At 45.2% G+C, this 120,869-nt stretch overlaps 4 long non-coding RNA genes across 8 annotated transcripts; 2 read left to right on the forward strand and 2 right to left on the reverse strand.

Moving 5' to 3' along the window:
• The first annotated feature begins 6,049 nt into the window (after window positions 1–6,049).
• On the forward strand, window positions 6,050–15,282 carry LOC106020435 (uncharacterized). Its single transcript, XR_001195938.5, has 3 exons — window positions 6,050–6,463; window positions 6,595–6,722; window positions 15,017–15,282. It is a non-coding gene; the product is annotated as an uncharacterized lncRNA (long non-coding RNA).
• Window positions 15,283–21,061: 5,779 nt separating this feature from the next.
• On the forward strand, window positions 21,062–46,110 carry LOC119717451 (uncharacterized). Of its 3 annotated transcripts, XR_005266996.2 has the most exons (6): window positions 21,062–22,447; window positions 22,825–22,897; window positions 25,979–26,134; window positions 42,373–42,506; window positions 44,951–45,046; window positions 45,973–46,110. It is a non-coding gene; the product is annotated as an uncharacterized lncRNA (long non-coding RNA). The 3 variants fall into 3 exon arrangements; XR_011810515.1 differs by lacking the exon at window positions 21,062–22,447 and having other exon boundaries at window positions 22,593–22,897; XR_011810516.1 differs by lacking the exons at window positions 21,062–22,447; window positions 42,373–42,506 and having other exon boundaries at window positions 22,593–22,897.
• LOC140002888 (uncharacterized) lies at window positions 39,382–82,021 on the reverse strand. Of its 3 annotated transcripts, XR_011810513.1 has the most exons (4): window positions 78,918–82,021; window positions 69,494–69,612; window positions 46,347–50,392; window positions 39,382–44,760 (listed from the first exon to the last, which is right to left on the reverse strand). It is a non-coding gene; the product is annotated as an uncharacterized lncRNA (long non-coding RNA). The 3 variants fall into 3 exon arrangements; XR_011810512.1 differs by lacking the exon at window positions 39,382–44,760 and having other exon boundaries at window positions 46,225–50,392; XR_011810514.1 differs by lacking the exon at window positions 39,382–44,760 and having other exon boundaries at window positions 46,225–50,392; window positions 78,827–82,021.
• Window positions 53,405–58,771, reverse strand: LOC140002889 (uncharacterized). Its single transcript, XR_011810517.1, has 2 exons — window positions 56,303–58,771; window positions 53,405–53,727 (listed from the first exon to the last, which is right to left on the reverse strand). It is a non-coding gene; the product is annotated as an uncharacterized lncRNA (long non-coding RNA).
• Window positions 82,022–120,869: the final 38,848 nt, after the last annotated feature.

Here is a 120,869-nt window from a genome sequence, read left to right on the forward strand (position 1 = left end):
CCAGAAAGGACTAAAATGCTAGAATCTCCCTCAGAGGATAAAACAACCACAGAGCCTAAATTGGATCTTCATCTGATCTTTAATGATTAAAGTTGTCCAGTGCTGTGTGGTATTGGGTCTAACATCCCTTCAAAAATCACAATAATCCATCCTGTAGCCCTGAATAAGTTTGTGTTCAATAGAAAAAGCAGAAACTTTGCTTTCCTTCATCTTTGCTGATTCTGGGGTGGAGATGCATCCCATGGCAGAGAGCTCTGCAGTTTGCCTATATGCTGTGTTTAACAAATAAATTTTAACGAAATTCGAAAAATAACGAATTTATTCCATCCCAGTTCTGAACATGAACTATTTCATGTCACCGAAAGGAGGAATCCACCACTGTTCCCAAGTTCTTAGCTCCTCCGCTCTGTAAAGTGCAGGCGGGGAGACAGGATCAGTCCCGTACCCCTCCATGCCAACGATTACCCTGATGGAAAGGACTCACCTCCCGGTCTCTGGCCTCCAGCTGCAGCCTCCAGCTCTCTTTTCCAGCCCTGCCTGCAGCACCTAGCTAATTGTGCACTGCTGGTGGGTGCGAGGAAGCAACCTGACTCACGCTGCCCGTCCGTGCCGCTAATGCCGGAGGCACAAGGCTTGGCGGTCCTTGTAACTAATTATCTTATCTGCTGGAGCTGATGGATGCTGTTCTTACAAGTGAAGCATCTAATCCTCTTTTATCTCTCCTAAGCACTGGGCCTCTATGTCAGCCCCAGGCAAGCCCAATCCCTGTATTAATTATAGGTTGCAGTTTTTAAAGCCCCTCTTTTTCTTTTCTTATTTTTTTTTTTCAGATTCTGTCACTCCTAAGTGAAATCCTGTCACTCACCCTTCCCTCATAACGGGCTCATATCTCTTTCTGTAGTCTGTCAGTGCTGATTAACAAATTGAACAAACCTTTGTGATGGCATCAGACCACAAGACAAGCTCTCCACCAGCAAACCTCAGCCCCACATCCCCAGACTCACTTCTCACCTGTTTATACTGCCTCACTCCACAACATTGTCTTTATATGTGTGTCCTGGGGCTTGGCTTAGAAAAAGGAACAAGAAGAAAGAAAAAAAAAAAAAAGAAAGAAAGAAAGAAAAAAAATATATATATATAGTAATGGCTTCAAAAAATAGGCATGGAGAACACCTCCCTGACTCCCCTTTGCTGTTCTGCTCCTGGCAGCTCCAAAAATGAGAGAGGGTGAGTGCTGTTCGAGTGGTCACAAGCCTGTTAAAAGAATGCCTTGTTGCTTTCTGTGTAGCATAGTGCAGGTGCAAGTAGGAAAACCCCAGGCTTGTGCAGCTCTTGATTTCCAAATGTAAATCAAATCTTTGCAATAAGCCCAGGCCTAAGCCTACAGCAGCTCCTACAGTCGCATGTCTTCTGCTGTGCTTGCCTCCCTCTGCGTGCACCGTCAGCACACGGGATCCCTCAGCTTTACACCTCCTCCTGAGTGCTTTCCATTGCTTTCCAGCCACCCTTGGCGTAACCTCAGAGAGGTCACATCACAGTGCTCGCTGCAGTAGGGACATTTGTTCCAGATTTGGGGTGGATTCTTGCCCAGTTTCCCCCCACCTGCAGAGCAGGCACCTGGGGGCTGCCTTGCCTGTTCTCAGCTGGAGCCAAATTTCCGAGAGTAACTTTCACATGAAGGCTTTGATCAAAGCAGCCATGTCACCCCCTTTCCTCTGCTTCCAAGCTGAAGACACTTTGAAAGTTTTGAGGTTCTCGAAAATGTCCCCAACTTCTAGATGAGCAACCCCAACTTTCCTCCCACTGTCTCCCATGTGTCCAACAGAGACCAGTGCAGAGAAAGCCCTCCTGGGCAGAGGTGGCAGGTCTGATCCCCCCATCATTTACCCCTGTGGACTCTCTGCTGCTTCTGCTGTTGAAACAGCCTCAAGTTCACCTCCCTCCGCTGGCCTGCTCTGACGCTGAGTCACGGCTCTGCGTGCATCCTGGCCCCTTACACATCTGCAGCAAGGTTATGCGAGGGAAAGGAGAGCAGGGCTTGCCCTGCTGCTTTGCCTGGGGGATGCTCTGGCAGCTCCCTGCTGCTGGGTGAGGAACTGGCTGCTCCGTGTTGCAACCTGCTCTGTTCTGACTCAGTCCCACACAAACCAGTTAGGACAATGTCAGGCTGTTTCCCACCCTCGTGGCACCGACTAGCAGCTGCCTCCCGGCTACCTTCTGTAGCCTTCCTCCAGCTGCAGTGGGAGGTATGTGTAGATAGAGACATATACACACGAACATAAAAGTGAAAATCACCTCTGGTTTCAGTCGGAAAGGTCTGCACGCCCAAGCATTTGTCCTAACTTTGATCGGTCCAAGGGCTAGCTTGGTGTTGTCTTTCCCATCCACAAATGCCCCACTGTTAAAATGATAATTAAAGAAGACAGGCATCTGCAGCCCTGCAACTGGACTTTGCATCTCTGCTTTCCCCCGTTCATTCCATGTGGCAGTGTTTCTTTGGGGTTTGCAGAATATTCAGTTTCTGGGATTTCCAGAATATCAAGGTACTCCGTCCTGCATCTTAGGTCACCCTGAGTAAGAAAAGGGTAAGCCCTACCTGTGTCCTGTATGTCAGGCTCACGAAGCAGTTGGTTTCAGCCTAGGACAGCAAGCCACATCTGTGCTGGGAACATTTTGCACCCATAAGGTGCATTGCTTGTGGTGGGAGATGGCCCTACATCTAAGGCAGGCTTTACATTAGAGACTAATGAGGACCCAGGCAGTTATAATTTAAGTAGTCTAAATTTAAATATAGTTTAAATATTGAGGTATGACTATGGCTTCAGGTTATGAAAAATGTTGTTTTTATACGTTTAGGTGTGCTACCTGAAGTGAAGTAGGCATAACTTTCATGTTATTCCTAATATTTTGATCATATATTTGCACTTTATTTTAGTGTATGGATGTATAAGTCTGTCTATCCACTGTCTCCAGAGAAATTCTTAGTGCCGTGATGGAGAGGACAAAGTGGTAGTGTCCAATTCTTTATGACTTTTTACAGAATAACATCAAGAACATGTTGTTAGTCCTTCCCCAAGACTGGCTGCAAGGGAGCAAGACCTTTACTATCCATCAGAAAATGAGGATTCAGAGATTTCATGAGAGTCCCAGACACAAATCAGTCCAACACAAGTGTGCAGTTCCTTAAACAAAAGAGTATTCAAAGAATCTCCTTTACCAAGACTACATGTCCTTGATTGTTAATCAATGTCCCTGAGTTGTTAATTCCACTGCTCAAAACCTATTTAATTTCCTTCAAAGCTTTGTTTCGTGATTCAGTTCCACCGGGATTGCACTAGTTCTTGAGATGTTAGACCTCAGTTTCAGCCATGTGTGCATGCGCCTCGGGTTTTGGAGAGCAGCGCTGACAGAAGTTCTCAGAATACCCTGGCATTGTACTGAAACAATGCCAATGAAAAGGAAAAAATATCCTCCTCCTTTTTTTTTTTTTTTTTTTTTTTCTTGAGATGTTGGGGCCCATGCTGTCTATTCTTAATCTGTAGCACCATCTTTTGAGGGGATGCTGTACTCCCAAGCAAATGCACTGAGCTCTTTCCCCAGATGATCCCCATGGGGCTTTGCTGGCCACAGTCAAAGCTGGCTGAAAATAATGTGACAGAAGCTGTTTTCCATTGGAAAGGGCCATTTCGAGGCGAAATGTTTCTTGGGAATGTGTGATGCTGAGTAAATTTGTGACTGAAGAACGTCAGGCTGCTATAACAGCAAGAATGACTTATTTCATTCCAAGTCTCTTAAATCGTTCAGTTCCAACTCCTTTTTGTCCAGCTCACACTTATATTTGATCAGAGAGTGCCATGTGTATTGATACTTTCTATACAATGCTTGCATTGCTGTATTTAATGTTTTAGTATAGTATTTTGGCATCGCTAAACTGTGTCATTTTGGTGTTTTAAAATGGAAGTTTTTATTCGGGGGGAGAGGGGGAAATAGAGAAATGCTGACCTTTTTGGACTGATTCAGGGTGGAACACAAATGTCTAAATGCCAGAGTTTTCTGCAGGGCAGATTTTTTTTTCATTCAAATCAACTTTTCCCCTCAAAGGCAGAATATATTCTTCACACATTCTCCCTCCCTGTTGTTAACAGTATCACAGTCTATGCAAAGACAACTTCACTGTCTTGAACCAGTTATGCTTAATAGCAAATAACTGATTTATGCCATGCTTAAGCTCTGAAGAACTTTGCAGAGAAGTGAGTGAATGTCTGTGTGCAGCATGCGCCTCCCTTCACTTCATCCTGGAATTCAACCAATGCTGGGGGAAGAGAGGACACAGCAATATTAATGATGGTGTGTTAGTAACCTGCCATGCCAAGACTGCTGTGCAATTACCAACTCTTCTATCCATGAAGCGCTCTGGGGTGGAATATTCACACCCAACAGAAAATGGAGAAACAAGCATAGAGACGGGAGATGAGACTTCTATGCTTGCACTCCATGTGAAGCAATGTAAAGAGCCAATATCTTCACCTTTTCCCTTCAAAACTTTGTGAAAAGCCATGGAATTAAAAAGGCCTGTTTCAGGAGAGTCATCCCTCATTCCCAGCTAGGTAGGCACTCACTACCAGCTCAGGGGTGCTGGTCTGCACCATCTTGCATCGGAGCAAAATGCTACACAGGCATGTGGAATAGGTGGTCATCTACTGAGCTGCAGGAGACGGGCAAGGTCAATGAAGACATAAATTAAAGTCTTAACTGGTACCCTGTAGCTGCACCCTGAAGAGCAGTTCACCTCAGCAAACTGGTGACTGGGAAATATCCCTCAGAAGAAAATATATCACATGACGTGGACTTTTACCATGTCCTAATGTACTTGGGGGACATACTGTTTCCTTCATGATCAAGAGACAGGAAACTGTCACCTGAGTGAGGAAAGCATGGCTTCTGCCAAACCTGCCCCCTTTCCAAAGTAAACTCAGTTTGGAATGGCCATATGGTATTTCACCCTGCAGAAGCCAGGCCACGGGCTGGCATGGTGGAAGCTCATGGATCCCATGGTGCAGATAGTATTGGAAGCATCTTCCAAATGCTAGCCCTGTCTAGAGAGTAATATAAGCTAGGGAAAGATTTCCACTTTCTCTTTATTTTGATTTCAAGCCCTTTTATCTGTCTTGTTTTATAGCTTTACATTGGAAGGAAGCCTATTTCCTGGTACGTACAGCAGCTTGACTGAGCATAGCTTGGCAACACTGCCTGTTGCTTTAGGGAAGAACAGAGCATATTCTCATTGTGCATGTTTTCCCTTGGAAACATTTAATCCTGTCTATATAATTCTATATATGGCTCCCAGCCATGCCACTACAAGCTGCAAAAACATCAGCTCTTATATACTAACGATGTCAGGCCTATTTAATGCCTGAATACAGGGCTGTCAAAAAAAGTACCTATGATTCTGTAGATTGTCTTCTTCAGGGAGATTTATTTTTTTGTTGTAGTTTTTGGTTTTTGGCACAGCATTGACAGGGGAGCTATTTTGTCTTTTTTTTTTTTTGGGGGGGGGGGGGGAAGACCCTCAAAATGCTCATCACATGCCTCCTCTCCTGCTTTTCACAGTGGGAAGAAAATTGGTGCCACAACTAAATTCCAGCACTGGTAATTCTTTCAGTTCTCCCTGTTCTGATGAGGCTCTTGCTTCCATCTCAAATGGATCGTGCAGAGTGCCCAAGGCTCTCTCCCACAAATAAACTACATGCTTCTCTTGGATTGAGCTGGGTTTGCCTGCATTGAAGGATAAGTCCTGAAGTCCTTCTTCAGACCTAATTCAGTCTCATTCTGCTAACAAACTTAATGTGAATAAAAGGGAAGGAGTCTTCTTCAGGAGCTGACCAAGAAAGCAGACTCCTTGGAGTCCTGTCTTGGTAAAATGAAAAAAATAAAAACCTTACATGTTCATTTCAGGCTTTGTTTCATGTCTGCCTTAACTTCATGTCAATTTTCCTGTTAATAGCCATGTCAATGTTAAAACAGGAAATAAAAAGTCTGCAGACTTTCTTAGTGCTGAAGTCATAGCAACACTCTCACCCATGTGAGCATGGATTTCATCTGTTGCAACAGCTGCCCGCCTCAGAAAAGCACCGCTTCTCTGAGTGCTCTCTGGCCCACATCCTCTGAAGTCTTTTACTGAGACGAGACCTTTTATTTGGGTTCATTCCTTCAGCTCCCAAGGACAGTAATGGGAACTCCACGCTGCACCAGAGGTGATCTCTGTAGGAGCTGTCAGCACAGGCAAGGACGGCCGTGAACGCAAGGGGGTTGTCGCTGCCAGAAAGGGGCAGCTTTGGCTCCACCTCTGCCCCCGACACCGCAATGCTCGCTTGACTCATGCCATCCTCAGGCACAGCCTCAAACATCTGAGACCTCCTCTCTCTGGCTTCTCTGCTGGGTGGGAGATTGTTTTGTTTCTGAGGTTGGTCAAATTTTTGGTTGCTTTTCGCCTCCTCGACTGATCTGTCTCCCCAGACAGCATGTGCAGCAGAAGCAGGAGGAAGGGCCCCCTCAAACTTTTCCATGATGTGCTCACTGCTGTCTCTTTGGCAGCTCTGCAGATGCCATGCTGTTCTCTAGGACGTGGTGTTTGGCTGGAGAACACCCTGGCGAGAAGGGATGTTGAAAAATAGCAGTAGCAGCAACAGTAGCAACAGATGGGGCTAGCAACCTTTCCCTGGGTGAGTATCAGATCTGTTACTCTTCTCAGCTGTTTGGCGGGTCATTGCTGGGTTACGTATCCAGTGATGTCTGCACTGTGCTCTGGCCGGCAATGTATATGCCAGATTCCTCTGGTTCTCCTCATCGCTTTGCTTTAGAGCAGCAGCAGCATGCTCAAATGCTCAGCAGAGGTTTTGCAGACTCTGGGCTAGAGCAGCCAAAAAATGTAAAGTCCTAACGTTTGAAACAACTTGTTCATTTCAGAGACATGCATGCATATATACTGCGTAATATCTCATCATTCAGCTTTGGCTCCTGCTGTCTGTAGCCATCAGAAGCCTCTACTTGAAATCCTGTTTTCTCCTGGGCATCATTGGTTGTTATCTCTGGGGTGACTCATTATCTGCCTGAATTGGTTACCAGAGGGCTTTTTTTTTCAGTGTGAAATCTTTCTATAGTGGAGTCATGGACTACAGAGCCAAGAAGGACCATTTTGAATCACCTAAAATAACCTCTGAGCTGTTCATGTATTGAGCTGTGAGTGTTGGCTGGTGACTGTAAGGGTTTTGCATACCTAAGTGGATGCTTGCATTTTCGATGCAAGTTTGCACTTGTCTGCCTTTCCTCAGTAAAACTTCCCATGTTTTTTGTAGGAAAATGGATCCTAACAATCCTTCAGTGGGCCAATAATTATGGAGTGGAAGTTCTTTTCCCAAATGATCATCAAAGACAGTGAACAATAAGCAATAAAACTGTCATAGACTTCAAAAGCAATTGGTTCTCCCAAAAGACAACTTCAATGAAACAAACGAAGGACAGGGATACCTCAACTAGGAACCTCAGATGTGACATCCACATGGCATAAGGCCCTGCAGAAATATTGGCTTTATCCAAACCTGCCTTACTAACACAGTCACTCCCAAAATACCAAGTCCTGTTTTTCAGTGTACGTCCATCCAAGATTCTGCACCTATTTCTGAATCTGGATTCTTTTATCTTTACCATGATGTGCCACTGCTCAGTGTAGAAATGTCATAGATAATATCCAAAAGCAGATGTCTATGGAAGGACATTAGAACAGAAGTATCATCTGTGCTTCCCTCTCTAGCATTGTAAGCTCCAGCCAGTGGAGATCCCAGTTGATCCCATGGAAGCTCTGGATCCCATGGACCAAATATGACAGCTTTGTATTTAAATACCTTCATGGAGTGTTTTTTTTTTTTCTACAAGAAGTTCAATTACCTCCGATGACCTTGTCCAGTATTCCCATGAATCTACAGGTGTAAACCTTAAGTGTAAACCTTAAGCCTCCTGTGGGAACTAAAAGGGTTAACTGGTCCATAAGGGAAAAACAGATCCAGAGAGGACAGCTTCCTCTTTAGATCATGCAGTGATCCCAACTCACCTGCAAGCAGAGAATTAAAACCAGCAGACCTAGCCCACAGGTGAAAGAAAGTGGTGGAATAAGGTGACAGGACAGGAAAAGTTTTCATCCAGTATTTCACTAGGGATCAATTAAAGCACAATACAAGACTGGAAAGAACAGAAAACAAAGCCCCATCCATGGGACAAACCCTTTTCAGTGTTCCCAAAGGGAGATTTTTGCTTTTGCCCCCCGCTGTTAAATTGTGTGGCCCCATTGGTGACTTAGACCTTCAAAAAGGTATAGTCTGTGTTAGAAAGAGGAGTGACAACTCTGGAGGATGTTTGCTGCCAACTGGGAATGATCTAACTGTTTCCTTAACAATTGCAATTTCTATTCTTCACACTAGGGAAATAAAATTACCTTATTCTAAAGTGTGCAGAGAATGAGATCTCCCTATATTTTTTATTTTTTTTTTTTACAAGAGGGAAAAAGATCAGTGGGTACAAAAGGACATGCCCAATTTCATCCAGGAACAGCTGAGATATGAAGCCATATTGCAGCTCTTGTTGTCCTTGACACGTATTCTGCTTCAAGGGTAAGGTGGTTTGTCTTTTCCCAGGATGACTGCCTCAATACCTGAGCTCACCATATCAAGCCTATTTCCATGAACACAGTCTTTCCATGTCTTACCACTCTTGCCAAGTCTCGTGATGAGCCCTTATAGAGCAGAAATGCCTGTTCAAGGACTCACTGTGCCCTGAACTAAAAGTGTAGTCAGTCCTCACACATCTGGATGCCACACTCCATGGCCAAAAATGCTTCTTTCGACCGTGATTCATCCTTCTTCATTTTTTCACTCTGTAAGCTTCTGTGAGTGACTCAAATCTGACACCCATGGAAGGCCTTTATTTCTTTATAATTCCTGTCAGACCACTAATTAATTTCTGGGTTTGTTCTTTAATACCTGACCAATTAGCATAAGCAAATAACATTGGGAGAACAAGATGGCATGCAGGGCTAATAAAACTGCTGCTCTGTTTTTAATTGCCAGCTTAACACTCTGTGAAGCCTTCAGCACAAAAAGAGGAGAACAAGAAAGAAACAGGCAGTGGCTAAGTGATGATTTACCTCTGTGGGCTACATTTCCAACTTGTGGACTACTTCTAAGTCTACAAATAAAATTTTTTTTAAAAAATGTAGAAGTACCTTCAACAGATATGAAATCAGGAGGAGAATTCATGAGTACAGAAAAGTTGAAGAGCAGTTTTTAAGCAAATCACCATAGTCCAGATCCTCAGTCCTAGGATCACCGTACTTCCAGGCAGATTTGCTGTGTCTGCTCTTCGTTTATTTTACTGGCTCCCTATATAAAATTACAGGGTGGAAAGAACAGGAATGTCAAGGGAAACCTTAGATGTCACTGTAACAGCCCTGTTACAGTTCTGAAAGCTGTATATATGCATTAACACAGTATTGCTTTCAAACTAAGCCATATCCTGCCTCCTAGCTTGGCTTCTTACCCTAAGCTCTAGTTCAGCAATGACCAGGAGGAAGGAAAGATGTTCTGATTTCTCTGTGTAGAAATGTTCTAAGTGATGGGAAAAAGTAATAACAACATGAGCTACTTGGAGACATTAGAAAAGAGACAGGGTGGGATTTTTGATGAGTTCAGCACGAGACAGAAAAATGGAGGGGCGTAGGTTTGGGTTAATCATCAAATAAAAGGCAGGCCAAACATGAGGATGATGTTCCTCACAGCAAGAGCTATGAAGCCACAGAGCAGGCTTGAGGGAAGCACCATCACTGACTCATTTCAAAATAGCCTGAACAAATTAATAGAGAGAGCAGAGAAACAGGCAAGCCTGGCAACAAGATTGGAGCTGACAATATTGCTTGATCCAAGAAACTGTTGGCCTTTCTCATCTTAAGTTTTCTTTGATTCTGCAGAAGCTTTTAATAATTTTATGGATTTTTGCATAAAACAGCTACAGTGTTGCATAAGGTCTCTATTAGCAGCTCTAGCTCTGAAGACGTGTCAGTCGTCCTAGCACTGCTGTGCTCAGAAGGACTGGGGCTTCAGAGGTTGCAAATGACCTGGAGATATCTCCCACCACCACCCTCCTCCGAGGATGGGCATAAAAATGAGATCTGCTCTACTTCTAATGGTGGTCGCCTCCTGAAGATGTCCTACCTCAACTTTTCTCTACAGACTATCAGAAAGCAGGCACAGATTTCAGGGATTCTGATTCTTTTATGTTTCTTTTCAGCTCAGAAATTACAGCTGCTACATTGCCTAGCTTACGTCTTGAGATAAAGTTCTCTTGGCCGCAATTTTAAAGACCTTGAGAGTAAAGCATTTCAAAGTCTTCAATGCTCTTCAACTTTGCAAGCTAAATCCACCATCTAGCATAGAATTTCCCAGGTATGAATTTGTGGTATTTTCCCTAAGCTGGAAATTACTGAAACTTGCCTTTAGGATGGGTCACTGTGCATTTTCCATGGTCTTACACTCTTCCCTCAGCATGTACTTGTTACTTGTCTGCATGGATATTTGGCTGAATATGCATGCCCATACTTAGGTTCCCAAAGAGACCCGGCAACTAAAGGAGCTGACTACTTAAGCAACGCACAGCAGGCTTTATGTGCTTGTGGGAAGCATCTTGCAGGCACACGGTCCCCATGCTTATGTGTACAGAGCTTATGTGAAAGTTTAACATCAGGTTTGACCCCTCAGTTATAGGACACAAGAAAGGCTGTTGGAAGCAGCAGGGCAGTTACAAGGAACATTTGGTATGAATTTTCCCCTGTTTTGCAGTTAATGAATCATTCCTGAGCCTGCCCTTCCACTGTTCTCATTATTCCAGTTCAGACTGTTGGGAAAAGTACTCTTTAAGAGACAGAGCAGAGTTTGGTTTTATGTGTTTAATTTGATTGGCCAGGGACAGAAGGAAGGCAGACTATGTGTCATTTATTAACTGACTGATGGAGATACCTTCTTGTCCAGCAGAAGTTTAAGCTTATTCTTATGGCAATCCAGAGTTTTACGTCGATATTCATAGGCTACTGTGAATGCAGAAATGTTGCAGGAGTCGCAGAAGGGCTTTACTGTGGCCTAGGTACCCCACCTTCACAGGCACCCTGCAAGGAGTTGCATCTGTGGCCATTTCAGACAAGGCACAGTGCACAACATGATTCCCTTTACCTTGTCCTGGGGACTGGTTGCTTTAGCACTGGCCCAGAAATGTATTCAAACCAGTTCAAATAAAACTACCTGGTAATATATATATATGTTCTCACTAGTGTGTTCAAATAAATAGAATAATTAAATTAACAATAAAAATAAATTTAAAAATAACAAATAATAAATAAATAAATAAAAGCAGGCTAAGGACATCGGTACATGACACTTTCTGTGTTGTTACCTCCATCTCGGGTTACTGTGATGGGGATCCAGAGAAAGACTCTGTGGTCACTGTAGCAACTTCAGTATTCTGCAGGTTTTATTCACAGAATCACACAGAATCATTTCTAGGTTGGAATTCATCCTGGTTTTAAACATCCCGAGTGCATAATATCAACAGGGCAAGTGAAAGAGACTTTCTATTAATTACTTTTTTATTTTTTCCACGAAGGAAAAATAAAAACATTGACATCTTGTTCAAAAACATCAGCAGAATTTAGCTGACACATGTATGCATACGTTTTAAAGCCAACTGAGGAACACAACCCCACAATCCAGGAAAGAGTTAAATCCAGTGAACTACCAAGCTAGACAGTACCATTTATTCTGGCCTTCTTCTAGGAAATTCTCTGCAAGAGAAAGCTGAAGGCAGAGGACAGTGTGTAGCCATAACCAAACCGTGTTTAGTTTGGCATCTTCTCTATCTATCCCATCTTTACCAATCTGACTTGCTTTGCTGTTATTCTTGGCTGCATCACTAGAATAGTTATTCTTTAGATATATGTAATGTTTTTATATAGGCAGAGTTAATGCAGTTGCTGCTTTGTCCGTCCTCTGTGAAACAAATTTCAGAGAATGATTTTGAGGGCACCGAATGTTTAAGCTTTGCTAAAATTTTGCTCAAGTCACCCAGATATGCACAGCGTGGGTTCTTTTAGATGCAGCCTGAGAGAGGAGGGAAGAGCATTTTCCTTCATTTGTCTCAGGTACCTGAACTTTCAGGCAATTGATTGGCACCCCAAAGCTATGAGAGATTTCAATAGAAGAAAATCTGAAAATAGTTTCCTACTTCATGCTGCATGATGGGGTGCATCATGGTGAAGTTATTATAAACAAAAATCCTACCTTATCTATGCATGCATCATCATCCCAGTAAGACTGAATTGCACATGGCCAAGGCAGTGAAGATCTTTAATGTGTGAAAAGATGGCCCATAGGCAGAAGTCTCACCCAAATGGGCATGACAGCGGTTTTCTCTTGTTAATGGGCAACCTTTATATTTCAATAGCTTTTTTTATTTTCCAGAAGTGACTGCCAAACCCTATAAATAAAAATAATATTCTATACACTAAGGAACCGGATTGACGTTCAATGGTATTTCATAGCATGTACAATTTAATTAAGACATGATGACCCGGATTCAGTGGGTTGACACAAGGGAGCATTAACTCTCCGTTCTAACAGTTCTGCTGCCAAGGACAAATTCTCTGTTGCATCGGTGTGACTCAGTTTAAACAACAAACAGTCTTGAAATTTAAAATCCCTGCAGACCCTGGTCAAGTTTCCCCAGTTCTTGGATAACTTCCTCTTTTCTCCTTGATGTTTTTCTTAAAGTGAGATATTCTGTTGCTTTGTACTGATTTTCCAAGTAACGGGTGGGTCTTTATACTCCTGACAATAAAGTTGCCTTCCAAATATTTATCACAACAAATAACATACTTTTCCATGTTATTAATCCTGGAGAATCTCCATCTTTCCATTTGGTGAATTATGTTGACTATTGTGGACAGATATTTCCAGAATTAACGCTTCTGGGATTTCACATTTGTAACATACATTGATGAGTGTATTAGGAAAATCAATAGAGTTAAATTCTGTTTTGTTTACTTTTTGTTGTTAACATTCATGTGGATCTGCTCAAGTCAATGGGTGTAACTCGGAGCAGAACTGGACCACAATTGCGTGAAACAGAGTGGTTTAAACTGGAGATGGATGAACCTGCCACAGACAGTCCCCTGACAGACAGAAGTGAACTTCTTATGAATTCTGGCTTGATGGAAGGACTATTCATTGAAATCCATCATGCAGGCTCCCATAAGCTCATGTTATCAGTGTGCTTCAGGTGTATTCGTCAAAGTATGGATTTCACTGAGAAGGAAGGAAGGAAGGAAGGAAGGAAGGAAGGAAGGAAGGAAGGAAGGAAGGAAGGAAGGAAGGAAGGAAGGAAGGAAGGAAGGAAGGAAGGAAGGAAGGAAGGAAGGAAGGAAGGAAGGAAGGAAAAGAGAAGGGAAGAGAAGAGAAGAGAAGAGAAGAGAAGAGAAGAGAAGAGAAGAGAAGAGAAGAGAAGAGAAGAGAAGAGAAGAGAAGAGAAGAGAAGAGAAGAGAAGAGAAGAGAAGAGAAGAGAAGAGAAGAGAAGAGAAGAGAAGAGAAGAGAAGAGAAGAGAAGAGAAGAGAAGAGAAGAGAAGAGAAGAGAAGAGAAGAGAAGAGAAGAGAAGAGAAGAGAAGAGAAGAGAAGAGAAGAGAAGAGAAGAGAAGAGAAGAGAAGAGAAGAGAAGAGAAGAGAAGAGAAGAGAAGAGAAGAGAAGAGAAGAGAAGAGAAGAGAAGAGAAGAGAAGAGAAGAGAAGAGAAGAGAAGAGAAGAGAAGAGAAGAGAAGAGAAGAGAAGAGAAGAGAAGAGAAGAGAAGAGAAGAGAAGAGAAGAGAACTCAGATATAGCTGTGCAAGTTTCTCTACTGCAACTCCATGCCACTGAGGTCTGAGCTCAACTCCTCAAACATCCCAGTTTATACTGAAATCTGCCTTCACCTTCTCCTTGCAGTCCTTTACTGAAAATAAATTACAAGTAAAGCAAGATAAAGTTCTGTGAAGGACTTGGAGAGCAGTGATGAACTTTTGCAGTTGTCCCAGGTCCTGATGTTAAAACAATCCAGGAAATCAATCTTTTCACCAGCTCTTCTGGCTTCATCATACAAGTCTCCCTTTGGTCAAAATAAATAAATAAACAAATGGAGAGAAAATAAAAACTGAATCAGGACAACAGGGGCCTTTTAATGTGTGCAGCTATAGGCAGCTATAGGCAGAATGTCCCAAAGAAATGTGAGCAGTTTGGTGACTTAGCTTACAATAGCATGCCTACCCACTTTGCTGAGAAGGAGAGCAGGCATTACATGACATGGTTTGCCACACAAGTTACCAGAGACAAGCCACCACCTGTACTGGAAGCCTGGCTTCAGAAACCCGAAGAGTTTTTAGGTTTTGATGCTTTTTAAAAGGCTTTGAATCTACCTATGTGTTACAGCCACTACTAATAGTATGGTAGTGGCAGCTTGAAAGTATCCACCCATTGAATCTGGATAGTGTTTCCTAACCACTGTGAGCAGCAGGGTTTTGATAGTCCTGTGTGCAAAGTGTTTGAAATCAGGCCCATTTGTAGCCTCTAGGGTGGGCCAAGAGGTGGTATCGTTGTTTTGCACCAGGATGAGTGAGGGCAGAATTCCTCCATGGCATTACCTCAGGTGAATTCCTTGCTGCCAGTCCTTCCTCATCTGCACAGATCAGAAGCTTTGCAGATACTTTTATTTTGTTCTTACATTTTAAAGACATGAACTTTGCAGAGCCCTTTTCTCTTGGCAGGTTTCTTAAAAAAGGCAGATGCCAGAAGCTCCTGTAACCCTTACCATACCTCTCCAGCCACAGAGACAGAGAACTCGTGTATGCACTCGGCTTCCTCTCTGCCTCAGATCTTTTTTTTATTTTTTTTTTAAGGCTCCAAATACCATGGGAGCTGGCTGCTTCTGAAGGCAAAGCCTGGCTTGCAGTCCTTCCCGACGGATACATCTTGTGTACAATCCTGCGAGGAGTACCGGTAGCACCGCACAACCAGTCTTGTGTTGTCCTGCCTCATCCAGGTCTGAGGGTTTGTGACAGCTGATATCAGGGAGTTCGCGGAGCTCTGGGAGATGTGGAGAGAATAAATTGCATGGAATGCACTTGTCTCGCTTCTTCATCCATAGCTTCAGACCACACACTGGTTGTCCGTGCAGGACAGCTGTAAACACTGCCTGTGATAGAGCTCTGGCAAAGAGGCCAGTGGTCCTCCAGTGAATCCAGATGGGTCTCAGAGGAGAACAGCTGTGTGTGAACAGGAAGGGAGAGCTTCCTCCTGCCTCTTCCAAAACCTACCACTCAACCGCTAAATAAATCAACATCAGCAATGACTCTTCACAAGGCAGAGTGAGCCAAGCCCAGGCTGGGAGTTTACCTCAGTACATAGTGAAGGGAGAGGAGCCATCTGCAGCAAACTGGGGCTTTCCCAGCACAAAGCTTTAGGGTATCACCGACGTTTTTTGCTGTGTTTTCATATAGCTTTCTTCCTACTAAAGTTACAGCAACAGCCTGGAGTGTATCAGCCAGTGGGGATGAGGCACCCAGAGTGTAGAGTGGGCACAGAAAAAGTTATCTTCAGCTTCACAGCAGTGAAAACATCAAGAAAAGAGGCTCAGGAAGATTTCATTTTGGTAACACAGGAGGTCTGACCACTCCTCCTGTCACCGTGGAGAGCTATGGAAGAAAACTTCCACCTTAGAACAGAACCTTAGGCATATTTATAGGTTGCAAACAGTTTGCATTTCAGCAAAACCACACTCAAAAATAAAAATAAAAATAATAAATAAATAAATAAAAAGAGAGAGAGAGAGACTCAAGAAACCAAAGCATTCCTATCTGTTATTTCCCCAGCAGACAAACAGAAATGTGTTCAGTTTGGCTTTAGACAACATTTTAAGGGATGAAATTGCAGTTCCTCTGGTATCTTCATGGAGCATGGCACTGATTATTCATAACTTTAAAACTGTGCTTGAGGTCCTTTTAACATGAATGTCTTGTAATCAGCCCCTCAAGCCTCATATCTGGTAATCTCAGCTTCTTTTTAGGGTGTATAATTACAGGTGCATAGTTCTTGTCATTGTGAACATAGTTAATTAGAGCACTGTCCTCAGCAGGACACAGGGAGTTGGATGGGTTTACTGCATTTTGTATGGTATGCTGTGGTTTGAATCACAAAGCTAGATTGGAAGGGACCTGGGAGACCTTCTGGTCTGACTCCTATAGCTTACGACACTCATGCAATGTGCCAAGGAAGAATTGGGCAATGTACAAAGCAAGGATTAATCTGAGTAAAACCATATTCGCTAAACTATCTGGAGGCGTACATATGAATGGCTGGATGGGATAACCTGGCCTTTTTAGTGCTGTATGGAATGGTCACTAATGTTTGTCTAAAAAAGAGATCAGGACAAATTTTTTCCAAGATATTTTCCTGTTGAAAAACTTTATTTAAAAGAACTACATTTTCCTAGAAATGTCTAGGTTTGGACAGATTCTTGTTTAGAAAGTGTGAAATTCAGAAATCTAAAGCCAACTATTCTCAAAATATATCATTTTAGTGTGCTTAGTTTTTATTTATTTTGAAATTGCTTTTTAGCCCTTGTAACTAAGATGATCATCAGACATGGCTGAGAGATGAAAATTGAACAACTAAAACAAACAAACAAAAATTTACTTTATGAATGTGATCTATTTTGTTTTGTCCAGAAGAAAACATTTGTACAGATGAAGTTTTTTGTTCTGCAGATGCTTTCAACTTCCTTCTGTTTGCCTCTGCTGAGAATGACTCTTGCTGCAGATTCACAAAGTGTCATCCTCACCAGGAAGATGAGCTGCAGCAACTGAAGAACCAACATTTCCTAGGTGGGCACCTCTCAGACTTTGTGTTGGGCTCATACAGGGAGACAGCAGCTTCCAGCCAGGAGAGCAGTTTATGCTGCCACTTCCTAATCCTACTTCCTAATCCTGATCCTGTCCTGAGTCGTGGTGGTCCATCAAGGCCACAGGGAAATGCTACAGCTGGTATGACACCTGGTTTTGGTTTCCCGTTCAGAAGGACAGGTTCCCACTCACAGTTGGGTGAGCTTGGGCAAGAAAGATCAAAGCAAGGCTTGAGCACAGGCCTCTGGCTTCAAAGGAGCATGTGCCATGCAGCTCTCTGGTACCCTTTCACCCCCGCAGAACATATTCTGGATTTCAGGTACCTACAAATTTACCTTCTAATACATTTCTGGGATGTTTTTGATGCTGAAAGCTCATCAAATTTCAACATCCCTGGCTCCCATAGGACAATTCCACAAATGAATATTTAGCCCTTTCTTATTTGTTTAGATAAAAGGGGGAGGATGGCGCAGGAAGAGGCTCAGACTTTTTTCTTTAAGAGAAAACACATTTTTCCAGCCAGGCTGAAAACTGTTCTTCCTCATGCACTGCAATAAAATTCACATTCAGGCATGGACTACGTTTGGAAAACTTCAGCTGAAAATGTAAATGCTCTAAAACAGAAAAAAAAAATAATTATGAGAATGAATAAAAGAGAGGTTTAGCATGGAAACTGCTCTGCAGCCCTCACTATAAAGCACTGCCAGATGCCTTCTCTAAAAGAGCTCATGCAAGCTATTGCTCACATGGTAGTTCCATTGGCCCCTTTGAGTTTATGAACATAAATTAGGGTTACTCGTTTGAGTAAAGCATTGTGGGATCAGACTCCTCTTTTACCCAACTGTAAGCATCTGTAAAAAAAACCTTTTGGGATAAAAGACACAGAAGAACTATAAGACCCTTATGGTTGTCAAATACAATTTCCTTTACTTGCATTTTTTTCTTCCTTTTGGGCCCTGACCTCCATCTGTTTATGGAAATATTTAGATCCCTCTGGTGTATTTTTAGCAGATCGTTTTGCTTTTGCTGCTGCAATATCATTGCATCATCATTCTCTTGTTGCTCAGCTCCGATTCGCTTTTTTTTTTTTTTTTTTTTTTGGTGTCTTAAGCTTCAAGCATTCCAGCAGACCAAGGGAAAAAAAAAAAAAAAAGAGGAAATGCTATGCTGTATTTACGCTCTGAATGCTTACATAAAAATGCCGTCAAAGTGCACACAAATATACACACACAGCGTTGTCATGAGGATAGTGGTGGGCTTTTTCCAGTGATTCTTCCCTTTGTGAATCAGCCTGCCTGAGACATGACGGGATGGTTTCCCTGGAAGATGAGATCTCAGAGTCTTAGAAGTATGTGTTGTGAACAGATGAAAATTGCTGGTAAGTTACTGTCCTTTGAAACATTTGATGTCACTGTCCGAAGCAAATATATCCAGTCCTGGCACACTCCCTTTGCCATTATTCAGACCTGCATGCATATGTATATATCAATCTGTGGGCAGAATACCTTGAATACCTTTTCTTACTTAGACATGGACCTTCCTTTGACAGTACACTGTACTCCTTCTCCACCATCTGTTTTTTTCTTTTTTTTTCATTTTTTTGTCTGTAGACATATCACTCCTTGAAACGTTTTCAAAATTAAGAGTCATTTGGGCCTAGTTATTTACAAAGGCAGTGAGAGCACCAACCTGCTGGCAGATATTAAGTTGAGCACCTGCATTCTGGAAACTCAGCTGAGACTCAGCATCTCATTAAATAATCCCTGTTGTCCCCCTCCATCAGATAACACTCACTGGATTTTACAGCGTCATTACTTACAGTCTGAGGTGACCAGGCACAACCCAAGCCCTGGAAGAGGTTTTTAGGTGGACCCCGGTGAAGGTCTAGGTGAGGTCCATGGGGATACAATTAGAGCTGATTGCTGCATGGATGTTTGGGAGACACTAAAAACTATGCCTTCTGGGTGAAAAGTTACAACTTTTTTGAGATAACCTCAGGGAAGCAAATATATGACTTGTCATATAGATTGGATTTCATAACCCTGTATCAGGTAACAACGTAGACACGAGAAATATTACGTCAGTGGGAGTGTGTGTCATTTTGGGCCTAGCTGTGTTAGTTTTAGGAGAGACTGATTTGCAAATTGTACATAGACAGACCTGTACTCAGGAGAATGCAGGTTATATTTGCACTCCTAAGCACAAACCCATGACAAAACAAGCCATGCTCAGCAGCTGCTCCTCCTAAATGTCTCAAAACCATGTTGCCATTTGCAAAATTTTAAACTACAGCAGTCTATTTATCCTCCTTAGGCCTGACAGAGAGTGTGTGATGCCTGCTCCGGACAAATCAAACCATTGAGCCTCTCAAAATGCTTTCATCATCATCATTATTTATTATTATTTATCATCCCTGCCATGTGTTATGTTTTCCACGCACAAAGAACAGGCAGATGTTTTCCATCTGCACGATGTCTTAATTTTAGATCTCAGGGAAAAGAAAAAAAAATGAATAAGAAAAGAAAAAAGAAACCATAAAGAATGCAGAAATGCACAATGTGTCTGGAAGTAGTGCTGACCCCTATGCACAGGTATGCATGTGCACAAGGTCTCTGGAAACAGAGCTGCTAACTTTGCCTTTCAGCTGCCTTGGGGAAAAGGCTCCTGGGACTGTAGTGGGTGACTTCACCAGAGACGGATCCCAGGGGAGTACACCATCGGGGTGAATGACCTGTTTAAGAAGTTACACCAACCCAAAGAGTTGGAATAAACTCATACAAACCCAGGGCAGCATGCAAGACAGCTTCACTCCATGCAAACCCTTTTTCATCCCTTTGGCCTCTTGCCTCCCTGCAATTTCTCCACCATCCGTAGGCCCTATTTTGTCTCCAGTTCCATAAACCACGCTCTCGCTTATTACCTGACTGCTCAGAAAATCAAAGCTCTTGACTTTCTTCTCCCCACTGAGGCCCAGGTCAAGAGGCACAGGACAATCTGCTGGCAGGAGGAGGTGGTGGAGCCCAGCAGCCTCTCTCAGCTTCAGCACAGCTGTAGTCAACATTGGCTTTGCTGGGAAATTGCAGTTTTGATTAAATGTACATTTTCTTGAAAAGTGTCTTCTTTCCACAGGAATTTTGACTTTTTGATGAAGACCAAAAAGGGTTTGGCCCAAACATTTGGGGGTTTTGAGTCTTTTTTTGGATGACAGGGAAGACAAGACATTCAAAAAGTTCCACATCCAAATTCCAGGGGGAATGGATTTATTTCATTTTCCTCTAGAGTTTTCCCAGAATCCTTCTCTGGTTTCCAATAAATTTCAGTGTTTGATGTGAATGCATAACCTCGCCATACAATCTACCAGCAAGGTGAGCAGGCAGGTTACTAAACTGGGCTGAGACTGCTGATAGAGAGGTGAAAAGATTTGTACAATGTGTCAGTCCCCAGAGCAATCAAGTTGCGTGAAAGGGAATAAATGCATAAATAATAGTAAAAAATGATGGGAACAGAAGCTATATTAATAATAATGCACTATAAATGCACATGGCATTTTACAACCATATTACTAACAGACCATATCAAAGACCATGCAAGAACAGCTCTGTGCCTCTAGGGCATTTGGAACACAGACCAAGATTTTGTCCATAGAAACTGATGTGATACGTGAGGTGACAGTTTAAATTCAGACATCTGGTGAGTTGTGGGGGACGGGGCACTGTGACTCTGGTATTAATAGCATGTTCCCTCCATTCACTAGTTCAAACAAGTTGCCGTGTTGTTATTAGCTTCAGAAAGCAACCAGGCTTGTGAAAAATTAAGCTGTTTTCTTTCTGCTTGACATATTGTCGAAGAACTGAACAGACGCAGTAACAAGTTCAGGCACTCTGAAGTGTTTTGGTTAGTGATTATTGCTATAAAGTCCTCTGTTTCTTCACCCCCACTACCCTCCTTGCCAAAATGAGAATTTGATGACAAGGTAACTTGACTCTGCCTCGCCCTCAAAAAGATAGAAAGATCAAAAATAGCTGTGTGCTTCAGGCTACACAGAAAGCTTGCAAAGAAAATTTACTTGAATGAGTAAAATGGAAATTTGATGCATGGAAGCTCCCACATATACATTTGACCTAAGAATCATGAGAACCATTTGATGGGGGCAAGGAGGGAGGGAGATGCTTCTTGCTGCTGGTTGTCTTTTTGGTGGATTCACTGCTTTGGGGATTTCTCTTTATTATTTTGCTCCCCAGCAAAAATTGAATTGGTTTAGTTCCAGCCTCAAGGAGTGAGGAAGGAAGAATATCAGAACAAGTTTTATCAGAACAAAACAATTTTATGAAAGTGGAGGAAAAAAAGGGAGTAGGGGGACCATCTCAGTCAAGATGCAAGTGATACCAGGAAAAAAACAAAACATATAAGGAAAAAAAAATACAAAAGTAGTTTTCAAGAATAATTTATTTAGTGGGAATTGACATGCACCATCAACTGCTACATAGTTTTGCAGACATCTTGGTGGATTTTTCTCTCAAGAAAGAAGAAAAAAAGAAGAGACCGCTCTGAGGTGTTAGCAAGCCTGACCAGAGGAGATGTCCCTGATGTTAGGTCTGTTTTGCCAGGTTTCTGAGACACGATGAACCCACAGTCCTCTGCTGTAATGTTGCCTAATCTCTTGCCCTGGCTCCTGGCCAGAGCCCGCTGCACCATCCTGCCCAGCGTGCCAGGCGCTCTGGCAGCGCTGCCCATGTGCAGAGCCCAAGTACAACACAAATGCAACACCTCATCCCCAGCACCTCTCCACTGAACCGAATTTGGGGCTCGATTCTGTTTTCTCTTTGCCCCGCCTGCCTCGACAAGCAGAAACACCTCTGCCAGGTGATCTGATGGATACGGAGGAAACCTGTTTGGCACTTGCTGCCTGAACACCACAAAGAGATAAGGGATTTCTGATGGGCACCCTGAAGACCTGGGCCTGTGGGCATGCCCACTCCCTCATCCAGATGCTGGAAGGCATGGATGCTAGGAAAGAGGGAGGAGAAGGTTTTATATACTGAACTTGTTTTGGATACTTTGATTTGATTAGTTTGCTTTGAGATGCAACAAGTCCATCATTTTACAGAAGACAATGGAAATGAAAGCAGCATTTAGAAATAAATATACAATTTACACTATCTCCTCCTCTGCCCTTCAGTGTGGAACAGGTTCCCCACTCACCCACTTCATCCTCCTCTCTTGCAGCTCCCTTTTAAGCTTTCCCCCGCACAGTGCTGAGCAGGACCTGCTTGGTAAAATGAGGCAGCTGGTAAGCAGTGCCCCCTGCAGAACCAGTGGGGCTGAAACCTTGCAAAATTAAATACACCTGCCTTGCCGTGTTGCAGACCTTCAAGCCTGACCTAAGCAGGTGCCTCAGACCAAGAGGTTCCCTAAAGGGTCCAAGCGGAGGTAGGCATGGAGGGTGGGAGGCCGATGGCAAAAGGAAAGAGCAAGACCCTTGTCATGAGTTCAACATGTTGAAGACCATGTCTCCACCTGTTGCACAGCATCACTTAGTGTACATCAGCAGGGAACTGACCCTGGAAAGCAGAAATTTAATATTTCAGCCAGTGTCACAGTGTCCCAGTAAAAAGAAACTCTGCATTCACTTTCTGTAAAGCTGTACTCAGAAAAGGATGGCAAATATTGTCTTTCTGCACTCATTTCTCTGAGTGCCTTAACTGACATTTAGAAAGCTTTTCTTCTTTTTCCCTCCCATCCCTGATCTTACCCTTTTTTTTTCTTTGTTTTTTTTCTTTTTTCTTTTTTTTTTATTTCCTTTGGAGTTACTTCTTTTGATTCCTTGAGAATGGACTGTGTGGAAGGAGCCAAGGGAACCTCTTTCCTGCCCCAGAAAAGGTAAAGAATCACTTTTTGATATATGTTGCCTATTTCTCTTTCCTCCCTTCAATCTGGGAGTATCAGTCCCCAGCCCAGCCTTTTGACATGACAGCTTAACGCTGTCCATGAGGTAGAAATTTGTTTATGAGACCTTTGGAATTTCCCACTTCAGTTTACCTTTGACAATGTGGGAGACTAGGAAGGTACAATTCCATCTATTAAGTCTTTCCAAGTGGTGCCATGATGCTGTTTAACCTTTCCTCACAGATGTATAATGCCAGAGCTGTCAACCTGGATAGAGCGAGTCTCTGCATGTACTTAATGTATAGACAGAGACCAGATCTTTACAAGAAAATGTCTGCATAAGCAACTTTGCATTCACCTACTGATGGTTCATTTAACTCTTACTCTCCTGAGATGCGTTTTCCCCTTCTTTCTACAGCAGTATATATATTCACGTGTGTGTATGTTTATATATATATTTATGTATATGTGTGTGTGTGTGTATGTATATAAATACATGTATATAATGTCCTGTTCCCATTACACATGTTGGGTCACCTAAGGATAACATGGATTGCAGGTCTTTCATTAACTCTAGTGATGAAGCCCAGGCTTTGATGTTAAAGGTCATAGGTTCATCCCTCTGATAAAATGCTGGTAATATGCAGTGGCATGTGAAAAACTTCACATCTCCTAATGTAGCAAGCACAATGAAGTGATCGAACTTAAATTACTTTTTTTTTTTCTTTTTTTGATTGAACAAAGCCCCATTTTTGAGCGCACAATTCTACTTACCAACTTATCAATTTGATAAATACAACTCACATGAGCAGGGCTGATTTTTGGAAGAGAGGATTTGTCCTCCCCTATATCCCATGACAACAAACCAAAATATCAGCTAATGGCACAGTTCTGGGTTGAGTTTCAGAAGTCCTGAAATGTAATCCTGATCTTGCTACTATTTCTGGTGTGAACATGAGTATGTCATTTCACTTCTCTGTGCATCTTCTTTTAATGCTGACCTCTGTTTCATCTAGTCTTAGCTTATCTCCTGTTTTGTACGGCAGCTATCACGAGGAGAGGCCTGATATCAGCACCACTCATCAGACTATGATATAGAGCTGCCCAGTAGATATTGGAGTCTCAGCTGGCATGAATGACAGTGGAGGCTGGAGATCAGTTTGAAGGAGTCAAACTGCTTTGTTTGTTTCATCCGTGCCTTTAAATGAAATTTCAGGGCCACGTGAAAGCTCTAAGTCTAGAACTGCTCACATACATACCCCTAAAGCAACTAGATGCTCCTGAATCGTCATCTGACCAGAAGTTTTTGTTAGAATGGCAGATTACTTGGGTATGAACTAAAACCAGCCACTACAAAGAAAAGTAAATCCATTCCTAGGGAAATCTCAGAATCTCTTTTCCATTGTAAAATGGAATAAAAAATAATAAAAAGTTGGCATTACTGAATTTCTCTAGAATGAGGATTTCTGAAGTCTCGGAAACATAGGAATTGGAGCCTTTGTTCTGAAAACATAAAATATTTAATATGGAATTTTTCCCAACCAAATTTGTTTCAAGAGGGAATTTCTGTGTGCAAAAAAAAAAAAATAAACGCCACTCAGTGCTGATGAAACTCCATGTATGCTATCCACTGCTATCTAGCTAAAGAAGAAGAATCCTTTTCTTCTGCTACATTACCTTCCTTTCCAGGGAATGAGAAAAAGAAAGAAGAAAAGCCATTTGAGAGTCAGCACAGCCACAGGACCCAGCTGGGGCTCAGCTGGCAGTGATATCACTGCCCTCCCTCCAAATAACAGCCCTGGGTGATGTCATCTCTTTTCCTTTAACACATCCTAACAAACAACACAGTGCAGGGGGAGATTGTCCCTTTTTCTTTGTATTATTATTATTATTTTAATTTCCAAATGAATTTTGTAATAACAGCAATTAAACCCTCCCACCAGCCAGCCCCTGGGGGGTGATTCTTGTTCTTGTGCAGTGAAACTTTTCTCCTAGAGAACATCATAGCAGGCATGCAATAATCATCCAGAAATGCACAGCCTGTCATGTCTTATTGCTTAATTATCCATCTCACCTTCTTTCAACCCTCTTCTTACTGTTCCTTGTGTGATGCCTATTTATTTTATTTCATTTTCCCCAACCTCTGTCCCTCCATGCCTAAAGATTGTGAGAGCTGAAAACATTTTTCCCTTTCGTTCTGCTGCTCTGAAGTTCCTCCATCATAGGTCACCACTGACCATTCCCATGAGGAATTATAAACTCAACACTCTCAGAGAGTTTTTCCCACTTTTAACTTACTGTGGACAAATTCTACTAGCTATAACATCACTACAATGTCATTTCACCCAGCGTGAAACTGGCCTTTCTGTTTTATACCCTCAGAATATAAATGGCTATGCCTCTCAGGAACCTTTTCTGAAATAAGGGAAAATTAATCCAAAGAAACCTAACATACAGGAGCCCAAAATACTGGATGGAACAGTCTTCAGGAGTTCCTCATCTGCATGTCAGGGGGTTGGCTTTGTAGGGCATGCACATGTGTGCAATTTTTAATGTTCGTTTGGGTGTGCTTTAAGCCCCCTCTCTCTAAAAGCAGCTCCAGTTTAAGATAGCTGTTAACCTTTGCCAGATGCTGAAACAACAGCCAAGCATCTGAATGGTATCAGAGTGGATCATCCCTGTTCCTTCCACCCTACTACACTGAGCCAAAAAATCCCTGCAGTTTGCATCATTTTGCTCTTCAGGTCTGGGGAAATGTTCTTCATGGAGGAAAATCTTGGCCTTCAGGAAATGTCTAAGTAAGGTTCTCAAGACAGTCTGTGAGTAATTTAGAAATGTAAGTCTGAAGATGAAAAGAGGAAAGAGCTGAATACCTCACTGGAAAGCAGTTTCTTCTACATTTCTCTTGAAAAATAGTAAATAGTCTATGACTAAATTAATAAATGAGTAAATTAGTCTATGACATGGCTGGGGTAAAACTAACACAAATGATTGGTCTGGATCCATGTCCCAAGGTCTCTTTGGTTCCCTGACACTCTTTTTTTTTCTTGTGCTTTGTCTTTTGCACTAAACTAGGATCCAGAATAGCTGCAGTTCAGCTGAGACACCCTTGTCCAGGCTACAGGAAGGGGATGGTCCCTGGCTGAGGAAGCAAATGTGCCAAATAGAGCTGAGGAAAGCCACATCACTCAGAGGTCCCATCTGAAGCTTCATAGAAAGGCTTCAGAACAGGTAGGAAGATGTGGATAGGATTTGATTTTCCCCTTTCTGATTTCTTGGATTTATTTTAGACTGATGAAACAAAACAAAGAGTGAAAACAAAAACTAAAAACAACCACAAATATCCTTTTCTGTTAAATATAATTTTTAAGAAGACTTTTACCAAGTAGGAATTAAAATAAACAGACTTTTTTTTATACTAACACTTTAAATTCAGTGTAAACCATCATTAAACACTAATAAAATACAAAAAGGTAAATTAATTTATTTTTAAATGAAGACCTATTTCCAAGGCAAATAATGGAAAATATGGTGCCCGCAGTGGCGTGGCAGAGCCCATGCGTGGCTAGCCACACAGCAGATGGGTGGTCAGCCCTGGGTGGGACGGGGAGTTCCCAACACTCACATCTGCACCCAAACAGTGCTTTATGAGCAGTGTGGACATGAGCCCGGCCAAGGAACATCACTGGTAATTCCTCCCTCAAACCTACCAAATTTATTTTTTTTCCCTAAGATATGCAAGGTACGTCAAGGCTCAGCTTAGGAAAGGCTTTTAAGAGATCTTTACTGTTCAAGGCAGGCTGCGGTTTCATTATTTTTATTATTTTGGTAGAATGAGTAACAGGAATAATAGTAGCTGAGGGTTGTTTCTCTTCATTGACTCTGTGTTAGGTTTGGAAGCCATTCGACCAGGACAGTCAAAACACAGACAGGAAATAATCTGTGATAATGTCCAACTGGGGTATCAATTACGGCTTTAGACTTTCACGTTAAAGGGATACTGTCAGATCAAATTCAAACCAAAAGTTGTGGGTTGCATTTTTCAAATACATACATATACATATATATATATGTATGAGAGAGAGGAAGGGAGACTACTAGAAACATTTCCTTTTTTTTTTCTTTTTAAGTTAAAAAATAAAATAAAATAAAATAAAATAAAATAAAATAAAATAAAATAAAATAAAATAAAATAAAATAAAATAAAATACTAAAATAAATAAAAAATAAATCTAAAGCAAACATTCTCTTCCCTGTCATGTTTGGAGACTAGACTGCTTGTTGTCCTCAGCCTAGCCTGACCTTACAATGTCATTGTCTCTGTTTTTAACATCCTCTCTTTAAAGGCTCTGGTGGGTGAAGTCACTCTTCCCCCAGAGGTAAGAGGGGAGATGCCTGGTGGCCCTGCAGCAATCACTGGAGCAGGAGAGGATGCGAGCCTGCACAGAGGCTTGTGGAGTGCATCCCCAACCAGGCATGGTGCACCCAAACACAGACACCAGTGGAGCCTTTCCCAGCTCACAGGGGCTGAAAGAAGTGTCCCATGATGAAAGCCATGCCAGGAGAACCAGGAGGGTGGCTTCTCAGCCCAGCTTGGCTCACATGGTCATGTAGTGTGAATATAGGAGGGAGGGGATGCTGTACCAACCATTCTTTTGGACAGGGTGGAAGAAAGAGGTGGGACTGATGTTGATTTTGGTCAAAAACAGCTTCTTTCTGGACATCTGCTCAAAGAGATAAGATGGTAACTGTCACTTGCAGTTACACCAAGAGTCACTGGGTGGTCCCCAGAAAAAGAAAAAAAAAAAAAAAAAAAGGATTCCTTCATACTAGGATCACATCATTAAAAGAAACAACACCATACGCTATCACTCTCCCTCTCCCTTTTCTCACCCAGAACTGGCAGAAATATGTAGAAGGAAAATCTATTTACCAAATGAGTTTGTGAAACCAAGCTCTGGCAAACATGTGAGAATAAAATTGTGTGTCCAGTCCTGGAGCTGGCACTTTAAAAAGAAAACTTGGAGAAAGCTCAAAGAAGAGCTTCCAGAATGATTTATAGTCTGGCAAACACACTTACCAGCGAGAGGAGAAAGGAGAGCAATTTGTGAGATGGCGCATGGGCTAACAGGTTAATAAGTGATTAGGGGACTTATGGAGTGAAAAACTCTGATATAAAATGAATCTTTGATCTAGCAGCCAGAGGCATGAGCAACTGCATGGGCTGCAGTTTGGAAATCAGCAAAGCCCACAGAGGAAATACGCAGCACGTTTCTGTGCAGAAGAGTAATGCAGTGCAGGGAGAGCTGCACCCCAAGGGACGGGGTGGATTTTCTGTCATTTGGAGCCACGGGATGACATCCCTGGTTCCAGCCCAAACGAACATGAAATATTACATCCCATGTTAACCACAAGGCCAGATAAACTGGTGAGAGTGATGTCTTCCAGACCGTCAGCCTGAAAGGCCTCTGGGAAGGAACCATGATCACCCTGGTGTCCTGGTGTCCTTGTGTCCTGGCTGTGTGACCTCTCCAAAGCTGGAGAGAAGGACTCGTTTTCAGTGGGTATGAGCAGGAAGGGATTTGTGTATACATGAACAGAGCCACGGGGCAATGCCCACCTCTCTCACAGGTCACAGCTGGAGCTAGCCTGCACACCAGCATGGCTGAGCGGGACTGAGGAAGCCTCACAAACATTTGGCAGGCATGGAGACCAAATGGGAGACTAGGAAGAGAGAAATTACGTGTACAGCCTTCCTGATAGCTGCTAAACATGGCTAAGCGTGAGCTCCTTGGCTCACAGAGAAGGGACCTGAGGCATTGTTCAAGTGAGGTCCTGTGCTGGCATGGCAAAAGTCTTTGGCCTCACGTAGTGATTTGCATGGGTTTGGGACCCTGCTAAAGGAAATGAGAGTCATCTTTCAGCTCCAGGGGTTTGATGTACAGGCTGTTAGGGAAAGAAGTTACCAGGCTGAAGGTGAACTGCTAGAACAAGTGAGGGTAAGCACATAGCCACATGTACAATCTTGTGATTTTCAAGTAGGAAAAAAGCATCAAAAATAGCTTTTTCTGCTCTTTCTCTTCTCTGAGGGATCTTTCACTAAGTGAACCAGGCAATGTTGAATGGACAAGGAATGACAAGGTAGCTCTCATTCTTTATAAAATTTGTGCTACAAAGAAGCTGTAGCTACCCCAGACTCATCTTTCAGACATGTCCATTAAGTGCTGGAGAGGGCCTTCCATCCTTAGGAATCCTTTCAGTCCAGCATGATTGCAAAGCTTGCTTAGCCTTTAAGAAGAATGTGTGAAATTCCAGGGTCATTCCAGAAAAGCTTAGGTTTTGACCCCAAGATTTGATTATGCTGGAGGATAAAGGAAAAAATTCTTCATACTGTAAAAATAGGTAGGAAAGTAAATTTCCAGACTCCAATGAATAAATTAAAAGTCTGGAGTTTGTTCTGAGATCTGTATGTTCTTCCTTATTCCCTCTTCTCACAGGTAACATTAAAATCTGTGTTGGTCTCTGCAGACAAATCACCCAGCAGCAAAAAAAGGGAGAGATTTATACAGATGATGAAACCCAGAACTGAGTTCCAGGATTTCAAGATAGGACCCAACCAGAGCATAAGGACAAATGTTGTCCATGCCATGTTCCTCTCAGTCTAGGGGAACAACCTCCCAAAACGATTCACTGATGAACGAATTTGAAACCGTGACCTCAAGGCAAAAGGTCACTGCCCCATTGTCTTGCAGTGGAGCTTTCCTGTCCTCAGTGAGGAAGCTTTTTGTCCAAGCTCCCCCTCCTTTCTCTCATTTTCCCTCTCTCTGAAGCTTTCTTAGACAGTTCATGTTCCATGTGACTAGAAACTGGAATGATTAAAAAGGGAGCCTCTGATTATAGTAAAACAAAAAAGCCAGAGGTTGTTTTGTTTTCCCTGAAAGAAGAGGCGGTTGTTGGCTGTTCTTTAGAGAGCTGCAGTTTGGAAAATTTTTGAGCCTGTTCAGGGCAGAGGAAAGCACAGGACAATGAATTCAGGGACCATGACCATAGCATAGGACAGTGAGAGGATGCACAGTTGACTGACCCAGACAGACAGTTCTGCCTTTCTCTGGAGCTGATAAACAGACCCCAATGATAATTAAGCAGCAAGTTTCAAAGCTAGATTTTAAACAATTTTACTATTTTTTTTTCCTTACTCTTGACTCAGGTAAAGCTTGATCCCAGATCCCTATGAATAGATATTTGTGGTGTTTCACACAATCTCAAAGGTCATCCCCAGCAGTCCACTTGCTGAACTGGGACACATCCCAGAAACAGCCAACAGAAGGGGCTGCATCTTTCCCTGGAGCCAGAGTGCATGTAGGACAGGTTTCATCATCTCCTCTAATTCAGCAACTAAAAATCAGACTTCTAGCATAGATCCAGCAGCTCTGGAAGCAACTCACCCTATCCAGAGTTGTCTAAGAAAAATGAGACACCATTTCCCTAAGACTTGCTAAAACAGGCACAATCAGACTTCAGATGGTTGAAGTGAGAATACTGTGGTGGGTAACTCTACCTCTACAGCAACTCTAGGTACCAGGAGCAAGGAACTAAAATTTTGTAAACGTTTCATGATAAACACATTAACATTATGTTTAGTTTATCCTCTGGAGAGTAAAGCTGTGGCCTCAATTTCCAGTATAAGGTACCTAAACAGGGGCCCTTGTTTCCATGCCTAGAAATCAGATTCAAAGATCCTGAGAACATCTGGGTCTCACTCAGGTCACAGAAAAAGAAAGTGAAGAGAATAGGATCGCTTAGGTAAATTAAAATAACACTTAAAGACAAAAAATAATAAAAAAGTAGGGACAAACCTACAGGAGACAATCTGTCTCCCTTTTTTATGATAGAAGGCTCAGCCAGGGGAACAGAAAAGTGACAAATTCCATCTTACTGAAAAGAAATGAATGTTTTGTTTTCATGGGACACTGGGACTCAATGCCACAGGAAGACTGAGATGCCGAGAGCTGAAGGTTTAAGCCATTGCCTAGTTTAGAACTGCTGGGAATTTTCCCAGTACAGAAGGAGAAAAGTGTCTATCATCACTGGAGACAACCTCATTGTTCAAATGAACCAGCAGTTCCCTATGTCCTCCTGATTTCAGCAGGAGGCATGTACAAATGACCTGACAGAGAAAAACAGAAGAAAGCTCTGAAAGAAAATTTCAGATACCCACCCGGTTTTGCCCGCCTAGTATTCACATTTTTTTTTTTTTTATTGTCTGGCACCAGGTCCTAAAGCTAGGATCATGGTCCCAGAGTGAAAAGGCAAGTTATAAAGGGGAGTGTCTCCTACAGGAAGGCATAAGGGTGGGAGACAAACCTGGCATCAATAGAAAACTTGGCTTGGATTTTCAAGGAGCTCCAGAAATAGCAGACATGCTGTCATTGAAATGTAAGAGGAGGAGGGCAGAGCAAAAATATATAGGTTTTATGGGGGATTTGGAAGATTAGAAGAACAAATAAGTAACACAATGGCTGGATATTGACTCAAAGAATACTTGAACTAGATTTGACTGGCAAACAGTCCCAGTCTCTATTTGCCAACTGCTTGGAATTGTTTGAGCAATGACCTTGAAAAACATACAGCAGATTCAGAGACTGGGAAGCCAGAAGGCTGCACTGCACTGGTCTAATCCGATCTTCTGCAATAAAGACGTCCCTCCAATGTCACCTAGCCTCAACTCTGCTAACTTTGTAGGCCAGCAGCAGTGGCTCAGCCATGTTAAGATATTAAACCGGTTTAAATAATTAAGTCCTCCTAAATCTTGAAAGCAGTTTAGCTGATCACATTGCTTTTAAGACACTAAATTCTTAAACCACCTTAACACTGATGGAAGAGCTGAGACCTTACAGCCAACTTAAGAGTTTAAACTCTTAAGACATTTTTCACATGATAAGCCAAATTCAGAATCAGTCATAGCACCCACACTTTTGCCTGGTATCAGTTCGCCTCACACCAGGTTGAGAGACTCAGGGCTGAATATCTGTTTTAAGTCATTACCTGCTTTGCCAAATCACTTGAACTGTCTTCCAAGAGCTTTTGTGAATATTAGTCAGCCTTAATCTATAAAGTTTATCTCCTGCTGCAGATGGTTTTGATGTGGTATATAAGTATATTGAGCAAGGTTTTTTAAGTTCAGCACAAGTCAAAAACTTCTTATGATAAACACAAATATAAAATCATACCCAGATTAGCTGTAAAACCCTGAGAAAGAGGACTGACCCCAAGACATTTTAAGACAAGCTATTGCTCTGCTTTTGCAACTGGAGCAGCACACATACTATTAGGTTTTAAGAATGAAATGAGATGCTGGGGTAGTTAGGAAATTAACTTAATTTTTAACAAACACCAGTCCAGTGAACTCATCTTTCAGCAGCAATTTTTATGACTGTTTGCAAATTATATTTCCCTGGGCATACAGCTTCAGAGCATCTTGTGTGCAGGGAGGGAGGGGGTTACAGGTGGAGCAAAAGAACATAGAATCCAGTTTTTCCCATAGAAATGTGCTCACCTGGGATAAGAAAACCTCTTGTGGTTTATGATGTGGGATATGATGGCTCCTAAAGCGGTAGCTAACTGTGGTAAAGAAAAAAAAAATGTTATTTGCCTAAAGGGTAATGTATAAGAAGACTGAGTGCATAAAAAGGCTTGTATTACATTTTGGAGGTCTCTATGTCACCTAGAGTGAATGATTTGAGGGAGAAAGAGAGGGACTCTCTGAAAGAGTGATTCAGAGCAGACATGCACTCAGGCTATATTTAAATTGGGGAATGCAAAAGCATGCCTGGACAAATCTGGACCATGTGGTTTGGAGAGAGATCTTTGTGTGCACTAGTCCTCTCTGCTGCCCCAGTACCATCATCTCCACAGGAAGAAAACCAGGAATGTGGGCCAGAAGGGAACCAGTGTATTCTCAGGATGGTCCATCAAGAAACAAGGATCCCAGTGTGTATTCCTCATGCAGAACGCCCCAGAGCATTTCCCACGCATACTGTTTATGGAGACAGGACCACCTTCTAGGAATGCTTCACTATTAAAGGGTCTTGGGGCCTAAGATCTAATGAAGATTGGTCTTCTCCAAGCTGGTTGTGAGCCCATCAGAAGATAAATACTGTGGTCATTCGCAGAGTGCCTCAGCACCAGGCTTTCCACTGCAGTTGGTGCTGTAAATGTGCAAAACAGGAAAAGAAAAAAAAAAAAAAAAAGGCCAATGGGTCAACCACCTTGCAGTGTAGGCTCAAGGTGAGAGACAGCAGATGGGAAGAGGCAGAATTGAAGCTCCTAGGAAGAGACATGTGGGAAGGTTTCAGAAACACGGGGGACAGCACTAGTTGTCCTGGAAGCAATCATTTCAACACACTGACAGCTTGTTCCTGCTACTCTGGGGTCAGTGGTATAGAGCTGAATATCTGGCTGTCCATTTCTTTGAATCATACTTTGCACATTTGTTGAAGAGGAGGGTTAAAGAAAGCCACAGTTAAAAGCAGTTTTGTTTTCTTGAGGTAACAGGTTTGCTCTGTACAAACAGTATCTCTTATCTAATAGCCCTAGAAAGGCATGTAGCGTCAAGCTGATACTGTCTTCATGCTTGGCTTATTTTTGCATTTCAGCCCTGAGATATGCAGGCAACTTGCCATCAGCTGTAAAACCACAAACCCCGATCTGTGATGGGGACTGATAAGAGAAAATATATGAAAACAGACTCCTTAGAGCTTGACTCCTTTCCAGAAGGCTCTGGACTGAGATTTGGCATTTGAAAGTGATTGTTCATGCATAAGGAGCAGCATTTTTTTTTCCTTTTTAAGGCTGCAGGAAAGCTAGAAGAAAAGTGAGTGAGCTGGGGGGCAGGGGTGTGGGGCAATCAGCATAATGTTATTAAGTTCCTATCATGACATTAGCAAGCGCAACATCCCGTAGAACAATTGCTTTGACCTGCACAGCTCCCTGTGCTTCCAGGAGCCTTCTCTCCACTTCAGAATGAGAGAAAACATCATGTCAGTGGTTGATGTGATTTACAGGTACAGAAAACAGAAGAGAAAGCTGTCATGTTCCACTCTGATGGGCCATTTATCAGATCATCTTTCCCATGCTTGCTTAGCCTGGACAGCCACTTACTGACCCCCTACTTTGGTGTCTTCAATATTTCTCAAACTTCCTGCTTCCAAATAATGCTTTGCTTGCTGAGTATAGGAATTAGGTAGCATCCCTTAAATGCAAGTGCCTGCTTGTGATGCTGCTGTCTGTGACATTTCAAGACCAACAGAGATCACCCAAAGTGCCTGGAATAACTGTGGTGGCCATGGTCGCTGTATGCACAGACTTGCTTCAGGGCACAACCATACCTGATGTTTGTCAAACTCTGCCCTTTCCTGCAGGGTTTCTGCCTAAAGCCAGAACAGAGGTAAAGGAAGAGGAACTCCTCTGGGTCTTTCTGAGTCTGAAAGTAGAAACAGCAGCTACTGCTGCCACTGACATGTGAAATATGCTGCCCAGAAGGAAGTCTTTGTAGCTGCTGTTCTGCCTGCCTCAATCTCAAAACACCATATTCATTCACAACCTGAGCTAGGAGGGTGTTTCACCACCTGCTTGCAGAGCAGGGCCTGAAAAACACTCTCAGGCTCTTTTGCTGCTACCTCTGAGCAGGCAGCACCACCCCCACTCTCTCTCCTCTCTAATAAACATTATTCGGTCTTTGACTGAGTGCATTTCTTTTTGAGAGCAAGCCCCAGCCATGTGTTGGGAGCAAACCCTATATCATGGTTAAACTCGTGGCATTGACCTGTCCCCATACTTTGCCTTTCCAAAATCCTTGGTAGAAGCACCCAGTTGCAAAGCAGTTTAAATGGACGGAGAGACAACAAGTACTCTAAATGGCTTATCTGATTCTCCAGGGAATCCATCTGGGGCCAAGAGCTTTTCCCCATCTGTGTAACAGCGATTACACTGCCTACTCACCTTCATCCTCCATAAAGCTCTTTTAAAACTCTAACTTAATCCCCTGCCCTTCTATCCAGACTAGGGCAGCAATTCTCTCTGGAGCAAAATCAGCTTGTCAAGAGAGAGCTTCAGCTTATTGGGAACACACCAGAACCTGTTAGTCAGTCAAAGGGCCACTACCCAAACAAAACCTCCAAGCAGAGCTCATGTCCTCTCTCACCAGGTTAAGAAACAAAACAGAGGAGTTTTTCTCTGAGGATGCCCACATTACACAAAGACTATTCCGCAGCTTATTACAATCCCATGACTGCTACGCCCACGTGGCACTGTTCTGGATCATCCTTTCTGCACAGCCTGAAAGCTTGACTTCACAAATACACGAAGCTACCTTGGGACTGGTGCAGAGAACTGACACCTTTTTCCCACCATATATTGCTTCTGGCCCAAAAGCATGTTCTCAACCTTCTCCGCACTGTGGAGAAGCAGGTGTTGGTATCCTGTCCCATATCAGCTCCATTTGGTGGTCCTACATTGAACCTCTCCACTTGCAACTCTGAAAAGGGGAAAATGTAAGCAAGGGGCCCCATGGTTGAGGTGAGGAAATACGGACTGAAGAGAGTACCAATATACAAAGCCTAAAAGGGCTTTCATTTTCCTTTTTATTTCTTGGGGGGGGGGGAGTACAGGGAGAGAGAACATTTGTGGGAATATCTGGAGCTGTCCAGTGCCAGCCATGGCCCTGTCTCCAGAAGACCGTGAGCAATAAAGTAGATCAATGAAGATGCACAAAAAAAAAAGAGCAAGTATGTACTAAATCTTTTCCATAACACTACCCCAAGTTATTGACATTTCTGGCTTGTGGACTTCCTTAGCAACTCCTTAATAGATTCAAAGAGAAGTTAAACAGATTAATGGAAGAAAAATCTTTAGCACAGAGCATCCTGCAGCTGGAAATTCCAGAGCTTAGTACTTCTTGTGAACAAATATCTTCTGGTTTTGTTAGTTTGTTTTATATTTGCCTTTTAATTTTTTATGATACCCTCCAATTATTCCACCTTTTGGCTATCTCTTCTTTTACTTGTGATGTTTGACCCAAATGAGATGCAAAAGCACTTTTTAATTAGTTTATATAGAATAATAAGCTCTATTTGAACATGGAAGCTGCAAATAAAGACAAGATCCGGACTGATTTCCCTCTGAAAAAAAAAAAAAATGTAGTTGCCTAAACATACCTAATCACTTGCCTTCATCTAGCCCATATTTTTCTTATTATAATGATTTTCTGTCTTTGACTGTATAAAACTTTATTTTTGTATCCTGGGGTAGCTAAATGAATTTGAAATGAATATGGATTTCCTGCTGATCTTATTTAGTTTTGGTCTTCACCCTAGAATTGAAAACATCAATGCCAGGGTGTGTTAGAGGTACACTTCTGGAAAGGCAATTATGCTATAAATGCTCAGCTGTAACTTATATAATAATTATTTCTTCAACTGAAGTGCCTTTTGAAGTACTGTCCAAAAACTTACAATGGCCCTAACCCATAAGCATTTTGGTGGGGCAGGGAGACCAAATTCTGCACTCCATCTGAAACCATTCTGCAGAGACTGCGTCTGAAGTGCGCTGGCATTGGGTATGGCTGGATCTCTCACTTTAGGTGTTTGGAAATCTGTCCGCAAAAGATGTATGCCCTGCAATGTTTGTTTTTCAAATATTACTTGGAAATGATATGACGGATGACTGATCTCTTTTTTTTTTTTTATCCCCTCTTGGCTGAGGGTTTCCCTAGAACTTGAGACATGTCTCTGCTGAAAAAATCACTCAACGCTTATGAAGAACAAAAGATGACAGAAGGTTATTCAGTGTGTCGTGTAGTTTCACCTGAACCCCAGTGGTTTCAGGGTATATGTGATCTACCAGGCTTCTTGTCCAAGTCAAAAGCAGACTGCTTGTAAAACCTAAACTAATTCTTGTGACGCCAGTTGTCTGCAGTAGCTGGTTAAAGAACTTCTTTCCAATACAGCTGTTAACTGAGGGTAGAAGGGTATGGGCTGCGAACAGGCAGATTGGGGGGCAGTAATCTTCGGGGATTCAAGTAATCTTGGGCACCTCCCTTTATTTCCCTGGAGCACTTCCTTTCTCTCCTTGTACGAAGCCACTTCAAGTCAGGGATTTGTTCTGCCCTGTTCTCACACAGCACACAGTATAACGAGGCCTCAACTGTCCTTGGGATCCGCTTTAGGCACTGACTCAATTTAGAAATGGTATTAGGCTACAACATTCGGATGAATGACACCGGTGAAGAGCAGCCATAAGGGGGAGGCAGGGCTGGAGCATGACGCTGAACAGCTGGGGTGAAGTAGAAAGCCCGGTGCTTTGAGAAAAGGCCTTTTAAAAGTCAGTATGTGCTTAGGATTCAGAAAATAGTCACAGAGGGGCAAATTCACCCTGGTGAAACCCTGGCCTGGGGTCACATTGGAGGTAAGCGTGCTTCCCTTTTATCAGAGGGATTTGCAAGCAGAAAGAATTTTAACAAGGACTCCAGACGTGACTAAAGACCCTGTTTGTTTGAGATCTAACTCCCTCCACCCCAGAGCCCTGAGTATATCTCTTGTCCATAAAACACCACAAGCTCATACATGTGTTTGTTTTTGGGGGTGACTCCTCCGCCCCGGTAAGCCCGGTTCACCTGTTAAAAGCTCACGAGAAAATGTACCCATGGCATTCCTGTCCCAAAACACGGCTGCCTGGTGAAAGCCAACAAGCTGGTTCTCCTCAGACTGTGGGAAAATGCTATCTTTCCAGCCTCCCTTCAGCTGAAGCACGCTGATTCTTTTCCAGGGCCAGCATGCTATATGGAGTTCACACATCTCAAGATACTGAAGAACACTTTCAAAGGCTCTTTAAGAAATAAAATAATAGCAAGGGCATTAACAACAACAATAATAATAGTAGCCTTTGGGTCTGCTGCTGTCTACCCCCCCCCCCCCCCAGCTCCTTTTGTTGGAGGGAATCTTATTTCACAGGCTCAAATGGAGGAGTCACTATCAATTCAATTACTCAAGAGTAATATCCTTCCTAAAGAAGAGCCCCTACTGCTGTTCCTTTGGAGGGTTCCCCTTTCTTGCTCCAAGCAGCTGTGTTGGTATTTAGACACAGGATACCAGCTCAGCCTCTACTTCCAGCACAACCTCTACTCATATCCTGCAGGCTTTGTAAGTCCCCAGATGGTCCATAATGCTTGTGCAGTAGTTAGCCAGCCAAACAGTGCTTGCTGCTTATCTGGTGTGTAACTCTCTGGAATGCGTGTGTGGGGAGAATGAGAAAAAATGCCAGATCATCTTCCCACAGAACATTTCCTTTCTTGTCCTCAGCCTCCCCTCTCTAAGCCCAGACAGAAACAAAACACCAGCAAGGGAATCGGCCACATTTGCGTCGCAATGGACTTGATCCTTGCGTCTTTTCAGAAGCAGCCTGGGTTATTGTGGCCATGAACCTTTGATGCCAGGGCATTTATGCTGATCTCTGAGTGCATGACAACCCATTTAGCTCTAGCTTAAATGACAGCACCAGGTGAAAGTTAATAACAAAGCATGTCCAAAGCTAACCATTTTCAAAATAATGGAAATTCAGAGAACTCTTGCTAGCAGTGGAAGGACAGAAACGTAAAAGCAGAGAAAGAAAATATGGAGAAGGCTTCACTGTGCTGAAATTCATGAATCTCAGAGAGGGGAATTTATTAGTTTACCCTTCTGTCTGAGTTCTAGCTTGGTTCTTCCTTCACCATGTGAAGAGCCACACTGGTAACTCCCAAAGACACCAACTCACGCCTTGACATTGGCCTGCAGACATGTCCACAGTGAGGGAAACATTTTGGGAGATTAATTTACCAGGGATACCTAGAATGAGTAAGAAAATAACTGAAGGAGTCTTCAGGGCCAGCTTACTCCTCTCTCCCAGCAGACTCTTGGGTTTGCTTGTTTGTTTGTATTGTTCTCAATCGGTATCAGCAAAGCTTGAATGATCCCCATCCAAACTCTGGGGCATTTGTTTCTCTTGCCAGGGCTGATCTGTTCTGATATTCAGCTACTCTGGAGCAGAGAGGGAGGCCAGGGCAACACATGGAGACACAGATGGATGTTTTCATTTCAAATTCACAGCTTCAGAGACTCTGCTTTAACACAGAAAGGGAATCTTCTGTTTAGTGTGAAAGACAAAAATTAGTAACTGTTGCTGTTGTTGCTCAGGCTTTTTCTTTCACAAAAATCTGCCGAATTCAGAAAGTGCTGGTCTTGAATGACACCCATGGCTGGGCAAGTGGTGTCAGCAACATGGACATCTCAGAGAAGGAAGAAATTTTCAGACCTCAGTTCTTTATATTTTGGTACAGCTTAACAAAGGCAGGCAGTGTTGACAGCTTTGCCCTGGGTTGCAGAAATACTGGTACATTCCCAGATAAGAACTCTGGATGCTGAAGAGCATGACACCAACTAAAAAATAAAAAATAAATAAATAAATAAAAGAAGAAACACACAAAGGCATTAAGTAGAGGACAACAGTGGCAGAAGAGAAGTTTCATACCCTTTTTGTGTGATGTTGACAATATATGTTGTGACTGATGGCAGTCAGCCATCCTCGGCCTCATTACCAAGTATTGAATAAACAAATGTAAATATACCCAGCCTATTTCTGAGTTGGGAGTGCTTGAAGTTCTTTATCGTCAGTGATTAAGACCTTACTTAAAGGGGACTGTGGACAAGGGTAAGGTGGAACAGAAGATGAGTCAGGGAAAGGTCATTCAAGTGTTTGGATTTTTTCCCAGTGTTTGGAAAGGACTTTATGAGAATACTGGCCTGATAGAGTACCTTGAAACCCATGACTGCAGCTCAGCAAAGATATTTAGTCATCAAGCTCCCATTTCAATCAGTGTCTAAGTCTGCCTGTGTTTTGCTACACAGAGAATGATCGTATGATGGCCGTCTACCTGTCACTTTTGCTCATTGCTCCCTGATGACTGAATGAGACCATAAAAAGAACTTGTTTCCATCTTTTATTGGGACTTTTTTCTTAATGTTTGCTGAGTGCTATGTACAGTCACATCTCTTCCACCCATACCTAAGACATCAGACAACTGAACTACAAAATGATGGCTCTCTGTTGGTTGCGATAAATTAAAAACTATAGAAAATATTTTTTTCAATGGGGGACCCACTTGAACTCAACCCTAAGAATGTAGGCATCTGGCTTGCAGTTTCTCCCAGCAACATCACCCTCACCTGAAAATATGAGGCTCTCACTACTGTGTGGCAATGTTTTTGCCATGTTGTACTGTCATGCTTTGGGGATGGCACATTGCTTCTCCATTTCCCCTGAAAATATTCTCCAGGCTGTAAGCCTCCACCAGGAAAACAGGGAGGCGGGGAGGCAAAAAGCATGACATTAAAATTCAGATGCCAAGTTCAGTAGCATGAATAAAAATTGTCTTAACCTCTGAGGTCAGGAAGTCACCAGCTGGAAGCGGAAAATCGCCACCAGTAAATTGCTGTGGGTTGGAGTGATGAATGCTAGTTAGTACCAGTGAATTTCAGAAGAATCTCAGCTGTAGGGAGACAGGGCATATTGGAACAAGGCTGAACAATTCCCGACTGTGTTTTCTTTCTTCTTTAGTCTGTCTTGTGCTTTTTCTGTTTCCACAGATTTCTCAGTTAAGGCAGAAAAAGATTAAACCCTTGTGGGAAAGTCTTCTGGCACGTAATAAGGGTGAAAGCAGTGGGATTCCATAGGGATTGAGTGGTATTGCAGGAAAATTGCTCTCAGATCCTATGGATGTCAAGAGGGAGGGAAAATGCCCCAGTACTTGATATTTCCAAAACTGACTGAAGCACTGAGATGCATCCATTGTCCTAGTTATTAAATATCACTGACACATGTCAAACTACAGCTCAGTCCAGCAGCCAACATCCAGTGCCATCTATTTGCTGCCTGTTCTGAGCCCAAGCTACAACCAGACCAAGCTGGGAAGGTGCTGAGTTGTTCTCCTTTATCTGCTGGCTGATCTTTCCCTTACAGTTTGAACACTGCCATGCTTTGTCTGGGTTCCTCACCGATTTACCATTGTACGTTCATTAATTGCTATGTACACCAATTTACAGCCTCAAGGGATGTAGTTATTGCTTAGCCTCTGTCTAAAAGAATGGGTTCTCACTCTGTTCACAAGATGTAAAGCAGTGAATTAATAATGATTTTTGAAGTAATAATAATTTTTAATAAAAGTATGTCTATATGAGTGAACAGAAGATGCGTCCAAATCACTTCAGCTAGTCTAAAATTCTGTGATGGGGAAAGTTTCATGTTGAAGAGATTGGACCACACCACAAAATGCTCCAGTGATGATACAATTTCTACAACACTTTATGGGACACTTGAATATAAGCCCCTACTATTAAATTCAGTTTGAGGTTTCCATAACGGAAAGGGGCCAGCTTGCATTTCAGATGTCATTTGTATAGAGGAAGCTGGACAAAAAGCAGAAAGTTGGCAGTGAAAAATACCAGGCTCCTTTCTCCTTCCAGCCACCCCTCTCCAACCTCTTTGGCTAACCCCCAAACCATGGCAGGAGCTGAACACTGACTGCTTTTCATTGAGTGACATACCTGGCTCTAGAAGAACACGCCCTTGTGGAATTGGCACCCGGGCAGCATTTCCATTCCCTCTGCACAACACTTTTCTTTAATGCCTTCCAAACTAAAACAAAACCCAGAGGATTTGCTACCATGTTCCACTCATTATATTGGTTTTATGAGGGTGTGGAGATTTGTTGCATGATGGCAGGATGGATTTGTCCCTGAAACTTAAAATACAACAAGGGAATATAATAGATGGGGAACTTTTTCTTTTTCTCCATTGGGCTTTTTATGGTTTTGGTTTGTTTCTCGATTATCTACCATTTCATCCAAAATCAATCCATAATGATTTATGTCCTTTTTCAGGGATGCATTCAGCCCTGAAACTAGATCACCATTGGGCTTATCAGACTCTCTAGACTATCTATGTAGAAAATACAAAGAATCATAGAAAACAAGACTGCTAGAGATCTCCAGAAGTCACCGGGAAGAATCACAGCATTCCACCCTGTAATGGTTATACCTGTGCCATTTATAACTTCCTCTTCCAGCTCTTAGGACTAGCCATTCCACAAGTCCTGATGTATCTCCCCATGTGATTGACATGTCTCCCACAAGTCACTAATGTTGTCCTTTGTCCTTCTGTACATAATACTAAGCAGGTTTCCTTTATTTCCAACCTATTCTCCTTTGCTTCAGTTTTAACCCATTGCCTCTCACTCTTTCTGCATTGATGGGCAAAACAAGTTGTTCATTTTCCTTTACAAATTTGTGTGTGCACGAAGACATTTATCATAGATTTCTTCAGCTTCTCTTCTCTAGACTAAACAACCCTACTTCTTTTAATTTTTCTTTCTAAGTCAGGTCTTCAATCACTCCGGTTGCTCTCCAGCTGTTCTACATCTTTCCTGAAAAGCAGTAACCAAAACTGTGCAGAGTATTCATCTTGAGTCCCTACAAATAGCAAGAAGAGTGGAAGAATTGCTTCATACTTACAGGTAGTTTTCCCACTTATCCATCATAATATGTCACTTGCCTCTTTCCCAAAAGCATGGTTGTGTTGGATTATGTCCAATATCCGACCTGTTCTAAGCAGCCCTACTCCATTCTCTGGCAACTCAACTGATCATTCTGCTTAAAGGCAACATCCCACATGTCTCTTTTTTTGAAATGCTTATGATTTTCCCTCTGCAAGGAAGCCTGACCCTATCCATTCTAAAGCCAACAGAAAGAATACAAACGAGGATATGATGCATCTTCTGTGTAAGCATTCTGCACAAAATACATGCTACTCATATAGTACCATGTACCAGTTGGCCATTAGAGGAAAATTGAGGGATGTAGGGAAGAAAGCCATCTTCTTGACCAAAATCCACCATTCTGCTATTGCGTGGCAATTAATTCTATTATCCTTTTCATGAACTTCTGAGGCCCGTTCAGTCCTAAGGAGATTAAGAGTCCATAGAGCTATAAAAATTGTTTTCAGGACTTGCGGACTGAGAGAAGGACTGCAATAGTCCACTGACCTAGCTGAGGGAATTTTTCTAGTAAATCCATGAAACACATGTCTCAAAGGATGTCTACTGAGACTGTGAACTTTGAAAATAAACTTATAGTTCCATGCAGGGATTCTGTTGACCTTGCCACTTCCCACACTGTGCGAAGGGCTTTGAGATCCTTGGGTAGGAAGTTGATGCAGGAAACCAAGAAGTTCTCTCATTTCTTCAGCTGGCTGAAGGCCTGGATTTCAGTTGAAAGGTTTCTATGCAGTACATCTACTGCATGGTACATTTGTTTTTCAGGGGTGGGGGAGGTTATTCCAAGCTCCCACATGAGTAGAAGCCAGAAGTAGAATCAAATTGAGGCAGATGGTTTATTTCCCTAAGCTGGCATTCCTAATAAACAGCTGTGTTTGCACAAAGCTTCAATAGACATATGCATGGGGAACAATGTCGCTGGAAAAGCATAACATCAATACTACCAGCATCCAGCTCCTCCATGGGTTAAGAGTCCAGCATGCTCCATTGCTCCTCCTCCTTCCCTCTCTTCCTAAAAATCTTGTAATGTGTTTCACAGAAAATGCCTTTTCTCTTCCTTTTGGTGTAATATTCATCTTGGGGGGAGAGAGAGGAGGAGTTGGGGGAGGGGGAAGGGATGTAGTGTTTTGAGGTTCAAATTCCCCTTGCACTTAATCTCTTTAACAAACCCCTTTAACAAATGAAAGGTCTGACAGGAGGCAGAGTCATTAAAATGAATTAAAATGCATCCAGGAGAGATTAGTAATGAAGCCACTCGCCAGACAATGCCCCTTTTCTTCTCCATGTGGACTGCTGGGGAATATCCCAGATTACAGAACAAAAGGGCTTGCAGTTTAAAATGCTGATCCTTGAAAGATTCACCATATTCTCTTCTCCTCACCTCAACTCCTTGCTTTATACAAGTACATTTGCAGGCAGGCAGGATCCAAGCTTAATCTACTCAGGGTCAGGGGCAGAGGGACTGGTTTTAATTACCATTGAGTCTGCAAACCTGTGCACATACAACCATGTGGGTACCATGCTGGTGTGGTGAGACCACCAAATACACCACTCCTAGGTGCCAGAGGAGTTTCAACCAGCTCCAAGGGATAAAGCTGGAGGAGAGACAATGTGGGGTCAGGGGTGAGCATTACATAGACGCAGCAGATGAGAATTTGGGGAGTGCAGGCAGGGAAAGATCAAAAGCAGTCACTGGTGCCCTGAACATGAGTGGATTGGACACTGGTAAGGAGAAATGTAGCTATTAGGAGAGGAGCTGACTGGGCTTTGAAAGTAGATTTTCCAAGCCCAGATGGTGTATTTTGTATAAGAAATTCATCTGGTAATTCAAAGGAGGCCACGTACATCCTCTTGGCATCAAGAAATCTGATTTTTAGTTGATTTAGCTGAAGCTATGCTGATTTCCAGTCCTTCGTGGAGAAAGTCCCAAAAGGCAAAGCTCCCATATGTGCCAATGCGAACAAAGACATGGGATTCCTGTGTCATGCATTTCTTCATTCCCGTTGAAAGAAAATCCATACGACAAGGCTTGTGGGTGAGGTGTCTTGCTCTCAAGTCAGGAGATTTCAACCTGTGATCAACACGGGTATCTTACCATGAAGAGCCAGAGACCAACCAAAATCCAGTGGCCTAAAGCTACTCTTCAGGGTTCACTTCTGCACTGAAAGTGTGGAGAGGTCAGCAAAGCAACAGGAAAAAGGGCTGTAAATAGCTCCTTTAAAGTGAAAGACAAGAGACCAGGTAAATACAAATGGGATGACTGGAGGGAAAGAAATCAGATTTTAAAATCTCTTAGCATTTTTAAAGTATTTTTTCACACTAGGGGTGGGGAGGGGGAGATGTTAGAGTCTCTCCACCAATTCTTTATCACCTTTCTTTCAAATTCCTTCTGCTTTTCTTTCCAGCTGGAAAAGAAGACAGAAGTTCCCCCAAATTGCCACCCACACCTGCACATTTGCAGTTTCTGCGCACCAAAGCAAAACAGCTCTCTTCTTTCTAAGGTGGGAAAATATAATTCTGAAAGGAAAATGTGTTTTGTTTTGAACTGTTGATTTCAACTGAAAAAGCCTCAGTTTCCCAACCAGCCTGCATTTCTGCCTGGAAAATGGCAGCTTCTGTATCTCAGTTCAAGGTTACTGGTGAACAAAGACTCTTATCTCCATCTGGTAACTCAGAAAAACTTCCAGGGAAATAAAAAGCCCCAGTAAGCTACTCCGCTGACATGAATGAAACTCTGAGCTACGTCGGCTGAGACTATATCCCAAAGTTTGCTGATGACAGAAAAACAATGAGGTAGTGAATTGGTGAGGGACCCATTTCACTTGTGGTCTGCAGAGTTATTATATCAAAACATGTCCGGCAGAGTTTAATAGTGTCAGCATTTAATGTTCAGCATAATGTCATTCCTACAGACCAAAACAGACACTTCCCATAGGTAATTAATCTTTTACAAGTAATTTAGCCATAGTAAGCAAAAGTGGATGAAATATATTAATGGGGGGAAAGGCTGGGGGCAAACTAGGCATGGAGAAACATTTCTCTGCATTAGTCCCACAAAATTACAAGTGAGTTACAGCTGATAGATTTAGGACAGTTCCTGTTGAGTAATTGTATTCCATGAGGGTTTTCAATACAATGTGATATTCATTTTCACTTTATACAGTAGAGACAATAATGGCTACAGGTGCACAGGCTGCCTTGCTGGGAGGAATAAAACTGTGATTGTTTAACATCTGACTTTTCTCACGCAGTTACAGCTTTTAGGTTTGAGCTATATTTTGCACATATTTCAGACACGGGTTGTTTCTTTTTTTTTACTCTAAGAGTCTAGCTCTAAAAAAATGCAGGCTCTAAAGACCCATTGTCAAATGAAACACACTTCCCTCGTTTGATTTGTTTTTTCCTCTCTTGCAATATCACCTTTCAGCTGCAGAAATGCAAAGAATCACTTGTTTGGATAGAGAAATGAAACTGTCAGCTGATGCAGGACGCATGGCTGCCAGACCAGGCTCCCAAAACCTAAATCCCCAAACAGGAGCTTTTGGGTGCACTCCTGGAAACCTGGACATCTCCTTTGTGCAGGACTTTGCACCGCTGCTTTCTGCTTTGGCATCAGCTCCACTGTGTCTTTCTGGGGCTCTACTGGTCTCTCAAGAAAGAATAACAACAAACCCAATGAACCAAGTAAAGAGAGCCTGGACTTTTTCCTGCAGAAGACCCTGTGGCTATTCTTGGAGTTTGCCTGCCAGCTGCCTTCTGTCTCAGAAATGAACTCCTTCCTTCTGCTCCCCAGAGACATACCAAGTTTGCTTGTGACATGACTGAAGCTAACTGCATCCACTTGACAGGGTAACTCTGCTTCCTCACGAAAGAGCTGAAGGTGGGCCAGGAGAGAAGTCTTGCAGCTCCTGGCGTCCAGCAAAAACACTGTACAGTTTTCTCTCCACAAGAAATGCTGTAGGTTCCATCTGATTAGGAAGTGATTTGGGGTTTTCCTATGTGAAAAACATGCATTCACTTATTTTGTTTATTTCATGCATTTTAGTTTAGGGAGCAACCTGATTGCTCCTCAAATTGTTGTGGTTTCCTGCCACTGAACACTGAATTATTCCTTCCTTCATACTTTAGAAAATTAAAATACAGATTTAAACACTAACATTTGCTATTTTGCTGGGAATAAAGTGTGGGAAAATCAGGTTAAGAAAATCTTCATTTTTTAAACAAAAGTTGCACTTTTTTGATGAAATAGATTTTTTTTCCTAAAGAAAAAAGCCTCCCTCCAGCTCTTTAAGGAAATACTGACTTTCAACAGATTTATCTTTTTTAAGTGGCTCTGGGTTAACTGCCTCTGGACTTTGCTCTTTTGCATCTCTCCAGGAAGAAAATAAATCCTGGCAGTTTTGCTTCTGGGTCTGTATGGACTAGCAATAAAACTTTCCAAACCATCTTGGTGGCCTGGGAACCTAAGCCCTCCATCCACTCCTGGGGCTCAGCACCCGGCATGCCCTTTCGACCATTTTTTCTTGTATTCTTGTAATTCCCAGTACGTGTTGTACACAGCAGCTCTGTCAAGGCTGGCACTAGTGATGCTGACTTCGGATAATATTGCTCTCTGCCACTGCCCCTTAAGGTGCAAGTTCCCATCACAGTTTTCCCCACAGATGGGACAAAATGTCTCTGTGGTGTCTAAGACAAGGCATCCTCATGCTCCTGCCTGCACGGCAGTGAAATCCCTGCTCTCACCAGCTGCCAAGTTTTCTCAAAGCTTTTAGGAAGGTAACATTGCTGAGAGCTCTGCTTCACTCATGGAAGGGATGGAAAGCAGGACTCTGAAAGTCCTGGGTATGGCACAGTTGGTTGGACACAGCCATGCAGGCACTGACACCAAGTGGGCTGGCACAGGTTTTGCTTCTTTAGGAAAGAAGACTCAAAAAACAATCAGAAAAACCCATGCACCCAGTATAAATCATACATCAGCTTCTACTCATGGTAGGATTTCTGAACCTGCTATTAGAGTGTTATGCTTGGGCCCAGCATCAACTGAAGGTCTTGCTGCTTGTCTGAAACCATTAAGCTGTTCCCCTTGTGAACTCCAATCCACATTTGAACTGTGTATCCTGAACATAATGTGTCACCTTCCCTGCTCTTGGGAAACGAAGTCCTCCAATGAGCGCTACAGGGATGAAATATGGGTTGCAGATGTTGAACCAGGGAAGGGTACAGAAACAAGTTCGTGGAGCTGAAATACAACTTCCAAAACCTGTTTCCCTTTGACATTTCAGTCAGCTGTTCCACAAGTCATTGGGGAAAAAAGAAACTGCTGTTTCTCTTTCCTCCCTCCAACCCTTTTGTTAATTTTGTATTTTTGGACTATTCTTTATTCGCTTTTATCTTTAATTATTTGTACTGCGCTTTAACATCTGCATGCATTTTGGAAGTCATCTCCAAAGCTTAGTTTTGTCCTCACTTGTTGAAATGTGGCAACCTTAAATAGATCTGCTGAGGTGTGGGCAGGGAAAGAGATGGGCTTTTCTAGACCCTCGGCATTTGTTTGTTTTAACTCATATTCATCTTTTATAAGGAATGATTCTAGCAGACACTGAGAGAAACAGCTGGGCAGGTGTGGCACGTTTCCAGGACAGGACAAGTCTCCCAAACCAGTCAGGTCTGCCCACTCACGCAATCGAAAAGCAGGAGTCAAATTGAAGCCATACGAGCAAAGAAGGCTCTGTAGTCCAAGCAAGTCATTAGCAGTCTTTCAACTGACTTTGAAGCAGGTCTTTGAGACCCAGTCATTTTTTTATATGGTGGAATGTGGAAAAACAACCACCGCAGCTTGTAAAACGAAGGGGAACAAAGCAGTGCTCCTGTGCGCCTGCCAGCACCAGCCCCTTTGGTGCATGCAAGGGGCTGCATTGGACCCCTTCCCCATTCAACCCCTGTAATTTTCTGAGCAATTTCAGCGCAAGCTGTAACTTTACCTTTTATGTCATTCATGACTTTGAATGGCTCCTGATTTTAGCTGCACCTTGTAAATCCAATGGAAACGGTATGATCAAAAAGCTTTGGACTGGCTGCCAGAGGAGCTCTTCCAGTTGTGAGCAGCAGAGTTGACATCAGAAATGGGTCCATTTGATGAAATCCTGCAGGCACACAACCCATACGCTGTATACATGAGGACATATTCACACATACACTCGTGAGCTAAAGTTACCCAGAAATATAGAAAGCATGAACCATGTTTGCACGTATGCAGCTTCCCTATAGTGCACACACGTTTTTCATCCTCTGTCCATTTTACAGCCAGTTCTCTCTGTACAACTTCTCCAAATAAAGGGCATTTATTATAGCTCTCCAGGTTGCAGTGCCCTGAATAAAAAAAAGACAAAGTCCAAGGTCTGATGAACATCAAAGGGATGGAGGGTGAAGGCACTGCCTTTCCGGCCATGCATCCTGCACACGCACAGCGCAGTGTCAGCAGTGGCTACAGGTAGCTGGAGACTACCGTTTACTTTGGCACCTGCCAAGGTGACTTTGTTGTTGGGATCAGGGCTTGGCCAGCTCACTGTGCTGGTAGGACGCTATCCAGACCAATGCAATAAGCTGTGTCTTGAGGGAAGCCAAAAGAAAAGACAAAAAAAAAGACCACACAGAACTCAGGGTTGGTGTCTGGATTTTACGGGAGGGTGTGTGGGGTTTTTCTTTCCTTTTTTTTTTTCTTCTTTTTCCTCCTTTCCTTATTTTTTTCCTTTTTGTGAAAACACTTAAGGACTTGGGAAAAGATTTGAGTCATTATGAAAATGTAATTCTATCTCATGATACAGCTGTAGCGAGACAGTGCAGCTAGGTCTGCGGGAGTTAGCAAATCAGGCTTTCTGATTAGGAAGCAGGGAGGCCTTTGGTCAAATTTAATAAAAATAGACTTGTTATATTTGGAACATTTTATCTGAGAACATGTTGTCTCTTTAATGCTGTCTGCTTGTCAGGCAGTGGGACATTTCCTGTGAGAGAGGCAGACTCTCAAGAAGACTCAGAGCTGTGGCTGGGAGGGAGCTGTGGCTGCTATGGACAGAAGGAGCCATTAAGATGATTTCTGTCTATCACAAAATTTGTCCAGGCTGAGGGGGAAGGTTAAGTTTTACATGGTATGAGTTGCATATGGAAATCTCTCTCCTTCCAAAGACAAGTAGAAAAAAAAACATATCCTTTTGCTTGTCTACTCTGGCAGCTAAAAGCAAAGCATAACACAACCCTGGATATTTACAGGTTAGGTTTTAGACAACTGGCTAGTCTCCCTCCTCCCTGGTGAATCACTGCTATTGATTTAATGAGCTTTAATGCAACATGCAACAGCAAAAATTGGTCTCGCCAAAACCGTCAAAACCGCTGGGAAATCCTAAGGTCTTTGCAGCCTGTAACCATGATGGACAGAGACTCTTTGGCAGCCCAGTTTGGGGGCAAATAAGAAGAGATTTGCACAGGACTTAGCAGCTCTTAGACAGTCTAAGTGACTGTCTATGAAAAGGAGCAATAGCCAAGGAGACAGTGAGACAGTAGACTTTAAATTATTAAAGAAAGTCATCGTTTCCTCTCACTCTTTACTCAAGAAGAGGTTCCATCTGAAGTCCTTTGGACACTTATGGGCCCGCGATATAAGGAATTTATAAAAACTGAAGACGAGTCAGCAGAGTCAGCCACTGCGGTGGCCAGGAAGTTGGGCTTCAGTCATCCACCAGCACCAGCACATAAGAAGAAAACCAGTTAAATATGTGCTTCATCAAGAGGAATCTGTCTTCTGGGCCCCCAAATTTCCTGTTGGATGGATCATTGTGGATTCTACTGGATACCTGTCAAAAAAAAAGATTCTGGGGATTTTGTCCTGTTTTCCTTGTCTGTCATAATAAATCCTCACTGAGTTTAAATCTCCTAGGTCTCAGCTTCATGTTTAGCCAGGAACCATCTCTCTAAACTTGCCATGCAGTCTGATCTCAATAACTACAGTAGGCCTCCTTTTAGAAGTATCTTCTTAGACACTTTCCTGTGAAGATTTTGACTGAGATAAAACTCAGGTCAGTAAATACTCCTCATTCCTAGGGGGAAAATAAAAATTAAAAGTAAAAAAATAAAAAAAAAAAATAAAAAAAAACACTTAAGTGAAGAAAACCAAACATATGATAGTATTCATCTGATTATGAATGCTATTCACTGTAAGGACATGCTTTTTTGTCACCTTATTTTATGGGAAAGGTGTTCCAAACTAGAAAGTGAGAAACATGAGAGAGCCTGGGATAAGGAAGACAGATTTTTGAATGGATTTTTGAATTCTTCTTTATCCATTTATGTCAAGTGCAGAAGTGTCTGACTAGGAAAATTTTCAGGCTGTGAATCTCCTAGGATTTTACTCCTCAGGGGCTTGATCACTTCCAGGTACAAATCACAGGACTTCTCTCAGAATTCTGCTGTTTCTCTAACCTGTAGTTCCAATTGCCTGCTGGCTTCTCAATACTGTATATAGCCAGACTGAGATACCGTCAACTTACCCGTCCTTTTTCCTGTCTAACTTGATCAAACTAGTCTAAAATGTTCAACATCTGAGGGTATAAAAAAGGTTGCTGATAAAGCTGACTGTACATATTTCCATCTGCTGTTTCTTGCATTCAGACATTCTGCCTGTTTGGGGTTAATTGCACTTTGGTTTTACTTCTCATGAAGTACCCAAAGGACCTTGACCTTTGCCTGCTATACAGCTTTTTTAATGTAGTCTTATGCACATGGATTATGCGGTATATATGGAGAGGAAGTAGTTGGCTGAACCTGGCTTTAGAAGTCATGAACTCCTGAGCGTGTTCTGAGATCTGAGGAGACCCTAAGAATTCAGCATTTCCATCTCGTGTTGCAACATGAATATCACCATTCTGACACAAAACACCTACAGACTTAATCCACCCTTGGGTGAAATGAATTCTCTCATAACTGTAGCATGGCCCAAATAATTGTATGCACTGTAGACACTTGACACGGTGGGGTAGATTTAATAAACTGGAGCTGCACAGACCATTCCTGTGGTTTAGCTTTAGAACCTCTCTATCCAAAACTTAGGAAATGAAGAGTTAAAAAGGAAATCCATATGTGTTTATAGCCAAGTGGACTGTAATGAACGTGTGAAATGAATTACCAAGGAGAGCTATCGGTAAATTATGGTTTAAGCATCAAGGCCAGTCAAAAAATAGATTGAATAAGAAAATGAAAGACATAAGGTACATAGGGCAAAAGCTACAGGCAGCTGACTGGCTTGTCAGAACCAGCATCATTCCTCCCAACAGTGACTCATGGTTTTCATCTCCATTACCGTGTGTATCCTCTCAGAGAGAGCAGACCACCTATGTGTTACTGAGCTTCCCCTCCACGTGCATAGATGTGCCCATGCACTTGCAAGCAGAAGGCTGTGTGGTCTAGGATTTCAAGGGGGAAATAAAAGTTGGATTCAAGATCCTGAGTTTTAATCTCAGTGGTTCCCTAAGGCTCATTGCATCAAACCTGAGAAAGTCACTTGCTTCTAGCTGCAATTAAGGAATATGAGACCTTGGGGGAACCATATTTTCTCTTCAGTAGATCTTTCTTGTTTCCTTGTTTTTTTCTAAGGAGGGTAGCAAATGTAAAAGGAGCCTATGTAAAAGGCCCATCTTCATGTTTCCATCTATTTGCTTGTTTGTTTACTTGCTTTGCCATGCAGTCCAGGTTGTAAATAGACCCTCTAATAATGTTCTTTTTCTGAGGGCCTGAAAATAACCTCAATAAATAAATCAATTAAATAATTTAAAATATATAAATAAGTCTAGAGATGCCTGGATTCATGCACAAAATCTTTCCCAAAAGACTTGGCTGCTGCTCCTTGTGAGCCAGCCCCAAATCTTGCAAATGCTACAAGCCTGTATCTTTGCCCTTCTTGTTCGACTCCCCTGGAGACAATCAGAGCTGCTCGCCCAATGTTCTGGGCTCTTTGTTGCTGATAGTTAAAACTTTGTGCAAGTTACAGCTGAAGCAGGGTAGAGACATTTATCAAACTTTTGCTAAGGCAAGCTTGTTTTCCTTCAGTGCTTTCTCCAGGCTAGTTTTGAAATAGCTGAACTGTAAGAAATTCTCATCCCCACAGATTGTAAGGCCACATACTGATGTGATCTTCTTGCCCTGACTTAGCAGTGTAGTTTGTTTATTCCAAACTGCCTTTACTCAAGTTTTACCATGTTTTCTTAAAACTGATGTCCTCCAGAAACACACAGGTATCTTTCCTGACCAACATACAGTGATGGCTCTTAGGTATGCTGAGGCTTATAATATGTGAGAGGCTGAGATGGTGCCAGCAATGTATCCCCTCTGGAAAGGACAATTGTTTCTTGGGGCATTTTTGTGTATCATGCAAAATTTAAATTTCTTCAAAACTTCCAGCCATGGATGAAAGAAAGTTTTTCCAACTGAAAACACGAAAACTTTCCATGAAATGCCAGATTGTGTGATACAGAGCACTGATGGCCCTCTGGCCACAGCTGCTTCTGTTTAGTCATAGTGTGAGCAAAGAGACACTCAAATAACACATTTGCACTGGAACAGCCCTTGCCGTAACTTGCGTTACTGCAGCTGGACTCACATCAAAACCCAATGCACCGTGTGGAAAGCAATTACCCACTGCAAAATGGTGGAATGAAAAGCACTCTTCAATATCCTCTTTCTTAATGGCGCTGAACCAGATCCGGCAACTCAACAAAATACTTGAGGCTCTTTCTTTCCCCCCCTGCTCCTTTCTTTCCCTTTTCCTCTGTTGTTCAAGCCGCATTGGAAAGATACAACCAGGGGCACTGAGCTGAGATTGATTTTGCCACCACTTTTATCAGTCTATACAAGCTCTTGGCTGGCCCGGCAAGACTTGTGTCGCTGCTTGTAAAGTTGTGGGGATCCTGGTAAGGGGCCGCATCGCGCAAATTTGCAGGATATAAACAGATATTCTGAGACCAACCATGCGATATGGGGAGGATTCAGCCAAGCTTCTTCCAAGGGCTTTGGGGCCCAGCTGGTGGCCAGACATAACCCGGCCACATAATTTTGAATCTGGGAAGGGATGATGAGTGGGGGAGCTGTGGGAGCACGGGCTGCAGAACCCACAGCAGATAAATTCACGATGTGGAGCCTGTTAAAAGAAATGAGTAAATTAAATGTTAGAGGTCCTGTTTCGCAAAACAGGTGCTTGTTTTTCTACAGCAAAACACTTGCATGAGAAAACAAATCACTGGGGACCCGAACAACTGCCTTGTGATGCAAAGCAGGGAGTCTGCTGAAACAGCCTTACAAGTGTGTCCAATGGGGTGCCTTATTTGGGAGACGCAGCCTGTCAAATTCAAATGAAATCAAGTCATTGATTTTCTGCTGCAGGAAGCAAACCGAGATTTCCCGGCAGCCTGGAGAGTGGTTTGTTGTTCTTGTTTTTAAGTGTCATTCAGATTTTTCCTAACTGTGAAAATGTATGTAGAAGGACAGTACCATTTATAATCCCAATCATTAATAAATGTGTTTTTGTTGTTGTTGTTGTTTTTGTTTTTGTTTTTCCTTAATTGTTCTATTTGTTTTGTTTTCCAGCAGTCTATGGCCAGGAAACCCACCTTTGGAATAAAAAATCCCTTTTCAGTAACTTGGGGTCTTAGGCTCTTCTTTTGCTACCTGTAATATTTCTCTCTCCTCCATCAGCAAGCGGAAATGCCCCACCAAAAACCTACACATCATATGCTAGATGATACATGGCCTCAAGTGAAAAGTTTTTTCTGATCCAACCTAAAGGGTCAACACCAGGGTCTTCTCCCCAGTGAGAAGAGGCAATGCCATGAGTTACTATGTGCCAGCAAAGATCTAACCATGGAAGATGCTCAAGGACACGAGGACTACATCTCTGCACCTGCAAGGTGGATACTCTGCAGTTTGTGGGGACCGAGCACTGAGCAAGGGAGCGGTGCCTTGAAAACCCCATCTGAGAGCTGCTGGTGTAGGGAATGCACGAGGAGCTGGGGGAGGCTGACAGGGGAGCGTGCCAGGAAAGCAGAAGGAGCTAGCAAGAGGAGCAATGAACAAGCGCGCTAATTGCAAGAGCAGCAAGGAAAATATGACAGGGAAAGGAGTTGAGGGGAAGCCGGAGGGGCCCCATCAGCCTGCTGCTGGGTCGAGTGCAAATGATTGCAGCAGAGGCAGCTTGCAGCTGGACGGAGCAGGTGCAAGGGCAGACGGACGCTGCCCTGAACCTGGGGAGAGGACTGCAGGCAGGAAGGAAACTGGTTTTCCCAAGCTCCAAACAACAGCACACGAAAGAGGGAGAAGGAGAGAGAGCGGCATTCAGATGGAGCAGGAGCAGCCCTGTCACTCTCCGCTTCAGGAGCGTGATGGGCAGATGAAAGATGAATTGACTTCAGCCAGTCCTGTCAGATGTTTCTGAGCTGTGGGACTTATCAGCTGTCAGACCAGAAAAGAATAAGCTAAACAAAAAGCTTTCACAACCCTCATTCCCAAATCTGTGCGTCATAGTGTGCCAGGAAAAATGATTTCTGGCCTTTTCTTATTTTTTTTCCCCTTTTCTCTGCTACTACTAACTGCTTTTCCCTTTCTCTCACTGGACAGCTGGAGGGGATCCAGATGGCTGCTGTTCTTGTGGCTGCACGCTGGATGCAATGGGAAAGGCTTGCAAATGGCTTTCCAGGTAGCCAGATACCATGGTGGTGAGGGGCAGTCCTTGTGCAGGGAGCCGGAGATGTTCTCTCAACTGAAATGGCAGGGGCAGTGGCACTGTGGGTATTCAGGGCTTCCTGTCTTTGCATTCTTCCCTTATCCACCCCAAAGCCTTCCCTGCTCCACCTCTTTCCAAGGGCCAGCCTGCTCAGATGGGCGCCGCCACACAAAGCCCCGGATGTCTCTGCACAGCAGTCTCCGTTCTAATGAATTCCTTTTGAGCTGGAGTCTGGAGGTAATTGCCAGTCCAGATACTCTCGACTGACTCTAATGAATACCCAGGACTGGGCTGGAGCAGGAGGATGTAACAGGAGCTCTGCTGTGCCAGACCAAGATGCCACTGGTGCTCCAGAGTCAACAAGCAGACCCACAGGACTGCCGAGGACTCTTCCAGTATGAATTATGCTACAATCCGGTGTGGTCTCTTTTCTGCAGCAGAAAAAAAGACAGGAGCAGGTTACTGGGGAGCGATTCATATGCAGTGGTCCTTCCTTTGCATGGTTCGTGTTTCAGCAGATAAAACTCACACCAGCACCTCTGAATGACAGGCTACTAAGCCTGACTGAATGGCATCGCTGCTGACTGAATGGCATTTTAGGGTGTTTCTATGTTATTTTCAAAGCTATCCCTCTTTCAGCATTCAGGGGAAGCACTGTGAAAACTGGAAACAGGTTAATGGCTTGAGCTAAAGGTGAGCCTGGCTTGAAGGGAGAAACCAAAACCCACATTTTTTGTCCAGCAGAGACAGAGGCGTCGTGCTTCTCTTTGGGTTATCATGGTGTCATGTACAACGCATAGTAGAGCTTAATATGTAAAAGAAGGGCCTAAGCTAAGTTGTACTCCTCTGCTTGCTTCAGGCCAGTTGGAAACATGCAGGTGGGTACATTACCTAATGGGTAAACCCAGCTAATGGGTACATTACCTCTGGTAACTTCCCGTGCTCTTTATCATTCGATTATGAGTTCCGTCCCTGCTATTATGACCATCACACTCACCCGGTGGACTTGGTTGACATTTTTCCCTCCCTTGTTTTCCCCTGCACTTTGGCTGTGTCTTCGCATCCTGTCCCTGGTTTGTTTCTGTCAATTCTTTAAACAGCTGCTGGGTTCTGCTCCAGAGGTGGCTGCATTCCAGCAGCGGGGAATGTGACTCCTGACATATGGGAGAGCTGGTGCCGTGCGTCAGGAGCTGTGAAGCTGAGAGATGCGACACATCCAGGGTCAGCTTGTCAGCGCTGCACGGCCCCAGGAGAGGTCCCAGTTTGGACATCCATTTTATTATTTTCACGTGCTTCAGCTTGGTTTCTAGCAACAGTTCCCTGTGCTCATTTCCTGGCCTGTAACCGAGTCACCCCCTCCAAAAGTCTCAGCAGTTGCCATACACTGAAAGGGCTCCATACATGAAATCCCATGCTGGAAATGGCCCTCAGTCATCAACTGCAAGCAGCACCAGGGAACGGAGCGGCTGAGCATGATCCTGGTGTCGAGTATCCAAGCAGCTGGGCTGCTCTTTGCTTTCCCCATGCTGTGTTAAAGAGTGTCATGCTGCATTTGCCACGCTGGGTTGGGTCTCCATTTCCAAAATACTTTCTGGGCTTCTCAGAAATCTCCCTCCAGCTCCCTAATTCGTTGGCAGGCTCTTCCCCAGAACCCCCTCCTTTCTCTCTTGTGGTTAGCTGGTGTCGATGCCCTCAGCAAAGACTGGCACCTTGACCCATTCACTGCTACCCCTCATGTTTGGCAGGCTCCAGTGAATTCCAGACCTCCTCTGTGTTTTCCCAGGAAAGAGGCCGGACCTTGGCTCTGCAAGAAGACAACTATGGGTTTGTTTCTCTGCTATCTCATGGGCCATCTTCTGAGTTCTCAGGGATCAGCAATAGTCTGCGAGCCAGCAGCTGGGAGGGTCGGCAGTAGAGAGTACAAGCTGTGACTCAGTTCTCCCCACACCAATGTCTCCCATGTAAGTACCAAGCAGTACTGCTACCACAAACTCCAGAGCTCCCCACCCTGCTCACAAGCTATGGATAGTGATGCTGTTAGCCTGGAGAAGCATCCCAGTACACTCAGGAGGCCATGTATAGCAGAGCAGAGGTGACGGTATTTGGCAGGAGCTTTTCTTCTCTGCACTGGCAGCAGAACATGACTCTGTGCAACTCCACCCTTCCCAGATGAGAAGCACCTGCCACAGCCTCTTGCCTTTAGCCTGTAGACTGTCTCTGCTTTCCCTTCCCTCCAGAAATGCTCCTTTTGCCTTCTGTCCTTCACCTGAGACAGGACAGAACGGGATTGCCTGTGTGTATTTTAGCCTGTAGCAATGGGGACATCCTTTCTTTGGGGATGGGCTTGAAATTCAAGCTAGGTTAGAAAGGAGATACTGTTGGGACAGCTCAAAGTACAGCTGTAAGCCAGAGGTACAAACATGTTCCCAGCCTCCAGGAGCAAGAAAGAGGGCAAAAAAAGCAGGCACAAAAACAGGATTCACACATGAGCAAACTGCTTGGCTATCCACCACCTACAAATACCATTAAAATCCAGTCCACCAAAAGTTTACAGGAAGCACAGGAAATTCGTGCCTAGCCATAACCATTCCTTGGGAAATTTCCTGGTTAGCCTCTTGCCCGACGAACCAGGGCAGCCTTCTTCTTCACATTATTCACTCGTTTAACACCTCCACAAATGCCAATCCTTGCTTTTTTCACTCCTCTCTGTCAGTTCCCCGCAAGATGGGTGGCAAAGCCCTAAGCTCCAGAGATAATGCTGTGCCAAGGCAGTTAGACACGGCTACGTCTGAACATGGAATATTTCTCTCTGGTTCTCAGTGCTATTGTGTGAATACCTCACTGCTTACATGGAGATATGACTGCTTAGCCCCTTTCTGAAATACAGCAGGGCTACTGCTCACCTAAGGAAGCAGAGGCACAATAAGACGTAGCCTGACTGCCTTCCGCAGCACCTAAAATAGGGTTAAAAGCCTACTGGGATGTCAGAGTTCAAGAGAGCAATTGAGACTTCCAGCTACCAAGGCCTTTGGGGCACTTGAATCATGTATGGGATTGCTGAAAGAGCTGAGGGTTGCATTCAACACCCTCATTCCCTGCCTGGCTGTCTCAAGCACACTAGAGCTGGATGGTCATTACTGTCTCCTGAACAGGGAGTTCAAGTGCACGAGGGGAAGTAGAACTTCAAGATGGCCACGAAACCAAAGAGAAGAACCTTCGGTAGAAACAGAAAAGAAATGTAAAGTCAGACTAAAAAATCTAGACTAAAAGACTTGATGCAGGATTTGCCATCTGTCATTCTTATATTGGAATAAAGTTGTCCTTATACTATTGGAGGATAGGTGGGTAAAGCACAACTCAGTATCAGCAACTAGCATCAGAAACATTGGTCGTACAAACCTGATAGTGTTATACCTGCAACGAGGACAAGGGGCTTAAACTGCTAAAGGAAAAGTGGACACTGAACCAATCAGCACAAAAAAACATTAATAATAATAAAGTGTTGATCTATTTCCCTTACAATGAAAACATCACTGCTGGGGTCACCCCCACATACACACAAACCCTTGCCAGAGTGGATGGACAACGTGGGTAGGGTGATGCAGCTGTAGTGATGTCAGCGTTAGGATTGTTTTCTTAGTGATGAAGAAACATGCCACTTTATGCCAAAGGATCAGCAGATAAATTGCATACAGTTGTTCCATACTCTATCAGAAAACAACAAACTATAGCACAATGCTATTCTTGTCAGGGAGCCAAATGGCAGCAACTTCTGTGCTTGCCAATGTGTTCAGTCCTACATCTACAGGACTGCTTTCTTGGGCCAGAAAGATCAAGCATGATATGAGACAACCAGAGGTGCTTTTTTGTTTTGTTTTGTTTTGTCTTTTTCCCTGCACTAAGCCAACACAAAAACATATTTCAGCTTACCCATTGTTTTTCCTGGCTTGACTTTACCTTGGCTTATCAGACTGTGAACACCACCTGCCAGGGTGGAGATATTTTCATGGACAGATCACCTAATTTATGTTACTGTTTCCTGGGTTCATGCATTTAAGGTCCGCTGCAATAAACTATCCCAGCCTCCTGCATAGCACAGACTGAAATCAAAAAGGATGTAAATTTCCGATATGGTCACAAGTAAGGAAAGAGCACGTCTCTACAAATGAAAGAGGTTATTGCAGAGATCTAAACAGAGAAGACAAATAGGGAATGGTTGTAGTTTGGCCCTCATAATGTACTGCTGAAAGGAGGCAGGTACAGAATTAAGAAAAAGAGGCACTTCTTCATGTAATGAGTCATTGAACAATGTAGCTCTGACATGGAAGAAAAAGCTTGCATGGACTTAAAACCTGGATGGACAGATAAATGGGAAAAAAAATCCATCAAAGAGTCCTAATCACAGATGTAGTACCTCTGAGCTACTGGGAAGCATCATATTTCCCCAGACATCTACTACTGACCTCTGTCTGTGAGCAGGTTTGGGGTAACTGGACTTTTGGTTTGATGTGGCTCAGACTTTCTTAAGTGGAAACCACGGACAAGCCACATTGAATTTTCAGGACTATCCCAAGCTGGAGAACACTCTTTTCATCTGTGCTTGTAGACAGCAAATCTGCCAGCACTGAACAAGGTTGTACTCACCAAATCTGGGGCCAAATGTGTTCCAGCAGGTCTGATCCCTGCTTCCCCAGGAAGCAGCTGAGCAGACACAAAGTGGGTCAATTTGGGAGCTCTTCATTCTCCCCGTCGTTCCCAAAAACACACTTCAGAGCAGTGTAGACACAGCCCAGGGGAAATGCTCCTCTGTTTGAAGTACAAACCCTTTACATCAGTTGTCTTCTAGCCTTGGAAAAATACTTAAGGTACTTAAGTGTGAAGCCAAGCGAGTCTCCCCCTTCGTCCCTGCCAGGAAGCGCTCCAGAGGGGTGGAATTTGTTTTTCCGATTAGACTCCACGCAGCACGACCTTTGCCATCTCCAAGCCAGGTCGGGCTGATTAATGGGCTGTCGTCCCGGCACAATGAGGTCCAGAGGGGTGTGGGGTTGCTAGGACATTCTCCTAACAGCTTCTGCAGGAGAATCACTTTTGGATCGCTCTGCACCATTAAGCAGAGAACCTGGGGGTCTTTAATTTATCAGGTGGGAAGTGAGGATAATTACTTTTCAAGCAGCCGATATACCCGAAGTGCACTCACAGCGGAAGCAAAGCGGGGAAGTTGGGGGATTCAGACACTGTTTACATTCCGGTGAAACTGGATCTTGGAGCTACACACCAAGCTTGGGAAGGGAGTGTCAGACCAGGATGGAGAGGAGGACAGGCTGTTATATAGAGTGACTGACAGATTAATCTAATAGTCTGGACTCTGAGGCTCCACAGGTGTTCAGACCAGTGGTCGGACCAGCCAAATTTGCAGACAATAAATCCAAAACCTGCATGGGGCCATCGTGACTAATTTTGCTGGGGGCAATGTCAGGTGTGTGATAGGATATGGGTTCCCCCCTGCAAGCACCGAAAGGATCAGGTGAATATTGAGACCATTTTGAAAGATGAATTTCTCTCCCCTTTCCTACCTCTCTATGGTTTCAATATTACACTTTACTGTCAGGATTTTCAGTCATTACATAAACACAAAGAGAATCAAAGCCCAAAGGATGGAAGACACTTTCCCTTCTCCTGAGCAGAGGGTTGGAATTGCTTCCTGTCACAACAGGACTGTAGTTACTGTTTATTTAACTTTCAGGGGAGAGGTTGAAAGCATCCGTATCAGATGGTGGTCTCATCCAGGAAGAGCTTGTTTTATGTGTTAGCCTGGGATGCAGGAATCTTCTGTGCTCTCTTCAGAAGGTGGTGCAGTGGTTTGACCAGTGAACTGTTCTCTGGGATGGGAGCTGGGATGGGAGAGCTGCACCCTGAATGAGAAATCATTTGGGATAAGCACGGACAGCTAGGGATGATGGATTTCTCCCACCTAACCAAGGTTATCTGAGAGGCAGAGATCTGTTCCCAGCTAGCCCTCGGATCATTTCCATAGGCAGTGGGAGGAGAGGAGTGGCTTCAAGAGGAGATTAATCCCCTCAGTCTTAAGCCTCTGTCTTAGGATGTGCTGCACTGCCCTAGTGCTGTTCACTGACTGCTGTGGGAGCATCAAGATACTTGGGTATAAGGATAAAGGTGGCCTCAAACACAGCCTTTTGCAAAATCCAACCTACGTGGGTGAGATCAGTGCTGATCTGTCAGATCGAGTTCAGTGCTGGCAGAAGGCAGGCTAGAAAGAGTTCCAGTGTTTTGCCTCTTGTTGGCTCTCAGGAAACCTTGTGCTTCTGAAATATCCTGGAACTTTTCAGAGACCTTGTTTCAATTGGATTGGTTTGACTGGAGAGCATTGCTGGCTGGATCCATCTGCTTTTGCTCCAGCTTAGACAAAGATGCTTAGACACACTATAAGAGGTGTCGCTTAGGATTCCAGATTGCATCTTCCTCCAGAAACAGTTAAGCTTACAAGAACAAGTGTCTTCCACAGGCTTGGAGCTCAGCTGGTTCACCACCACAGGTTAAGCTCAGCTTAATAACCGTGCAGGTGATGAGAACAGCACCTGGGGATCACACAGCAGAAGGCTGAAGCCTGGTAGGGTGCAGGGGGCACTCTAAGGACCAGCAGAACCAGTGAGGCTTGCTTTCATGCCAAGGAAGATAACATTTGGGAGTGAAGTAGCTGAAGAAGAGAAAATCTAGATATGCCTTTAAATCATTTAGGGAAAATAAAAAAAAAAAAAAAAAAAAGGAAAAAAAAAAAGCTTGGGAGCTAAAATCTTTAGCAAGTAGACAGATCTCTGTAGGAGGCACGAGAGGGATGAGGCAAACACAGAACCTTTATCAGACAGGAAAAGTGGCTGAAGTCTTGCTGTGAGTGATGCTGGTGCAGCTTTGCCTACCACCCTATGCAATCAGGAGCCAGAAGACTCAGTATTTTGAGACCTGGAGCATGTACATGTGCCATTCCTCCCTTGTGCCATTCCTCCCTTGAATGCGGAGCGGTACCACTAAGCAAAGGGCCCTTTCCCCTGCTCCATGCCATCCCCCAGGAGCCATGTAAACGTTATACCTCTTCCAGCCTTTAGGTGAAACCAACTCATCAATGATATCTCAATAACATTTTACAGATGCATGCTGCTCCCCTGGGCTCAATAAATACCTCCTGGGCTCATCTCTTATCCCTCTTAAAAACACTAGTTAAAAGAACAGAAAGGGAGAAAAAAAATAACCCCAGATGCAGAGCAATGCCCCATGGGATGAGGCTTGGGTCTCAGAGCCTTCCTCACGCTGAAAACTCCCTGCGAGTGAAATATCTCTCACTTGGGGCAAGAGGCAAAGGGATGGTGATCTATCAGCTGCTAAAAGGCGTCAGCACCAAGCAAGGAAGGGGAGAAGCGGGCCCTGGGGGGACAGGCAGGGATCCTTCAGCAGCACAGACAGCAGAGCTAGAGGCAAAGACATTTACGGAGGCCATCAATCCTCGTGTTCCTAGGCCTGGGCGGCCCATCAGCTGGGATCAGGCAAGAATTTCCTCCCCTGCATCATACAGTGCTGATGCCAAGGCCCAGCTGAATTATGATGCTGAGCAGCACAGGGGGAAAGTCTTTTGAAATAACCAGTGCTGGCTTGCAGTCAAAATTAGTGTAAAAACGCCCGGTCCTGAAGCAGCAGGATGAGAGCAGGTGGCTGCAGACAACTGTATCTAAACACAACTGATGGACTCATTGCATTTGTGGAAGGGCTGCATGTGACCCTTTCACCCATTGCCCTGCTTCCCCCTGTTTTCCGCAGCTACCCTGTGCCCCCAGATGTTGTGTTACATGTGAGATCTTTAGGATGGGGATCACGGTTTTGCTCTGAGCTTGTACAGCACCTAGCAGCTAAAGCCATTCCTCACACAGAGCTCAGAGGCAATATCTCAACTGCATTAGAAATAATAAAATACCATAAGAACAACACAGTTTCAGTTAAAAAAAAAAATAAAAACCTAACCACACATGTGCAGGGGGAATTCAGCTTTCTGGTGGAAATAAAAGGATAAAGCAAAGCTCTTAAGGCTAATGAAATTTTCCTGGCTGTCATCAGGACTACAAAAAATGGACCCTTCCTGTTGATTTTGCCATTTCCTCAAGCCAGCAATTATTTCTTTTAGTTGCTTTAAGCTCTCACACCTTATCCTAGTATTCTCTGAGGCTGCAAGGATCCTACTCTGTGTATTTATCTGACACACTTTGACAAGGTCTATTTAGACACAGGAAATTTTTAAGTACTGAATTTATAAGGGCAAAAAGTCATTTTCTGGTGCAATGGCACTGGACAGGCATCTTTAACTCCCTCAGACTTCTTATTTAACAGTTGACTGTCATGTTTTCAGATACAGAGAAATAGATAGGTATCCCCTTCCCACACAACCCACCCAGTTTGTTAACCTGTGAATTTAATTGAATCATAAAATTATCTCCTGCACACCTGATAAAATGGGATCCTGAACTAACACACAGATTTTCCAGGACCTTTTACACGTATCATAAATAGCCATCATGCTGCATGAAGCTTTGGAGATTCATATCGTTAAATCACCATTTATCTCAGTGTTACCTGAGCCATTTCCATATTTCCACTAGTCTGTGAAGAGCATGACTGGGTGAGGCTGGGTGTAGATAAAGAAGCTCTTGGCTATTTTTCTTCTGAATGGAGCAGCCACCTGGTCAAGACAGAAGACTGTGACCTCAGCAAGGGCATTGAGAATGGGCATTAATAGGGCAAAATGACACTTGGCAATCAGAACGACTCCGTGTTGAAAACCGTGCAAAATGTTTGCAGCCTACTCAAGAGCTCTGAGCAAGCAGATGGTTTCACTGCAACACTACCAAGTCAGTTGAAACGGTTTCCTTGCTGTGAACATCTCAGGGGAACCTTTTTGCAACACCCACCACGGTACATATGCTTCAATAACACCGCGTGACCTGACAAGTACACAAACAGAATCCCCTTTAGAGGACCGTCTTGTAGCACCTGTCAATGATCCTCCTGATCCTCTAACACAAGGTCTCGGTGAAAAGATGGGGAATCTAACACCACCCCCACGTACTGTCTAACCCCACAGAGAAAACATATGCAAAGTGAAATCCTTCCCAACCTGTCATCCTCCACCAACCTGCCAGAAAACAGCACATATCTGTAAATACCACGAGAAGAAAAATGCATTGTTACTACACACAAAAACATGCTTCCATAAGGAAAGAGGACAGAAATGTGATCGAGACTAGCCAGCAGCAATAGGGGCTCCAAAGTACGTGCTTCCTTTCCATCAATCCTTTCCACTTTAAATGTCTGGTGTAGCTTGAATCAATATTACCAGTGAAAAATCTGTTCCTCATCAATGGTGCAGTGTTTGAATGAGCCTGTGCTGTGCCTTGCCTTTCTGCTGCAATGGACGTCAATCGTCAGCTGCTACAATCATGACCTAATTGTTTGGAAGACAGCAATGAGGTTACTGAGGGCACTCCGTCTGTGTAGGAGTTTTTCTGCATTTGCCACTGGACAGACGTAGATTTTTGTAATGCATCATAATTTTCACAAGCTTTCTATTCCCTGGGTGAGTGCTATTCTAGTCAGAGGGGCAGAGTTAGACTCTGAACCTCTTATTCTCCAGCTCCACCTGTTTAACTAATAAATGCTGAGATGAAGAGTTCAGCCTCTTTCCCTGGTTATGTGCAGGGTCTAACATATAAGGCCTTACTGATCACATGAGCTTGTAAGTGTTATGCCAAGAGAAATCACTGCAGTACAGTATCACGTTGGAGTTTGCTTTGGGGAATTGTCTGCATATTTTCAGGCTGGGATGCTGCTCACAGATGTGGGCCCTATGTAGAGTGTCTATGTGCAAGGCATGGAACTAAGCTCCCAAATAATCAATGGAAACGTAATAAATCCTGTCAATGCGTGATTAGAGAGCTGGCCAGATGACCAAACTTAGCTGTCTACTCTACCTGTTCACAAAACATATGAATATGTAGCTTAAAGAGAAGAAGGATGTGATGTCTAGGATATCTCACAGATATATGAACAATTAAAAATTTAAAATTAAAAAAAAATAAAATAAAGGTTAGGTAGAGAATTGGCAGCAAAGTAATTCCTTCCCATAGAACAGCCCATCTATGTGAGACAGAAAATAAGGTACTGCCACTGTAAATAAGGGAAAGATGAGTTAACATGGGAGAAGAGAACTTGCCTACATATTTGCTTTTGGCACAATTCCCCTCTAAAATCAGTACTATTGATCAGAGAAAGCAGAACAGGCAGAGTTCGCTGGGGTGAAGGTTCTTTCATGGCAGAGGATGTTAAGCCACTGCTCCAGATTAACCAGTAATGGAAAGAGGACACCATTAGGACTGTTTGTAGGCATCACTGTGAAATCCCTGTGAAGAGATCAGTCGGTCCAGATCAGAGACACCAAAGCTACCAGCCTAGGCCTGCGAGCTCAGCCTAGAAAGGTGAGCTGCCCTTCCTTTCCAGAGGCTCCCCACTGTGATGGGGGAAAGCCATTTCCTCTTTGAGTTTCTTCGCCTGGTCTGTGAATTAAGATGCTTCTCTCCAGGGATACCCATCTGGAATGCATTTGACATATTTCTCCGGTGTTGCATTTGGCTCATGGGAGTTGCTGTCCTCCCGAATCAGATCAGGGGTCCATCTACCCCATCTGCCTGTCTCCGAGAATAGACAACACCAGATGCTGAAGGTGAAGCTGCAGGAAACCCCTGTGGTCAGGAGTTATAGGATATCCTACCTAGGGAGACATTTTCCTTCAAAAATCCTATTGCTGAATGTTAACGAATGGGCCGGAACGTGAGGTTTCTGCCTTCTCTAAGAATATGTGCCTGTGAGCAAACACCAGGAGTTGCTATTTATGGGTTACTCTCCCTCAGCTGAGCTGCTGTAAATAACCATATATGCCGATGGCCTTCTCCTGCTGAGAGAGCAAACGTGTTAGCTTAAAACTCAATGAACTCCTAGTTCAACCCTGGCTCTTCCTAAAGAAATAAACTGCAATAAAATAAGAGTTTGGCTCATGTTTGATCAGCTCCATCCATCTGAACACACCCCAGTGTTCTTGAACCAAGTATGCATTGAAGCAAGATCATACTGGAATTGCACAGCAAGTGAAACTGTGAGAGCTGGCTGTGTTAGGTACAGCGCTTTCACAACAGGGCATAAATCTTCTCCGAGAGCAGGCGGACAAAGGGAAGGTAAAGAGGAGAGGGAAAAACAAGGCGCAGCTCTTCTTTTCTATAAAGGACACAGGCAGAATTTGCAGGCTTGAAGTCTTGACATGATGTGCTTAGCTTCGTATTTTTGTTTTACAGAGAGAAAAAAAAAATAATAATAAAGGCCTCACATTCCACAGCAGCAAGTCAGGACAAAGATGAGACTGAAACCATGTCTGCAGGAGGAGAAACTGCAAAGATGCAAGACAGTTAGCAAGAGAGAAAAGAAGCCAGCACTGTGGGGGTGTGAGCTGTACCTTCAAGGCTGGCTCCTGGGAGACTGGAAGTAACCTTCCAGTAAAGGCCTGGTCCACGAAGCAGTGAGGTGTCTGAATCCATCAGTTCCCACCAACAGGTTCCTCTGTCTGCCAAGGATCTGAGTATCAAGGATCTAGTTATAATGTTAAGAAAACAGAAGGGATTTGTACCTTCTGTGGCCCCTTGACTTCAGCACTGAATGATGTGGAAATCAGCACAACATTTTGACTTTTGCATCAGCTGTAGGGCACAAAACGGTCAAAATTCTGTCAGCAGCAGTGAGAGCAGTGACCAGAGTTTCAGAGAGTGATGTTATGGATGAGAAAGTGTGAGGTCTGATGCAGCACTGTTGGACTAAATCACGATCATCTACCCCATGCCAGTTCCAATCAAGCAAAAACAAACAACAAAACTGTGGATTTTCAGATCCCAGCAAGTGTCCTGTGCTTGGCACCGCTGGCTGCAGCCAGGCTAGCTTAGCCAGCAGGTAATGAGTAGCTAAGCAGGTCATTTGGCAGACAGGATGACTGATGAATCCTGGCTTCCTATGGCTTTGTGCCTCATGAGTCATCACCCATTCTGATTAGCTGATGTTTGAGAAGGCTGAGCCCATGCCTTGGCTTTCCCTGGACATAGGCAGTGAAAGAGTTTACCTCCTGCAGCCAGCTGCTCGTTTCACATTGTGTACAATCCAGTACACGAGATGATGTTATGGGGAAGGAAGGCAAACTCACATAGTGCAGTCTTGATGCTATAGGAACCAGGCTGACCAAGATAACAGCCTCCCCAAAATGATTCCCTCAGAGAAGTCACCCGCTCCTGTTCTGCATCTGAAACAGCCAATTCTGCTTTGCCAGAGCCCTGCCCTTAGTCTTGACCCATTTCCAGCCTTTCATGGAAGCTTGCAGGTCTTCTGTGTTGTGCTGCTCACCTTGGGGAGAAAGCAGAAGATGGGACTGGACAAGGCCCTGAGCAACCTGCCCTAACTTTGAAAGCAGCCCTGCTTTGAGCAGCAGATCGTGTTCGAGACCCCCTGAAGTCCCTTTCAACCCAAACTATCCCATTATTAAAAGCACCATGGAGAGGCTGAAAATTGAAATGCAGTGGAAAGAGAAATAGTGTAGAAAGTCAGTCTTGGTTGCATTGAGAAGGAAAGAAAATTTCAGTGCTCTGACCCTCCAAGGGGATCTCCATCCCTGGATATGTGCCACGACGCTCTCGCTGTCTGGATGCAATCAGGCAGTGATATGCCGAGCCTCCGCAGCAACGCACGGGTTTGATTGCTGAAAGACAGCTGCCTCCAGCGAAGGTGGAAAAGTCAGCCTCCATTTGTTGGGTTTATTTAATCCTTCCCAAACTTGTGCCAATCAACACAAAAGGGCTTCTCTCCGAAACAAAAATAAAATGAAAAATAAAAAGAAGCCCTCATTCAGAAGAGCTAACCGTCCTGTCAGCCTAACTCCTGAAGCTCCTGAGAGCTACCTTGTATTTCACCTCTCCTCTTGCCTTTCAGGTCCTGCTTTCTCTTTCTTCCCTGCTCCCTTTGCAACAGCCCAGCCTTAGAGCCAGTCCTGGCATCTCTCTGCCTCTTGTGCAATGTTTGCCTACTGGATGATCCCCTCTCCAGCAAGAAGTTTCTCCTGCTGTAATGAAAGCTGACAGCAAACAGGGACCAAGGCTCTTTTTCTGCAGAAGTGCACACACCTCACAGATTCCTACATGCTTCTTGCTGTTGGCCATAATAAACTCTCCTGGCAGTTGTAGGCAGAATTAATGCATGTTTGAGTCCCCAGCTAGGGGGGCTGATGGCACAGCAGACAAAACAAAAATGACTATTGTATTTCCAAAACAGCACTGGGGGGAGATGTCTCTGTGACACCGCATCGGACGAAATCACAGGGATTTTTGCTAATATGAAGCTTCGGGGGATTACTGTCTGAAACAGAGGCAATGGCTTTCTGCAGCTCTTGTGTCTGAGTCATTTGCAATTGTCTGTGCCCCCACATGTATCAAAGGCTAAATATGGAGAAATCTGCACAGGATATGGGGCATTTAGGAAGGAGGTATTTCCAGGTGAAGATCTAATAAGTATCAACTTTGAGACCCAAACTTTGCGGGATACTACAGCATAGAGGCAAGACCAGCAGGCACTCTCTTCCCTTCTCCTTCCACACAGGAGGATGAACTGAGCTCCCACAACAGCCTCCTTCCCAAGTGATCCCACACCCCTTTTTTGATAGCAGCCCTCTCCTCTCTGTTGGAGAGCATCTATCTCACGGTGGTGAGACCTGTTGGCTATTCAACCACAGTTTCAACCTTATACGGGGGATTAACCCAAAGAATCAGAAGTACCTTCTCCAATCAGACAAGAAGTCTGTATTTGGGAAGAGCAATATGCCATTACCTGGGCAGGATTCAGGTAAAGGCAACAGAAGTTCTTCCTGCAACACTGCTCCATATTGCTTTTTAATGACCGTGTCCCTCTGCTATGTATCGGTACGTGCCTTTAAGACAAAGATCTATTTTTCTTCATTGTCCGCTGTATGAACAGCTGAGTGTGCAGTAGGAGGCTGTATAAACCTGCATGACAGAGTTCTCAGTGCTGCAGTGAGATGCTGAGCACTCACCTAGGTGCAGGCAAGCAACATGGGACACTCAGAATGCCTGGAAATACCTCTGCTTCAAAATGCCTGGAGATCTCTCTGCTTTCCTTGCAACCAGGAATCCACACTTCTGCTCCAGTATTCTATACAGAAACAAATTTGGAACAATTCAGGTTGACAGTACTTAAAGTTTGGGTGGCAGGGTGTAATTATATTACCATAATGAACAAAAAGTTAGCAAAAATCCAGAGACAAATGAGTTGTACACTGAGTAGACCCACTGAGAGAGGATTCTCACACCGAAGTCTTCATAACAGTAAAGAGAAGACTTTATGATCAAAAGAGGGTCGTTGAAAACTAACAAAATTTCAGCATCCAAAGCCCTGTCTCTTTAAATGCTGCAGTGTCCCCACAGGATGAAACTCAATCCCATGCGAATGGCTAGCACAAGGAGCTAAATGGCTTGTCAGACTTTTGCTCGTACTATCTTCATGGCTGACTTCCACTGCCTGAAAGCCGAGCTTACACAGGTCTGTGCTTCTGCACACAGTGTCAATACTTTGCCCTTCTCCTTTTGTACAAAACGGCTGGAAAAGTAGCATTGTTTCTTCGTCAGTTATTTGAAACCTTCGTGATTGTATTTTTAATTTCACAAGAGGATGGAGGGGGTGGAGATTAAACATTGCTTATAGCAAACTAGCAGTATTTCACTACGTCTGTGACGAGAGAGTTTCCAAAACCTTTGTAATCTGCTCATGAAAGAACACACTGACCGTGAACTTATTTCTTCCAACCTCATTTGCTAGTTTTGACCCTAGTTCTTCCTCCTGGTTTAGGATATTGGCTGAAATCTTACTGTTGGGATTAATCCCTCTCTCTCTCTAACTGACCTCTGGAAGGAAAAACAAGGTTTGCCTTACAGGGAATTATGAAGAGGTTTGCAAAGCACCCCAAAGATAATTAGTGAGTTTTTTCTCTGAGCACAGCAGTGTCACTGAAATCAAGACAAACCGTATGAGGACTTGGACCCAAAAAGAGTAGGAAACATGAAGCAATTTTCCTGTTGGAATCAGTTTTCCCATCTCTTCATTTTACTGGTTTGGCTGGGAGAAGAGAAAGGGAGCCACAAGCGATGTGTCTGTGGACATGGAGCAACTCAGCTCCGGATCTGAGGCTACGAATGCCTCTTCTCCTCTTAGCCTCTTTGTTACTCAGTCAAGACCACACAATGTCCTTAGGCTGCTGACAGTTCCTCGGCAGCTGAGTTCCAGTTTATTCCTATAGACTTTTATGGCTACATATATCATCCTGAGACAATTTAATCTCTAAGTATCATCAAGTTTATTCTCTTTGATCTGACAAATCCAGCCTCTTCTTTTCTTTTCTTTTCAACAATCTTTGTGGTTAATCTTTTGCCCGCTGCAATGTTGTTGCTCTGCAACTGTAGCAGGTCAGGGAACTCAGCTGCTGACTCTGCAAATATTGCTAATCAGGATTTGATGGCTTTTCATCTGTAACAACAGCCAAGCAACTATGATTAGGGATCGTGTTCCATCACGTGAGCTACCTGCGTTTGGGTAGTTGGGGAAAAAAAAAATACAATGCACAAAAACCCTACAAGGAGCACCCAGGTGGCCATAAGAGAAAGTCATCTGATGGCAGCATCCAACCAGGGAGCTTATGGCCACCTGATCAGCCGAGCTTCCTTCTTTTCAATGGCCCAATTCTCTGCTACCACTTATGAATCAGAGGCATCCTTCGGGATTTGGCAAGAGGAAGGGTGCAAGATTCTTGGTCCAATCCCATTTGATGGACCAACAGTCCGTTCTTCCCTCCGTAGGCCCCAATCCAGTAAAGCCCTTAAGCACGTGCAAAAACCCCCTTGACTTCAGTGGAATTTCTCACTGGCTTAACGCTAAGCATATGGTTGCGTTCATACCACCGCTTCAGCTTGCTTCTCCAATGGCTGTGTAACGTGCCCGTGACCTGGTAAGCAGCTGACACATTCCACCCGGCAGCAGTTCCCCTCTGTGCAAAGTGATTTCTGCACCGAGAGGGTGGGAGGTCCTCCAGCAAGAGAAATGTCTTATCGCTAAATACCCCTTTCTTTATTTCTTATCTTTGTGCTTAGTCCTCAGCAGTATATTAAGCTGTCACAGGGGCAGACAGAGAGGGAAAATCCCTGGTTAGTTTGCTTCTTATCGATCACACAGGCTGCTGAGAGGAGAAGGAGCATGAAGACCAGAATAAAACAGACCAGTGTAGGCCCACTACATGCAAGAATCATGAGGGCTATTGCATGAGGGAGCAGAAAGAGACTTAGAACCTGGAGGAAAAGATACTGGAAAAGATAGGCATCTGCCCTTTGGAGACATGCCTGACAAGTGAGAAAATGCACTCAGCAGATGACAAACCCATGGCCAACACTTCATGCCCCCTTGCTCCTTTCTGTTAGGAACAGCCATACTTTCTCCCACCCATTTTCTTCGTCACTTTTCCTTAAGTTCATCTTGGCCCAAAAAAGCTTGGTCAGGGATTTGCTCAAGTGCAGGGCTTGTCCTTCTCGCCTCTCCCATGGCTGCGGAGGATGTAGAAATGAGGTGTGTTAGAGGCCAGCTACAGAAATCCTTGAGGAAGCATTATATAAAAAATGAAGCTGGGACAGGACAGATGGAGCAGGATTCAGATCTTGCTCAAGAGAAAAAGGCTGGACAGTCTCTCTAGGAATGTTTTATTTTAAAAGTCGGTCCTCTTGTCAGTTAAAGCTGTGTCCATTCTGACAAATTTCCAGCTCTATCTCACCAACGCGAACACACTGAGAAGGATATTTAGCAGCCCAGACAAACAGGATTTGTTCAAAGGTTTCCCATGGGAGAGATCTGAACCTGGCTAATTTCTATTGATCTCTCACCTGTCCCTGTGCCAGAGGACTCAGTAAAAGACACTGACTTTGTGTTGCCTTTGTTTGCTGGCTTCACTGGATTTTACTCCTGCAATTCTGCTGCCCCAATCATGTGTGTGCTTTGGCAGAAGGTGAATAACTTCAGAAATGTTGACATCTGCCCTATGTTTCCTTAGGGGAGCTTGGAGTTCATGAGGGATCTTTGCTTTTGGAAAGCTGCAGGTAGAAATTTGTTGACTGAGACGCAAGTGACTCAGCAAACAAAAAGCTTGAGCTAGAAATGTGAGGTACACTGAATGCCTCCCCTTGCTAGAAGGGCTACAGTGACTTTGAAGAGATAAGGAAGCAGGTAAACTTGCACAGCCCATTCCCACCTTTCTTCTATTTGCTTTGCAATAATTGAGTTAAAGTGCTTTGTGTTGCAAGAGCAGTCACCAGGCTTCAGTGCTTCAAAGACTTTCTGGCTTTCCACAGCTCAGATTTTTTTGAAATTATTTTGCCTTGTGAAGAAGCATCTCCTGCTGACCAGAACTGGCAAAGGGGTGACATGAAAGTGGAAGGAAGACTCCTTTTTGGTATGATGCTTCTCCAGACTCAGAGAGCAAAGCTCTTGATGGAAAAGAAACAAAGTACGATGGGAAACATCCCTTCATCTTCTCCTTCCTATAGGTTTTCTCTCAGAAATCTGTGGGATGCCTTAATCATATGAAGCCTTCTTAAGACTGAGGTTAAGACTAAGAATTGGGGCTTATAGAATGCCCTGATCTTGCCAGGACCAGATCCTAAATATATTGCTCTAATCCTTCTTTCAATCCCTCTTTATCCAATCCCCAAATTAAAGAGGTCAAAGCCTGTGTTGTGTCTCCAGATGTGACTGTCCTACACCCAACATTTTTAACTGACTCCTTCTCTTCTAGACAAGTAGATGGATACAACAGATGTCTTTATGTCATGATACCCTCGAGCATTTAGCCCTAGTATATGGGGGTCTTATCCATCAATCCTTCAAAAACACCACATTCCTCTTTTCTCAGGTTCCTGCATAGGCAGTCAAAGATCCAAACACCTGCAGTTACAAAGGACAATGAGCAGGTTTGAGGAACTGCTTGGGTACCCAAGGTAAATTTTAATTTCAAATCCTATCTCAGCGTGTTAAATTAAGACTTTCCAGCTGAAGATTTTGGATTTTGGTATATAAAAACTGACATTACAAAGGAGGTGTTTGCCCTGTGTAGGTTACTGGCTACAGCATGATGGACTGAAAGTTGCTGAGAGAAGGTAGGTGTGACTGTTTCTGCCAAAAGTGTGTGTCTGACTTGGCAAGAAAGTAACTCCTTTCTGCAATATAAAAGGATATAGAAGAATATTGTGCCATAATCTCTGCACCGGGATGGAAGTAAGTAGAAATAAATCAAAAAATGGAAATTTCCAGCTGGTCGCAGCTGACAGGGAAAGTTTTGGAGTAGCAAAATGGTTCTGCTGGTTTTTCAATTCTTTATTTCTTCAAATAAAACCAAGAGAGAGCATGCAATGGACCAATGGAATACAACAAAGGCATAATGCTGTCCTTCATAAGAGTATTTTTACTGTGCCACTTTCAAAATGGATTAACCAGAAGTAGCATAGTATGCCTCCTGGTAAAAGATCTAAGACAAACATCCTTAGACTTAATGACTTGACCTTAGATTAGTCTCCCAAGAGGGAAAAAAACCCACTGGTCCCATTTTCTAAAACACTCCAAGCTAAACTAATCATATGGCTGCAATAATTAATGATTCATCCTTTCAGTGGACAGAAAGAACAGATGAGAAGATAAATGGCTTTATTACATCTCTACTTTGATATAAGCAATTCCATAAACATGGTACTCATGTTGAGTGTTCATCAAAGTAAATAATAATACATTTTGAAATCATGTAGAAAAATGGATAAATGTTCCATGACCACAGGTCTTCAGGGGACGGCAGAAAGCAGCTTGCTTTCAAGGTCTAGCTACATATAATAGAAGTTTAAATGATGCACAAGAGATTTAATTGGTGACTGCGGCTTTTTCTCTTACCAAATGGTCATGAGCAAGACTACAGTATTCTCAGAAGTGTTCAGAATGGGGATTTATTTGTGAAATTCTTAAGCAAGAAAATTCTGTTCCATGAATTATTAATATCTCCAACTGTTTTAGATTACTGATAGCTTTTGACTGGCTAAACAGAAATAAGTGTATGGGAAGCCTTATGAACCTTGGAAGTCTATATTGTAACACAAAAAAAAAATAGATGGGATGTGTCTCCATTTTGCTCCCGTTACCAGCTAATTTAAACATTCACTTTAGAAGGGAGAAACTCTGCCTCTGGAGGTACCAGTCCTTTACCTTTGAGTGTGTAATGAGCCTAGAGAGCTAGAAAATGTTGTATTTGTTTAAAGCTTAGGATAAAGTGTTGTGAAACAAATTCCACCTCGAATTTCACCCTGTGCTGCATTTCTCACTCCTGACCTTACATGGGTTTGCACTGAAAGAAAGTTTTATTTTCTGTGTGTCATCAAACATGGTTGTCCCTAACCTACTTGAGATCTTTGTAGAGCACCTTTTTTTTGGAAGGGATAAGCCTCCACAGCTCCCAGGGAGACCCTTAGCACCTCAACACACTGCCCCTTCACTAACTGGTGTCCTCATTGCCAGCACCATTACATTTCAATGGCATGCCCACCTCTACATCAAGAAATGCATGGTGCTGATGTGCACAAAGCATATTAAGCTTGTCACTAAGTCAGCATACAGATCCAAAACACAGCACTGATTTACCATTTACTAATTATTGTGCAGATCCATGCAATGGAGGGGAGAAAATCCTCTTTATCTTTGGTACTGATTAGCCAAGAGGCATCAGGAATGAGAAATGTAATCCAGACACCATCACCAAAGTAAGAAGAGTGAAATTCTGGAACAGATGGCCTGGAAAGTTTGTGAAATCTCCATCACTGGGGGATTTTAAGAGCAGTCCAGGCAAAGATTGCTTTCAGTTGAGTTGTCGTTGTTTTGGGGAAGGTCAGCACGCTGAACTGTCTCTCAGGATCCTTCCCACCCTTTTCTGTGGCTGTAAAATTTTCCTATTTTCTGAAAGATTTGAGGTGCATTTGCACACAACAGCTGGCCTGTACCACGGTGTTCCACAGGTAAGCAGCACATCAGGTAAACACTTTCTTGACAGATTGCCTTTACTGATTGGAAAGCTGCATGCTTTTTCTGGTGGCCAAAACACAAACCTTCATTATCGCTATCATCGCAGACCCTGTCATTATCATGAAGGGAGGAGCAAACTCCACCACAGGTAGGGCTTTTGGCTACTGCAGCACTCTGAGTAAATATATGCAGAATAGGCGTGATTTGCTAGGACAAGATTTTGATGGGGATGAATGCCTGTGGGTGTCTCGGTACTTCCTTCTCGAAAGCCCAGAGCAACAGAGCCTCCACCGATGCCAGCCCCAGCCCCAGCCTGGGGCAGAGAAAGCAGCAGGATGCACATCACCTCTGTGCCCAGCAGCTAGAAAAGCTCAGGCACCCTCAAGCTGCTTTAGCATATTCCCTGGCCCGAGTTTGGTTAAGAAACAGCAGGTTTCTGCTGCGGATCAGCGTGCTGGGCCTCCCCTGGACACAGCAGCAATACGATGACAGCGCAGCTGGAGGAGACCCCCGACCCTGAGCCCAAACCTCCAGCTCGAGGCCTCCCAGGGCAGCCTTTCTGCCCCAGGCCAGGCCAGGAGCGAGGGAACAGCTCTCCTTTCAGGCACCACTGCTGCTGACAGCTTACAACAAGCAGCCTCTTGCCCTCCCTGCCTGGTGTGCGCAGCCCCTCCAAGCTCGGCCGTAAATCCCAGCCTCCCCAAGCGAGGCAGGGGAGGGGGGGGGGATGTTTTGAAACGGCTCGTCACCGCTGGCTCCTTTGTTCCAATGCAAAGTTCACGTAGCAGCAGACTCACTTGTTTGCTTACATTTCAAAGGAGGGGGGTGGAAGGGAGGGAAGAGATGGGACAAGAGGCGCACAACGTTTTTGGCTCTCAGGCAGAGCAAGAGCACCCTCTACAGCTCCCTGCTCAGAGCACAGACAGGCTGTGGGTTGCCTCCTGCCCGGCCTGGCTCAGGGAGAAGAGGTGGGAAGAGGCAAAGCACCAGCTAACCCTCAGGTTAAATCAGACCAAGGCTGGTGCAGATCCTCAGCTTTTTGTTTTGTTTCCCGACATAAGCCCAGGACCACTGCAGGGTGAGCTCTCCTACACCAAGAGGAACTGAAAATCCCAGAATTGTCTTGTACATCATGGAACTTCTCAACAATCTCAAGAACACAAAATGATGTTGAATTTGCTTATTGTACTCTGGGTAGCTTTTTCACTAACTCAGGTTTTTCTTCCTTATTGCAGAAGTTAAGAATCTCTTCCCTTTCTCGGGAAACTAAAGCAAAAAGCTTGGTCACATGAAAATCACAAATCTCAAAGCTAAAACTCAAGGAAAGCAACTAAAATCTGTTATATTCAGGAATGAGAAACAACTATTTTTTCTACTGTCCCTTCCCCTTCCTCACTTAGGAGTATAGTATTGTGTCCTGATTATATTACAGATTCAATTATATTTTGTTTAGAAAGAAAAAGAAGAGCCTTTCCTCCATCTTCTGAGTCTAGCTGCTCTTAGAGGCAGTGAGAAACTTCTGCATGTTTGCAGAGCTTCCATTAATTGTCACAACGTTTTGAAGCCAGGCCCATGCTGAATGCCTGCAATAGCACAAGGACATGAAGGGACCTACTGTGTTATGCAATGCAGATTTTTACCATGGGAGGCTACCAGGTCATAACGCCTCCATAAACTTACCAGTACCCAGCATATCAGAATGTCCTAACTGGATGATGGAGTTAAAACTTTTTATGACCCTAGTTCAGCCCTTTCTGCAGCTCCTACAACAGTGGAGTTGAAAAAAACTGACCAGGATGGAGTCTGGCCAATACAGGTTAAGAACAACTAGGAAAAAATATATATATATTTGAAAGTAGGGGACAGGGGTAGAGAGGTACCTCATTTAATATTTAAATTAAATGGCACTGTAGGTCTGGCTAGTGCCAGTAGAAGTGGAAAGTGGCTAAAGACCTCCTTGCTTGTTTTTAAAATACTTCACAGGTCAGACCTCCAAGAACATGATGTTGAACCTTTTGATCTCATTCTTGATAGTAGAGAAGGTTGAAAGTAAAATCTCCTACCAAAACCTAGAGAGCTTAAACAATTGGCATGTATTTGACATGTATTTTCATTGAAAGGGCTTGGATTTTCGTGTGATTACCAATAATTGAATGATTTGGAGTGGGAGAGGAAGGAAAAAAAGGATAACCAGCAGCATTTGGCTTAGAACAGAAGTGCTATATCTTTCTATTTTCCAACAATGAAAGGACATAAAATAGTATTTTTGAAGATTCCACCTCCAGCTCTTCACTGCTAAAGGACCAAGACATTTTGTCATTCTTTTCAAGGACACTTGTTCAGGCATCCTGTTATACGAAACTTTCAATATCACCATGACCAGCTACATGTCACTAGAGCATCAAAAAGAAGCCATGTCCCTTGTCAGCAAACACCAGCACCCTGTTGCAACTGGTGGCTTGTGCAGAAGTTCCACAGAGTCAATGAGCTATTTCCTGTGACATTTTGTATAATTTCAGGTATTATTTCTGAAGGTTACCCAGGCTAATGAAATAAGAATCAGGAAACCCATTCTGTGGCTTTCCAGGGCTAGGATTTGATCCATTTTTTTCCTTCTCATTATAATAGATATTTGTGAATGGACTGATTGTCCCCTATATTTCTTCAGCAGAAATATAAGAGGGATTTTGCTGAAAGCTGGGACTCATTTGGTTTCTTTGGAGATCTGAACCATATTACAATAACTAGAAATGACAGAGCCGTGTCCAGGGACTCCAAAGCTTCTAAAATCTGGAAGTGGACCCAATTTATGAGTTGGCCTGTCTCAAGTCCAAAACTATGAGCATCCCTTGCGCCCTCCCAGTGGGTGCTCTGGTTACAGGCATGTGGGGTGCTCACGGGTCAGACAAAGCCTCTCATCTTATGATAAAGCAGCCCAGACAATCCAAGCAGAGAAAAGTACCCCTCAAGCCACAGAGATCTGACTTTCCTTTTGATTTAAATTCTGAGTCCATTTTGCATAATGGTTCATTTTGCATTTGAAAAGCCAAGCCCCAGCCTTTCTTCTTGCAGGGAGTTAGGTGGTGAAGTGTGTCCCAGTCCCTTTTTCAAGGCCCATGAGAAATTATGATATTCCAGATCCAGTTCTCTGTACCTTTTCACTCAAGTCAAAAGCATCCTCAGCAACTAACCTGGAACACTTGACATGCCTAGTTCTTCTTAATCTGTGCTTCAAATTCCTAATTTGGGGCTTATGAATTGGTAAAGCTCTACTCACGGTTAGGTGGAGGAGCACTTTCAAGGAAAGCCACAGAATCTCAATACCACCATATGCTATTCAAGGTGAGACAGAAGTCCTGCATGCTCACCTACAAAATGTTGGCTGCGAACACCAAGCATCCCCCTTTAGAGTTTCAGCACATGCTTTCAAATAGGCTTGATGTTACAGTGCTGCTGGTGTCACCTAGGAGATGGTGGCTGAGGTCATAGAGAGCAGCTTGAAATCATTGTTTGTTGTAGCTAAAGAAGCGGCCACCTGAAACTCAGCTGCAACAAGAGGGAGTTGTAAATTGAAGAGAAATAGATCCCTTCCAAAGGGAAAACATGATATTTCACCCATGTTTAAGGTGTACCTAATTGACAAGGATAGCTAGGCATAATCACCCTCAGTTTCCAATGCAAGAGAGGGCACTAAGTGTTTCAATGATCAACATTTTGAGTTTGGACTCTACAGAACTCATTTTAAAATTGGAACTTGAAAGTTTTCAGGCAAGTATCTTTGACAAACCAAATAACATCACAGCCCAGAAAACCAGCCCCATCTCTCTCACTTCCACCAGCAGTACAATGCTTTGGTCCATCCACACCTTGCCTGAGATGTCTAATAAAGGGCACAACTAAACTTCCAGCATAGTTGAGCCACTGCTACAAGTGTAGTGGCAAAGAGTAAGCAAAGTCCCTGTTTATTCCCCATTTTATGCAATTCTGATAGCTTCACAGCAATTAGTTGAGCAATTAGACATGCATTTTGCATGCACAATTGCACATCTATACTGTCTGAGAATCTGGTTCCAGGCTACTGCTTGCCAACAGTATCAGGCCATCAGTGTTTCAGCAGGCTGCAGTGTGGCCCATATTCTAACAACATGCCTTCCTTCTATATGGATGGTTTCTTTTAAATGTCCCCATGTGAACAACAGCCTTGTCAGCTTCCTGCAGCCCTCACTGTCCAAGAGCTAATGCGGCTCCTGGTCACCCAAGGCAAGAGACCTCTTTCACTCCAGCTTACATGCCACTCAAAATTTTGCCCTCATTTCCTTAATCAAACTGGTGATGGGTTTGGATATGATTTCTCCAGTCTGAGGACCCTCCTGTCATGGCCACATGCTCCTCATTCTGCATGTAATTTTTGCTTGCACAAGCAGTCCTTTGTACGTGTAAAAGCTCACATTTGTGCTTGCCAGTCAAGCAAGTCATTGTCTGCTTACTCTGTCTTTGTGCCTCAGACTTTCTAGGGCAAATGGAAAGGCTGGACAGAAGAGCCTTTGGGACTCCCAATTTTCTTAGCAGCTGAAGCCAAAGGCATTTCTATCTCACAACGACCTTGTCGTAAACATGAATGCAAGTACACATCCATTCGTCCCAGCACAAAGGCTGAAGTCCTGGTCCTGTCAAAACTGATGGGAGCCTTGTCTCTGATTTCCAAGGGAGGCCTGAATTTCCCCTCTGTGGCTTTTTTCAAGTCTACCCGTAGCAGAAAAGATGCTCCTCGCTTGCATGTGCTCTTCCACTTGCAGCAGCAGAGGTAGACACGTGACCCAAAGCAATTAAAGCACTGAGCGCTCACTCCGGCTCGCCCTTGCATTCTGTTTGGTCACAAAAGAGCAGTCATGGACTGTTTCGACCGAAAACAGACCTGAACACAGAGACTTCATTGTCCCAAGGCCAGAAGAGATGGCTGCTGGGAAGAATTTGAAAGGCATAGGTTTCGGTATATATGTTGCTTTTCCATGAAACTATATACACTTTTGCAAATTATAAGCTGTTTCCTGTCTATGTTCCAGCACTTTGGGCTCAAATTAAAATCTCCTTAAAATTGGACCAGCAGGAGGGGGAAGAAGGAGGAGGTGTTTGCTGGAGTTCTTAAGCAAATGGGAGGAATTTAAGGTCTTGTCCTCTCTAATTCCTCCTCTATAAAGGAACGTACTTCAGCAGGTTGCCACATACTGAAATAAACTTGGCAGCAGTGAGAGAAGCAATGTTTTCTTTCAGGTTTTTAATGCTTTTGGCTTGGGTTGCTTTCTCATTGCTTCCTCCTATTGCATTCTCCTGCCTTTCCATCCAGGTGCCACTTAGAGCACCGGCCATTTTGCCCAGGGATATGGTAATAAAAGAAACCGTTCCACCAGGCTGTGATATTTTCCTTCCCCTTTGCCACCGGCAACCAGCAGGCCTCCAGGCAGGAGGCACTGGCCAAGGGATAGGTAATGTTTTATATGCCCCTCGCACGGGGCTCGCTTGCATACCAATTACAGCCTGGCGTGCCTCTGTCCCCCTGCAGGCTGAGAACATCTGGAAACACTCACAGTCCAAGCACAATCTGGGCCAAATCCCAAAGTGGAGGGAAATCAAACTGGAGAGCCCGGGAAGTCAGCAGAGCAAGGCTCGCTGAGGTATTCCACGGATCTCCCTCTGAAGTCTCTGCTCCTCCTGCTCGTGTGATGGGAACACAGCAGGGTGAAGATAGCCACCTGTCTGCTGACCCCACGCTGTGTCTCTTTGCCATCTCCAGTGACCATCTCTTCCATACAAAGGCTCTGTCTCACGGGCTCCTTTCCTTCTGTGCTTGAGAAGGACTCAGCGTGTGGGTCTCAAGCTCAATATTCACACTTTTCAATCCTCGATCTATTCCATCCTCCTTAAACTGGTCTCGTGTTCCCCTGTATCAGGTTATCCAGAGCACCCTGGGTGTCTCGAGAGACCACACAGCCCCACTGAAACATGGACGGGCTCTGCAGCTCCCTCCTGATGTTCCCCTGGAGGGTGGACACCACTTTTCTAAAGCAACAGTGCTATGGTGACCGCAGTTTTGTGTAGAGGTAGTGTTTAGTGACAGCATGGCATAAGGTAACTCACCCTACATCTGAGGTGGGTTTTCTAGGCCATGTTTAGTCCCACGTTGCCCTGGCTGGACCAATACTGTGCTGCAGCTATGTTAAAAGCTGAAGGTTCAGGAGGTGAAGAAGCCAAAAGTAATGGTTTGGTGTAGAAGAAAATATGGACCGGCCTTCACATTTTTTCCTGATAGCAGTGTTCACAGTGAAAGATAATGCCACACCAAAGGCATATATGGTCCAAATCTGAGTAGAATTTATAGTCCAATGTGAGTTCTCAATTCAGATTTCCACCCAATATTACAGAAATCAGGAACAGCTTTTCAAATTTTCTAGGTATAATCTTGGTAGAGAAGAGTTAAAAATAAATAAATAAAGAAACAAACATGGCTGGATAAAACTTTTGAATTATTTTCTTTGGCTTCTTAGTTCCAAATACACAAAAAAAAAAAAAAAATAACAAAGAGATAAAAACAGGAGGTGGGCAGTTCATATGTTGATTTGCTGTTCTGACTGGGGTTTGGGGGCCTCATACGGCAGGCAGCACAACTGTGATCTTATCCCACCTCAGCGTTGTTGATTAAGTCCAATGCAACAGGACAACCCTTCGTTTGCAGGTGGCTCTGGGTGAAGTATATTTCTGAGGAACAGCAGTAGAATATGTCTTCCTAGCTTGGAATAGGGAAAAGAGACTGATTTTGCAATGCCTGATGCCTACAGCTCAACCTCCTATATGCATGTGTAACACTGGCCTCAGTAAGTCCAAATCACAAGTAAAATTCTTGGGTCTTCAGTATGGCAGGGAAAGCAGGTTGTGTTTGTGTCATGAGGAGGTCCCATCATCTCAATTTGACCCGTGCTGTTTTACCCCCCTCACACCTGAATATTTTTCCTTTCTCTTTCCATATACCTGCAACGTTGAAGGCAAAGTGACTGGTTGCTATCACGAATCCAGCCCAGTGCAGAAACAAGGAAAGACACAGGGAATCTGGTGGGGAAGTCATAGTGTAGCAAGAGTGATGGGCGTTACTCCACAAGGCAGTTAGCCTGGTAGGCAAGAATACACATTCAGTTCAGACAGTACAAAACAGGATCCGTCTGTGTCTTCATGTTTAACATGAGACATTTCATTGCAGCAGATAGACCTGCAGCCTGGGAGCCCAAGGAACGTCCATTTAAGTGGTCATCACAAGCAGGTACAGAACTGGCAACAACACCATTTCCCTTCCAGTGCTCTAAACTTGCTTCTGCACTGCTGCTAAGGCCAAGCAATGCTGAGAACGAAGAAATTCCTTCATTTTTGCCAGCTTCAGCTGAAAGGCCCAGAGGTCTAAACTCAGCCAAACAAGCCATTTTTTCTAAAGCTGTATTTTATAGGAAAAATAATACAGGGAGCACAATAAAACAGAGAGCATATTGTCAGTCCTCTCTTCCTGTGGTGTGACTTCTCCTGGAGGACAGTGCAAAATCCGTGTGCAGAGCTCAGGGGATGATCATTCTTGTTCATCCATGAAAAATTGCCCCAGGAGTAATATGCCTGTAGCCACATGCCTACTCTGACCCCACCTCCACGCTGAAGGCAAAGGAAGTTGTAGCTGCAGTGCTACCTGTTTTTATTTTCCATAGCTCCCTGGTCCACGCTTGCTCTTGGGACCGCCTTGCTCTTCTGCTCCCCCTGTCCATGACTGTTTCCTTGGGATCTGGTGTGCAGATTCTCTTGCTTTGTACCTCATAGCAACCTGATGCATTAGTCCTGAAAGAGTTAATAGTTCTGTTGTGGTGTCAGTTTCTTTCTTTTTTTTTTTTTTTTTTTTTTTTTTTACCCTATACAAAGTAAAACACAGAAATCTGTGTTGAGAGGCCTGTCACCGACAGGCAGGTATATTTTGTCTCTCATTAGGGTGCTTGGAAAAAAGTACTGACAAGGCAGATTTTTGCCTGATGAAAGTAATAAAGACGGGAGGGGAAAAAAAAATAAAAAAATAAAACTGGGGATTTCCCTTCTATTGTATTTCCTACTTGAACAAATGAAACGAGGTAAATGTGGGTACAGCATTTGGGGTTTTTCTAATCAAGATGGTTAATTACTGTCTGAAATCAACACATGCAGCATTTCCCTTTGGTCTTCTAGCAACGTTTCGTGTGCTGACCTCAAATCCTACAAGCAACAGAAATCCTACAAGCAACAGTGTATTTTTTTGTGCAGTTGAATTTGGCCATGCCCTTCTCATTTGCTGAGAGCTCCAGGGTAAAGCCTAATCTATGAATACCCTGTGCATGTTAGAGAAGAAGGAACTTCTAGATGTTCCAGTAGAGGGTGATGAGGAGAGAGATTTAACCTGATTAGACCTGTTTCTAGGTCCCAAATTATGGCAGGACTCCAGAGACCTACCATCAGCTGGGGCAGAATTGATTAAAGTTACCCAACATCTATTTTTAGGTAGAGATCTACCTATCCAACATCTGTTTTTATGTAGAGATCACCAACTCCAAAGATCAGTTTATCCAACTTTGCTTATTTCATTCCTGAAAGAGGATGAATCCTTTCAGTCTACCCAATCTACTGTCCGGTCATTGATCCCAAGCCTATGCCAAGCATCACATGTTGCATACACCAAGCATACACCAGATCAGTGAAACAGACAAGCAAGCAAGCAGTCGTCCAGTGCATGCAAACATTGACTTTATCTTATTCCTGATTCCCCTTGGGTCAAAAGACTTCTCTTCCCTTTCCTCATGGAGGAGGAGCACAACGTGAATGCATCAAGTTCCAGTCCACAGGGAGAGTTTATGAGCTGGCCAAGAGAGCCTGAAATGTGACTCGAGGATGTGTCTTTTAGAGTATTGCCACTGAAAGCCCCTCAACTGAAAACTCTTCGTAGAAAAATCTTCATTGGAGCAGCCAAAGGAGAATGCTGGTGTCTGAGTACAGAGTGAGGAATCAGCAAATTCATTTGAAATTCAGATGCCAGCACTAAGACACATATGGAAACAGGCCCTGCCCCTTCTAATCTAGATGATCATGGGGATCGGGTTCCTAGCAGGACCCAGGTCTCAGACAGACGGGGGATTTAGGCAGTGGATGACCTTGAAAATGCCACAGCATAAATCACCATGCAAACCCAGGAGGGTGGGTCTGTTTTCCCCATATAAATATTTAAAGAACATTCATTTTTTTTTCAAAGTGATAGATGACAAGCAGGTGGCCTGAAAACTAGAAATATTTTTGCCATTTGTTCAGGGAGCTTACTACACAGGTTTTGCATTTATTTCTTTATCTATTTATTTATTTATTGGTGGCTTGCCATGTTATTCTCCAAGGCCAGGAGTTGGTTTTGGAAGCTTTCCTGGAGAACGGTACTCTTGCTCTGCGATTACTTTTTAAGCCTGGTTTTGATTTTAAGCAAGCGAGATCTATTTCCCTGCTTTGCTCCAAGCTACCTTGCAGAACACCCTTTGGGCCAGCTCCCCAGCACTCACTCCATGGTCAGAATTGTGCTGATTTCATTAGAGCATGAGTACAGCCAGATCCAAGCAGCCCAAAGGGCCCAATATCTTTTCTTTGCATGAGGCAGTAACAGGTGCTCAGCGAAGAACATAAGGACCAGGCAAGTGCATAGTGATGCTTCCCTGAAACATTCTCCCACCCTCTGGAGATCAAAGATGGTTGCTTTGTGCTCAAAAGCCCTTTATTTTTCCAGTCGGTTTTTGAACCCACGCCAGCTCTTATGCTTTCATAGATTCCTGTGGGAATGAGCTCCTATGGTTAATTTACAGGAGGGGTTCTGAGTTTGTTTTTATTATGTCTTTGCTTTCTTGTTTGCTTCCTTTATACTTTTCCCACCTTTAAAGATGTCTGTTGAATCCTCTGCTGGTCACATTATTTCCCAGCTGAAGACTTCCAGTCTGCTTATTTCTCTGGTTCTGACCATCCCTGTTGAAGGAGCCTGAGATAAAGTCTTGTGGAAACAAGTATGAAATCCATCATCCTACGTGATGCCTCTGGGAAGCAGAGCAAGGCAGCACACACCTCCCCTCTGGCAGAGCTCATATCTATACATAAACCACACATCTCTATCTAATACAACTGTATCTGTAAAGGGGATCTCTGCCCCAATGGTTTCACAGCATAGGTAGGAACCTGAGGGAAGAAGGCAGGACACAAAGCATAAAGCAAGACATTCTCTCAGATTACCCTGCAAACAGTCTTCGAAGTCAGCAGGTTGATTAACGGAGCAAATACCTAAAACCTATTATCTTAACATTAATGGAGCCATCCACCAAGACCGTTTCCTGGGCCAAAGCATGGTTTTAAGAGTGTGCAAGTGAATAGCACTGTTAAAGAATCTCCACAGGACAAAGTGGGGTAGAAACAGGGATAGACTGGCAGGGATAAAGTGGCTCATGAGCCTCAGTCTGCCTGCGTTTGTTTCCTCCCGCTCCTTGTTAGCACGAATAATAATGAGATAACATGAGGGGGGTTGCTGGCAAGACTGATGGCAGGACTCGTGAGTCCCAAAGGAAAGTGTATGCAATTATCTGAATGAGTTAAGACTGAAGCCAGAGATAACCGGTGCGGATAAATGAGCAGCGATGAGGTCAGGCTGACGTCATTCACCCCAGGCAAATTTTGGATGTCTCTCCAGGTGGAAGTTTTGCTAACTGGTGCGATGGAAGTAGGAAATTAAAAACAAGCCCCTGAACCATGAATTTCACCACCGAGTGCTAACACAACTCAGTCCCCAAAGCCAAGGAGGAAGCCAAATAGTGGAGAAAAGATCAAATTCCCGCTTATCACAGATTTATCTCCTGGTCCCCAGCAGCGCTTTGACATGGTTGAGTGGCTTCTGATGAGTTGCTTCCCTTTGGCCTCACCTCCCAAGTTTCTTCCACCTTCTGTAGCTAAATAATGGTGTGGAAGTGAGGGGCAGCCCTCTCTCCAGTGGTCAGGCTTAGCAGCACCGACTATAGACAAGGCTCCAGTGCTAGCAATTTTTGGGAAGTGCTAAGCACCCCTTGACAGCAACAGGAGTTAGAGGCATTCAACAAGTTTTCAGAACAAAGCCAGAGAAAGAAGAAAATTGAGTTACTGCCTTTTTTTTTTTTTTTTCTTTTAAGTGGAAGCATGTGCATAGAAAGTGGAGCTGCTGACTGGTCTCCCAATGACTGACGTGTGACCAGTCAGTGAAGCTGCTGGCCATGGATGCATCGGGGTTGTTTCCTTCTTTTCACTGGTCATATTTATAGATTTGTAGAATGCTCTCTCCAGTTTGCAAATGACTGCTTCATACATCTCTCCATCTTTAAGATTTTTATGATGTGGAGCCAATCCAGCGTCTAGACCAATAATGATAGCCCGCATCTCAGCCAAGCCTTTTCTTAATTGTCCACAGGGCTGGCGAGGAAATATAAACATTTGTACAAATGGCGACATTACTGAAAAGGCTTTGACCAGTTGGCATCTTTCCCTGCCAGTCCTGGGGCAGCTTCTTACTGTATATTTCCTAGAACTCAATCCAGTCTGGTCTTAAAATAGCTCAAATGATGGTAGTTCCCTGGAAAAGGGAAGGTTTCTGCAGAAAATGTGATAGCAGGAGACTGATCTTCTGCTCCTGTCCGTGGGGGTAAGTTTTTGTTATTCCCTCAGTCACCTTCAGACCTCTCAGCTTCTTTTTGACACAGTAGGGTCAGGTTCAGGGGTGTCTGTTGTGAAAGCCTAACTCCTTCCTCCCCACCCTTCTCCCACATCAACAGGGGCCACATCTCACGTCTTCGAGCACCAAAACCATGGGTGCCCCAAAGCCAGCTGCAAGGTGTCCCTGGTCCCATTTACAGCCCACAGGCACTGCCATCGTGCAGTTCATGATGGTTTACACTGGCAGAAGCTTGACTTTGGCACCAAGGCATTAATCTATTCAACCCCTTCCTTAAACTGTATTCTTTTCTGGACTCTCAGCACCTCCTGAATAAGCTTAAGTCCTCTTCTCACTGCACAACTTTCCATCACATCTCTCCCCTGTGTCTCCATGCAATTGATTTTTTCCTCCTCATTCTTCCACAGTTTCTCCAGCTCACTTCCAGATTTTTTGTTTGCCTTCCCTCTCACTTTGGCTATGCCCATCCGCCAAGGCAAAATGCCCGCAGCAAAGTGTTACAATCCAGGTCCGGCTTTAGCAGCAGCCCTGAGAAACCCTTCCCTAAATTTTTCTGAGACTGAGGTGCTCAAAGATCTTCATGAGCCTCAAGACCGTACGGTCTTATGCCTTTGTGCTCATGTCCACACGTTGTCCTGCTTGAGATGGTAAATTCGCTGGTATGGGGTGTTACTCTTAATTTGGGAGCTGAAATAGCACCAGGCAAAAGGAGAGGAGCTGGGAAGGGGATGAATTAGGTTCTTCAGGGTTCACTCCAGATCAATGGATATTCAGGACAGGAAGGATCCCCAGGAGCCTGTCTCCCCCAGCCTTTAACAGAGAACCCCACCTCACCAGCCCAGACCTTGCACATCCCATCCCATCCGGGTCTGATCTCCATTTCAAGTCCAACAAGCTATACTTTGTGGCATGAAGCGAGGGTTAAGTACTGAGCAGGCTTTATGCAGACTCTGGGCACAGAGGGAAGTTTCACCACAAAAGCATTATCAGAGATCGCTGACTCAACCACTGCAGCACCTCATTTGCAATTGCACAAAAGCTGCAGGATTCAGACTCCAATGTCAGGGGACCGGGGGCTTCAGGGTTTTGGTTGGGGCCTACGTCCCCTTGCAAATTACCCATTGAAGACACAAATGAAGCTGTGGGCTGTCACGTAATATGAGGCATTTTATTGCAGCTGGGTTGGGGTTTTAAAATAACATGATAGCGTGCAATGAACAGTTGGGGAACAGAGCTAGAGAGAGTACCTCTCCAAGCCTTGCCTGCTGGGAGCCAGCAGTAGAGCCAGGAAATAAACCCACGGCTCCCGAGACCCAGACTAGTGGCTGAGCCACAGGAACAATCCTCCCCCTCCTGCAATCACCCCACCCAAGGGCCTGCAAGCTCCCCAGCATACCAGGCTCCAGCAGGCATGATAGGCTTCCAAAACATCCCTGCCAGAAGGACTGAAGGGGTGTAGGGGCTCATCGCCATAGCACAGAAAGGCCCCACACTGCTATTCTGGCATAGCCCAAGGAAGGCTGCCATTGCTTCCACCTTCTTGTAGTCAGCTTCCCTTGGATGCAAGAAGCCCAGGAGTCTGGTTTCTTTATCCTGTCCAAAGATTCTTTCCATACCAATAAAAAGTAAAAATGCAGCCATCCTATTTTGTCTGCAGGTTCAGAAAAGGAACGTACCAGCCTGGCACATCATCAGGACGTCAGTGTCATCAAGTAAGAGAGGTGCAATCAGAGGTTGAAATGAGTGCTACCCTGGATGGGAGAGCATCAAGCTGGGCAGGTCCATCTAAAAGTTTTCACCAGCAGCCACCCTGTGTTCTTTGGTTCCTGGAAACCCACTGGAAACCTTCAGGCTGTGGGCAATGCTGAGTACTCAAACTGCAACTGAGCTTAAGGGAAGGTGAGTAATGTCCACTGTGCACCAAGTCATTCAGGAACCTCACAGGAAAAAAAAATGCTTACATGGTGTCCAAATAAAGGTTGCACAGGAAACCCGTCTCCAGGCATTTCTGATCTCCTGACTTCAAGTTTGCAAGCAGAGCATTCTGTTCACTTCAGTTTTATTTGGTATAATACCAGTAGAGTTCCTTCATGCCTCTGTAACTCAAAGGATTGTGTCAGCTCTTCTAACCACATCATTGTACCAAGAATGTGTATTCAGCTGGACACTCACTGTAAACCCTGTCTTTTGCATAGTCACCATCTTTGGGAGAACAGCTTTTCCTTTTTTTCCAATTTGCCTTTCCCTCTTTGTCCACAGATAATATGACCATGCATGTGGCCCTGTTAAAACCCACTTCCACGTGCAACCAGCTATCGTTGTTCAGCTGGTTATTAGCAGCCAAGGGGTTGAGCCTGGGTTTCAAACTTGTGGTGATGACAACATTACCCTGGCACACAAATGATAGGGTTTCTCGTCTCCTCTGCTCCATCATTCCCTGGAAGTCCAGGTCTTCCTGATTGTAACCTGGTGCTCTAGGTTTCCAGTGGCACTGGTGCTATAGTAACAAAATAGATGGGTGGCTAGATGGTTGGAGTCTTGCCAAGCCAACAAAAACAGCTGAGCAATGCTACAACTTAAGCCAGGAATGGCTAACTTCTAAATTCTTGAGAAACTCTTGCATTCCCAGCCAGGTGTTCAGGGATCAGGCAGATGCAACTTCAAACTGCAACTGAATGAACCTACCAAGCCTGACCTGGGTCAACGGGGCACCTACAAACACAAAACATGCCCCCAGTATGGTAAGCCTGCTTGTGAACTGGATATTGGGACATGGATCCAGCTTCTGGGTTGTTAGTTAGACAAACCTTAAGCAATCTAAAGAGAGAAAGTGAACACAAGATACAGCCCCTGTCTTAGCATTGATAACATTCTTTATCTTGCATAAGAATGTCAAGGCTTCCCAGCTCCATCAATCCTTTCCTTTTGTACAAACACAAGGAAGATAACACACATTAGGCAGACCAGAAACTGCTCCAGGCATTGATTCCACACAAATTCTCACATCTGAAGCATGACATCAGTTTGGCCCAGTGGTCACATGAATTCCCAGGCCTGCATCTCTCCTCTCCTCTTTGCCTCTTGTGAGATTGTGTTAGCAATAACCCATTGTCCTCATTCCACAAAGACTACAGAGAAAGCCAGGGAAAGGGTAGGGACATTTCTTCCCTGGGGCTAGAGGCAGCTCCAGAAATGTGATGTAGAAGAGGAAGCTCGTCTTCGAGGGAGGAAAGGAAGAAAAATTTCTTTGGTGCAAGCCTGGCATAGCTTTTCTTTGCTCAACATCTGGTGTCCAGCCTACCAGGCCTATTTAGGACCTTCCTGCAAGAACACTTCATTGTCCCTCTGCACACTCCACATGCTGCTGTCCTGGATGATGGGTCTCCTGGAATTGGGGACGCATGGCTGCCATCAGGGGATCTACTCCTGTCTGGGCCATACACCATTCAAGGAATATCGATAAGCCCCATTTACACTTGTAAACTGTAGATATTTCTTTCCAGACCTTCTTTGCCTACAAAATTTATAAGCTTCTCATGGCCTGGACTATGTCCACAGAGCACTCCCCACCACACATACCTAATTTCACATCACACACTGCTTCTGACCTGTCCAGTGAGAACAATAAGGCACTTTTTTACTCCCACCTTGGCAGGAAACCTCTGTAATAAGTGCAAAAGAAAAGCTGAACTCATAGCCCTGGACCTGCAGCAAAATACTTGAGTTGCTTTGGTATCTCATACCAGCTGAAAATAGCAAATTATGAACTAGATGAAAAGAATGTTGGTTCTAATCTGTGCTCCTGCTTGGAAAAATGTAACCCAGAGGTCTTCAACAAGTGCAGCTCCATCTAAAGTAGCAGCAATGTAGGCTGTGGGTAGCTCTGAATCCACCGGAGCTCTTACAGAAATGCTGTGCTAAGCAGCAAGATGGGAGAGTCAACCCTAAAGCCAACAGCAGGAAATAAAATTTGACAACTTTCTGGATATAAAATGTGAATCTTGAATATTATAGCCTCTTTTGGAATAAGATCATTGAGATGGTAACAGATTTTCCTTTCTTTGGAGCAAGATTGGGTGCATATTCACATGACCTACTCTGTGCCTCATTTAATCATTGCACGTGCAAAGAGTAAGAAATCTGATTTCCTCAGTCAGCAATAAACTTTGACTTCACCAAAAACTAGTGGATTCAGATGAACTGACAGAGAAAATTGTCCAGGGCTCATCTGTCAGGTATCAGGCTTGATCTTCATAACTCTTTTCCAAACTTACTGTTCAGGGACCACCATCGAGAACAGCTTTGGGAAGAACTGAGGAATGCTATGGAGACCTTCAACTAGGGAAGTGATTATCAGCTAAAACTTTGGCTATTTGGGGACTTAATTCTGGTGTTACAGCATTAGCTTTCTGGTACACTAAGAAGCTAACAGGTAAAGGGAAAAAAAAAAATCAAAACACTAAGTTCCCCCTGCTGTAGGATGAACATATCCAACAGCTCCCTGATTCACCCCCGCTGGAGACCACAAGTGTTTTCTTCCCTGCTCCACCCTCCCACCATCGTGCACAAGCACCAGAACAGGAATAAAGTTATTACACCCTTTGAATTTCCTTTTATCTGGAAAATTATCACATGGCTGAAATAGAAAACCATTTATCTTAAGCAAAGAAAGGGTTAAGCAGGGCCAAGAGCACATTGTAAACAGACTGAAAGTGTAACCTTTGCTTATAAATCATGTGTTCAGCCCCAGAACACGCCTTTAATCCTGTAATTACATTCAGAACTCGCTGTTTCAGTTTAGGAAATACGAGCTCCACTCCAAATGGCACCAGGGCTGACCTTAAATGATACATTAGCTCCCCAAAACGGCCGCAGAGCCCTCCGGCTTCCAGCATCCCTTCCCTGGGCACACGCACCAGGCTGCATCACCCTGCCTTTTGTGCAAGGAGCCTGCGGGGGCCCTGCCTCCAGCCAGCAGTTCCCCGAGAGTGAAAAGCTGCCCGCAGGCGTGAGGTTGGCTTTGCAGATGTGGCTGACGGGAGTCCAGATCCTCAGCGGCTGGGGAGCACGCAGGAACTCAGCCCTTGACAACAGGGCAAAGGGACAAGCGTTTATTTATCGAGCATCCTCGCTCTCGTGGCTTACAGGGCACGAGGCTGGGGGCAAACCCTGCCCAGCCAGCTCTTGTTGTTCTCCGCCACCATCGCAGTGGGATCCCTGTTGGTCCAGGGGCTTCTTCCACTGCAGCTCTGCTCCTTTTGTGGGCACAGCCTGGCCCCGTGATCCATGGGGAACAAGCAGATGCCAGGAGCAGGGGGAAGGCACCCAGGCAGCTCCCCCCTTCTGCTCCCAGCTCTGCTTCTGCACCAGCCTCTCCTGCGTGGTGCTCATGAGACCATCCTCAGGATGGCCCCAGGTCAGAGCTACAGGGCTCAGGTCCATGCCCCAGCCCTTTTTACCCCCCATACAGGCTGAGAAGAGGAGCTAGAGGTCCTGCAGGTTGTCTGTAGGAAAGCAGGAACCTGAAGCTAGACCCAAGGCCCCAGAAAGGCATTTTCTCCAGCCTAACCTACACGGACACATGTACAGGTGGTGGTGGTCACCTAGCTTTTGGTGGCTAAGGCAGAAACTGTTAAAGCAAACTGTGCAGGGAGGCTTTCATCTATTCCCAGGGTGCCTGTATCATCTTTTGACTAACCCCAGGGTTTTCACCCCCATTCACTTCCTCCCTATAACAGCTTCTTGAAAAAAAAAACATGCACCAGCTGATTCTTACTCTTGCTTCCTGGTCTGATCAGGAGTCTTCCACATGTATGTTTTCTCCAGTAGCTTCAGAGTTTCTGCAAGTGGATCAGTGAGAAAAGGGAACCGTAAAGGCAGTATGACCCCAGCTCCCAGCTGCTGTGCCCTCTGAGAATTGAGCTGGGTCTGCTGGGAGCTTAGCAGAGGTTTCAGTTTCCATCGGGAAGTGAAGCAGGGTTGCTCCTCTCCAGACCCGTTTACTCTTTAGGATATAGCATCACACTGAGGCATCCCAAACGAACAAATGAAGCACAGATATCTCCAGAGAGCAGCTGGCAAGATCCTGCAGTAAGCAGATGTTCTGCCAGCACCTCCTGAACTTCTGGAGCTCTTAAAGTAGTAAACAGGGTTATCACATTGCAATGAACTCCCAAGATCTCTGGATTGGATCCATTTTCCATCCCTTTCATGGGAATGATCCAGGAGCTGGATGATTCATTAGCGGCGGCTGGCCAGAGCGTGCAGCAGCACACCTCCTGGATTTTTATGGGAGCAGTTGTATTGTCTTCGCTGCAGAAACCCTGGTGTGCTTCAGTGTACAGCCAGCCTCACTGCTGTCCTGACTGACTCCTCAGTCATGCCTTCCTCTTAAATTTGCTTTGCCCAATGTTTTAAGTGATAAGGAGTGCCACAGGCAACACTGGACTTGCAGGTCTTGGTCTGTCATTGGTGACAAGCAAGTCCTGAATGTGACTTTGCAAAACATGCACCTGGGGCTCCTCTTTAAACCCAGCCTCTGTCCTTCCCACCAGGCAGACTATTTGAATATATTCATTTCTCCCAGCTACCTGCCACATCCTTCAAGGATTACATGGTGACCTGGCCATCTATCTGAGCTCAGAGAAGCCCTGATGCACGGAGACTGCTGCTCTGTCATCCAGGGTCCATATGTAATTTATTTCTAGTTTGTTTCTTGTTTATACCACAACAGTCTGACCCAGATGGAAATAGCTCCTGAACTACTCTGCGTTGGACAAAATTAAATCATAAGAGCAGAGGGTAATACTAGCAGCACAAGGCTGTTTGGTGCAGTCCTGGAGAACTGGCTGTTGAAATACTTTGTTTTCAAACTTGCTGTTGAAAACATGTCTGTGATTGAGCCAGTTCATATCAAATTCTTCACCTCTAATCTCTAACTCGGCAACTGGGAATTTACTCCCTTTCTTTGAGGAAGCCTAAGCAGAGCGGTTCTGCAAGGATCCTGAATGCCTGAATATGTGATAATCTTACCCCTGCCCACAGTCAGGTAATTTCTTACTTGAAAAAGCCTCCTTCAGCTTTTGCAACCGTTCTCCCCAAATATGCTTTTTTTCCTCCGACCCATTGCAAAATGTTGGCACAAACACTGAGTCTGTGTCTTTCCAGCAACACATTGCTGATAGTCTTCAAGGCTTGGCTCTGTCTCAAAGAGATTGACTAGAACTGAACTGTGTCCCCATCCCTAAGGAACAGGGATTGCAGCTACAAAGGCTTTCTCTAGAGTTACATTCCTCCTCTTTTCAGACCAGAAGTATTCAGCCTTGCCTAAATCACAATGGAAGTCTTCCATTTTATATACAGGATACATGTCACTGAGACTCACCACATCTCCATAATCCCTTCTAAACCAATACTCTTGACTGGATGTGCCTTGCTGTCACAATTTAGTGCAGGGAAAGGAAGAAAGAACAACCCCTTCTTTATTCCAGGGTCTCCCATCGCATTACTGACGCTCCCACAGCACGCAAGCTAAACTGGTCTCCATTAGTGCCCTGAACTTCTGGGACAATACCACACTACCATATCAATTTCGACTGTCAAACTTCAGCTGCAGTGGTATGGCACAACCGCTGCAGGGCTGATTTACGTGCCCAAATGGATGTGGTGTGGTTGAAGCTGGCTTCAGAAGTCACAGCTTTTTGCAAGACCTCCTCCTCTCCCCTCCAGGTCTGCTGTGAGATTTTAGCACAGATAGCTCCAGGACTGGAGGAAATAGGCTCGCTGGAGGCCTCACATACTGGGATTTCTCTGCCATTCTGCCAGTTTGGGAGAGGCTGAACCAAGGAAAAGGAGAGCTCAGGCTCTACTCGCTGACTTGTGGAAGGGAGTGGAAAATTGGCTGCAGAGCAAGAACCATCGGATAACTCTCAATGGAATCCTTTCTAAGCGGGAAGGAAGTTGCTTGTGGAATACCACAAGGATTAGCACTGGGCCTGCACAGCTTTTAATTATTTATATTGTATAAATTAAGGCTGGGGAGCACTTGGGAAGAAAAAAATTACCTGGCAAGCCAACTCTTCTTCCTCTAAACCCAGCTTTTGCTCTTTTATGCCTACTCTCCCGTCTTCCTTTCAGAACTTTTACTGTCCACCATCACATACCTCACTTTTCTTTTTTACTTTCCTTTATTCTAAGGTTGCATGACATGATGCTAAGCTCTGATGCAGTTTATATGCATTTTGCAGTCTACCAGCCTGTGAACTCAAATAGAGGCAAAGTCAATGTTGTGCTGGCCTTCCTCCCTGGGAACCAGTCCTGCCTTCCACCCTTCCCTCCCCGCAGGGCAACAAGAGCTGCAGTAGGACTGCATCTAGTTTTACTGGCCACTGGCCTGGACAGCAGGAATAGTGCAGGAAACTAACCCAGAAAACAATGAAGAAAGTAAACCTGGGGTGCCTGCTATATTCCATGCCCAGTCTATCAGCATCCAGCATTTTGGATGAGATCTTGCCCCATGCCCTAAGGGGGTGGAATCAGTGTCTGTTCCAGGCTAAGTGGGACCAGACCCAGGGAACAGGTCACTCTCAGGCTGGCAATGCCAAAGCCTCCAGTGCATGCAGCTGACAGACACAGGACCTCAACCAGTTGGATCCTAGGTCGCAGACTTGCTACTCCTACAGTCCTAAAATCAGTGCCTTATGTCAAAGGATAGGTGATCTCTAGAGTGAAATAAACGGGGAAACTCATCTGAGAAGTCTGACAGATTACATCTAGAGTGCTAGTGACGCTTTCATCCCTGCCCCAGCATAAAGCAAACCCTGCCACAGGAGCAGAAACCACTGGCACAGGCAGGTTAGGATTCCCTCCAGAAAAGATGAGCCATGGCAGAGGGGTACAGGACACACATTCTCTCCCACTGGCCCCAAGGGGTGAGTGGCACCTGGGAGATGACAGCACAGATCCTTTTTATGGATTCCCACTTCCATCTCCACACAAACCACCTTGAGCTTTGTTCTTTAAATCTAGAAGTGAGAGGAAGCTGCTCTGCCCTCTGCTTTGTAGCAGTAGGACCTGAGATTTTCTCTGGGGCTGTTTCACTTGGATGGGTCAGCTGGTTACAGAGGTTCAGGGTTGAACATGAGCTACCTACAGAGCTTGATTTCTGGTGTTTGCTCTTTTCTTTCCTAAGTGAGGCAATGTGACTATCCAGTGAGCAAACCAATTTGATCTGCTGCTTCACAGGGTGAACACACAATTGGGAGGAAAAGCCAAAACCCATGAATTTTGCAGTGAAAAGGAATCAGCTAGGTACTCAGATGACTCATCTCACATTTTCCCAAAGTGTTTGTTCTTATTTTTGAAGGGCTGAAGTGAAATACATGAGAACTGTATACAGCCTTGATTTAGGGGGATATGAACTGCTTCCTCCACAGGAGGCTAAAAAGTAAACATCCAGCCTGGGAGTAACTCCACCAGCTCCTACACAGTCACACCGGTGCTGAAACTGATTTACAGAAGACAACAAGCAAAATCTGAGAAGGTCAAACAGCAAGAGAAAGTGGGAAGAGTGAAATGCCCTGAACTTCTCATAGGCCTGAACCCACAACATAAGCACAGGCTTTTCCTGACAAAGGAAGTATTTCAAAACATTGGGATCTTTGTCAATTTAGCTTAACTGTCTGTACAGCCCCTGCCAGGAGCTAAGGGGCTCGGTTTCATAGCTAAGTGGCTAACAGCTCAGACCAGGACTGGGGGTCAGCATTATTTGTCCCTATGCTCTACATTCGCCCAGCAAGGCAGGTAGGAAGCGATGGGGTGGGAAGGGATGTTCCCCTCAGACTGACCTTTCCTGGTAGAAGTGAAGTCATTGAGACAAAAGCTTTTCTGGCCCTGCTACTTTCTTCTTATTCAATGAAATATTGGTGCTTCCACTCACCGGAATGGAGATTTCCATCCCAAACCAGCATGCTGATATCCTTTCTCTGATGGCAGCCAAAACTTAATGCCTCAGAGGAAAGCAATAAACTGCCACGAAGCACCTGGCCAGTTTTATGTGGCTGAAAGGAGCAGAGGAAGGGGCTAATTCCTTCCTGGCTCCCAGGATGATCCCTCTGCTGATGCCTGAGACCTCATGACTTCACTCTTTCCTTCGAGTGTTTCTGACTCCATATGTATCCTGCCACGCTGCTGAGGGTGCAGCAGAGGCGTTGGGTTCAATGGAGTGAACGATCTCTTGTCCACGTTTGCTCCAAGCATGGGAGCCTCTGAGAGGACAGATTGTGACCCAGCTCTGCCATCCTCCCCTTAAAGGACTGAGCACTGTTAAAAAACAAGGCTGGCGCTCTCCAGACCGTGGCAAGGCTTCCTATCAATGTCATTGTGATCTTGCAGTTGTTGAGCCCTGGATAGGATCCCGGCACAGAGGCAGAACGTGTGATCAGACAAGGCCCAGGAACAGGGTGGGAGCTTCTGAGCAGCAAGAGGCAGCCAGCTAGCCCTTGGCACGTGCAATGTTCTGCAAGGCCTGGGGAATGGCTTTCAGCTATGCCTGGAAGGGGTCCAGAAGTCCCTCCGGGAAAAATATGTTGCCCATTTCCATCTAATGTGTATGCTGAGCTAAGGACACGGAGGCCAACTGGTTTGAATGCCACAGGGATGATTGCCAGCACACTGCCGGTTATCTTGATCATCACCCCCAGTGAGGGAGGCTGTCAGGATGGTTGTGATTTGACTGTGAGAGCAGGCCAGGGGAAACTGAGGCAAGGCAGAGCTTAAATATCTGATGAGACCGGAGGAACAGCCAGGCCAGGAACAGAACCCAGCTCTCCAGAGAACCTCCCCAGCCCAGTTCTGGAGCCAAAAGATTTTACCTCTTCCTGTTTATACATGAATAGTCAAAACCTGTCCTGAGAACCTGCCAAGCTTGTCAGTACAAACTCCAGCCCTCCTTACGCACTCAGTGTCTGTTAGCTGCATCTCCCAGGCACACCGCATCCCGAGCGGTCACAGAACACACAGCAGCCAACCCACGGCTGCTAAAAGACTTGACAGAGGGGTTACAAACACAGGCTTGCAGTGCACTCGCAGGCCTGCTCAGGTGACGGGATGAGCATGAGCATGACCAGCTACACCAGCCAAACCACTTGTGGCATTAAGGTGAGAACCAGAGCATCCCACGTGTCCCTGGAGACAAAGGATAAGCAAAAAGATCTGGCTTTGCTCAGCTTGGGCAAAGCACATCACCTGCAAGCCCCCAGGAGGGGTGTGCTGGCATCTCCGAGCTGATGCTCACCGTGTGCCATGCAGCCACAGGCAGCAGCCAGGACTGAGCCATTCCCTCTGTCTGCTACCTCCCATCCCCGGGACTTTCAAAGAAATGTGACTTATCATGCATGCTCGCTCTATCAAAGGTAATTTTTAACCCAGCTGATTAAAAAAATGTAAAAAACCTTTAACCAGCTTCCATTGTGGGAGATCAGAATCACATTTTGACATCTGCGTTTAGGTGTATTCATCCTGAACTGAATCTTACTCTTAAAAGGGACACATTGCTGAGGGGGGTTCAACCCTAATCAGACATCAGATCTACACGAGACATCCTTTGAAGAACCTCAGCCATGGGACAAGTTTCAGCAGGGACCTTCCCCTTCTGATATACCGCAGCCGGGAGGCAGTGATACCCAGTGTCCTGGCCCTTTCTGATACAGGGCAGAACGACCTCTTGGGTGGATGCAGGGTGAGGCAGAGCATGTTTAGTAGCAGCAGCACCAGAGCATGCCTGGACAGCAAGAAAATAAAAAAAAAAAAAGTGGTCAGTCCAAGGGTTTTGCAGAGGCAGGGCAAAAAGCATCATTCCAGTTAAGCCAAATAGCAGCGGAAAAGCTTTGTCTAGGGAAGGAAAAAGGTTTTGTGCAGAGGTTTAATTACATGCACGGTGCATCCTTTCTGACAAGGGTCAAGGGGGCAAAGTGTTTCCATTGAAACAGTAACAGAAAGGGAAAGTTTCCACATCCCCATCCTCAGGATTAAGCAGAGGGGTGGGTGGCAAGGGCTCATATTCTCCTGTTTGTTGACAACTTTCCTTTATATTTCCAAAACCAAGCAATCAAAGACTCAGATGGCTGCCAGGCTTCCTGTGAACACCACCTTCCACTCCCTCCTACTTTACAGTGTGCTTTTTTTTTTTTTAAACACGGTTCCCTAAATGAATGGGCTTGTTTGATCTCATCATCTGCGTGTCACTCTTCAGCTTCCCCCCATCATTAGCTGCTCTGAAACCCACAGACCCTTTCCACCAAGGCTGCTCCAAGGGAAGAGATCTCAAAGATAATGCGGTACTGCTGAATTTGTGAAAATAAGAACCCAGACAGAAGACAGGCTGTGTTAGGGATCCCACTGAGGACAGAGCTGAACTGAACCATACAGAGGTGCACTGCTGCTGTTCTGTCCTGGCTTTAGGGCCCCAGTGGTCACAGCCTTGATCAAGACTCTGGGGCTCGTTTCTAGTGCAAGTCCCTACAAAAGAGACATAAAGACTATCCACTGAAATTTCTGGCCCGGCCCCTAGAAAGCAGCTCACAGGGCTGTCCCTCACAGACTCCTTTCATGCGCCTGCACCTCGGGGCTGTCTGGTGGTCTCGCTCTCTGATGGGAAGCAGGTTCCCTTCTCTTCCCACGGGGAAGACAGAGTGGTGCAATGTTTCAGTCACCACCAAAGGGGAAAACAAGCTGCTGCGTGGATCTATGGCACAGCTGGACTCCCAGCCACTCGGCCAGAGGTCCTGCACTGCTCGCGGTGGTTCCCTGCCAGCCCCTCCACGGTTCATTTCTCCAGCAGAATCCTATTGCTCCTGCAGCTGCAAGGCTCAGGCCCCAGCAATGCTGGGCTTGACATCACCAGATTGTTAAAGCCTCCCTCATTTTGCAAGACCATTTCAAGCACTTTCGTTTGCCTTGGGGACTTCACTGATGTGCCCAAACAGAGCCATCAGCTGAGACTGAGTTTCCCAAGCTGCCACCCTTGTCTTGCAGCATCGAGAAGCTAAATAAATGAGCCCCTCAGCTGTCTCACACCACCACAGGAGTGCAAGGTCAATCAGTCCAGGCCCTTTTTTTGGCACCACCACAGGTGTGGGTGCTGTGGGCATGAAGCAGCATCTTCCAGTGGCTCAGAGAAGCCACCTTCCTGGCAAGCAGCACCTCCAGATATTCTCCCACTTCTGATATTTTCCCACTTCTGCCTCTTTGCCAGCCAAACTCCATTTCCCTAGCTGCCACTTCCTTGTGCATCTCATTCCCAGCTGTGCTGAGGCTCCTCCATCTGCCACCAGGCAGCGGAGCTCACCACAAATTACCGATTCCATGAGTCTGCAGGATGCATGCCCTATACTTGGGGCAAAGGAGGGGAGAGGAGAACAGGGGCTTAGCTCCGTGCCAAACACACACACAGCGCTCCCTCCGACTGCCATTGTTCTCCCTGCAGGGCTGCTGTGCCTCCAAGGAGAGCTCTTATTTTCTTGATCAAATCTCACTGGATTTGAGGCTAAGGACACGCAGGCTTTGGCTTGGAGCCTTGGAAAGAAAAAAGCCATTAGCCATCAAGAACCAATTTGCCAGAAGCATTGTCTGTTCCTCCGGAGGTTGTGTAGGAAGACCTGGTATGCTTATTCTATTTGCCAGGGGAAAAGGGAGCAGCAGTGACTCCAGACTTCCCTCCTCCCTGATGTGACGGACCAGGCAAAATATCTTGCCCATAAGCCTGGCCTAAGGACAGATGCCAGAAGGGCTCTCAAGAGATCTACGCTTTTAGTGTGTCCATCGCCTCCTTCAAATTAGATAAAAATGCAGAAATCTTTTGTCTACACCCTTTTTCATGGCTGAAACCTTTTTTATGTACTGCTACCCAGCCCAGGCCAGGGCTGTCAAGGCTGGTATTCAGCAGACCTTTGTTGGCTCTATTCATACCCCAGCTCCTCCTGCCCACAACCTCCAACCTTGCTGGCTCTCCCATTGCTGTGTGTGCACCACCACAACCATTGCTCAGAACTCAATCTGAAAAGCCTGAGTTTTTCAGGGTTCCTCCAAGAGAAAACCTAATAACTTCGGCTCTACTGTGAGAGCTGATTGCGGTGTCCACCTGTGCCACAGCCTGCTAGTGTGACCAAGGTCACATCTGGACTTAAACTTCTCAGTAAGGAATCGTTCCTTACAGTCTCTCCTCTGCTCCTTTTGTTTGTGTCCAGCACAAGATGTCTCTTGGTGTCTCCAGCTGTCTACCCACAAGAGCTCTTAAAGGCCAAAGAGCTGCTGAGCAAACAGTGCGATGCCTGGTGTGAAGGGAAGATGTGTTTCCTTGGAGCCGACTTTGAATGAAATACTTCAAATGCAGGAAAGGCTGAGAAAGCCTCCCCAAACCTGTGTCCTTCATCCACACTCTGCATCCCCCACCCGCCCATGTGTGGAAAGCATTAGTTTGAGATTGCTGGAAGGTAACTGGGTAAACATGCAAAAATACCCCCCAAAAAAAACAAATAACAATTTTGAAACATGCTGATGTCATTTCACCAACACGGTCACAATCTCTGCGTGAGCTCTGCCAAAGGGCAACCAAGACTCCAGGAAGGAAAGCAAAGCCTGATTTCATCTGCATTTTCACAGAGCCTCTGACATCAACAGGAAAAATAAAATCCCCAGATGGGCGAGAGGTGAAAGTCATGCATGGCTTTGTCCAAGGTTTGCTTAGGTCTGTAAGAGCAGGACAGGAAGGAAAGGACCCCACGTGAGAACTGCTTGGTTTAAAAAATAAATAAATAAAAAGCTGTATTGAATCCTGACAGCAGGCTTTCTGCTCAACCTGGCTGCAGGCTTGCTGATTTTGGTCCAGGTGATTTTTCCTTATCAGGCTGAGCACCAGCAAAGAGAAGCACAAGTCATGTTGGTGCCAATCAGTAACGCCACAGAAGGCTTGGTGGGTTGACACAGGTCATAAAGGTAAAGAGCAGGAACCCCTGGGGCTCACACTCAGCTGGGCAGTGGGGGAGCCGTGATCTCATCCAGCTCTGCTCAACCAGCACTGTCAATAAGCCATGTTTTCTGATCGTCTCCATCTGTCCCCTCCCTGCCCCAGTGAGCCAGCGGCGTTCTAGCCAGGAAAGTCTGTCCACTGGGCAAGTGGACCTGGGGTTACTGCAATACAGCTTCCAGAGATGATGTGAGCTGCATGTGCTATGCAGAGCCCAACTGTGCCACTGTGGTAGAGGGCAGAGCAGCAAGAAACCCAAGTTTCTGCTTCGTCCTCACACACGGGGTAGGGATCTTGCTGTTGTGCGCCCACCTAAGAAGCGGGGATGATGCGGTGCCACCTCCCCTCCTGATGTGAGGACCTGGTGATACGGCTGTATATGTTCTCGGTGACTCCTCACAGCTTATCACCAAAGTGTCTGACGTGTGTCTGGGGCACCCAGTGTGGCCGTGCTGCAGACAGATGCCCGGGGAATTTGGAGGCATCCCTCCAAAGCTAACACTTACTTTGCCCTGATAACAGTATCAGCTCCAGATGAATCGCACCGCTCCCTGCCTTCCCCATCCAAAAGCGGCATTTATGATCGGAGCTTTTATTTTGCGAAGCAGATTTGTACCCTGACCTCAAGGCATGCCTCCTCTCCTGGAAGGAGGTCTGTCCTCAGTCCCAGCGTGGAGAGGTGGGGAGGAGTTCAGCAGGGGCAGCATCCAGCGCTGGGAGGAACGGTCCCTTTGACACAACCCATTTGAGGTTTGGAGTAAGGGATGGTGGTGGGAAGGAATTAAACACCATAAAAATGCAGAAGGAGTGCTAAAGACATACACTGCCATTTAAATAGGCCAGCGTGATTAAAACCCGATGTGTTGTAAGATCTTATGGGCATCTCATTAAAAACCTATTACTTAAAAAACACAGCTTAGATGGGAATGTTGTTAAAGGGCAACTTAAAATAAAACTGACCATCTGGTCCCCATTAGGCAATTGTCTATAACCACCGTGTTATTATAAAATTCACTGTGTGCTCCACATCTGCTTATCTCCTGCCTGCCCCAAAAAGGGCAGCTTCAGCTGAGATTCAGAGTCTGGAAGGGGCACGGTGTGGGGCAGACACAGGGGGTCTCTGCTGGGGATAGCGATCAGCTCTTCCCATATTACTCTTCTGTCCACACACCTCCTTATTCATTTATTTATCCCTGTGTCTTCTATCCAACCCTGCTTGCGGCACAAGATGAACCAGGGAATGGCTCTTGGTCCTTTCTCCTACCACTTTCTCCCCACAACAGTGGGATCCCAACACCCAGACCACCCACAGCACAAGAGCACAGAAGGAATCAGCATCACAAGTGAAACATAAAGGCAAGAACCCAACAAATCCTGGTCTGGAAAATTCAGCATTTCCTGGAGGGGGTAGACACACTTGTGGCCTCTAAATCACCAAGCACAGGCTCTCTCATGGATTCCTCATCCCAGGACAGCCCTGGTGGAAGGCCATAACCATGTTTCCAACAAAATCTACATGCAGAGGCACCAGTATTTTCATTGACTGTATTACAGGAAATCCCAGACCAATGCAGGAAATCCTCCAAATATGCCCAGAAAAGGCTTTCTACATAGAAAATAAAGTGAACTAATGCCTTACAAAATGAATAAATAATAAACAGGGCTAGGCTTGGTGTTGGGGAAAAGCAAAGTTCAGGGTGAAAGGACTTTGCAGGAACAACTGAATGCATTTTCACCTAGGGAAGGTGCACACTGGCAAGGGCTGTCATCAGAGGATTCAGATTTCAGAGCTATGCCTGGGAGCAGGACAATACACTAGTTATGGAGCCCATCAGCAACCACAGAAGAGGGAAGCAATCCAGATCCAGGGTCCATGCAAAAAGCACAATCAGGAACAAAAGGAGATGGAGCCAAAAACGTGCCCGGAAGCAAGCGATAGCACACATCAAGGACACACACAGAGGAGACCTGGAGTATAGACCCACCGTCTGTCCGGGGGGCAGGAGCAGAGCCAGGGCTGCAGGCAGGCACAGCAACCACAGAGCTCAAAAGAGGACTGTGGAACCCAGGCAGAGCTTAAATGGGCTCCTGGAGCATGGCTGGAGGGTGTGGTGGTGGTCCCAGGTGAGGCCCCTCAGGGCTGCTAACAGCTATGGGTACACTCAGGAGAGCTTCGGTACCAAGGGAGGCTAGAGACAGCAGCACGGGGAGAAGAGGAGAAATTTCAGTAAAGCATTGACCCCACACTGGAACAACTCAGAAAATCATTTCCTTCATCCCAGCCAAGAGAGGAGAGATCTCCAAGCACTGTGGCTACATCTGCAAGAGGCCCCTGTTTCCTACACATGGGTCAAAATAGCCCCAAAACACTCAGACTCATGGTTCAAAAGCATCCAGAATGTCCTGGCCCACATATATATGGTAGAAGAAACTGGTTTTTTTTCTACAGGTGCTTTATTTTTGGCAAGGGGAATGCTGAAAGCAATGCATAATGCCTCTATATTGACACCAGCACTTCAGCTGCCACCTGGGATGGAGCTTCGTCCTCTTTGTGGCCATGAGAGCAAAGGGGGTGTGCTAAATTGCTCCAGAAAGAATTCCTATCCACAGTGTCCTCCTAACCTCCAAAGGCAACAGGGTCCTTCCTCCAGGTCTCCCTGAAGCTGTGGCCTAGCTTCAGAGAAGGGAGGCGAGGCGAAGGAAACCAGCACTGGCTCCGTTAGGAAATGGCAGCTGTAGGAACAACAGCCTGTTCCCATTCTGGTTTAGACAGGCTGGACCCATGAAACAGGTTTTGCTGGAGTTTTCCTCTTAGCCCTCCCCAGGGAAGACGGCAGCGATCTGCAGTTTGCTCCAAATATTCACCCTGACACAAGTGTTTTGTGTTTATCACAAACTGAGCCTCCTGCCCCCAGGCTCTAGAGAGCGGGGGGTCAAATGGCATTTCAGGAACACGGGGTGTGTGTGTGTGTTTGTTTGTTTGTTTGTTTGTTTGCTATCGGGAAGTTGTGAGGGCTGCTCGGTTTGTTTGTTTCTCAAATCTCCCAGGGGAAGTTTCTGGCAGAAAGCACCTCCTGAGCAAGCTTGGACCAGGGTATGCTTTGGCTGGGAACTGAGGCAATCTGCATATGAAGAAACAAGAGGTGAAGAGGAGAAGAGTCAGGCCAGAGGGCTAAGAATTTGGCTTTGCTATGCAATGTGGTCGTCAGGCTGGGACAAAAACAATCCGAAAATCAGAAACAAGCTTTGCCCAAAACACAACTCAAACCTCAGCAAAAGCCATGGGAAATATTTCCATTTTATTTTATTTTATTTTTTTTTGCCATCGTTGGGCCTCCTGTGTGTTTTATGTGACAGGGGCTATTCTGGTTCCTACTGAGATCAGTGGAAAGCTGCTTTCTTTAGGCTGGACCCATGCGAAGAGCCTGCTTGGTGAGAGGATGAAAGGTTTCAGTGCCGCCAAGCACTTCTCAGAGCTGCACCCAGGCGTTAGAGATGGTTTCTCTTGGAGCTGCATCCAAGGCAGCCAAAATCCCCCGCGGGGGCACCTGTCAGCCAGCTTCACCTCTGCCACTTGTTGAACGACTTCTGCAAGGACTTTTCCCGCAAATAAACCCGCAGAGCTCCAAAATATGCCCGATGAGGAAATCTCCAGACACGAGAGAGTGCCAGAGGACTGGTTCCCTGGTGTCACAACAGCCGAAGGAACACGTCCCGTGGCTGCTGAGCTATCAGACAGCCACAGGAGTCGTGGTGAGTATCAGGAGTAGGCAGCAGCTTTTGTGCAGGCTGGCTCTGCAAGCCAGCTTAGCTGCCTGTATCGATGGGTTTAAAGTAGCTGGATATGTGGAAAAAAAATAAAATAAAATAAAATAAAATAAAAGAGCTACATTTCCTTTTCACCATTTCCAGGGGGATACTTAGGAAACCAGGCAAGTGAGGTCACAGCGTCTTTTAGCCTGCCAATGCATTTGTCTGGTCCTTCTTCATAACTTTTTAACTTACAGGCCAGTTTTAAGAAAATATAACCAGAGTCTCCAAAATAGCATCTTTCTATTAGTTTCATGAAAATTATTGGCCAAACGGAACAAAAAATAGAGGTCTAATAAAAACACCCACTGCTGTGTGAACTCAAAGCTTTACAAGGCATCAGAGAACCCACAAAGATGCTCACCTTCGAGGCAGATGAGAAACAAAGCTTCCTTTTCCACACAATGGCTTAGAGCATCCTTAAGCATCAGATGAATAAAGAGGTGCCCCTCTCATCTCCTTTATCATGCAGTGCATCTGTCTGTTCAGGTCAGGCCAGAGATGGATTAAACCTTCCCAAAAAATGTTACAGTGCAGGACATGCAAGGTCATAAGCAGGTGAGGCTTGTGGAGCCCATGCTCAGAAAGGAGCAAGGGAAAAATCCATATAATTCTTAAACCCCAAAAGAACGATGCAGATTTGGGCACACTCATCTCATTTTTGCGTTTGAATTTTGTTTGCTTTTCATCCCGCAAGCTCTAATGTAAAGGAATCTATTTGCCTAGAAAACATGTACTTATACATGCAGCGCAATTTCCTTTGGAACAAAAAGCAGTATTTAAAAAAAAAAAAAAAAAAAAAAAAAAGAACTTAAATAAGGCTGAAAGAGAGATCTCAAAATGGATGCTGCAGGACATCGTTCTTAGAAGCACCGTGCCATCCTAACACGAGCACATGTGTGCACATGCACACCAGCACACAGCCATTGGTACAAATGGTGGCCTGGGTAGTGAGGAGGAAAACGTGGGAAATCGAGCAAAAGCTGCAAACCCAAGATGACCAGAACGGTGTTAATGGCTGTAGCTGGTGCTAACACAGGAACACTGAAGCACAACTCTCATGGTAGCATCTGGCATGACATGTCTGGGGAGGTGCCAGAGCACTGATGCCGAACAAAATTCTTTCCTAACTTTTAAAGCAGGCGCAATCCCCCCTCTCCCCTTCTTGGCACCCCTTTTTCCACCAATGGGGTCGTTGGTGTGGAAGACAGGTTCAGCTTCCCCCAGTTTCCCCTCCAGAGTCTGATGCAAGAGGAGACCCACCAGAATTAGTGTGTGGCCATATACAGCAGAGGACTTGATCCCCTTTTTGCACCTGCTGCTTCTCATCACAAACCCGATCCTCCTCGCGTGTTAATGTCTGGAATGCCACCTCTGCTACTTTATCCTGGGCTTCCTCGTGCAGCTATGCCAAGTGCGACAAGCCTTTTCCTTCCCTGATCTCCTTATGGACCTGGAACATATGGGTGTAAAGAGAAGGAGTGATGGGGAAGGCTTTTTTCTTTTTTCTTCTTTTTTTTTTTTTATTTTTCTTGCCCTTTGCTTTGTATCATCTAAAGATTTTAATGACGAAAGAAACTCTGGCAATGTGTGCTGTGAGTTAAGCAGTGTAGTGTAATCTGTGAGCAGAGAGCAAGCTGTGGTTACTGTCCCCTGCCAGCTGGGACTTGCACGTCCCATCCTATTTATTGGCCAGCCATCCTCTGTCATCTCCCCCTTCCTATTTGCCCCATCATCCAGCTGCTGCCTCTCATCTTTTAGAGCTGTGGGACGCAGAGATTCAATCAGGATGGTTATGGCCATGTAGGAGTGTTCGGCTGCCTCCTCATATACATATTAGTAATCATGTTTATGTGCTCTTTTCTACTCAAAGGCTCCATATGCTGATATATGTAAGTGGAAAGTTAGAGCTCTACCCAGGGCTCAACAGCCCAAGGAACAAGGAGTTAAAGAACTGCAAAGCACAGCTTCACACCACCACCAGTGACGTACCCTGAAACAGTTTGGGCACATCTTGAGTGCCTGAGGATGAACGGGTCAGCCTGCATATGCTTTAGAAAACCCTTTGAACCTACATTAAAATATTCTAACAATGTTATACATCAAAATCAGATGTTATTCTTTTTCAGTAAGGAAATTCCTAGAGGAGCTCCTGGCAAGTACTCATTCAGATGGTTACAAGGACCGTAAATAAGATAGAAAAGCACTTTGCATATTGTTTCCCTTTACACTGAAACAATTAATCACGTGGGGGGCCTTTTGTGATCGTCTCTGAGCAAATAATGAAACAAGAGCAGTTTGTTCTAAATGTAAACTTCTGATTTATTTAAGTATTTATTTTTCTCAAACCAGTGTTTAAGAAGCTTAGTTTCCCTTAATAACACTGACATCCCATTTGAGTGCTGGAAATTTCCTATGTAAATTCTTTATATTCCGGTGAATTTTGTTTCTAGAATAATACACTTTCTTTGTTCCTCACACATTATATCCTCACTGCACGGGTAATTCAGAACTTGTCTCAATTTTAGCTCTATCTCTATTCCATTTCTACAGGAAGAAAGAAAGAAAAATGCTTCTGGACATTGATCTGGAGATGCCTTGAGCCCGCACAGATTCTGCTGGCCTGAGGCATTCAGTAGAGCTCTACAAGTTTGCAGCAGGGGTAATGTGAGTGGTATTTTGCGGGCAATATTCATTTGAGAGAATTTTTCCAAAGGCAGCCAGCCTTCTGATATACCCAGATCTCCACATGGCCAAGAGATGTAGGCTGGATATCTGAGAGCTAAGGGGTGATACAGCTCCACAAGGAGTCCACGGGCAGGAGATGTTGATAGCTGTCAAAGGAGGTCCTCCACTCCGTAGTTGGGAGATAGCCCAACAGGGCACGATGCTGAGTCCAGGGCAACCCAGAGATCTCAACCTAAGTACTTCTCTTCAGCTTTCTTCACTCCAAGAATTCACGTCACCAATATAGACCAAAGACAGGTGATGAAAAAATGAAATGAAATGAAATGAAATGAAATGAAATAATAAAATAAAATAAAATAAAATAAAATAAAATAAAATAAAATAAAATAAAATATAAAATAAAATAAAATAAAATAAAATAAAATAAAATAAAATAAAATAAAATAAAATAAAATAAAATAAAATAAAAATTAAACAAACCCCTCCACTTCAAATGCCACATCTTGCAACTTATGCAAGAAACAAAGCAGCTGATGACTCAACCTTTACTGGAGCACATCAACCTGGATGTGTCTGAACACTCAGGAGTTTTTTGTTTGCTTTTTGTGTCCACAGAACGCCCCACGTGCTGCTGGACCTCTTCTCCCACATATCAGCTCATGCCAATCCCTTTTGGGAACTACCCTAGTTGTTCCTACGAGTTGCCTCCTATTTGCTGTCTTCCTACCCCTTCCCCATTTCTCCCCATCTCTTATTGCCCACGCAGCGCTTTATCTCTGAGGGAGGAGGCCAGGCACGCGTGGAGCTAACCCAGGTACAAAAGACTTTTACTTTTGGACAGCCTTAATCCACGTTTGGGTCTCGGGGCACAGCTTCCCCTTTCTGCCTCTGGACCCGCTGCAGCGCCTCCATCCCGGAGGAGGCGGAGGAGGAAAGGGAGGTGTTTTCCTCCCCGAGTCATGCTTTGGAAGACGTCCTGCACCCATTCACCGTGCTCCCCTCCTCCCCCCCAAGCCATCCCTCCCCCAGGGTTGCTCCTGGTGGCCACAATAAGAGGTTAGCCAGCCTCTTTCAATTAGTGGCAAACCATGTGGCGTGACTCCAGGGCCTCCATATGTTCATAACTATATGCAACCGCACTTTCCTTGACGCATTCCTCATTCCAGGGAAAGGCCACATCTCCGCAGCGTGCTGGCACAAGTCACACAGGCAACTGCAGAGGGGACGGGATAATAAATACACGCTCCCATACACATACACACACACATACGTCGGAAAACTTGGCACCCTCCCACCCTCTCCCGTGTTGACTACCACATGGTCCCCATCAATTTTTGTCAGAGCCAGCCAGCCAGCCACTCGTGGATGCTGACGAGGCAGTTTCAGTAACTGGAGGGACTTCTCTGCTTTCTTCCCCCAGCCTGTAGGATTTGGGTTGGGCTTGTTTTGTTTTGTTCATTTTTTTTGTGTTTTGTTTTGTTTTTCTTTAAAGGCATCTGCTGCCGGGAGAGCTGTCACAGCCGTGACTTTGCCAGCTTCCCAGGTACTTCTTGGCTAGGGGGTGCTTCTCTGAAGCTGGGCACCAACAGCTCCTCTTTGTCCTACGTGGGGATGGGATGGGTTTTGAAACAAAGAGGTGAGGTCCTCGCAATACACCACCTCTACCATCCCAAGCATCCCCAGAGGAGACTGAAGGACTCCCAACCATTTTTCCCATATCAGCTATGAGGGAGGACTGCACGTGCCATGTACTCCCTCTCTACCTTGACCGTGACTGCTATCCTCACTCTTCCATCCACAATATCCTTAGCACCTATCCCTCTGTCCCTCCTTTGACACTGATCTTTCTATCATTTCCTGACTGCTAGTTCTCCTTCACACCATGCTGTGCCCTGAAAATGTTGCTTTTACCCATGACCTCGTTATCTTCATTTACATCTACATCTCATGATCTTTCCTTAGGTTATAGTGGGGTTTCCAACAATGCCTGAGAAAGTGATGGAAATAAGATTTTCTTCAGCCTTTTGAGCACTTGGAGGCACTTCACACCTCTTGACTCTGAAGCACCCTTCCTAACCTGCTGTACTGCCTTAGCTCAGGATAAATGGGCTGTGCTCAGCACCTGCCCCCTGAAGGGCTCGCACTTGCCCTGGCCATGCAATCAGATGAAGAGTCTAAGCAGGAAATCCTGATTCCTTTTGCATTAATAACTTGAATCCTTACCTCTTGGGGACTGTGGAAAGATTTCCCCAAATCTCTTCTTTGTCACTTTATTGATGCAACACTCAAAGACTTTGGTGGGCACTGAGGGCACACCTCAGTGTTTGGGATCTCCTTCTGTGAGGCTCTCCTCCCTCCATGTGATGTTTTCAGGACTTTCTGTAGGTGATCAGCAGTTTCTGTCTAGAGTTAAACTCAGGCTTGAATTAATGCAGGTCTCCGGGAAGATATTTGACAGATGTCGATATATTTGCTAATAATTAATGACACAACGCATGCTGCAATGGCCTCTAGGCTAGGCTGGAAGGGCAGAAACTGTGCTCAAGGGAAAGGAGCACAAAAAGAAAAGGAAAAAGAAGGAGGATAGCAGAACCAGGGTGACTGGACTTCCACAGAAGCAGGTCTGAGTGCTAGGGGTGGAGACCTGGTTAGTTCAGGGCCTGCTCTCGGGACAGCAATTGATGGAGGATGCAGGGCTCCCCGTGAGACACAGGAGGAGTCCCAGGAGGTTTCATACATGCTTCAGTCTTGTATTTCTCTGTAGGCTGCCCTTGTAATCAAGGAGGCAAGGGATAGAGGGGGTAGTGCCACCTCCTAGCCAAATAAACCATCTGCTCTGGCTTTGATTGAACGTGTAGGATGTGGCTGGGGGTTACTGCTACATCTATCCTGGGAATGAAACTTTTCTACCAAGTATCCAAGAGTTTTCCTGCACTTTTGAGACAGGGATTCAGACTACTGGTCCCAGCTAGGGTTTTGGGCAGGCCATCACACAAGCCACCAGCACGCTAGGAGTCAGGCTTGGGTTGCAGCCTTGGGGTTTGGCTTGATACGTGCTCTCCAGGAACTTCCTCACATGGCTGTCTAAAAAATGCCATTTAAAAAATGTCTCATCGTAATAACACAGAGATGCCGCAGGAACACAGGCACCTTTGCAACGGAGAGGCCTCAGTGAGCAGCTCCTTCACTGCCAGGTTTGTCTTCTTCCTCTCTACATCTCCCATGCTTCCAATGGATGGGACAACCCAAACCTCTCCTGCATTGCTAGATCATGTCAGCCCTCGCCATGCAGCCGAAGGAAACCACATTACTCAAGCAGATCCATTTCTTAGAGCTGGAGGCAGCTGAGCCGAGAAGATGCTTCAGGAAATGTGGAGTTCAGTGAGGTCTCGGGCCTGATCGGGGTCACGGGTAGAGTGAAGGCAATTACGAGGAAGTGCTCTGACCACGAGCCCACACGGCCTGTCAGATCCACTAAGAGGCACATCTTCTGACATGAACAGGGATCCTGTTAGTAGAACAGACCCTGAAAAACATCCAAAGCTGATGAACCTTTTCCAAACCACTAGCCTGGGCTCAAGATGCAGCATCATGGGATTTCCCTATACCTATATTATGGTATTGCTCAATTATATGCATTATAATATTTTTATCTCTCCCTCAGAAGCCCTTGGGTGTTGATCAGAAGTGATGACAAGAAAGTGAGCAAGGACAAACATCAGCTTGGAGCTTGAGACTACAAGCTTTGGGAAGCAGGCTAGGCAGCCTGACCTCACAAATCAAAATATCACCATGTCCAAGGATGTGCAAAGTGGAAGATGAAATAAGGAGCTGGGAGGATCGAGAATCCTTGCGACACTCTGCATTTGGCTTCACTGCTCTGTCACGTCTCAGCTTTGTGACCCACACAGTCTCACTGGGACTACAACTAGAAAAGGAGCTGGAGGGGGAAAGCCATGGAGACCTCATCGATGTGCAGGATTTAGGCAGCTTCCCTGAGCCCTCTGTTGGATTGCCTGCTGTCTTTTCAGGCCACACTCAGGTGCATCAGCTGTGATTTGAGATGGATGAACACGGCACAGGTTTCTGACAGCCGTCTCAAAGAGTCCCAGCGAGTCACCATGGGGAGTGCCATCTCCTGAGAATGGTTCCTGCTGGATCACAGCTGACCTCAACAAATATCATCCGCAGGGAAGGAGGCAAAAGGCAAGGAATAATCTGAATTGTCAGCTTTGTCGAGCTGATCAAAGGCTGATTGTCCCCGTATCTGCCTGAATCAGAGCTAAACCTCATCACCCGTTTGAAGTCTCACTTTCTGGCCTGCCGGAGAACGGGGGCATGCAGACGGTTGGAAAGGCCTCCAAGCAGAGCGCAGAGAAAGATCTAGAGTTTCACTGCTGGTTGAACGAAATGAGCTGATTTTGCCAGTTGTCGGGCAGCGATCACAGCCCTGACGAATGACAGAATAAACCAAGTTCCTTCCGCAGCCAAATTCCATTGACACCTCCACAGAGCTGGCTTTCACCATCCATCACGACATCTGCTGAGGTCCACGGGAAGGGGAGAGGGTGTAGCTCTCTGTCCCACCCTGGGTTATTTTCACAGCTGGGAAAGGAGGTGGTGAACCTGGATGGGAAGGTTGGAGACTTTTCCAAGGCAGCTCACAAAAGCTGTGAAACCAGAACCAGAGCTTACAAGGCCTCAGATCCCCAGATCAGCAGCTCCAAAAGTGCCCCAGAAAGGAATTTCCCTGGTTCTGCCCAAGCAGGATTTTTCTGCACATGCATAAAATCTCAGAGTACATGAGGAGGACACAGCCTGAGGAGGGACAGGCAGGACAGTAGCCGCAGAAAGCCCATGACATGCATGACTTTTCCTTGCCCAGATCCAAGACTTTTGGAAAATAACCCAACCAAGCAAGGATGGAGCTATTTTGATTTACATCAGATGACGATGAGTCCCTTGAAAATCAGTTCCAGGTGAGCTGTGTGGAGCTGCCCAGAAGTTGCTCGCTCGTTTCTCCCTCCCTCTGCCTCCACATTCCTCGGTGCCAAAACATGTTGGAGCTGAGGATTCACAGGCCAGGCAGAACAGCTCCCCCGGGAGGAGCCGTTCCACACATGCCTTCCCAATCAGCTCTCCCAGCAGAGTGGCAATGTGTAGAAACCAAATTGGTCATCACTGGCAATCGCAGCACTGGACAAAAATAGCAGAAAAAAAAAAAATTTCACAATTTCCTGCACATTTTTTCTGATTGTTCCACAAAAAAAAAAAAAAAAAAAAAAAAAAATGTTGGGTTGTCCAAAAGAGAAGAATGGTTTTAGCAAGCAAAACAACAGTAATCACCTGCTTTGCTAAGTGTTTGCAAATACCATAAACTGTTTTTCTTAGCCAAATATCATTCCTTTCCGCCACCATCAGCCACTTCACCCACTTACTCACTGTGACTAATGGGAGGGGAAAGAAATTGTTGCCTTTTTTTTTTTCCAATGGAAAAAAATTAAAATGTTTAAAAAAAAAAAAAGACAATTTTAACTCTCAAACTTTCATTTTAGTTGGAAGTGCTCTCCTTGCCTCTTCTTTGCCCCCCACCCCCCGGATGGGTGACACCATCCCATCTGTGGCATGAAATCATTTGGCTTTGGTCACTTAAACATTTAGCAGTAGAAGATAGCATCTAGCTATATCCTCTCTGGCAAACAGTCGGTGGTGGGACAGGACCTTTAAGTTCAAAACACTTGTCCAAGACAGCCAATGTTCCTGGGCGCATCCTTCATTACATTCTTAATTCTGCTAATTGAGCTATCAAAGCTGTGTTGGAGGGGGGAATTGTTTGTATTTATTTCTTTCTGGGTTGGAGACATTGCCAGTAGAGTCTTCAAAATAAGAAAAGAAAAACCCTCTGACTCGCTGCCCAGAAACTCAATCCCAAAAGCCTCCTCCCAACCTCTGTTTACAAAATTATAAGCTTTCTTTGTCCTAACCATTTTCCTGTTACAATAATATTCTTCATCTTCTATCTGACTTTTTTTTTTTTTTTGGAGCATGGAAAATATGATTTCATTGTGAAAGGATTTCTTATGAATCAATACAGCAAAGAGAACACAGAGATGTTTGCAGTAAATCACCCTTGAAGCAGAGACATGTAGAAAATGAGTTACAAGAACAAGTAGATAATCCCAAGCCATTTCCAGATGGAAGGAGGTTATATTTTCCATACCCTGTATCTGGTTTTTGTGTCACAAAACACACCGGTATTTATTTAAAGTTTGTGTGTTTTTTTTTTCTTGTACCGTAGGGTTATGATTACATGAAACGAGTTTCCAAAAATTACAGAAATTGGCCTCCTTCAGGTTACAAATGGAAGAACTGAGATACTGAGTTCAAACCAGCTAAGGTTTTTGGAGTTAGGAGCCGAGCCCAGCAGCAGAAGGCTGACTTCCACCCAGCGAGGTTCCCTCTGCTGCTGGAACGGCCGCGACCAGTGCAGAGCTCTGATTTTCCAGGGCTTTGAAACTTGGTTCGCCCACTTCTCCCTGGCTGGCAGGGACCACATTTGGAGCTAGGCAGGTTTGCTTCTCCCCTTCCGTAAAGTGAACTCTGTCATCACCATCTCCTCGGAGAAGGCTTGGCAGGACCGAGCTCCTGGCGACCGGAGGAAGCCGCTGGATCACTGAGTTCTTGGAAGCACTGGACGGGGAGCAGCCTGTCTGAGCCGTGCACCAAACTGGGTGTTAGGTACCGGGCTGTTCTCCTCAAGGGGGGACATCTGAAAGCCATTTGAAGAGCGTCTGGCTGGAATCAGGGCTGGCTGCTACCCGAGGGACTGAGGCACATCCTCCAAGCAACCCACTCCACCTGAAACCTAGACAGGTAAATTAGGGAGCTACCACATCACCCTTCCGAGAACTCCCTGAGACCTGAGAAGCTGGTGGAAAATCATCCCGTGGGCTCCTTGTTTAACTGTGGTTTATGAAGGCTGCAAGGCAGCTGAGAAACCAATGGCTGTGGTAGATGCCACCTCAGATGTGCAAGCAAACAAGCAACCTGTGAAGAAATAAATGTAAAAGGAGACTCCTCGAAGCTGAGTCTAGCTGTGGGCGGGCAGCACACAAACCCCCCTGCGCAGACATTTTGGGTGTCATGTTCCAGAAAGGGGAGAGGGGCCCTGAGTTTTACCTCCCGTTAATGCAATGTTCCCAGTAAAACTGTCACCTTCTGTTCTGCTGGGTGGGAGGGGGTCTCCAGACAGTGCCCACGGTCTGATTGTGATCTGACGCCTCCTGTGCCCTCACCAGCAGCACGGAGCATTCAGCCCAGCTGCAGGGTGTGCCACGCCAGCCTCTTCCCTTACTCTGTAGATGGAGAGAAATGAGCAAAACGGGGGCTGGATCTGCAGTAAGCCCCCTGGCCGTTCCCCTGCTGTGAATTCCTAGTCCTAATTGCACTGACAGTGGGTGGGACCTGCACCTGCTGGAGATCAGGGGTGTCACGCTCGGTGCAAGCTCCTGAGGGCACGACAAGAAGCCTCCAGTCCCAACGGGGTCACCGAGCAATGGGAATAGCGCAACCAGTGCCAAGACCCCTCTCCGTGAGACTGAGTGGAGACCCTTCACCTTTCCAACAGCTGGGCTGCCAGGGCTCTGTGTGCACTGGCTGACTGCTTGAACCCTTTTATTTTTTTTTATTTTTTTTCCAGGAAAAGCTGGCACTCCAGTTATCCCAGCGCTCCCCTGCCCTTCAAAACCTGCCTTTCTTCTCGCGTGTCAAATACACCGCTCTATATGAGAAGCAGCAGCAAGCCTGGAAAGCTGGCCTGGGGCCGGGAGAAATGGCAATAGGAGAGGAAGTATCTGTCACACACACACACACACGAGGCTCCATCAGCCAAGTCATCTTTGGCCTGCTGCTCCCTCCTCCTGCTCTCATCAGTCCCATCGGTAGGGACCGGCCGACCTCTAGTGGTGTGAGCACAGTGCTACCAACAGCACCCAGGAGGCTGGATCCACAGCACAGCACCTAAAAAGTGCAGGGTTTTCTCCCCTGAAGAATGCAAGGTCCCACCTGGCTGGAGACGTATGGGGAGAGGCAGGAGAAGCTGGCACTGGACCTCCAGAGACAGCAGCAAAGGGACAAAATGGGTGGGAGAGGAACTGGGGGAAGCAGCCCCAAGGGCTTGGGTCACCAGCGTTGCCTTGGGACCTGCATTACCAACCCCTCAGCACCTCCACCTGAAGGTCTGGTGGCCCTGAGATAACTTCCCAGCAGTGTGAAGAGGAAAAAAAAATCCAGGAATGAGTACCAGGGCCCTGTAAAAGCTCACAGACGAGCTCTTTTTCTTGCTGGAGAATGTGTAGGATCTCCCTCTTGCCAGGCTAGGGCTGGAGCCAGGAGCCCTTGGGAAGGAGGGACAGACCTTGCTGCAACCCATCAGGCTGAGGTGGAGAGCAGCCTGCCTGAGCAAGGCTGAGGTTTCTCTCACATGGAAGTGTGAGCTATAAAGATGTGTGAAACCCTATCCCCAGCACTATCCATATCAAAGGGTTCAAGGGGGGTCTGCTTTAAAATAGGACCTTGGCACGGGTTCCTGCTTCTCCTCACGTCTTACTGAGCCAACACCGTGCCAAAGTGTCAGCTTGGCTGCTCCACATGTCCCAGGCATCCCGGGCATCTCCTACAAAGCTTTCCGGTGTTCCCAGGGAGATTGCTGCCTCCACCAACAGCCTCTCCCCGCTCCTCTCAGTGAAGGCCCCGAGCTCCATCTCCACAGCCGAGGAGCGAGTCTTGGCTGAGGTGCCAGGAACAAGGACTGGGGACATGCACGTAAAGGTATTTTGAGGACAGCGTTGGGCTCAACTCAGGTTGTCTCAAAGGGAAGAGACTGCAAAGACTAAATCCTGAGTCACCACAACCATTTTCTCCCACCCCACACAGGATTTTTTTTCCTTGTTTTTGCCCCTCTCATCTTAGTGCACTTGTAAAATCCCAGCCCGGAGAGGGAGCCCACTTGAGCCTTTCCAGATTGCCCCGAGGCTGGTGGATGAAGCTGCCCTGTGCTCTCCCAGCAGGAAGGAGATGCTCGGCAGAGATACCTGGCAGCCCTGAGAAAAAAATATATATAAATAAAAATAAAAATAATAAATAAAGATCTCTTTAAAACCAAACATGGTTGCCAAGCCTCTCCAAAGAAGACAGACCGCTCTCACACACGCCACCCCACAGGCAGCAAGGAGTCTGGACACCCAGTTCCAGCCAGAAATCACTCTTTTCCTCTCCCCCCTATCTCTGTCAAGCAGCTGCAGTGTGTCCCTGCTGCAGAGGAGCCGAGGGCGCTGCCGAATTCTTGCTCCGACTCAAACGCCGGCTCCCTGCCGCATGCGGATCTCATTAGAGCCTGGCTCTTCTGGCAAGGGCTCTGTGCACAGTCACGAGAAGCTGCTCACTGGTGACTCGTTTCATCCAGTTGTTGGAGGCTTGAAATAATGAGCTTGCAAATATTGCATTCCTCCCCTTCTCCTTTTCTTTCTTTCTCGCTCTCTTTTTTTTTAAAAAAAAAAAAAAAAAAAAAAAAAGAGGAATGAAACGTGCACCCAGGACCTTGTGTCTGCCCCCTTCATCCCCAATGGCCAAAATCGTCTGCTGGGATCCATGGTCCTGCGGGATCCAAGGCTGCACGGTGCTGCTGGAGGGGTGCAAAGGGTCTCACAGGGGCATTTTGCTCAGGTGAGAGGCAGGCAGGGTCTGGCAGAGGCTCTGAAAACCATGCAAAGCCCAGGGCCAGCACCCTCAAGGTGCCCCTGGGGCTGGGACATGGGGCAATCCCCAAGCCCCTTGACCCCACCAACACCCAACCCCACTTGCACCTGAGCTTGCCCCAGCACCGCCGAGGACGAGGAGCAAAATCTGGAGGTGGGCTGCAGGAGGTGAGCTACGGGAGAAACTGGCTGCAGGCGAGGAGGCCTCACCTCCTGCTCTGCCCTCTTTGGGCATGCGTCAGTCCCAGGCCTCCATCACTTGGAGGCACATCCCTGTAGATGGAGCCAGAACCTCACAAGGCAGACGGACAGACCCGTCCTGCCCATCGCCCTTCTCCAAGACCTCCTCCAGGCCACCCTGCTCTAGCTCAGCCCCTCTCTCCCCTCCAAGACCTCCAGGGTTTCCACTCCTCTCTCAGTAACCCCATCATGGCACACCGGCCCTCTTTTTTCAATATTTAACCCCAAATCCCTCTGTTGCCTTTCTCCGTCCACCGTGGACGTGGAGAACGGGAAAGTGCTGCCCCACAGAGCTCCCACCAAGCAGTAACACCCCCCCGAGATGATGACCGTGCCCCCATAGCTATTTTTGGGGTGGCTTTTCCCACCCATAGCCCCGTGATGGACCTCCCCAGGCCCTGCTGGGATGGGTGGTGGCACTCAGCCACGGTGTCTCCCGAAGCCATCCTGGTCGCCTCCCAGGGAAGGCCACGGGGCATTTTTGTGAAGTCAGCACCCCAAAGCTGGTCTTCGGGTCGCATCCCAGTTCATCCTGCCCATAACGCTGGGCCAGGCTGGGAAATGGGATGTGGGTGCTTGCAAGGCAGGGATTTGGCATCATCCCTGTGGACAAATCCCTCACCTTCCGTGCTGTGTGTGTTGGGTGGCAAATGCAGGCTCAGGCTGGCAGGGGATGCTTGGCTTCAGGGGTTGCAACAAGAACGGGGACAGGCAGGGTCCACTCTTTGCCAAGCAGGGTGAGGACGTGAGCGTGTTTGCCCCAGCCCGAACTTGAGGTTGGCTTTTGTCTGCATTGGATCCTTTCCATCCGTCCCACCCCAAGGGTGCTGGCTGGCCCTGGCCTTTGCCCATACACGATGCTGGACTGTCACACCTTCTGTCCCCTCGGGGTCACTCCTGAGGGGCCCCAGCACCCTTGGTAAGCCTGGGAGAGGGTGAAAGTGAAAGAAGAGGGGACTGCCCCATCCCCACCACTGGCTGCCCGCTGCCTGACCATGTCTCCAAGCAAGCCAGCTGGAAATATTTGCCCCCTGTGAAGGCTTGGTGCCCTGAGCCCACTCATGGCTCCCCAACAGCTCAGCTGTCCAGCATCAAGCTCTCTTCTGGAGGTGGGTGGGTGACAGGGGGGTTTGAGAGCCCTCAGCTCTCCCACAGCCCCTCCAGAACCACTCCCTGGGTGGCCCTGAGCCTCCAGAGCAGGGACTGAAAAGAGAAAAAACATAATAATAAAAACTTTCTGCTTTAGGTACGTGAAGGAAGGGACTGGATAGGCACAGGGAGAGGTGATGGGGGCTCCTGGCGTGGAGCTGGTGGGACCTGTCCCTGCTGGTGGCACCACTGGCCTGGCCTGGGGACAGCGGCAAGCTGCAGAGAGGGAGCCCCCGAAGCGCCTGCGCTGCACAGCCCGGCGAGGGAGCGCGGGTGGCAGATAAGAACATGTTGAGGAAAAACACAAACCAGAAGCTCCCGAGGAATTTTGGAAAGGAAATGGGGAATTAACTGCAGAAGAAAAGGGGGTGGGTAGGGAGGGGAGGAGGGCAGGCACGGCGTTTTCTGGCTCGCAGCGAGCAGCCTGCCCGTGCCACTTCGGCACCCCTCGGTGCCTCCCGAGGTCCCCCCGAGGTGCGCATCGCCTGGTGCCCACCCACAGCCCCACAGCTGGATTTGGGGGGTCCAGAAACCATCCCCTTTCCTCCCCTTTGCATTTTATTTTTTTTGCGCAAGCCCCCCAGCACGGGGTCCCCTCCGAGCAGCCCCCTCCATCCGCTCCTCGCCCCGCAGCTATTTTGGAGAGAGGCAGGAGGTATTTTTAGTGCTCCCGGCTCCCAGGAGAAGCTCCGAGCCTCTGAGCCGCAGCAGCGCTGGCGCCAGAGAAACTGCCGCTGCTCTGGCTGATATTTCTTGTATAATTAAACTCAATCCATCCCGGGGGCCGGGTCTTGGCCACCAACTCAGCGAGGAGGGGAAGGAGCGGAGCCAGGGAGCTGGGGGCTGAGGGCTCCGCCAGATGCTGGGAATTGCTCCGGCAGCAGCGCGG

This window comes from Anas platyrhynchos, chromosome 7, assembly GCF_047663525.1.
Source record: "Anas platyrhynchos isolate ZD024472 breed Pekin duck chromosome 7, IASCAAS_PekinDuck_T2T, whole genome shotgun sequence".
NCBI classification, from domain to species: Eukaryota; Metazoa; Chordata; class Aves; order Anseriformes; family Anatidae; genus Anas; species Anas platyrhynchos.